This window comes from Sparus aurata, chromosome 2 (genome assembly GCF_900880675.1).
Source record: "Sparus aurata chromosome 2, fSpaAur1.1, whole genome shotgun sequence".
Classification (NCBI taxonomy): domain Eukaryota; kingdom Metazoa; phylum Chordata; class Actinopteri; order Spariformes; family Sparidae; genus Sparus; species Sparus aurata.
Genome location: NC_044188.1, coordinates 30,132,354 through 30,276,532, shown reverse-complemented (window position 1 = coordinate 30,276,532; position 144,179 = coordinate 30,132,354). Strand labels below are relative to the sequence as shown.

Sequence of the window (144,179 nt, the reverse complement as noted above, 5' to 3'; positions counted from 1 at the left end):
CTATGATTATATTACTAGTACTGATTGACTTAGTGGTGTTGTTGATCAGCATACTTGAGAACACCAGCACATGTAATGGTAAAGTTGATGTTACCAGTGTGAACGTTGCGTTTGCATACAGAGATGTGAGGAACCACATCGGACTGTTAAACAGTTAGCTTTACCCCTGACTGCCTCGTGCAACTCTGATGGTAAAAAAAGTTCGCTCGTCACAAAAAAAAAACTCGCTTGACTTCCATCCGATGGATATTAATGCTACCTATCGCTAACCTGCAGCTCTTTGAACAAGTCCGCATGTCTGTCAGCTACATGTTTCGCCGAGTTGGATGTGGTGGCTCCTTAGGTCATTACGGATTTAAAGCATTGTTTACAGACGGGCTTTGTGGTGTCCGTGGGCTTGCCCTTACTGTCGTCAACGTGAGCGAAATATTTCCATATTTCTCTCCGTGCGTCTGCTTCTTCAACAAGCCTAGAACGGTCGGAAGGAGCACTCATGCCATTTTCAGCCATACCTGTCTCGCTCTGCTGCGTGACTGTCCGTCACTGTGAAACCACGCCCACTCTGGCTGCAGGCAGTGAGGAAGCAGAGGGAAGCTGCACACAGACACGCTGCCCCGCTGTCTCACCAAGTTCATAAAGTACCGATACTAATAAAACGCGAAAAAGTATTGTTTTTAACGGCTGGGTACCGCGGTACCTTTCTAGTATCGGTTTACCATGCAACACTTGCCCTTAAATTCCGTGTGTGTTTCAACTAGCACAAGCAGAAACATCTATTGCAAATGTGTTGAGAGGGTAAACTGTTTGTCTACATGTGTTCTACATACATTTCAATGTGTTACACATTTCAAATGAGCTTTTTTCTCCCTTTCTGTTAATTTATTTTTTAGGAAACAGGAAATCACTCTAGGTCAGAGTCCTGCACTGGTCTTATTTTGCAAACCCGCACCCGCCCGTACCCGTCGTACTTAAAACCGCATCCGACCCGTTTCCCGATAGTAGCACAAATTACATTCCTCACCCGGGCCGACCCGCTATAAATTGATACCGACGCCCGACCGTACCCGAAGCAAAATTAGACTGACGCAATTTTTAAAAATTAAAGTAAGCCAGCGCGGGGAATGGGAGTTCTGGGAGGGCGCAAGCACGCATGAATGAGCTCATATGAAATATTCCGTATTGACCCGAATATAGGACGACCCTGATTATAAGACGACCCCTCTTTTCAAGACTTCAGAAAAAGACTCAGGCCCCGTCCAGACGACAACGCCGTTTTGCGAAAACGCACATGTATTGCATCGTTTTGGCCGACCGTCCATACGGATCCTGAAAACGCAGCGCCTGAAAACGCACTTTTTTGAAAACGGGTCTCAGGGTGGAGAAATCCGAAAACGCAGCCCTCCCGTTTTCATGTGGACGGCGAATCCGCATACTATCCAAAACGATGACGCCATCGCCCCACCCCGCGACATCCCATAACAACAACAACAACAACAATGGCGGCCTGCATGCTCGTGTTCGTGCTGCAGAAGATATTGAGCCTTTCTTGCAACTTACATGCCTTGTAGTTGAGTGTGAGCCGTAGCAGCAGTTTGACCTCATTACCGGTCCACACAAACGATTCTGGTTTCCTTGCACTAGTCATTTTAATCTTCTTCTTGTTGTGTTCGGATTCTCCGTCTACTGTCTGTTTGTTTACAGCGCGCAAGCTTACTGCCCATGCTCCGTGTCTTCTTCTCCGTCTTTGGTGAATGTCAAGCGCCACCTATTGGCCTGGAATATGAACTACAGCGTTTTCGGTCGTTTTCAGTGAAGACGTGTGGACGCAAATATTCTTAAAACGATGACGAGGAAGACGGAGAAAAAAAAGATCGTTTTCACCCGTGTGGACGGCCCCTGAGTCTCTTGGAAGCGGCCGCTTAGAGGACCACGATAAGCTTTTCTCTTACTGTTAGCGTTTTCAGACGATCTTTTTGGACCCGCCATCTTCGGACGTTACACTCCATAACTCCATATTTCTTGGCTGGCTGACAGTTGTTTGGCGCCTCCGCTGCACTGATCTCCATTATCTTAAAATCAGCATCATAGCTCCGCCTCAGATGTCTGTTAACTTGCCACACTTTTGATCCACTTTGCTCCGTAAAATCACCGCGTCTCTCCATTTTTCATCTCCTGTCACTTCTTCTCCGCTGTGATTGACAGATAACCCAGCCACAGTGTCAGTGACCTCTCTACAATAAGCTGGCGCCCTGTGCTGTTGTGGTCGCGTAGCGACCCAGACAACTATCAGCATGTGTCAACGGTTAGACCCCGATTATAAGACGACCACACTTTTTCCACATAATTTTCATCCAAAAAAACCTCGTCCTATATTCGAGTCAATACGGTACATGCTTATCATTTTGAAATGCAGGCATATTTTTGTAGATGTGTCGCGAATGATTTTTTATTTTTTTTGCACCTGACGCCATGAAAATGACAATCGCAAAACCCGACCCGGACTCTCTAGGCGTCCGACCCGATCCGCACCCGTGTCCGACACAGGACATTATTTTTCACCCGTTTAATCCAAATTGTGCGGGTCACCCGTCGGGTACCCGAACCCGTGCAGGACTCTGCTCTAGGTATCTTCCAGGAATAGGGCACCATTCCCAAGAATTAAACCCTCTTTTTTTTTTTCTTTTCTGCCTTTATGAGTCTTTTTCACTATGTCTACAATTAAATGCATGCTTAACAAGGTTCTGTTTCATTCTACTTCGCTGTAGCCTATTTTTAACCATTTATCACCTCCCTCGTGTTGAGGAAAAACAGGCCATGGTTGCTGTGTATCACTGCCCGTTTGCTGGCTCCAACAAAGCATTAAATGACAAAATAATCTTAGTGGTAATCTTTCCTCTCAGCCCTGCTGGTCCCTTGCACACCTGTAAGTACACCAAGAGTAAAACTTTCATGCAAAGAACATGGGCTGCTTCTGGGTGGTTGTTGACCGCATCAGTAGATTAGGGTTGAATATATTGTGATTTCTTTTCAGAAAATCTTTTTACATTATCTTGTAACTGGAACCTGAATATATCAGAATACAGTTTTAAGTGTTTGCTGTGCACTACTATGATTATGAAGCTTTAGCCTTAGAATGTTGTTTGATTTTACTATGACTGTCTTAAATGTTGTGTTACAGCTAGTCAGGTACATTGTTCAAGCTTTACTATTTGCAGGGACATTTTTGTACGAACAAAACAATGACTTTTTAAATTAATAAATGTATTAAACCACATATAAATTGCAATTGTGTGCTGCCAAAGGGTTTGATGATGACAGCCAGGGATACATGGCTCTGTATGTCCAAAAAGCTCATGCTGCACCAGAAGAATGGTAGATAACTGGAAGTTCATTCTAAATTTATCCACTTGTTCACATAAGGATACTTTCGCAGTCTGTCCAAGGACCTCTAACAGTTCAACTTCAAGGTAATGAATATTACTGAAATAGCACATAAAGATATTTGCTGTGAAATACTGGCTTAATTCATGCAGATTCTTCAGCCAACAGAAATATCTAAATTATGTACAGTGTATGACACCGACAACTGAAATGATGTCCTCATTTTATCAGGAAACATTCTACAATATACAGAGTACATGAAGCATTTGAGAAGCTCAATTCTCTTGTAGAGAATCAGAGTCAGTGTGTCTTAAGCTGCAGATGACACAAGCTGAGCTATCTTCTGCTGCAGTACAGCCTTCATCTCCTGGTTATCCAGGTTGTCTGTGATGGTGGAGAAGAAGTGTCGGGTGTTGTCACTCTCAAGCGCGCTGCTGCTGTCTGGGAAAGCAGCCATGATGGCCTCATAGTGACTGAGGATCTCCAGACTGGACAGGAACAATGGCTCATACTGGCCTCCTGGCATCATCACCTGAGAAGGAAATTTAGAAGGAAATTTAGGAAAACCGATATGTTAAAGAAGACAAACAATTTAAGATTAAAGCCAAACTCTTAGTGGCCATGATGATGTTAATAGTTCAAACCTGGATGTGCTGAACATGGCAGAAAAGCTGGCTGAGTACAAACAGGACTTCCTGGCTGGGAATGGTCTCCTCCTTTATCATTTGTGAATCTTTGGATTTGAGAGGAGAGTGTTCCTCTTGTGTCAGGCCTTTCTCAGAGTCCCTGGACAGTTTAGGAGACTTGGTTGAAGAACATGGAGTATTTGAGTCTCCGGGCGCTGGTGTTTTAGGAGAAGCTGGTACAGTCAAAGCACCAGATGAAGGCAGAGGCAGCTTGGCTCTTATTGTATTGATCATCTCCCTAACAGCATAGGCGTATAACCTGCCAACATGGGCCCAGCCATCCACTGACAGCCAGTCGGAGCAGCTGGATCCACACAGCAGCTGAAGGACCCGGAGCAGGAGGACAGACAGGCGGAGCTCAGACGAAAACCTCCTCAGGTCCAGGAGGGGCAGATAGTCCACATACTCGAGTGAGAAGGGGACGTGGAGGCGACCTGAGGTGATCAGCTCCCTCAGGACCCTCAACAGTCTGCCCCACTGGGAGACAGAACACCAGGGCAGGGTCTGGGTCAGAGCCACCAGCAGGCCTTTGCTGAACATGCGGACGTGGTCGAGCCGGCGCTGGTCCAGAGAAAGATGGGACAACATGGTGGACTGCAGAGAGTCTGATATAGAGCAGCATTCCATCCAGGCCAAAAGACCTGTACCATGGCCATACTGAGGCAGGTCTAAGCCTGACCACTCCTGTAGAGAGGGGGGGCAAAGAAGATATGAACAAACATATTAGCAGGAATAGTTTGATACAGAATAATAAATAAGCAAACACAATTGATGCAGTCCTCCTGCAAACCTTGCCATGACTCAGAAGCACAGGGTCATGTATGTTGAACTGAGTCACTAACACAAACCTGGCAAAATATGCTGAGGACAAAACACCCAGGCATAAACAAAGTAATGTATTTTATGCAGTTCAATGCAGCCAGGACTGCACAGATTTGTACAATGGGGAGACAAAACAATCTCTCCATAAACGAATGGCACAACACAGGACTCAGGTCAGGACTCTGCTGTGCACTTACACCTGAAGGAGAGAAATCATTCCTTTGAGGACAACAATGTAAACATCTTGGCCAGAGAAGATGGTTTGAAAGAGGAATAAAAGAATCCATCTATGTCAAACTGGAACGACCTTCTTTGAACAGAGGAGGTGTCCTACAACATCACTTATCACCCACCTACAATGCAGTACTGAGTTCCCTCCCCAGATAGCTTGAACACACTACGCAACTTTCAAAGTCGTCAGGTGGCTATCCCAGTCAGACTACACGTTCCGAATAGTTAACATAGTAGAACAATGGTTCTGTTAGTTAACACAGGCTGATCCATAAATTGTCACCCATATCTCTTTTAGAGTCCTAGTAGCCTTAATATTGAGTTACTTGTTGTGGTCGAAGGTAAAAACCAATACGATAAAGAAAAAACACATCTCAAACACACTGTTGTTTTGGGTGAGCTGGAATTTCAGATGAAGTATAGACCCTGACCTGCACAGATAAGGGGTTTATTCAAGGAGTATACATAATGTACATTTTATTGTCTTTAAAAGAAACTCCAGAGTGTGAAGTTCTTACCTGTTCAGGTAGATCACACACAGTCAGCAGAGATGAGGGAACCTCATTTTTAAAGTGTTTCCCCCAAACGGGCTTCAGGTGGAAACGAACGGTCCAGTCCAGTCCCTCCATCTTGTTGTAGAGCCAGAAAAGAGGTCTGGACCAGCTGCTGGGAGCTGCAGCCACCTCTGTCCCCACCACATTCCCTAGTGTGGTCAGCACCACCGCCAGCAGCTCCTTGGTTTCCATAGACCAATGGTGGACAGTGCCCTCTGGCAGCTTCTCCCAACACCTAGCGAAGATTTTGATGGATTTGTGTTAAAATGGGAGTGGGTTACAGCTATCAACTAAAGAGGTGAAAAGTTCAGGTATAAAACAGTTAAACATAAGAAGGTACGGACTTTCAAAACATTCACATTACATACCTGAGGGTCTGGCTGTCCAGCTCAGCCAGGACATAGAGAAGAGGGAAGGGAGAGCAGTGCAACACCCAGTGAGAAGATGAGTCTGCTTCCTGGATGTCTACCGACAAAGCAGTGTGGAGAAGCTGCAGACTCAGTTCTATATCAAAGCAGCTTTGTCCTGGAGGGAATAAAGAAAGTGGTTTGGATTAGAGGGGTCAAGATTATGTGAGAGATTACATTATGTTAAGACTACATTAATCATTATATAAACATTTTTCGCAAGGAATCCCAAATGCAGCATTAATATAAAGTAGCAGATCTAAGGAGCTTTCAGTGTCTTTCAGATTATTATTTTGTTTTCTTACGCTGATCAACTTCACTCTTGTATACTTGCAACAATGTTGTTGCACTTGACCTTGTTGACTTTTCCAGCAGCAGGCAACTGCTTTCAGCAAAAACACCTGTTTGTCAAAGAAGCAGACAAACAGGAGCTAGCTTCTGAATAATGTGGAACATTTAGCTACTGGTCTTTACACCAATATCTCAAAAGATATTTCAATTTTTGAGAGGCACACTTTGTTCGTTTTGTATTGCTTTAGAGACTTTTTGTACAAATGTGGGTAATAACATATCTCCTCTCAGAACCCATTTTCAGAACAAGCATCCATTTTTGTCATCTCCTCCTTAACAAGCTAGCTAGATGTGTATTGAGAGTGAGGAGTTGTCGTCATGGTACAAAGCCCCTCCCTCGATCTCGCGGGATCTTCCCCCTCTCCGCCATGATGGCAGGATGCCGCCGGCAAAACACGATTGTTTACGTGTGTTCTTAACTCTGTAGTAGAGGAGGTTTTTACAATTCCGCACTGTTTTACCATGCCTGGTAGTCACTGCTGCGTTAAAAACTGCTTCAGTATTGCCTCTGCATTTACACTCGGGTACGTTCTCTAAAAATGTCTTTTTGTCAGTACAACGCTGTTTTCACCACCTGGAGGCTTGTAGATGGCCAAGTCCTGCACCCAGCCACAGCAGAAAGTCTCGTAACTTTCCAAAGACTTGTGGCTTTTAAACTCCTGCATTGTGTAGTAACTTACACCAAAAACAAGGTAACTGACGATGTCCATGTATGTGCATGGAGGTAAATGATCCAGGTCTCTGTGCCATTCCTCTGCAGGGAGCTCGTATGGGTCGATATTTTGGATGTCCGAGAGCTTCTCCAAATACCGCTGTTATGCGCTTGGTGTGAGCTTGTTCCTGTAAGGTCCCTTTTCTTTCGCCTTATCTTTTTGCATTGCTTTACTTTCTTCCTTTTCTTTCTCGTATTCGTAGATCCGTCTCTGTCCCGCCGAAATAATAAATGCGCAGAAATTAAAGAGCTCTGGACTGTTTAGTCGCGCCTCTGTGAAGTTCTGCAGGCGTTGCCCCTGACAACCGATAGCGTCTCCTACCATCATGGCCGACCGGCTCAGACCCCACCCAAATCAACCCAAATCAGCACGTGACTCCTCAATCTCAATATGCCACCAACTGGACTGGAATGTAGAACAAGGATTTATTTCATGTAACTGTAGCGTTGACGGATTTCACAAAAAGGTGGACTAAAGTGGACCCTCACGGAATCTGTGTTGGTCTTTAAGAGCCAGATATTACATCCAGAGTTGGTGGAGACCTAACAAAGGAAAACAACAGTGAACACTCGATTCTAAATAAATACTTTGATCGCTCAGTGTAAGTATGCAACCATGTGTTAAATTTTATTCTTGACTAAACTAAGATCCGTGGTTAACAAGCTTGAGATAGGGATGATTATTCATACTTTTATTGCTTGTCAATTAGATGACTGTGTAATATTCTTTCTACATGTTTAAAACTGTTGAATTGTCTTTAATCTGTCCTAAATGCTCAGCTACTTGGCTTTCAATTAGAAATACTAAAAGATCAAATATCACGCTGATTTTATCCTCCCTTCACATCAAACTCTGCCTCCATTTTAACATCTTTCTTACAGATTTTAGTACTTAGCAAGGTTTAATCCCCTGATATATTGCAGACCCCCTCCCTTGTTCCCCAAATCGCTGCCTTGGGTAATCTGAACACAAACTGCTGGTTGTCCCTCGAACACGCTATGAAACTCGTGGTGACCTGGCTTAAAAAGCTTTGGCACTTATGTAATCCTCTCCCCTTAGGACTCAAAACTTTAGATCTAGATTCCTGTAAAAGTTTCATGAAGCAGCTGAAGACGGTTTTATCAAGACAGGTTTTTAGTTAGAATGCCTGCTCTTTTTCTTAAATACATTTTATCTGGTTTTCCTGCCTTGTTGGTTTATGTGCCTCTGCCCTAAACTGTTCTATTGCTGTTGCTATTTTAACCCGACAGCCCTGTACTGTTTGTCATTGTTGTTTTTTTACTACCATATATTGCTTTCAATTGTGTTTTACAATACTGTAAAGCACTTTGTGATCTATATCTCTGAAAGGTTCCAACAAGACCATTAAAGACCCCTTCCCCAGACTCTTCACACTGCTGCCATCTGGAAAAGGGCACTGGAGCATCCAAGCAAAATCCTCCAGACTCAACAACAACTCCTTCTCTCAGGCTGTCAGACTACTTAAAGCCCTACTGCCCACAAACTGCTTTTACTGCTTCAACCACACCACTTTTTTTACACTTGTGTTTATATCTTATATTTTTTTCAGTCTCAACAGAAGTTGTCCTGGAAACACTATGTTTGTACCTTGTCCGAATCTTGTTTCACCTAGGTGGAGTCTTAATGTTTGCTTCACTCTCACACTCATTCATTCTTTGTTTACAAGATTGTCTTTATTGTCACTGAACATGTTCAATGAAATTGGCTTTGCAGCTCCAATGTGCAAGAGGACCAGTTTGCACTGAGGACCAGGAGAAATACAATTCATTGCCATATGTACTGTACTACAATGTATACAGAATAGGGCTGCACGATAGATTGTTTGAGCATCGCCATCGCGATGTACATGTGTGCAATAGTCACATCGCAGAGCCTGCGATGTAGAGCGCAAATGAACTCATCTAATTTCAAGGGTAAGGAGAGTCTGCATGCAGACTGCAGAGTCTGCAGAGCGATCCACCAATCACATTAGTTCTTAATCAGTGTGCTGAAGCAGACCAGCCCCTGCACATGGAGTGAGTTGCTGGTTAATAGTGTTGCACGGTAAACCGATACTAGAAAGGTACCGCGGTACCCAGCCGTTAAAAACAATACTTTTTCGCGTTTTATTAGTATCGGTACTTTATGAATTGGTGCGACAGCAGGGCAGCGTGTCTGTGTGCAGCTTCCCTCTGCTTCCTCACCGCCTGCAGCCAGAGTGGGCGTGGTTTCACAGTGACGGACAGTCACGCAGCAGAGCGAGACAGGCATGACTGAAAGTGGCATGAGTGCTCCTTCTGACCGTTCTAGGCTTGTCGAAGAAGCAGACGCACGGAGAGAAATATGGAAATATTTCGCTCACGTTGACGACAGTAAGGGCAAGCCCACGGACACCACAAAGCCCTTCTGTAAACAATGCTTTAAATCCGTAATGACCTAAGGAGCCATCACGTCCAACTCGGCGAAACATGTAGCTGACAGACATGCGGACTTGTTCAAAGAGTTCAAAGAGCTGCAGGTTAGCGATAGGTAGCATTAATATCCCTCGGATGGAAGTCAAACAAGTTATTTTTTTGTGACAAGCAAACTTTTTTTACCATCAGAGTTGCACGAGGCAGTCAGGGGTAAAGCTAACTGTTTATCAGTCCGATGTGGTTCCTCACATCTCTGTATGCAAACGCAACATTCACACTGGTAACATCAACTTTACCATTACATGTGCTGGTGTTCTCAAGTATGCTGATCAACAACACCACTAAGTCAATCAGTACTAGTAATATAATCATAGCATGTACATTTTTGTCAATAATTTATCATGTATATTGTAATTTATATTATTAGAATATGGTCTGATTTGCACAGACCTCCACCAGGTCTGGGTCAATTGTGTTGCACTTAAGTGCACTAATATAGTTGCAGGCTAATAATCCAGGGTTTGAACTTTATCATCATGAAATGCAAATTGCAAAATTTCCCTTTGTGGGATGAATAAAGTATTATCTTATTTTATGAATTGCCAGACTTACAGTTAATGTCATGTATGTTCATTATTTTTATGCTGAATAAAATTGTAGTTAACGTGCTGTTAATTTTTTTCTACTATGGAAAATCAGGTTATTTAATAATCTCTGAGAGCAAACAAGACAAATGAACAAAACAAGAAGACACTTGTGTTGTCAGAAGACACTTGTCTTCTGACAACACAACTGGTTACAACATTGAAAAATGAGCAACGAACAAGAGAAAATCGCGAAAACGAAGACTTGGTGCCAAAAAAGAAAAGCAACGTCAGTTATCTGGAATTATTTCGGCTACAAGAAGGATAATATTGACCAAACACGTGTTCTGTGTTAACAGTGCCTTGCATCTGTTGCCACAGCGAGACGCAACACAACTAATTTGTTTGACCATTTACGTCGGTACCACACAGCAGAGTCCTGCACAGGTCTCATTTTGAAAACCCGCCCGTACACGCCATACTTAAAACTGCATCCGACCCGTTTTCCTACAGTAGCACAAATTACATTTCGCAACCGAGCCGACCCGCTATGAATTGTTACCGACGCCTGACCCGCACCCGAAGGAAAATTAGACGTACGTAATTTTTTATAAGTGAAAGTGAGCCAGCATGGGGAATGGAAGTTCTGGGAGGGCGCAAGCACGCATGAATGAGCTCATATGAAATATTAATGCTTATCATTTTGAAATGCAGCATAATATAAAGTGCTATTCTGGTCATCTGATGAAAATTCCTGTATTTTTTCATATCTCAATATATATCGCAGGGTTAAAAAAAAATCGCAATGTCAGTTTTTTCCAATATCTTGCAGCCCTAATACAGAATAGGTGACCTTCCTCCATTTTTAAAGCATATTTCACAGGTGTCTTCAGCAAACAGCAGCTATTAAAACCACTATAAGATGTTGTCTGTAAACGTAAAAATCTAAATTTAACCATACCCTTTGTTTAAGTGTGGACATAACATTACACTTACCAGCAGAGGAGAGGTTAGGCAGGACGAACATGTTCACGACCTCCTGAGGTGGCAGAAAGCTTTGCTTCCCTTCTTCTCCCTCAACTGCCACGACAGGCATCATGAGCAGACCCAGATACTTGAGGAGCTGCTCTTTTTCACTGGCTGACAATGGTTTGTTCTTGATCATTTCCTGTAGACAGCTGCACAGTACACTACCACCTCTCACAGCATCCTTTCCTTCATCTACAGTTTCCATTGCCTCTTGTCTGTCTTCTTCATCACTTTGAGCTTCATCTTTTCTTTCCCCTGGTCCTATGAGTCCAGGCAGCTGCTGCAGGATCTTAGCTATGAGAGCGAAACCATGTTTATTGAAAACAGCTGAATGACAACAAGCCCTCAAGGCAGCCTCTGGGTTTTGAAAAGCGACTCTTGCTACTAAAGACACTGCTGTGTTCAGATTGCTCTGCGCCACCCCACCACCTCCTTGAACGATACAGTTGAAGGCCATGTTGAGCTCCTGCTCAAACCTGTCATTAACAGCAGAGGGGATGGAGCACCCAAAGAACCCCCTGTTGGACAGTCTCATCATGGCTGTCAACACTTTGTTCTTGTCTTTTAAGGAAAGTGAAGTGAAAATGTCTGCGACGACTTTCATCAGCTTCCTGCACTGGCTCTCATTTACACTCTTGCTGTGTAGTTTACTCATGAGGGCAGAGGTCAGTTTGATTAGTGTGTCGCACTGCTGGAAGGCTGCTTGGTTCTTTTCCAGGCACACCATCCAGTGCTCATCACAGACAGCTAAACTTTCCTCACTGGCAAATAACAGTGCAAAGTTCTGATAGTCATCCAGATGGTGACTGATGATGATCGCGGTGACCCTGGCGTTCACCTCAGGGGTGCTCTCTATAGAAGGGAAAGCGAGTGATTCCAGCAGACCTCTCAGTATACTTTTCTCAGTCTCTAGATCTTCATTTTCGATCAAAGTTTCAGGCACTTCTACTTTCTGTAGAGCCGCCAGGACTCTCTGGACACTTTGTACCAATTTGAAAGCTGGAAAGCTCGGATTAGTTTTGTCACATGCTGTCAGGAGCCCACTGCTTTGCCAAAACTGAGCAAGCCCTGTAATAATCTTCAAGGCTTCACCAAGCTTCATCCTGCTGGATTGAAACTGAGATGGTGTGTGAGAAGCATGCAGGTCACTCAGAGTCTCGCGGATAAGTTCAGGACTCGGTTTCTCATCATTCCTTTCTCTGATGCTGATGACTTTAGACAGGATGTGCAGTTTCTCTTTGGATGGAAGTATGACTGCCTCACTTATCAGGAAGTCGGTGTAAAAAGCATCAAGACAAATGGAGAGAGCCTGGAGGCAAAGGTCTGTTGAAGATAAGTGATCCTTTATGTCTTTAAGTGCGTGAAGGAGAATGTACAGGACATCAGTGGTTGGAGAGGATGTTGGTAGATCTGATGGGTCCAGCTTTAACCTCTTGGCAGCCTGAGGAGAAACTCTGGAGGAGTTAGAGGAGAGATGTGCAAATTGTCTAGCAAACATCGTCTCTAGTCCATCTTCTCCTCCCATCATCTTCTCATCTCTCCCTTTCCACAGTTCCCACCACACCTCCATAAGAAGTCGGACATCATCCTCTCTAATAGGGCTGCTCTTCATGTGTTCCACTAGCCTTGCAAGCTCGGCACAGATCTGAGCTTCAGGAAGATACAAGAGGAAGTTGGCAAATGTCTGAGCAGCGTCTATCGACTTCAACAATTCAAGCAGGACAACATGGTTGACCTCAGGGAGGCCATTCTGGAAGGCAAAGAAAGGGTTCTCTTTCCAGGACGTCTCTACGTCCTCTCCAGCCTCCCTGGCCAACAGCTTCAGCCACACAACACAAACAACTTTCTTTAACCAGCTGACATTGGTTGTGGTAGGATGTGCACCAAGTTCCTCTTGTCTACAGATGTCTTTGAGTGCCTCCAGGACCGGATGTGCCACCCTGCCCCAGTCTGATTTCTGAAGGGAGGAGAGTGACGAGGGGAGACACAGCTTATCGGCCAGGATGAAAGCACCCTGAAGAACGGCCATATCTGAAACGAAAATAGAGGCAATGTTAAAACTAAATTAAGGAATAATGTTTCATTCATACAAAGAAACATCATATAAGGAGACATGACCAAATTGGGCCTGTAAATAACAACTATTATTACGATCAATCTTAATTGATTAATTTGCCAATTATTTTCAAATGGTTTAATCTATAAAATAAAAGGATGATAATTTCCATGATAATTTCCCAGGGCCAAAGTGGTGTCTTCAGAAAAGTTTTTAATTAACTATTATGTAGGGAAAAAAAGTAGGATAGTACTTTCCTTAACCACGAACCGGGATGAAAGCAGCAATGAGCTGAAACTGGAGTATTTGTTGCTTGTAAAATTATTAAAAGACTAATAGTGGGGCAGCTTAACAGCATAATTCCAAAGAATTGTGCACTTTGTGATAAAAGCGTGAAATTTGGTACACTTCTAGCCAAACACAGCCCAAAAAAAATTAGATATCGTGCCATCTCAAATTTTCAATATGGCGGCCGTGGCAGCCATTTTTCAAAATGCATTGACTACTATTTCCATGTGAATTTTCTTTTGTGTGTTGATTATAATATGATATTGATCATACAGTTAGCTACATTTATGTACCTCTTTGGAGTTTGTACATGAATGATACAAATACATTTCAAGATGGATGTTATTTTTCAAGATGGCCACCATGACATGTTTGAAAATCGTTACTGCCGGAAGTTGCATGGATTCCTGTGATATAAATGATATTAAGATCAAATCACACATTGTTATGATTAGGATTTCAGGTGGCACCTTTAGTATTTAGCCTATTTGGAAGCTCACAATGCAAGATAGGCCTAACTGACAATAGTAACTGTCCAAACATGGGGTCAATCATGGAAGACTCTCAGTGTTTGAAAGGCCTGCTAAAGTCAGGTGCACCAAGAACAGGAGCACTAGCCAACAGTGCTTTCAGGCTCTCAAAGGCGAACTGACACATCTCTGTCCAAACAAAAGGAACCTTAGGACTAAGCAGATTAGTCAAAGGGTCAAAGGGGGACACAACAGTGGCAAAATTCTTGCAGAAATTTGGTAATAACCTGCCATGCCAAGAAAATGTTTCAAGTCACGCCTGGAACTGGGCACACCAAAATTCACAATGGCCTCCACTTTGGCCTCAATGGGACAAACCTTTCCATGACCAACCACTTTTCCCAAATATGTTATGGTGGCCTGTCCAAATTCACACTTGGCTAAGTTCAAGGTCAAATTGGCAACAGCTAGCCTGTCAAACACCTCTTCCAGCTGAGCTACATGCCGAGACCAGGAAGAACTGTAAATCACCACATCATCAAGATAGGCTTCACAATCTGCAACTTCCTTCAATACTTTATTTACCAGACGCTGAAACGTAGCTGGTGCATTCTGCATCCCAAAAGGCATGACAGTATACTGACAGAAATCATCTGGTGTCACAAAAACAGAGATTTCACGAGCTCTGTCAGTTAGAGGGACTTGCCAGTAACCTTTTAGAAGGTCTAGCTTGGTAACAAAAACTGCAGATCCCACTCTGTCAATACAATCATCCAGTCGGGGAAGAGGGTAACAATCAGGCTTGGTAACAGAATTAACCTTGCGAAGGTCAGTGCAGAAACGGAGTGTATGATCTGACTTCTCAACAAGCAGGCACGGGGAGCTCCATGAGATAGCAGTCCACCATCTGAAACGTGGTATTAGCACGTTAATTATTTTTGTGGAACAGGGTGTTAATGGGAAAATAATAATAAGGGTTATTCTAAAATAAGTTTCATTCATCTATTTTCAAGCCTAAATAAAGCAGACATGGTTCTGCGGTAACTTCCTACTAAGTAGTCTTATATTAACAGCAATCCACCATTTGAAACGTGGTATTAGCACATTAGCACGTTAACTATTTATGTGGGTGTCAATGGGGGAAAAATAAGGGTTTTTCTTAAATAAGTTTTATTTATCTAGTTGTGAGCTAATTGTGATAACAAAACAAGTTTTAAAATAAGTTTTATTTATCTAGTTGTAAACCTACCTAGAGCCGAGCGTATGACAAATATGAACTCGAGGCATGTTGCAATTGTCAGGTCACATCTGATCTTTCCAATGAATTGAAGAACTTGAAGGTGACATCAACATGTCACTATTTTTGACACTCAGGTATTTGTGAAGTTTAAGGAAAAAGACTGAAATCAAACAAAATTTTCTTTAGCTAATTTTAACTAGCACCACTTACATTTGTGTGCGATATCTGCACGTAAATGGTGGCCATCTTGAATTGTGAAGACAAAGGAAGATTCTGGGCTTATTACACATTGCAGATTTTATTTCTGCATGATAAAATGTATAATTATTTATGGAGATCGACCATTTGATATGCAATATACAAAACTTTATTACAATTACAATGTTCATGCTGATCGTGGCAATTATCTTGAATTTTTATTGATTTATATGTATTCTTCATGTATAAACTTCCTTAAGCTAGGTATGGTAAATAAATGTAACTAACAAGATCATCAACATAGTATTTTATACCATGCAAATAAGAGAATTGATCTAAATACTAGGGATGTCCGATAATATCAGCCCTCCGATAATATCGGCCGATATTGACTTAAAAATGTAATATCGGGAATTATCGGTATCGGGTTTTTGGTAACCGATGTTTGTTCTGTAGGCTTCAGCATTTCCGAGCCTGCATGAACGCAGCATGGGATGTTGACAGGTGTGCAGTTGATGACGTATAACAACAACAACAGATGCTACACTCGTGGGTTGCTAACCGTGGCTGCCCGGTGCATGAGACGTCTGTGGTTTGGAACTATTTCCAAGTGTCAGCTACAAGTAGATTTGATCACCCACCTCAAGAAGAATCATGCAGAGTTACACGCTACATTTGTGCAGCAAAGTGATGAAAAGACGCAACGAAACACCGAAAAAAAACCTCACAGTTGTCGCTTAAAGAGTCAACTGGAGTGTATTGCACTGGATAACCAGCCTTTTTCTATCATTCAAGACACCGGATTCTCCAAACTTGTGGAGTTCCTGGAGCCACATTATGCCCAGTCGCAAGTATATCTCAGACCAGTGCTTACCCGAATTGTACATTATTGTTTACAGCCATGTCGAGAAGCTTACCTCCGGTGCCGTATGCATTAGCTTCACTACAGATAAGCATCTTCAAGCGTTAACCAGGTTAGCATGTTGAGTTTGACTGCACAATGGCTAGATGAGGACTCTGTGTTGAAAAAGGCTGTACTTCACTCTTGCACAGTGTTTACATTTGGAAAGCCATGTTGCATTTATGTATGCATCACAATATAATTAGGCATAATGTGTTAATTCCACAATAGGAGATATGTTATGTTGTTACCTAACAGTTTTGTTGTAAAAAGACTGCATATATCAGTATCGGGTGATATCGGTATCGGAAATTAAGAGTTGGACAATATCGGAATATCGGATATCGGCAGAAAAGCCGATATCGAGCATCCCTACTAAATACTGTTGTCAGTCATTTTTAAAATGGCCACCACAGCCGCCATGTTGAAAATTCACGTTGGCCTGATATCCAATTTTTTTCAGACTGTCTTTGGCCTTAACTGTACCACATTTCATGCTTTTATCACAAAGTGCACGATTTCTCGGCTAAGCCGCCCCACTATAACTGATTATTGAATTAATAGCCCATTATCTGTAACAGTGATTACTGTTGGACTATAGAGCAATTTGTCTCTAAGATAACACTTACAGCAGCTTTGAGTTTTAGCTCCAACAGCCCCATCTACTAATCACTTTTCACCAATTAAAAGATCACCATGTCTATTTCTTACCTTTTTATTATATCTATTTTCTTCTATCATAATTGTTTATTTCAATATGGCTGTCCTTTGGCCGTTGTGACAAAATAAATTTCCACGTTTGTGGCAAAAAAAAAAAAAATTCTGATTCGACAAATCTGGTTTGACATTGTCTTCTATTGAAAATGTGTACATGAAAATGTCACTTACTACTTACATTATTCAATTCGACATGGAACCAATTCAACCAATAGAGCCGGGTTCGATACATTGTCAATGTTTGATTTTGGTTTTCTTATAATTGTTGCACTTTTTTTTAACCACAAACAAACCAACAGTATATATACTAAATGTCAAGGATGGTACTTTCTGCACTTCTGCACACCAACTGGGGACAGTTTCAATTCAATAAAAAGACAGCCTGAAAATTAAGTATTTAAAATTAAAAGTTGCATCATGCTGACAAACTGAGACGTGTTTCTGAAACAGGTTACACAAAAACTAAACGATACCTCTGTTCATCACCAGCGTCATATCTGCTAAATGCACGTGAGCCGCTTAATTCAGCTAGCAAAGTTCAGTCCAGTTTTTAGGTCCCATTCATGACGGTCGTTCAGGCGGTCGTTCGAAGCATCTATCCAGTCCAGCAAAACACTACACGTAGTTTAACACACAGGTGAGGTTCGTCAATATGTTCGGCTTTTCGCGGCGTTCAAGGTTTTCAGCAGCATGTTTACAATTTCCTATAAGTCACTTCCGGTTCCGCATCAGCATGTCAAAACCCAGGACGTTATATTCAAAGAGCGCCAGGCCTTAAGGTGAACTGCCATAGTGGCCACACTGTGTCATTACATCGTTACGTGACGCACTGCGGCCCAAAAAGACTATTCCCATGAGCAAACACGGATACAATTTTTTTTTTTGCGTCACAGCCGCCGCGAAATGACACGTTTCACTATCACAATTTGAGCCATTTGGTCCAATACCATTTGGAAAGTCTACAAGAGCTAAATGAAAGTATGTTATCCCCATACAAGTTAGCCAGGCGCTAAACCGGAAGTTAGCCAGCTCGGTCGGCGGAAGTCTCTAGCGCGCGCTCCATCGGCCCCGGGTATATTTTATCGCCACTAAGTCCAGCCATTTTGGCTTCATGTGCCACTGAGCAGCTTACAGATGAATGGATGGGGCTCAGGTTCAATGTCTGTGTCTATGTTTTAATTTAACGCCCTTGTTATATTACAAAACACAAGAGAGACCCGCTCCTCTCAGGTGTTCGGGTGTCGTCACAGCGCCGTCAATGGACGGAGTCAGTACTGCAAGGTTGGCTCTGTAAAAACATTGCCGACCGTAAATAGTGTTGTTGCGAAATGTTTATAGAGCTGAAATAAGGACATACATGACTTTGCTTTCAGTATTGTAACATGGCACATAGTTAACACTATAGTTATAGCCTAGGAGTGACTAATTGACAATATGTTGGAGATAGACGATCTTTGTGCCATTAGAATGTCGTTACATCGACTATTGTGTAGATTTTAAAATGGTTTGTCATTTTATACATTTGATCTTTTATATTTAATCCCAACACGTGATGCAAAAGCAAAGAAGGTGTACAGTCAGACTAGAGGCGGGCAAAAGCAAGTTTTTCTTTCCTTTGAAATGAAAGTGAAAGTGTTCCTTCAGCTGAACACGTCGGTACGGTGCACGAGCAGCAAGGAGAGACTCCGACCCAAAAGCATGGGTTTGATGTTAAAGATACTTATTTACTTGTACCTGTGTGCAGGTAAGTTATTATCTTCAGCTGTGTTACAGGTTGTGTCGTGTTTAAATCTCTATGTGTTGGGTCGACATTTGTATTAACAAGACATGAATGAAATGACCACCATACTGTACTATACAATACTGTAATAAACCACACTACACTTTGCTGTAGTATACTGCACTGTACCCTACTACGGTATATAATTCTTTATGTAAGCTTACTGAACTATTCTGTGTCTCTCTCAGCTGTGTGTGTCCCTCAGATGTCATGGCTGCCCTGTCAGTTCATTGATGAACATGTCTTCCTGAATAATGAGGGTCACACTGAGACTGACCTCATCCACAGAGAGGCTATGCTGCAGTTTGGTCAAAAAGGAGACGCTCCTGTTAACCAAAATGCCATCACTTTCCTAGTCACTGGTAAGAGCTTGAGCCTAGAAGTCACACAGACTGAAAACTATTGTATACTATTGTATTGTATTCTGTTCTGTTCTAGGATCTAAGCTGGACCTGCGGCGGTACATAGAGGGAGTGGAAGCAGAGCAGTTGGAGTGTGAGCTGCGTAGGTACAGCACACAAGGCATCCATGTTCGCTGGCCAGTTAAGGGGGCGGAAGAGTACAACCGCTGGTTCAGCTGCACCCTCAAACACACCAATGGTCTTTTCACAATCATCAGCTTCCTCAGACACCCAACTGACCGACCCCCCTCAGGACAGCAGGACTATCGCAGCTGGCCTGCTATCACAGACAGAGAGATCTTCACCACAACAGGTAACTCTCACCACAGCCTGTGTAAATGTTGTGCTCTAAAGATTAATATCAGTCGTCGGTCTCAGTTTAATCTCTATTTCCATAGTTGTCATGGTCCTTCAAACACAGACTCCATCAGTGATAGCGGGCCTTAGAACGGAGCAAAAGCTCCACTGCCACTTTGCAGTTGACCACAAAACACCAAACATCACAGTGGAGTGGCACTTTCAACATCGTGGAGAGAGAGCCAAACTCTTCAGCCACACCAGCCGCACAGGACAGAACCAGGGAACAGGTGTTGGGCTGAGGGCCCTCGCAGGCGGAGATGCTTCCTATAAACTTCCCCTCACCAAGATGAGCAGTGAAGGGATGTACGTTTGTTCTGTGTCAGTGATGCCACTGTTTGCCAGTCTGGATATTAGTCTGCATATCGAAGGTGAGGAGGCGTCAAAGACAGTCACCAGATAAGTATTGGCAGCTGGAGTGAATTTGATAACAGCCACCTCTTGCTGAAATTGTCTTGAAAATGTTAATTTATGTTATTCTTTCGTCTCCTCAGAGGCTCCCGTTGTCTCCCTCAATGTTGGACCCACTCTCTTGATGCAGGAGGGCCAGGAGCAGAAGGTTATTTGTGAGGCAGAAAAGTACTATCCTCTGGATGTGGAGATAGTTTGGTACCAGGGCCCGGCAATGTCTGGTCAGAGGGTGGGTGCTCCGCTCCCCAAGGTGCTCCAGAACATTCTGCTGTCCAGTCACAGACACAACCAGGACAAGACCTACTCTCTGTCGGCTTTCTTCTATCTCCAGCCTTCGCTCAGTGACTCGGGTAGACAGTATACATGCAGCGTCTCACATAAGTCCCTGAGAGTGCCCATCCGAAAGAGCTTCATCCTGACTGTTGAAGGTGAGAAGAAAAAAACAACTCACTCTTATTACACTGTAATATGGCAGGCTACCACACAGTGGCAGCAGAGGGACATATCTGACGTCTACTGTAACGTCATGCTTGATCCTTATTTTCACTGTTCAGAGCCAAGCAGCTGGATTTTTACCCTCATTGTTGTCTTTGTTGTGGTCATTCTGCTGATCATCCTGGTCATGATGCTGCCCCAGCTCCTCTCAGGTGAGTGGAGACCCTAATACAAACAGGTTGTTAGAAGGAAATGTGAACATGGAATGTAAGGAGTCAATCAAATGAGTCCAAGCTTCAGTCATAATGACAAATAGTTTGATTTAATGAAATCTGATTCAAACACACAGTATTCAAAAGACATGATTAGGGTTATCATACTCATCCCCACAATGATGTCATGTATAGTGCAGGTAGTTTACAGACGATGCAATTTGTCAATGTTCTTATTAATTTGAAATATGAAGTGTTGATGTCTGAAAGAGTGATATGATTTATCGATCATTTATTTTCTCCACACCAGGAAAACGATCAGCGCAGGTAAGATGATGTAAAAACAAAATCATTAGGTCATTCCATGCCAACACACCCCCAAGTTCATGTCATGGATTTTCTTAAGAAAAATCATGTAGAAACCTAATTTTTAAATTAATATCTCCAATAGTTTTCACTTTCTTGCAACCAAATTTGAGGTCTGTGTAGTATTTATGTAGTTTGATCACATTGAGAAGTTATTTAGGTCCTGAATAAAAAACGGAGTGACACAGATTTCTTTAAATATAGCTTCTGAGCTGAAAAAGCTACTCTTTGAGTTATTTTGACTGTAGATTTTTCCAAGAATGATTATTTTAATTTCCATGAAACTTTAATGTGTGAAAGTGTTGATATTCATTGCATGTATGTAAAAAATACAAACATGTTGTATTAATCCTTCATCGTTTATGATTTCTTTTAAATTAAGTATTTTCTTTCTGTGTTGACTTTAAGGTTTTCTACCTGTCTGATACCTATTGCGAAATATGTGCATATGTAAAATATGTGCATTGAGCTAAGTGACAAGGATTCATATTTTGTCTAGACACACAGAACAAGATGACATCACCTTAAGTCAACAAAGCAAGCCATTACAAGCTTCAACATGCAAATTTTCAGAACCCAATGAAAAACAGGCTCAGTAGGTATTAGACGGATAGAATACCTTGGAGTCAACCCAGTACAAATATTTACTGATGAAATAAAACCATGAATTGAACATTACAGTCAGGGATAAGAACAAAAAATAAGCTAATTTAAAAAATCATGAACAATGAAGAAATTGTATAACATCTTTGGATTTTTTATTTAAATGCAATGAGTGTCAACACTTTCACATACTGCAGTTTCAAGGAAATAAAAAAGTAATCCTTCATGTGAATCTACAGTCAAAATATCCACCAGTGTTTCTCAGCTCCGAAGTATCTGTGGCACTCACCTTTTGTAGACGTGACAGAACTACATTATTAATACGCAGAACTGAAAATTGGTGAAAGAATGTGAAAACCATTGGAGATATGAATTTTTGAAAATGATGAATGTTATTACTTTGATTATTGTAACCAACAACTATTTAAATACATACATGTCATCAAGTTTCCATAGGGTCTCTCTGATGTTCGGGAAAAATTTCAACTCAATCCAGGGAAAAATAAGTGATTGGTGAGATTTTGAGTACACATACAGCTACAAAAGCTACAGTACAGCTATAGTGTTTTGCAAAGTCTCATGAATTTAAAAATTAAAAGTTTCAAAGTGAGTTTTTCTTTAGATAATCCATTACATGAACTTGGAAAATTCTGGATTTTGGGTGGGTTGGCATGGAATGACCCCTCCATCTTTCAAATTAACCATCACTATCAAACAAATACTTGATCTGTCTGTGTCCGCATATATCTATATATATGTGTGTGTGTGTGTGTGTGTGTGTGTGTGTGTGTGTGTGTGTGTGTGTGTGTGTCTTCTGAGCAGAAGAAACCATACTGAACAGCCTTGGATTTCTGAGCCACCAACTGGAAACACTAGTGATGACAGACTGCCCTCCTCACTCCATCTCTATTGTTAATTTATGTTTTTGGATGTCATCGACATTTGACTTTGGCTTATTGAGATGAATTTGGGTTTCTGTGACACTGAATGTGTTTTTCTTGTTGCACTGATCTTTCGTGACTCTGCTCATGCTAAAAATTAAATGAAGAAAGTAAATGATGGCTCTCCTCAGCAGACAGCAATCCACACATTTCTAAACAGCAATCAGGTTTAAGGTACCGTGACTCATCTCCCACTCGCGACTCGTTCTCATGGTACATTAAACCTGAAAACAACCTGTAGTCATATCAACATCACACCGGTGTTTCACTACAGTTTTAATGTGTGTATGTGTAGAATATGTAGAAAATATAAAACATGTGAAGAGAAGTTTTTTTTCCTTTGCACTTTTTCTTTTACTCTTCCCTCTCTCTCTCTCTTTCTCTCTCTCTCTCAAGCTTTCTCGCTTTTTCAGCATGGGCCAAGGAAAATCACGTCATCATATTAATAATTCTTTATTATTAAAGGCAAACTCAATGTAAAAATGATTACGCAATTATAATGTAGCCTATTAAAGCTGACAGTGTGACCACCAGAGCTGCCGGCTGCTGTCCAGCCCTGCGCACACACACACACCGGTCTCTCTCTCCGGTCACCTGTCATCTGCAGGTTGAACAGTTATTGTGAAACACTTACAGTATGGTTATTTTCATCTTCTGTCAAATCCAAAAAGCAACAATAAACAAGGATCAAAATCAATGTGCAACCTAAATTGGCATAGGACATGGAAAAGTCTGCTGGTGCTGCTCTGTGCTCTGGGATATATTTTGTTAGTTTTCCTTAATTTCTTGTAACTTCATCAAACAAATGCATTGTTTACAGTACGTGCTTATGAACACAAGCAATAAAATGACTTGCTCTGGCGGATGCTAGAATGCTGGTGTTCAGGAAATGTATTTTCAGTCTAGTAAATAATGAATCCATGGAAAATATTGAATAAAATTTTGTGTTAACTTATTGACATCGCTCTGACTCAGGCTCTATTTTAAAGATAAATGTGCAAGGTCAGCATAAAGGGTCTGTGCATGAAGAATAATTCATGTGAACTTATTCATGTTGTAAAATGGAAAAATGACAGTTTAGAGTGTATTTCCTAAATTCAACTGTCCTGCTTGAGCTAATTTAGTTGTATTTTGATGCACGTGACCTCACTCTTCAATAACTGATGTTGTTTACACTGTTAAAACTTTGCATTTGTCATCGTCACATTCAATAAAGGCGCACATTGTGATTCAGTGCACCAGATTGTCAACTTATCCTATCATCCGACTTGTGAAATACAGTGAACACAGGAGGTCGACAGACTGAAGCAGAGACAGCTTGCCTTTAAAGTAAAAAATGTGTGTTTCTGAAGTGTGTTGGCTGCAGCGGTCAATCTAAGGTAAATACATTTGCAAAATAATTTATAGTAAAAACATTTTTTTTATTTTATCCGTCATTTGTTCATTTAATTAGCAGTTAATAGAGAAGGAAAAAACATTTTCACATTAGTGGCGTGATTATCTTATGAAGGCAATATCACTGTTTAGGTATAATCACATACATTGTTTTTGGCTATTTATTATATTTATTGTTTTGATTTACCACTTTCACTTAGAAGTTAGATAATGGGACACGTTGACATTCTGGTCTGTTGAAATGAATGGTGCATCAGAGGGGATGTATAGCGGGTATACGTAATGCTGACTGAAAAATAAGTAGTTATATGCCATATAGCTGCACCACTGGTTAAAGTTATATCACAAGTTAATGTGGGTGTACCACACTTGGCCAAAGCTAATTAACAGTGATCTCCACAGTGCCTTTGAGCAAACATTAACCTCAGGGGTCACCAACCCTTTGGAGACTGAGCTATCTCAGTGAAGTTAACTCAGGGTTCTCCCCAGACGGTGGAACAGCGACGCTGCGCCGCTATACCACTAGGTCAGCGCCGCCAACTCCGCGCGTGACGGTGACGAGCGTCCGTCCGTCCGTCCGCCGGTTGACGGCTAGGAGCTCCCGGCTGACGGCGATGAGCGTCCGTCCGTCCCCCGGCTGACGGAGTTGATGACCGTCTGTCCGTCCGTCCGTGTCTCTCCCCCCCAGGGACTGACGTTGACGAGCGTTCGCGCCCCCCCACACTAACTTTTCCCTTCTGATGACGCCAGTGAACCTTGGATTTATATTTGTGACAGTGAAGAATTGTATTCATCCTTGGTCTTTATCTGATGATAAATGATACATTGCGGGATGCTGGAAAACAAAATCATTTCAGGATCTTCCTCTTCCCATGTACAACTAATGACCACATGTTTATTGCTACTTGTCAGTTTGTCAGGCAGTAAATATGGAAGGTACTGGCTAATTTTATTGATGTCGGCTGTGACCTTCTGATCCTGCTGTGTCACTGCAACATCCTGGTATCTCAAGCCTCCTCTTTCTCCCTTATCTCCTTTTTCCTTTTTCCTCCTCACCACAAATGCCCCAGTTTTACTTTTTCCTCTGTTCATTCTTCTGTTTCTGTCTCTTGACTTCAGTTCGCAGCACTCCTCTGATCTTTGAACAATAAACAGCTCTAATGATGGTCTGACCGTCAGGCTCTCCCCTCCTGACCTGTTGTGACAGATCTAGAATAACACCAGACTGGCTGCCAACACAAAGGGTGTTTGAAAAAGTAATGCAGCTAACTGCTGTCACTGTTCTCGCTGACAGACCTTGACTCATTCAGTTTATGTTCAAACTCAACTCTCTGCGCTGCCAGTTTCTCTTGTGAGGTCAGGTTACATGAAGTCTCGCCGAGTAATGAAGAAAAAAGAAAGAAAAAAAACATGCAGCAGCTTGGAGGCGATGAGCTCATGCGAGCACTTTCTGGCCCGGCTGACGTTGTGCTGCAATCAGCCAGCAGCTATGGATGCTCTGTGTTTTCATGTTGAAACAACATAGTTGCATAAGAGAGACAGAAAGGGAGAGTGACGGAGAAAGAGAAGGAGAAAGATATGATTTATGTGGAACGCCGCAAACCAACATTTAATTCAGAATGTAAAACCGGGACGTGTCATTGCATAGCTATGCAGTGAGCATCATGACAATGTTGGAAGAAAAAAGCTGGATCAGTTCGCAGGGGAATTTCTTCTATGTGTTTTCAGGGACTGTCTCCAATAAAGACTGTCAAAAGAACACAGTAATTATATTTATTTGGTGACATTATAAGGACAAGCTTGGGCGACTTATTGGGCAGCAGTAGCGATACAATGAAGGATGTTTTGCTTTATATTGAGATCAATGACACTATGAGTATTTTTAACTTTTATTTCTCCCTCTGTTTGTGTTTACATGGAAACTGAAGGGGAGTAATTGTAATTGATAGTGGACCTCAGAGACTGTGCGTCAGTGTGTGTGTGTGTTTGTGTGTGTGTGTGTGCACGCCTGTTTACCGTGTCTGACCTTTCATACGCTTCTCAGTGGAGTTTTAAGTGTCTTCATTGTGTGCCATACCTTTCAAAATGGTTGCTTCCATCTCCAAGTTTGAGAGGGTGTTAAGCACATGATCACATGATCTCTCTCACACACACACACACACACACTCACACGGAGCATAGGGTATACACTCTAAGGGGTAGGACCGCATGTCAAAGTTTTGCTTATAATTCAAGGAAGCTGGTGGCCCATGAGGGAAAAAGCAAAAGGTCAAATGACGACAAGGATCCATGGCTACCGTGTGCTCCTTTGTCAAACTGATGTGTTTGTTGATGTCAACACAGTCACAGGTGGGTCCTCATGTGGGTTATGAAAATTTGAAAACTGAACTCTGAGCTGCCTGTTATTCCAGCTGGCTGTCAATCGAGTTCGTACCTCCATTTTCCACCAGGCCTGTTATAGCCACAATATGGTTGCTGGAGCTGATCGCAGTTATTCTAGACTATGCTCTTGTTTCCACCAGCTGCGCCGAGACACGTTTCAGCAGCGTCCCATAAGCGCCCGCTGCTCAGCTCCAGAAGCGGACAGCAGTCGTGTCAGTCTGCACAGATAAGATCAAGCCACACAGGAAGTCAGAGAGTGGAACAGCTTAACGATAACGGTCATTCTCAAAATGAAACATCTGGTGCCCACTCGAACACTTCAGCAGAGAAAAGTCTGAAATATTTACAATAAACACACCTAAAACAGACAAATAAGAAAATGATTTAACTACTGTAGCCTACTCAACCACAGTAGAAATGCAAAAAAATCAAGAGGAAACTGAAATTAGGCAGGTATGACGCTCCGTATCTGAAGTGCTGCCAGTGGGACATGAAGACACGTGGAGGACGGAACAAAAACAAAGACGCAGGGTATCAAGGGGTTACACTCTGAGAGGACATGAGATCGCGAAGTCAAACGGAAATAATAACATTTGCATGCCTTGCCCAATAGTTTAGACCAAAACAGAGCCAAAAAAGAGTGAATATTTGACTTACCAAGTGGCAAGATAATCCAGTGTTGGGCCAAAGCATGTACAGTCAAAGTTTACCTACCTGAGGTGTGAAAAGTTTGCTGATTATTCTTCTTGTTACCCTGTTTCTTGTATTGGCGTGATGGACATTAAAACTTCCTGCTTGCCATCTCGTGCATTTGGGTCCACCTGCTCTGCTTCACTGTGACAATCAAGAGGTTAGCATAGCTGCAGTAGCATCTGTTATACCAGAACTGGAAAGAATGTTTCATTTGAAGCGAGACGAAGAACGAAACTGAGGTTTTTCTCAATGGAAAAGATGTTTGCACTCTTCTGTCTGACTGACTTGGGTAAGAGTTTGATATACCAAATGGCACCATGGTGTTGGTGCTCCCCAACCGGGGGTGGATTGGCCATCAGGAGTACTGGGACTTTTCCCGGTGGGCCGGTCACTAATGGGCCGATGGACAGCCGTTTTTTATTTTATTTTTAAAAATGGCGGCGCTTTGTACCGCCTACTTCCGGGTTATGGAGCTCGGATTAGTTCCAAGCACTGTCATTTGGGCGCTGGACCTCATTCACTTACATTGCGGCGCATCGAATAGTTCCAGAGGTAAGTTGCTGAAATATCGACCTCTTTTGAATTGTCAACTGTCTATATTGTATCAGAGGCCCTTTGTGATGCTTATACTGGTCTTCATTTGTACGTGCACAGCATAATTATCTATATTTTATCTTGGTTGTTAGAGCCAATTTACAAGCATTGCCTGCTAGCTAGTTAGCTAGCGCGACTTCGCCAGCTGTGAAGGTAACGTAAGAGTCCGGTAATGAATCGCTAGCAACTTTTATATTAAAGATGTTTGGTAACTAACAAGCAGAATTTACATGCATTACAAGGGGTTTTATTTATTTTGGCTTTTATCTGCTGAACCTGACCGTGTCAGCCATCGTTAGTCGGTTATTAGTCGGTGTGATATAGGACTCGTTCTAGCTGCTAGCAATAGTAGAAATAAGGGGGCGTTTGTGATAAATATTTCATTTAATATTTCATTGAATTTTGGGAAATACTACCTTTTTTATAACGTAACGTGTTGCTGGCTGCATTTAATGTTTTGTGCTGTTCCGTGTTCAATTTATCATGATTACTGTCATTACTTCATGTAGGCTACTGCGCTTTATTTTAAGCGGCTGCTGCTGGAGGTCACGACGGCTGACGATGGTGGTCACGGCGGCTGACGATGGAGGTCACGGCGGCTGACGGTGGTGGTCACGGCGGCTGAAGGTGGTGGTCACGGAGGCTGACGATGGAGGTCACGGCGGCTGACGGTGGTGGTCACGGCGGCTGACGATGGAGGTCACGGCGGCTGACGATGGTGGTCAGATGGTCCTTCTCCTGAGTTTTTATTTTTTTCATTTGGTTCTTCATGGTTGCGATGTCATGGATCACCTGCCCCTGGTTTTTGTTTTTCTTGTTCACACACACAAACACACATTCTTGTTGTCTGTCATTGTTTAATAAAAAATACTTTCTTTGAAAACATGGATTTGTATCAGCCATCCTTACACTGATGTCTCAAAAACTGTAACGGGAGTTATAAGTGTTTTGTTATTTGCTTAAGTTACTTGAGTTGGGTTACAGCTAACGTTACAAACCCAGAACCACAGAGAAAAATCTTAATAGCTCTGCAGTTACCTATAGACCCAAGCATGCAGGCGTAAATTAGTTTTTTATTCTGTAATAGTTTTGATAATATGTGTATGGCTTAATCTTAAATATTCTAGTTATTCTAGTAATATTCTTAGTCTTAACATGACCATGTTTCATGTTGTGGTCCTGGGGTGACCATGTTCATCAGAAGAAGTGAGCTAGCTGCTAGGTGAACGCTGAATGGACCACGGCAGACCTCTGCTACCACGAAGGTAAGCTAATGGCTGAATCGGAATTTATAAGCCAAATCACGGTAATCAATAATACAGGCCAGTTGCACTAAAATGAAAATCATGAGACGATTATCATCACATGAATGATAATTAAAAGAAAAGTTAAACATGAACACAAGCTTTTCCCTCCAAAAATGTAAAAGTTATCTAAGTAATACACAGCTTTTCGTTATCACCCTGACTCTCCAAATGCAAAACTGACATTAACAAAAATGCAATAATGCAATAACAGCTGAAAAAGTACTTGGATGTGTGTTTTTTTTAATATATATATTTACCGCTCAAAAACGCAATCGCTGCTGTCTGTCCCATAGAAGAACATGACAGCCAGCCTGTGTTTTGGAACTATTGGCTTACATGAACCACGTGACCACCCCGGCGGCGACATCGCAGTGTCGCAACTCTTTCTCTCGATGGCGCTCTATGTTACCATTCACAGCCCCACTTCGAGCTTCACGTCACGTCACATGCTTACGCCTACCTCAGAGGCGGCTTTTGGAAAAGGAGGAATATTACGCCTCCGTTTTAGAAAGACAGGACGGCACATTGCCGCCCTTACCTTAGAGCAAATGTGCCGCCTTTTCTATCTAAAAAGGGCTTGTGATAACTCTCCCGGCCCGGGGAGAGAGACACATGCATCGGCTCGGCCCACAGTGCTCAGCTGCAGACACAGCAGAGAGGTGACGATTGGCCCAGTGGCTTGTCTGTCTAAAGAATACCTGGCCCAATGGCCCTATGAGAGGCTACAGAGGCCCAGGAGTCCCACCCACGCATGTTCTAGACCCCCCCCCCCCCCTCATCCAATCACTTTTAATGATGAAGAGTCGATGATGACAAAGAGAGAGCGAGAGAAAAAAACAACAACAACACACCAGCACACCAAAAACAAAAATGGAGAAGGAAAGTAAAAAACGCAAAGGCGGTGCGGAAAAATTGAGTGAAAGGAAAAGAAAAACAATTACGCAGATGTTTGCTGCAGGGGCCTGGCCGGGGCTAGCAGCTCCGATGCTGCAGCTTCAGCAGCGGGTCCTTCATGTGAGTCTGACAGTGAGTTTGAAGAGAGTGAGGCTCCCATTACCACTGCCCTTATGGTGCAGGAGGAGGCTGAAAAAATACGTGTTGAGGAAGACTCTCCACCATGTGAAGGAGGTAGTGATACTGTGGTAAGCAGGTATGTGTCTTCTAGAATGGTGTAGATAAACATTCATTAAAATAAATGGTTCAGAACTAGGGATGCTCGATATCAGCTTTTCTGCCGATATCCGATATTCCGATATTGTCCAACTCTTACTTTCCGATACCGATATCACCCGATACTGATATATGCAGTCTTTTTACAACAAAACTGTTAGGTAACAACATAACATATCTCCTATTGTGGAATTAACACATTATGCCTAATTATATTGTGATGCATACATAAATGCAACATGGCTTTCCAAATGTAAACACTGTGCAAGAGTGAAGTACAGCCTTTTTCAACACAGAGTCCTCATCTAGCCATTGTGCAGTCAAACTCAACAAGCTAAACTGGTTAACGCTTGAAGATGCTTATCTGTAGTGAAGCTAATGCATATGGCACCAGAGGTTAGCTTCTCGACATGGCTGTAAACAATAATGTACAATTCGGGTAAGCACTGGTCTGAGATATACTTGCGACTGGGCATAATGTGGCTCCAGGAACTCCACAAGTTTGGAGAATCCGGTGTCTTGAATGATAGAAAAAGGCTGGTTATCCAGTGCAATACACTCCAGTTGACTCTTTAAGCGACAACTGTGAGGTTTTTTTCGGTGTTTCGTTACGTCTTTTCATCACTTTGCTGCACAAATGTAGCGTGTAACTCTGCATGATTCTTCTTGAGGTGGGTGATCAAATCTACTTGTAGGTGACACTTGGAAATAGTTCCAAACGACAGACGTCTCATGCACCGGGCAGCCACGGTTAGCAACCCACGAGTGTAGCATCTGTTGTTGTTGTTATACGTCATCAACTGCACGCCTGTCAACGTCCCATGCTGCATTCATGCAGGCTCGGAAATGCTGAAGCCTACAGAACAAACATCGGTTACCAAAAACCCGATACCGATAATTCCCGATATTACATTTTTAAGTCAATATCAGCCGATATTATCGGAGGGCCGATATTATCGGACATCCCTATTCAGAACGGTTGCTTAACTGTCTATGAACTTTACTTGACATAATAAAAAGCAAACTCTGGATGGTGTGGTGTGTTACAACTAAATCTAGTTATCTAAATTATTGGAAAACTAACCATATTCATATACTATCCTGATTAATTGATTAGTTGCTTTTATTAACCACTTAAGCCCTGTTTCATACTTTAATCAAAGGATGCCACACAAAATTGCAAATCTACAAGCTTACAACTCACATGTTGCAATGTGATGTGTTTTGAGCATGTAGATCTGCTATTTTCACATTTTGATCCTTTCTACCTATAATGACATCCCCCAAATCAGGTCACCAGAGTTAAAGTGTTTAAAGTGCCAACATGCAACTTTCTTCGTGCCCACACTCCAATTTGGTCATGAAGGACGTTGAGCTAACAACTTAACAAATATGTATGCTTTACATATTTTTTCAGTCAGTGTTTATGGTTTATTGTCCTTTCAACAGTTTAACATTATACAGTTAAAATGAATAAAACACTGATTAACTACTGTTACAATAAAACATCTGCATACATATTTCTCATGATGCAGTACACAAATTACAAGTATTTCCTCTTATGTCATGCTTCATTGTCTATACATTATGTTGAGCTGGACTGTCTTTCTAAAATAAAATTAGTGTTTGTCCATTTTTTAGATTATTTTTATACTATTGTTTTCCATACTTTAGCCAACTAGCCAAAGTTCTGATTGCATGCAGACTCATTATGTGCATGTAATCTTGTTCAAACTTAACCTATTCCACACGATTCCTCTACTTTTCATGTCCAAGTTTGTGATAGGTGGCAGGCCCAGTACATCATCTCCTGTGTAGATGATCTCACCAGAGACGCCAAGCAGCCCAGTGAGCCCACCCATAGATTATTTCACCCGTCCCAACCCAGACACCCTTGAGCAAGTGAGCAACACACTGTGTAGTTATCATTTATTTTATTCAAGGCTTCAGAATATAAAGGGATAGTTTTTAGTATAGTGGTGTTATTAAGAGCTTGTGTGTTTGTATGTACATCAGAGTTGGCACAATATCTGCGCACGGATTGTAGTGGGCTGGTCTGGACCAAAAAATCCAGGGCCAAATTTTTGTCCCAGTCCACCCCTGGCATACAGTCATCCATAATAATAATTTGATGTAAGAGTGCATGTATCCATACTGCACTCTTACATCGCTTTTGTTTTAACCTTTTTTCATGACGTACAATACACACCATACTTTTTTTTCTACATTTGACAACTAACACGTGTCATAAATGATGCTCCTTGAATTTGACTCAAATACAAAATGTTTGCTGTCGTTCTCACTGCAGCATCAGTTGTGCTGTGTGTTGTGTTTGACATCTGTTTGAAATCAGCAGCTTACCCAAACCCCCCAACCCTGTGTTTTAGAAAGTGCTCACAGATAACATGTTGCTCTGCTGCTAGAGATGCTATCTGCGTAAAATCTGCTCCACATGATGGATGTTCTCTAACAACACTGGTAAGAGGCTCCTTTCAGGCACGAGTGGTTGATTGTGTGTGTGTGTGTGTGTGTGTGTTCGCTCCAGGGTTGCATTAGGAAAGAGTGATGTAATGCTGAATCAGGGCTTCGCTGCCAGCCGAAGGCCTGATCTGGTAACACTGTGAGGTTTTGATACGGTAGAGCTGCTTGTGTGTATGTGCTGTAGGCAGATTGCAGAGAAAGAACAATTGAAGGATATGACTGAGATGTATTTTGGCTTAGTGCGGGTAAATGACATCATCTTGCACTTACACGTACATACACACTCTTAGGTCTAGGAATCAGTCATCATTTATTGTTGTGTAAGTTCACTGCCTCCTGGAAGAAAAATATATTACTCTCATACGTGTGCGTGTGTGTGTTTATTCTTATGTAAGTCATTAACCAAATTTTAGTAGGTATGTGATTTGTTTGCCAGGAATGGTCAAATGTTGGAAGTCAGTTATTAGCAAAAAATGTTGGCAGTGACAATCACAAAAAGTCAAATTGAACCTTAGTGTGCATGTCTGTGAGAAAGTGTGTAGATTTGTCTATCCATCATGCAGTTCACTTCCCAAAGTCCATCCAGTTCTTGAGCTCACATCCTCACAGCGTCCTCAGTATCCTCTGTACTCTGTACATTAGGGGCCTGTCCACTTCCGCACCTATCTGATCCTGGACCTGTCCCCCAGTAGACACAGTCCAGACTAATTCACTGTGCGTCTCTCTCTGATGTCACTGTCCTCTCTGGATATCTCTCTGCATCAGGCAGCCAGAGGAAAACAGTGGTTGTAATTGAACTTCTGCTGTTTAGAATGATGGAAGATTCCTGGATACAGTGTAGGTGTACAATGCTCATTGACAAATATTAAATGCACAGTATGTAATTTCTGCCAGTAAGGGTCTTTGAATCAGATAAAGATGTAAGTCTTGAGGAATCATGGGAGTTGTTGTGTTCATTGTTGAACAACTACTGATGACTCCTGACTACTCACAGAAATGTCCACAGATGAGGTGACGGTAAACCGATACTAGAAAGGTACCGTGGTACCTAGTGTTGCACGGTAAACCGATTCTAGAAAGGTACCGCGGTACCCAGCCGTTAAAAACAATACTTTTTCGCGTTTTATTAGTATCGGTACTTTATGAACTTGGTGCGACAAGCGGGGCAGCGTGTCTGTGTGCAGCTTCTCTCTGCTTCCTCACTGCCTGCAGCCAGAGTGGGCGTGGTTTCACAGTGACGGACAGTCACGCAGCAGAGCGAGACAGGCATGGCTGAAAGTGGCATGAGTGCTCCTTCCGACCGTTCTAGGCTTGTTGAAGAAGCAGACGCATGGAGAGAAATATGGAAATATTTCGCTCACGTTGACGACAGTAAGGGCAAGCCCACGGACACCACAAAGCCCGTCTGTAAACAATGCCTTAAATCCGTAATGACCTAAGGAGCCAACACGTCCAACTCGGCGAAACATGTAGCTGACAGACATGCGGACTTGTTCAAAAAGTTCAAAGAGCTGCAGGTTAGCGATAGGTAGCATTAATATCCCTCGGATGGAAGTCAAACAAGTATTTTTTTTGTGACAAGCAAACTTTTTTTACCATCAGAGTTGCACGAGGCAGTCAGGGGTAAAGCTAACTGTTTAACAGTCCGATGTGGTTCCTCACATCTCTGTATGCAAACGCAACATTCACACTGGTAACATCAACTTTACCATTACATGTGCTGGTGTTCTCAAGTATGCTGATCAACAACACCACTAAGTCAATCAGTACTAGTAATATAATCATAGCATGTACATTTTTGTCAATAATTTATAATGTATATTGTAATTTATATTATTAGAATATGGTCTGATTAGCACAGACCTCCACCAGGTCTGGGTCAATTGTGTTGCACTTTAGTGCACTAATGTAGTTGCAGGCTAATAATCCAGGGTTTGAACTTTATCATCATGAAATGCAAATTGCAAAATTTCCCTTTGTGGGATGAATAAAGTATTATCTTATTTTATGAATTGCCAGACCTACAGTTAATGTCATGTATGTTCATTATTTTTATTCTGAACAAAATTGTAGTTAACATGCTGTTAATTTTTTTCTACTATGGAAAATCAGGTTATTTAATAATCTCTGAGAGCAAACAAGACAAATGAACAAAACAAGAAGACACTTGTCTTCTTGGATACAGAGATGCTTGTAAACAGATTGGCAGCTAAGTTAAACAGCTGCATAATCATTTCATTGTTGTTCTAACAGGTTAAGTGGCTATAAAGCTCAGCAGCTTTTACAAAAAAAGTTGTTGTTTTTTTACTGTGTTTTAATAAAAAGAAATAAGTCATTTTAAGTTTCACATTCTGTCATCTAATATTTTATTCCATTGCTTTTGATGATGTTTTAGTTTTCCGCCGTGGTATCGTTTCAGTATCGGTATCGAGATATTTCAGGCAGGTATCGTACCGAAGTCATATTTTTGGTATCATGACAACACTATGTGGGAGCATATATTTGCTGAGGCGTACTACACAGTCCAGATGCATGTCAGATTATGTTACTTCATGGTGGGCAAACTTGGTGGTCTCCAAATGCCAGCTACAAAATCTTCCACTCGTGGAGGGACTCCCCAGTCCTCAAACAACTGTTTTTATACGCCACAGAGTGCAGCCACTGCCACTTCATAAGCCAGGCCATGCTGTAATGATCTGAATTTTTCTGTCCCAAATCGCCTTCCTGGAAAGTTTGAATTTGGCTGACATGGCTCCTTTTCCTGTTTCTATAAACTTTAGCTACCGCCATTATTTATGCAGAGGCCTCAGCACCCCCCTTTCCACAGCAATGAGAGTGTTAGTCGACTAACTGGACGGAGAGTGGTTCGATTCCACGCCCCTGCCATATAAATGTCCATGTGTCTTTGGCCAAGACATTAAGCACAAAATTGCTCTTGGTGGCTCTTGCTTCCGTGTGTGAGCGCATATGAATGGTTGCCGCTCCTGATGAGCACCAGTATATGAATGCGTGTGTGATTTTGATTGGGTAGTCACTTCAGTAGCTGGAGAATAGTGTGCGGTTACCATGGAGATGACTGAATCATGCATAGAATGAAAATGTACATTCATTTAACTGTAACCATAACTATAATGATAACAAGGTGAGTGTCAGCACTGATGAATGACAAGGTGCTGTGAACAGCAGCGCTGAGCATGCAATGTGCCCACCAGCTGTGTCGGCAGCTTAGGAAGAATCAGAGGAGTACAGAGGAACGAAGAGAGAACCCACAGAAAGATTACTTATGATACTACAACATAACATCTGGTAAATTTTCAAAATAAAACACCCCACCTTGACGCCAGCACAAAAATCTCCCAAAAAAACTACATCTACATTCTACATCTAATGGTCTTCATAAGCTGTATCAAAGGAGGAACATGGTACTTGACCTGCTTCTGGCAAAAGGGGTGAAGGAGTCAGAGCGCCTGAGCGCTCCACCGCAGGGAAGAGGACAGTTGGAAGCATGTTAAGTGCACCTGAGTGTGAAAAAACGCTGTCAGAGCCAACAAATAGAAGAAGCATTTGCCAAGGTCAACACAAGCTGTGCTGGTTACGTCATGGGACATAGATCCAATCACAGCATCGCTCCAATCAAGTGGATTAGATGGCGTCCCATGTGCTGAGGCTCTGCAGCGGACCTGGGTTCGACTCCCGGCCTGGGTCCCTTTTCTGCGTGTCACTCCCCCTCTCTCTGTTTCCTGTCACCCTCTTCAGCTGTACTATCAATAAAAGCCAACAAAAAACAAGTAGATACAAGAAGCCATCATAACAAGCAGGTTCAGTCAAAAGGTCTCTTGGCTGGTCACGTGCACTTTTATATCAAGTTTGGATTGACTGTTATATGACTATTGTTTCATCAGTCTCAGTGTGATCAAATGTGTGTGGTTATTATACACTCAAACACAGGTTCAAAGAGCCTTTTGATTACCATCAAACTGTTGAATTAATTAATTTATGAAAGAATTTAGTTTCTTAATACTGTGTTCGGTCCAGTACATAAAAATTGTTCCTAGTCTGAACCTGAATTTGAGCGCTGACTTCTTCTTCTCTCAAAATCTCCTTGTATTTGAAACTGATACAATCGAGTCAAGCTTTTTAAATCCTTAAGAATGCCCACTGGGTCATTTAAAGTTTTGAATTTCATACATTATACATGCACCTACCACTGTGGACATTTTAAGATAAAACTTTGATGACCAAATAACCGCCGTTTGGATAGAAAGAAACAGAAATATGAAATTGACGTTGTTACTGGGACAAAATATCTATTTACTAATATGTGTCAATAATCCAACAATCAGTTATATAATTAGTCCTGGTTTAATTTATCACCCAATAAACATTCAAAGTAATATTACAACAGGTAAAAGCAGTGCTTTTTGGTTTGACAAATGGCCCAACAGAAGTAAATATCTAACATTGTAATTGTAATTACATTGTAATTTAATTCTGGATGTATAACTCAAAAGTACGACTGGTACAAAGTAAAGTTTATCCACTACTGTACAGACCCAGTACTTGGTACCAAGATTGATCCGAATTGGGTTAAAATTTACCCAGTAATTTTCAGTGTGTGATTTTCACTCTCTCTAATTTCTTAGGATGCTGAAAGAGAAACACTCTCACCATAATCCCATGCACACAATTGTTGGCGTGTAGAATGAGATATGATTAGACAACTGCTTAATGCCTGCAGTTTAATTAATGTTCAATAGAGCACTTTCATGGCGGTATCCTTTTACAACATCATTTTAATCAGACATGTTCTTGTCATTGCATAAAAGGGGTTTGTATATGAATTCTATTGTCTTCTTTGTCTGGTTGGCCTCACTAGCACTGACGTTGCCATAACACGTGTGGAGCTTAATAAGATTCAGTCTAAACATGACCCAATAATACGTAATTTGTACGCATTGTACTCAAACAATGTGTGTTTTCTTCTTTGTTACTCTCTCTTTATCAGCAGGTAATTAAAGTTGTGCTTTGAGGTGTCGATGACATCATGACTTGGCTGTCTTCACCATGGCCCTGTTCAGGCATGACGGGTTCCCATGGAAACTCTGATGTGATTGTGGGGTCGAGGCGAGTCAAGTACGAGAAGGTAATGTTTGTAGGCCTGTTCTTGGGTGAAATGAAATGTCTGTTAACACATGGACAGACAGGAACAGCGCTGTGTGTCAGCAGACTGGGAAACCAAAGTGTTCAGAATTTATAGTGTGAATTAAAGACTGATACAAAGAGAAATGACCTGGCTGTAGTCCTTGCAGAAGTTTTACGAAGTACGAATACTCACAATTTCTGCTGTTACGAAATACATAGAAAACATGGTGTGTGTGTGTGTGTTGTTCTGTTTTATAACTAGCAGAAAAAAAGGAAAGAAAGAAATATATGTTTTTGTTTTCTTTTTAATTGAATAATTAGTTTGACATTTTGTGATATACGGTTATTCACTGTCTTGCCTAGAGTCAGTAGCACAAGTCTAATGATGTTCTCATCTATCTCTCATTAAGAAACTGAACGTGAATTCCAATTTGGAACTATTCCAAAAAGAACATTTTTGACACACATAATACATTACTCTTTATAAATTGCTGTTGGTAAAACTGTTTCAACCAGTGATAGCATGAGTTATGACTGCATCGTTATTTTCTTAAGCTTATAGCTAAGATGTTATTTGCACCCTGATGCATGGTTGAGCTTGTATGCTCACTTCAGGCGGGGTGCACGCTAATGCTTTCAGCTAAGCAGCAACAGAAGCTTTGGCTTTAAAAAGGGTGTAAAGAACGTCTTGAAATCTATTCGGGATCATGCGTCATCTGGACAATGGATTTACTGATTGTTGGTTGTTTTTTTGGACTTGTAAAAAGCCCTTAATGACTTCAGATGTTTAGAAAAAGCTGTTTTGCTGCGAAGCTCCAGAATGTGTTTATTTATTTATTCATTTTTACTACAAAACTTCATCCAACTTTCCATTAGCAAAGTGGTGAGCCGACTGAATTATATTTTTTTGGGTGAACACTGTATTTGTCATGCTCAGCCAATCTGAATGTTAGATGAATCCTCCAACCAAATGATCATCAAGACATCCCTAAAGTTAGTCTGTGTTGCACAGAATGTAGCTTCTGCCACTAGGCATGTCTCAATCAAAACAAAAGACATAAGTAGCATGGGCTCATGGGAGTTGCTGTTTTCCATCTGCAATGGTGGTTAAACATCCCATATTATACTGTTTTTCATCAATTTCACACAGCTGTCAGAGGTCCAACAACTCTGTATTAGATATGTATTGCCCCAAACACATCCATGGTCCTGGGGTCCGTTGCACAAAACTAGGATAAGGGATTAAGCCGGGATATCTTGGTTATCTGGCTCAATTTATCCGTGATCCGGTTGCACAAAAGCGGGATAGGGAGCAGTAGGATATGTTATGGTATAAGTTACCATGAAGATTTATTCTGTGGAGCTAGCCTGCTCCAGACCCAAGTTCCAGGATCTATTTAATCTCATCCCTTATCTCAGTCAGCAGTCACCACAAACGGAAACCAATAGTTATTCCACTGCCCACTACACATTGTTATCACATATAACTAGACCCACTGTCATTATTTAAACGTTTGTGATCATTAATTTCAATCATTTTGGATAAATTATTATTTTAGATGATGTTGCTATCATTAGATAATTTACAGTTTCCCATAGACTATAGGGCTATATATAAAATGACGGAATATTAGAGCCATAGAGAAAGAATAAAAAAAATCACAGACTTTGAGAATAAAGTCATACATTCACGAGAATAAAGTCATAATATTGTAACCCGTTGTTTTAGAGGAGGAGAGTTGTTAAAATGAGGGCTGTGGAGCATTTCGTGGAATTGTCCTTCAGTATAGGTTTCACAAACAAGGAGATACTTAATCTTTTGGCATATCAGCATCACATTGTCATAAGTATCAGGACTTTAAAAAGAATATACAAAGAAATGCATCTTTTCCACAGAAAGAACCAGTCTCATAAATGTATGACTTATTCTTTCTTCCTCAGTGTGGCCATAATACTCCGCCGTATAAAATACAATATATATAAATACCCATATAAATATAAATACACATCAAAGTGTAACATTATGTTCCTTTATTGAATAAGGACAAAGCAAAACAGGTAAACCATCAGCTCCTTTCAAAACTGAAGTCACACAGTGACTCTACAAGATGAAAAGCACAGAATCAAAGCGTATTATACAACACAAGGATAAATACACATTCAAAGGTGTGTATATAATACACCCCGCATGTCTGCACACTGAAAAAATGCAGGACAAATCCATACACATCAAATGAACAGACAAATAAATGGATGCAGTAGCCTCCCTGCAAGCTTCAGTATACAGCACAAACATCATAAGAGGCCAAATCAATTTAAATTAAATTAATTAAAAAAAACAAACAAACAAAAAACACACAAATTCCTCTGACACTGCAGGACATGTTTAACTGAAATTTAAAGCATGCATATTAACTAAAATGATTTAACACATATTGGTCCCTCACTCGCCATTGTCAGAGCAGAAAGGAACACACCATTTTGGGCCTTCATATAGGCTATTGGCTCACTTGACTTTACGAGGATTGACCTTTTATTTTTTTTATTTAAGATGTGTCATCTTCTTGGAGCTGGGGGAGGAAAGGAGAATAATGATTAATACATTTGTGTTACAGTCAGCATACAGTGTGCATTGAAGGCATAACTCACCTCCCGCTCAAGTTTTTTTATTTTAAGGTCCAATTTTCTAATTGTCCTCTTTTATTATTATTTCGGACTCCAGTGCAAGGTTTTCCATCTTTTTCTTCTTATACTGCATATCTATATCTGCCAGTTGTATTTGGCGCCGGAGGTGGTTATTATTATTAGCTCATCTATTTATCAAAGAGTTATACATTCTGATGGAGTTACATTTACACAGTTGCACTCATATCTGCAGTCCATTTCAATTAAAAATTCAACTGATTCATAATCAGAGTACAACTGCGTTTTGTAATTGTGATGTTTCAGCGGAGTGTTGAGTGTGTAATTGTGCACTGCTTACGCATTCAGGTGGTCAGCAATACTTTGCCACGCTTTTTCTCTTTGCTTTATCACTGTGGCAGTGTTGCCTTTCTTTTTAATTATGTCTTTTACCTCCTCGTATGCCTCCATGAGGATTTCTGCCTCCGGCGGGGAAAAGTAAGCTGCTCTACTTGCCATGGTGAATCAGTGAATCTGTGATCGGTGGCGGGGTCTATGTGAGAGAGCTGTGAGCGCGCACTTATCCAGGATTGGTTTCACCTGGCTTGATGAATCCGTGTCTGCTAATCCTGGCTTGGTCTTTGTGCAACCAATTAAGCCTGGACGCTCTTGTTTTGGATTCATTGAGCTCAGCTCAGTCACTTATCCTGGATGTCTTAATCCTACTTTTGTGCAACGGCCCCAGTCAGAAACCCAGCTGTCTAAAAGTCGCCCTGCTGAGCTCTGTTCACAGCACTCTGTTTCTGTGCCTAGGGGGTCAACTAGGGGTGTCAACGTTTACAATTTTTTCTACACGTGTAAACGGGGCTTCTAACCGACGTGTACACGGTTACACGTCGGAGATTTATGATCTCTTTCTATCGCAGTTGTGGTAGCACCGATGCCAGCTGCAGTCTCTCCCTCCAAATTGTTCGGGTGTTTCCATCACAGGTGGTTTAGCATGGATCCCGTGCTGTTGTTGTAAGCCAACTTTGCCTGACAGCCTACACTCAACTTGATTTCCACTGGCAGTTTGTTCAAAAAACACACAGTGCTCCGCTTGTTGACCGCCGCCATCGTGTCCCCCAGTCAACTTGAAGTGACGTGACGTGACGCGACACTGGCTGTGGCTGCAGGTTTTTTTTTTTTTATATCAACGTAACATTGTGCCCCATTCATCTATTATGTATGCGGATAACTGCACTAGTGGGAACATTTAAGTGCATAGTTAGTTAATGTTATTATCTGAAGCTTTCAGGTAACATTATCTTACTTTCACTTTTAAAAATTGCGTCCGTCCAATTTTCCTTCGGGCGTCGGTATCAATTTATAGCGGGTCGGCTCTGGTACGGAATGTAATCTGTGCTACTGTCGGATAACGGGTCGGATGCGGTGACCAGTGCAGGACTCTGGTCTAAGTGACCATTTTAATCCTCTAGCCAATTATCAAGCTAAATATCCAACATGCTGGTTAACGTCAAAGACTGCGGTGGAAGACGACGGTAAAATATTTCCACTGGATTTATTTATGCCTGAATTTTTAAGGTGTGGCGGCTTTTATTTTTTGCCGTGGCGGTGCGCCACACTCAATTACATGTAGGGGAAACCCTGAATACTATATATATTGATGAGAAATGAACGAGGAGGAGGAGGAGGAAGAAAAAAAGACGTGTAAACGGTTATTGATTTTTCTAAACGGTTATGATTTGTTATCCGTGTATCCGTTTACACGTGTAGACGTTGACACCCCTAGTTTGAACATTGTTGGAAACATTTGGGACACCAACTCACCAGGTCTAGTCAAATTTAGACATGTTGATGCAGGGATGTTACATATTACATATTTAACTTGAAGGTTCTTTGCCACTGGATGTAAAACACTGGCAACTCATACATGTATCTTGGCAAGACTGCTAAATAAACATTCTCCACAAAATCCCCTCTTGGCTGTTTTTAGCTTATTTGTTGGCCACACGTCATGCTACGTTATATTTCACAAAGACTGAACTGAAGCTCTATAGCCACTGAATTTGCATCCAAGAGTGAGCGACTGTAAGAGAAGTCATTGACAGATGTTGTACAGTGCTTGATAACCATGAATACCTACCTTATGTGAGGTTGTCAATAACAGGGTATTCAGGTCCTTAATTTGAAATTTTTTTTCCAAAACAACAACACAATTATGTCACTAGAGGCTTTTTTTGTATAAGCCTACTGTAAGAATGGATCAAATGACTCTCCACTTGCTGGTATTGTTTCCATGTCGTATATGGCTACAGTACTAATGCTAGTCTTTGTGACCTTTAGTCATATTTTATATATTTCCGACTTTTCTGTGCTGTAAATCCTTAGTCTGCACAGGGTGTTTTTATATTGAAAATTGACTGGTCGGTCAGCTCTGAATATACCGGTATGTACGTATGTACGTATGTATGTATGTATGTACATATATATATATATATATATATATATATATATATATATATATATATATATATAGATAGATAGATAGATAGATAGATAGATAGATATATGTATATATATATGTGAAAATGTGTGACATGGTGACATGGCAGTGTGATGTCATGAAGTCACAGAATTAAAGGTGGGACCACTGAAAAGGCATTTCAGGCACTCAGGAGCATTGTTTTCTGTAGGAGAGAGGAGCTCCTTTTGTTGCAGACCTAGAACCTAAAACACTGACGGAAAGGGAAAAAAAGTAAAAGAATAATAGGTCTCCTTTAAAGGCAGTAAAAACAAAAGTGATCAAATAAATAGTTACGGATTAAAAGAGGTTACCTACTGTGTTACAAAGCCACAGCAAACAATCATGTTTAAAGCTCGGATTTAAATGAGCTGACAGGTTTAGCAGCCCTCAGGTATTCAGGAAGTGTGTTCTACATGTGGAGAGCACAGAAACTCAAAGCTGCTTCACCCTGCTTGTAAGTGCATTAAGCAGTAAATAGTAAACATATACTCTGACATAGGTCATACTTATGTACAGGGCTGATTACTAATTATGAACAGCTTATTCCCCAGTCACCATCTGTCAAACATTATTTAACCTAAATACAACACTGAATTATCTTTTTATCTTGTTAGCTGTAAACTAATAAATGTGTTGAAATACTGCTGGTGACAGAGAGAGAGAAGAGCCACGTTGCTGTGTCAGAGAATAATACTTACTCTCTCTCTGAGAAACTCATTCGAATAAGATTTACATCTGGCATTTCCATGCTTCCTGACAGGATGTACATTTATAAATCTAATATGACTCTGGGCTGACGAAAAACAAACATGAAGTTGATGTAAATGCGAATTCTTCAGTTGTTCTTGCAGAGAATAGTGTTGAACTACATTGTTGGACTCCTGTTTGTTTGTATTGCTTTTGTCGAGATCGGTTGGGCTTTTTGCATGGCTCCGGTGATTGACACATCTGATACACATTAGCATGTCCAGCGTGTTTCCACTCACACACTGACACACCACCCCCTCTGATCCAGTGCTTGAAACCCTTTCCCACACAGCTGGTTTGAAAAAAAGCAGGCGGGTCCTCTAGCTTCACCATGTCATTTGCACTTGCCATAGAGTAAAGTTAGTCACGTTGCCTCTTTAGTCATCTTTTTTTTATTATGTCTCCTCCTTCTGCTGTTGTCATTTAAGTGCGGTTGGACTGACTACTTTTCCTCATTGACATATGCTCTTACCACAATGAGATGTATTCTTTGTATGAGTGTATGTTTGAGCATGTACGCATATCGTTACACCTCAAGTATAAACCATGGTCAAGTTCCCCATATGCCCTGAGCACCATGACGCTGGAGTGGGTCTCATCAACTAAATGAACACAACATATCTACGAATGAAACTTCTCTAATGTACTCAGTATTATCAGCAGTGGTGTTGTTTAAAGCTAACCCACTTGTATCCTGAGTCATTTAAAAGTTTAGACTGAGATCAGTTTGGCTGCTTGCTCCCGTACAGCTCTGCGGAAAATGTTTGCATTTGTAAGTGTGCATGCATGTGTTTATGGGAGTTTGGGGGAGCATGGACATATTTGTGTTCTGTTTAAAGCGTTGGTGACGTAAACGATTGACTTTGGACGAACTCAGAGCCCTCTTGTTAATGTTTACAGTCTGTAACCAGCAGTTAGAGTGAGCGAGCATGTGTTTGTGTGTGTGTGAGTTAGTGAGTGTGTGTGTGTGTGTGTGTGTGTGTGTGTTTGTGTGTGCGCAGTCTCACTCCTGCAGCCGAAGGAGTTGGACTAGACGCTGAAATCTTTACTGTAGCTGCTAAGCAAGTATTATCATAGACAAGTTCGACCACACATCATTTTAAAGATAACATCTTTTTTATTATGCCGGACGAGCTGTGTGGAGCCATTTTATGTCTTTTTTTTTACATTTTAAAATTACAAAATATAACTTTTTGGCATTAAAGTGATACTATGTAGTTTTGTGCAAGAAATGTGCAAGAAAGTCCGAATTGTAATATGTACAATATGAATGAGGTAGTAATACAAACGTTTTTTCCATCAGTGAATAAACAAGCTGTTCTCAGAGGAAAATATGGTCTCAGAATGCTGTTTGAAGCTAGCAAGGTGGCAGGGTCCGCCACATATAAACAAAGAGAGTTTGTTTAGGCATTAAAAATGAGCCAATAAAGATCTTTCTCTTCTCATCAACATTTCTTCACCAAACCTACAGAGTGCTCCTTTAAGCATAGTTTGAATATTAGCTGGATCATATTGTGAATGTAATTATTTTGATAGTAGCAATAATCTGCAAAAACATCTGCAGAAGCCCTGAGATCACAAACTGATCTGAAAAGATGTTATTACACGTTTTATTTACCTCAAACTTTTTGAGTATTCATTCTGTTCATTTATTATGTGAATACAGTTCAGTACTCTTGATCACTTACTGGACAGAATCTTTAGAAAAATTAAAAACTTCTAAAGAACATTCAGGGGTTAGTTTCTGCTTTTTGTTTTAAAAAACACACAGACGTCACTAGAGAAAGTATCAGTCTCTGAATCAAGACTAAATCACATCGGATCATGATGTTTGTTTGTCTGAGTTTGTTGTCATAGCTCGGCTCAAGAGGAGGTAAGGCACTCAAGTTTGTGTTGTTTTTACAGGTCCAGTGTGTTGGATTTGCATTCAGTCAGTCGGGAGGCTGGCTGGGGTATTGTGTTTTAATTTATGACTATCTGATTGCTTTGTTTCAATTAGATTTAGTTGTTCCTCTGTGTTAAGGTAGAGGGTTAGCCCCCAGCTCTTGACGGCCCTGGTGGGTTGGTCTGGGAGGCTGCCTTCTATTGTTAATTTTGGCCGGTCCATCAGTTTGTTAGTTTGTTTGATTACTGTTCAATTCATACATTTACCTTCCTTTAAACTAGAACTTGTTTGATTGTCTTGTGTTGGACCTCATTTGGAGTACCTCCTGTAGGGGGTTGTAACAAGGGCACGCTAATGTCGAGAGCCCTCAAGTTGTCATATTTTCGGGATATTAGCAGCCGCACAGGGCTGGATCTTGGCATTTTACTTCCCAAAGTGAGATTAGGATTTGGAAGCCCGCCACCACAACACAAGCCATCGGAAACATCATCAACAGTTAAATTACTTCTCAAACAAAAACACTGAATAAAATGCAATAGACAATGCCCACAGTAACAGAACTCACCTGCTTCAGGCTTCAATTAGCTGGAGGTAGGGGGCATGCTGGATTTGCTGCTGCTGCTGAAACATACAGTACATCCATACTGTTATGCTACTGCATTAAGTCTGTTGTGTCATTGTATTTCATGTATTTAATTTGACTAAGACCTGCATTTAATTAGTAACAAGGTTTAACTGTAACATTCAGTTAGTTGGTGCCAGACTGAGAGAGGAGCCACGTTGCTGTGTCAGAGGATAATGCTTACTCTCTCTCTGAGAAACTCATTTGAATAAGATTTACATCTGGCATTTCCATGCTTCCTGACAGGATGTAAATTAATAAATCTTATATGACACCTGAAACAGCCTGTTGTAAGTCATTGCAATGACAACCTATAAATGCACATAACATATCCATAACACTAGTGCTGGCAAAGGAGTAATTGTGGGATGTTTTAAAATAATTGTGTCAGAGGCTAGTTCATGATGAATGTAGTTACACTACTCAAAATGAGTTACAGCTATTGGGATATTTTCGTGTTTTTCTTGATTGTGTATTCTGTGACAAATCTGAATTTTTATTTTGTGTTTTGTGAATATTTCTGTCCGCATTTCATTTGACTTTTTATTTCATATCCATGTTTCAATGACCTTAACTAATTCTGAGTAAGTGTATAGTCAGTAATCACATTTTGCTGTGAATACAAACAGATCTTTATCTGTCTGAACTTGTTGACATTTTATACTGTATTATGCAATCAACATCTTTTTGCAGTGTGAGAACCTTCATTGCATCAGAATGTGTCTTCCACTGAAACAGGGATTGTCTCACCTTGTTTTGACTTATTGTGCAACACTCAAGGCAGTTATTGACATCACAGATCTGTGTCTGGACTGATTAGATCTCTGTTCTTTCAGTTTTGATAAACTGATTCACATTTTCAACAACAGTCAGAAATAGGCCAGTGCTGCAATGGATATCAGGTGGTAGGAGTTAGACAGCAACAATATGAACATTGAATTTGTAAATAAAGCCAAACCTTTACTTTTCCATAATTATTAGCATAATGTAGGTCTAACATATTTAAAGGTCTAATTATTAGATCAAACCTCCAGAAACACAAACTTTTTACAAATACTTTGAAATCAAAAGTAAATTTTTGATACAACACAATATGAAACTTGCTATTTTTGTCACTCTGTTTTAATCTGGATGCACCTTTGGTTCTCTGTTTAAAGCCTCATTCCTGTTTAAGTTTATCTACGTAACCGTAGGGTCTCATCTCTTGACATCTATATTGAAATTTTTTTTAGTGATAACTCCTTGTTAAATTAATTTGTATATTTCTTAATTTTGTTCTCAAGCAATTCCCAAAGACCTATGCAAATTTTCAATGATATTTTTTTAAAAACTCAATACCTTCCCTTTATAGAATAGTAAACTATTAAATGTACAATGATTAAAAAGCATTTTGTGAGATGTTTTGGGGTAGTACTATTCTATGACCAGTCATACACTTTCTTTGAATCACACTGTGGTCACACATACACAAAGTCAACATTCGCCTCCAGTTTACTTCCATGCTATGTGGGCAAAGAGGAAAAAGAAAAAAGAAAACAGTTGCAACCTGTCCTGAAGCATATTTACATCATGCATTTGCATGGAATTCGAATTCTCATGCTGTCACCATAGTAACTCATAGATACTCTCTCCACAGCACTGTGGCAGCGCTGGTCACAATCACAGGCTGGCCTCTGCATGCAACACTCCAATGTTACGAGAACATTTCTGCTGCGACAGTCATCTATCCCCTCAGTCACTTACAGCTGGGTTACTTGAGTGATTGTTTAATAGGCTCAGTCAGGTCAGTTAAGATGCCAAGTCTATTCACAGACAGATGACACATTTGGAAACATGAAACCCTTTGTTTTCCCTGAATGTGTCACCCTTCTGTGGTACTGCTATCTCAGAACATAATTTGGATTTGGATCTGACTTGTTCAGGCACGCCCCACGGATGGCCTATCAGATTGGGATTTGGGGAATTTGGAGGTTCGCTAAATGCCTTGGGCTCTTTGTTGTGTTCCTCAAGCTGTTCCTGATCCTTTTTTGTGGTGTGGCAAAGTGCACTGACCTACTGGTGGAGCCACTGCCATGGGGGGATGTACATAGGCAACAACCATGTTTAGAACCTATTGTGTCATGGAATTTAGTGGTGGGACAAAATATAATTTAATGATACGTTGGCACCAAATATCAATATTTTTATGAAAACGTGAACATGGAGAAGTTGCAGTCAGTGTGTGTGATAAAAAAGCACTAACTAAGTCTTTGTGCACTACACTGCTTCATTTCAGTGTCAAATTACTGTATGTGAAACTGTGCAATTATTAATACATAACTCCTGTACTTTTCCATTCCGATGGGTATTTTGTATTCTTCAGTTAGACAGATATTGTGATGTATCATTAGATAATTGTCTAGAAATCTATCGCTGTATCAACTGTGTCGATACTATCATTATCATGGGCAACATATCGTAAATCCTATGGTGAGTTATTCTGTGATTCGAACCCCTACATGGGTAAGTGTCCTGGTGTGTGAGGGATTGAAATAGCTTTCTGCTCACAGTATGCTTTTGTAGAAACAAAAAATACAAGAGCATTGTAAACAGCAATGTGATTGTATGTGCTGATGTGTGATTATATTTTGTGCTGTTTTTGTATGCTTTGATTATGTGTTGTCTCTGCATGATTGTACTGATGTTTCACTGTTTTCTCTTATCTTATCTTCATTGATTTATCTTGTTTCCTAACTGTCCTAATGCTCTCTTTTTAATCAGTGTGCTGTAATATATTGTTTTTGTTTTTTTGTTTTGTTTTTTAGGGTGCCTATTGTCATCTGGCCGGGGACTACAGCAGGATATTAGCCATGTTGGCTAAAGCTGCCCTTTTTTACTGTTGTTGATGCAGTTGATTAATTGGGATTGTCTTCAATATAATAAACTAATAAACTAAACTAAACTAAACTAAATTAGTGATGAAATAGCAATGACTTTCTTAGCGTCCTGCTTTTGTATTTTTTTTTTTTTTTTTGCAGAAGTTTGGCCCTTGACAACAACAGTGATATATTTTATCCATAAGTGTGCTATATATCACAAGCCCCAAATGTCTACCAGCCTGCTGCATGACCTAATCCACACTTAATCAGCTGAGGCAGACACCCTGCACAGAGGGAGAAGTATGTTTGCAAATGTCTCTGCAATATGAACAAATACATTAACTGCGCTGCAGCGAGGGAACCAGCTTCACGGAGGAAAAACATATTCAGTCATTATCAAAACAATGAAAAACTCAACCAGGATGTGGGAGGCAGCTTAGAGAGAGAGAGATGTATTCTTGTGACGACGGTTCCAGTTTTTCATTTCATACCACCACTCTGAATCATAAGGGGTCATACTACATCACCTGCTGACTCATTGTTACTGGAAAGCAGTGGTTTCTGACATTGGGGTCCAGGGACCCACAAGGCTATTCAGGGTGCCTTTGGGACAATGAGGAATAATTTCATTTTATTGTAAACCAACTAATTTACTTTCACAGCAAAGCTGAGTAAAATAAGCCACATGATCGTTTCACATATTGAACTGTGCTTTTGCTCTGCAAGGTAATGATTGTTGTTGGCAGGACTGGTTGATTGGTTTCAGCCACTGGGTAACAACAATGCAGTCAACAACAAAGACACACCACTTTATAGAGCTGATATAGCAAATGTGGTAGCAAACTGTCGCCTACTTACTCATCAAGCTGACATGAAGCAACATTAGCTGTCATATGTAGATTTATTTCTGTCCTGATGAATTTAAGTCCAACATTAAAGTTCCCATGAAGTCGTAATCTCTGCGCTCCAAAGTTCCTCTATTGTTTCAAAGATCAAGAGTTACCATTAGTCCAATGATTGTTTAGCTTTGAAATATGGTACGTTCATACATTCAGTCAGAAATAGTTGTTAAGAAACTTACTGTCCAATTTTTAAGAGCACTCTGAGCATCTTCTGTATGGAAGACATTTTAGGCCATTATTAAAAATTCAAAGTTCAAATAGAAAACTAAAATTAAAATTAATAAATAAAAAAGCTTTAAAAGTTAAATTATTTTACTACACAACTGGAAATAATCAGGTCATAAATCAGCTTAAAACAAAAATAAACAAATTGGAAAAGCAAATAAAAAATTTGAATGTAAATAATGGAGATGATCAAACAGAAAGCATTTGTAAAGATAAAAATGTAAATTACAATGTAAACAAGACAAAGAAAACATGAAATGTGAAACTGTAAAATAGGGGAATAAGTAAGTCTAAATGAAAAAGTAAGGTGAAATTATCAGTAGATTTCAGCAATGCATATTTTTTATGCTACAGTTGTCATGACACTGCGTAAAATCAATTAAAAAGAAAACTTGTGAATGTACGCAACTCACTCCTGTCCAGTTAGATCAAGTTATTATTATTTTGCATTCATGCATTTAATGCTTTCTAACGATATGACACATAAAAGTAACCACATAATAAGAAAAAATAAAAAATGCACCTGCATAATGTATAGGCGGTTGAGAACCACTGGTCTAAACCAGCTCATGAGACTAAATATCTGGCTTTTTACCCGCTCACTGCTGCCCTGTGTTTTGTAGCTAGTGATGCTATATTTGTCTGTCTGTCCTTTGGTGCAGGTTTTTCACTGAAACAGCTGCCTGCTATAAACAGGATTCATGGAGCAGCGAGAGGAAACCCATATAGCCTTGGCATGGGGTTTAAAAATCAAAGCAATAAGCTGAAAAACACGGAAGCAATACTTTTTTTAGAGCTGAGGCCAACTGAGTGTGGAGTTAGTGAGTTTGTGAATATGAGCAGTGTTCATTTCGGCAGTTTCATTGTTTTGTCCAGTTTTACTCAACAAAAAGTTAAGTCATTACATTTTAGTCAACTTTAAGTCAAAATGGTTTCTCTCTTTAAACGTTTCAATTGGGCTTGGACACATCCGACCAGACGTCTTGCTTTAACCTGCATTGTATTTCTCTTGCTGAATATAAAGCGTGATGGTAGATCTAGTATTTTTTCCACCACTGACATTTTAGATCCATCTCATCCTGTCAACGAAAACAAAGCATACATTTTGACTTAGTTTTTATTATTGAAGATGTATCTTTTAGCTTGTCAACATCTCATTTCATCTCGCCAGGCGACAGCAGACAGCCAGCCTGTCAGGTCTGCCTACTGAGCCCAGACACACTCTGACAGGGAACAGCAGCTCCGGAGGATCAGTGAACTCCCGACCGGAGCAGTGAGACCAAAGAAGACTGAGGTGGATGTGATTGATCGATGATACCGTGGTTTGGAAAGAACAGAAGGAAAAGACTATTGCGAGGGAACTCAGAAGTACTGTTAGGTAACACAAAAATCACTGCAAAAACATAGTGAGGTAATGCAAAAGTAGTCCTAAAAAACTCTCGCCATGACCCTGAGGGGGCTCCATAAAATTGTTTATTTAAATGAAATTAAATGTATTATTTATTATTTATTTGGAAAAAATTAATATATGTCCCAAGTGCAGGATGAGTCCCCAACATTTGTAATGTGTTTCCAGGATGAAGAAAACTTTTTTGCCACTGTTGGCCTGATACTGTTGTAAAGGTGAGAAATGAAGCAAGACCTGTGTTCATGGAGACATTAAAGCTCGCCTTTCAGGAATGGAAAACTGTGTCAATAGAGGAAACCATTTATTCACAGATTTATTAGAAGTAATGTGGACATACTTCAGACCAAGATAAATCTCAGATGACCAATAATGCTGACACCCGTGACCTCTGCCCTCTGCGGTTGTTTGTTGCGGTCTGTGTCTTGTACTGCCCCCAGCAGACTCACATAAACCTAAGGGAGTGAGTGTGCGTAAGATAGAGGGGGCACGAGAGACGGGGAGACAATCTTCCAGTAAATCACCTCACCAAACCCCCTCCTCATCTCCCAACACTCCCTGTGGCACCTCTCTCACACAATCCTACACACACACACACACACGCACACATACACACACAGTTGACAGTAAGCAGGAGGGTGGAATGTCGAAGTCATACACACAATTGCTATCTGGAGTTAAATGTTTGCTCTGTTGGGGTCTAGTTACAAGGGGGAGGGTAGTGGTCCTCAGCAGCGAAGTTTTCTGTCTGTCTGTCCGTCTGTCTGTGTGTCTGGTTGGGCCACGATACACTCAACTACAATAGAATAGAAAATATTAGAAAAATGTAACAAATTTAAAAATGTGGAAGATAAACCGGCCTACATTTCCCATCTTTATCTGTTAAATTTTCAACATTTCTTATTTTAACAAAACACCATAAGAACAAGGGGATGGGAAGGTAATGATATCGAGATAAGATAGAGACAGAGATCGGGGGAAAATAAGTGTAAAGTGTGTATTGGGATTGGCTGTGGAAATAAAGCTGAAGTAGAAATCGAGACCTTAATTACACTTATCGCTACAAACGAAATTTCATTTGATCATGTTAAAGGGGACATGTTGTGCTTTTTTTCAATTCCTTAAGTTTGTTATGTTGCTTCGTGTGCACCTAAAGTATCTTATATATTCACAGTAGAAGTGAAACTATCTGGAAGCTGAAAACCCGTCAGAGAAGATCATCAGTGAGCGATGCTGGCTCAGGCCCATGTGAGCTACTGTGGGACCAATCAGAGCAGACTGGGTATTAGGAAGGGGGGCCCTTAAAGACACAACGGCTCAGACAGTGTGTTTCAGACAGAAGGGGGATTACAATGCTGCTGCACTGGACAGTGTGAGGAAACTAAAGTGTTTTATTAAGCATTAAAGCATATAAATCTACTCTAGTAGATTAGTAGTAACTCAGAATGAAATTATTTTTTTATTATTTTTTATTTATTTATTTTTTGTATCTATTGTATTATCTACTGTAAAGGTGACACAGTCAAAGTCATCACACTTACAGACATATGTTTTACGAGGTCACCGTGGCAACAGTATTGATGCTTCACTTATGATAGAAATAACCACCATGTTGACACAGCTGCCATCAATAAAAAGATAGTGATAAATTACTCACACACACAAGTAATGCAACACTGAAAATATGCCTCTAGTCATATATTTTGTTCAATTAAAAAAGTGAAAAGAACAGATGAGAGAGAAAAAGCAAAATGTTGCACAGAGCAGGGAAAGTAACAAAAAGAAGAGGAGGAGTGAAAACTAAGAGAGAGGAGTCCTCCTTCTGACAGTTTGCACAGTGCAAGCATATAAAAGCGACCTGGCCCGCCTCTCTCCCCCCCTTACATTTACTACTCTTTTCATGTTGTTTCTTCCCTCCACCACCGCCACCACCACCACCAACCTCCTCCTACTTTATCCCTCCCTCTATCCTCCCTCCTCCTCCAGGCTTAAAGAGAGAAGTGATCAACCTGAGAGTTTAAACAAACCAGAGAGCCGGCAGAGTACACACACTTCCACAGACGCACTCACAAGCTGTTGAGCGCCGAGGGATCTCTACGGAGTTGCAGCAGAGGGCCAAGCTGAGGTAGGTTTATTGTAGCTGTGAGTGAAGATGACCTCATTGACGTGTTTTATGACTGTTATGAAACTTAGCTGGCCCAAAGACATTTGAGCTTTCTGTCTGTCATTCTGACTCCTTAAAAACAGAGTCTCGAGTTCAGTTCAGTGCAGGAAAGACGGTCAGAGCAGTTGTTTGGATCAAGTTTGTGATGTTTTGGGTTCTTAATTGCCTTATTAAAAAGCCTTAATTTCACAGTTTCTTGAATAATTTGAAATGTAGCTGTTTGCACAGGATGTCACATTCTTTCCCAGCTAAGCACAGTACCACAAACTTAAGGTGAACTCTTGTCCCTTCACCTTTCAGACAAAAGAAATTACCTGAAGAAGTACCTGAAAAGCAGATCTTATTGAAGGAGAAGCAACCCAGGACGTCCCAGGAAAAATCTGAAAGAGTGGGGATAAAACCAGACCTTTGCCTCCTCCACAAACTTTCACTTCCTAACCCTTGTATCTCAGCCCCCCGTCCAGCCCATCCCTCAGCACTCTGACATAAGCCATTCTCCAGTGGCTAGAGGAGCTCGATCTCAGACTCACAACTGATTTCACAATTGTTTTCCACGATGGAAGCCCCTTCCTTGGCTGAGATGGGAGACTTGTGTCACCCCCGGTCTCCCTCTCCAGAAGGGGAGACAGTGTGTGCAGCTCTAGCACGCTATGAGAAGACTCTCAGAGATGCCATTAGGGAGATCCACATGGATGTCAGCACTTTTAAGCTGGGCATGGAAAGACGTCTGGAGGAGACAGCCAACCTGAGTGGGCCTCTTGGACGAGCTGTGGCTCAGCTCCAGCAGGAGAACCGACAGCTCAAGAGTCAGCTGGACGTTCTCACCCGACAGGTGGAGCTCCTGAGTGGGATGACGTGTGACAGGAGTACCTTCAACTACAGCCACAATCACAGTCAGAATAACAAGAATCACCTCAGTGACATTCAGAAGAATCATCAGGAGATTAAAGAAGTGGTCTACGGAAAGGGTCAGGCTCAGGCTCAGGCTAACACTCAGAGCCAGGCTCACCTCCATATCCAGTCCTGCAGCCTGGGGAGCCAGGCTCAGACCTATGGCAGTCAGTCCAGTCCTGTGTCCCCACCTGCCCCCCTCTCATCCTCCCCGACTTCCAGCAGTCCGCCTGTGGGTGCCAGAGTTTCCTCCATGATGACCGGCCCAGTGTCAGGCAGCAGCCCCTCCACCGCCCGCTTCTCCAGCCGAGCCACATTTGCTGTGTCCAGCAAGACGAATGTGAGTACTGAATGTTTGTAGAGAAGAAAGTCCTTTCTATAAAGGTCATGTCTATAATGCATCAGGCATGGCAACATATACTAAGATTTATAAAGTTGACAGATGTTGACATAATATATCATAAGCTTAACATCCATAATGCTTTATACCTCCATGCCCAAGTGGCAAAGTGTTCATTTTTTTAAACGCACAGTTAAAGCAGGCATGTTATGACCGTCGGCTTGCCCCGTAGTTTGGGAAATCAGAAAGCGTGTCTTCATAAATGACAAGCACAAACAAAACTCCATGGAGCCAAGGGTCTTTTGAAGGACAGGTTCAGCTTCAAAGCCCTACCAGATGATTCTCTCAACAAGAACAATTCTGTACTGATATCGGCAGGACTAGAGCAAGTTAGCTATTAGCAGCCAATGGGCAGCAGAGTCCTGCATGTGTATGGGATTGTGTGTGGCATTTTAGCAGTGCAAAGAGAAACTGATCAGGCTTTACAGAGATCACCCCACATATAAATACCCCACATTTGAAGCATTCATATTTTCTCAAAGGTATGGTTGCTAACAAGCGGTTAAATGAGACTACAGAGGTAGTCAGGGACATTTAACATCATTGTTAATGCAAGTTAATGCGATAACTCACTCACTCTCACAAGTATGTCTTTACGGGTGGACCATAGTGGAATTTCTAACCATTACTTTCCGAACTTGTAAATTGATACATTTTTAGTATGCACTATGATTAATGTCTATACTTAAGTGCAGTAAGATGCTCAGTGGCGGTTTACACTGAACTCCGTGACCGCAACAGAGTACACTTATTGCCTAATATTAGCTTTTTACTTCTTTCTTTACTTCTTTTTTCTTTTACGTATCTAGATGAGGAGAGTGCTGCTGTGCTGTGTGGATGTGTCATACAAGCATAGGTGTCGGTGCGACCCACCACCCGGCCTGTCTGCTCTACCAAATGAGCCCAAAGACACTGTAGCTCCTATAGCCAGTCATTGGGGCCGTTTACTGGGGCAACCATTTCTCATAGTCCGCTGCGTCGGCTCCACCACTGGTTGTTTGTTTTAAATAACCGTGAGAAAAAAACACAAGCACAACCCAGACAGCCACTGAATACAGAAAATAAATAAAGTGTCAGATTTACGCGGCACAGGTAGTCCACTGGACAAGAGGGAGGGAGGTCAGTAGGAGCCGTGCCAATAGCCGAGCGCCTGTTCTTGGCTGTCCTCCTGTGTCCACGACCACCTGAGTGACCCCGTGGTCTGATGTACAACCAGAGAGATGGAGGGAGCTCAATAGGCCACAATGAATTTACTTTACTTTATGTAATCAGACTATAAAAGAGACAAGAATTTTTTGTCTAATGTGCTGTTTCTCAACCGTATGTTCAGGGACTGGTGTAAGTGGGTTGACGTTGTGTTTTATGAGGGTAAGATGTTATTAAAATGAATCGAAAACTAATAGTGATCAATTTAATACATTTACTTTTTAATTAGAATATAATTTGATGGGAATAAATACAAATAAACACTTAAGATAAAAACCGTAACCCAATATTTAAAAATATGTAATTTTAAAATAAAGTTTCAATGCATGGAAATTAAAAAGTAATGTAACTTTTAATGTAAAACCTTTTAAAAAAGTATTTTAAAAATAGCATCATTGCATTATTTAAGTTGATTCATTGCAATCATAACTTCATTCTTTGTTTTATTCCCTCATAGTTCAACTCACTACCATTTTTTATGGTAGTGGGCTATTAACCCACTACCATAAAGTGATTTAAGCTATTATAAATGAGTCTTGAATCAATTTACATACTTTTCCTTATTTATATATTCATATATGTGAACTGGGTTAGGGATCTGTAATTTCCACTGGATACGGGTCCGCTGCGTTGCGGCCATACTGCCGTTTCCATCCGTCTCCAGTATGTATGCTAAGCTAAGCTAACTGCTTAAGATTCAATGGCCATACTGGCTCTGGCATCAGAGCCAGAGGAGTTCCCGCGATAATCACATAATCACTCACGACCACAGTTATAGGTCTGTGTTATTAAAAGTGTTCCCGACCGAAGGATTAGCAGAAGTTTCGGCAATCCAATTTCCACTGGATACGTCTCCGCTGCGTTGCGTCTCCGCCACGCCAGCAGTGCAAATACGTTTCACTTTAGTCTATGCGTCAATCCCCACCAGGTCTGCTGCGCTGCGTATTTGCTCCGTCCCAGCTCCGGCAGTCCGGAGCCCTCCGGCACAGATACGCAGGACTTCTATATCTGGCGGATGCCAGAGCACGACGCAGCAATTCTGCTGAATTTAGCACGGAGCAGACAGGAAGTCAAGCGCCAAAATAAGAAACAGCATCCGGTTACCTTTCAAAATAAAACACTCCGTGTTGACACCAGTACACAAATCTCACAAAAGAGACCATCACAAGCTCTTCTGCTAATCCTTCGGTCGGGAACACTTCGTGTTGTTGTTTTTAATAACACAGACCTATAACTGCGGTCGTGAGTGATTATGTGATTATCGCGGGAACTCCTCTGCCTCGTGAGCCAGCTGTCTACCGTACTGCGCCGTGGCGGACTCAAACCGCAACCGGTGGGGATTGGCGGACTGCGGAGCAAAACCGGATTGGAGCCGCAACACAGCGGACCTGTATCCAGTGGAAATTGGGGGTAATCCAGTGGGAATTGGGGGGCCTACCAATTAAAGCTAGGGTCTACAATCCTGGAGAGCTAGCAAGAGAGCTAGCAAGATTTGAAAGTGGCACCTCCTCTGAGTTCCACCCCCCCATCCCGTCAGTGCTCCGTCCAAAGCCACTCCCCCACAAACTTGAACGCGCATCTGTTAAGCCTGATTTATGCTTCTGCGTCGCGGCGACGGCATAGCTACGTCGTCGACGCAGACCCCTACGCGGACCCTACGCCGTAGCCTGACGTGCGCCTCCAAAAAATCCTGACTACGCGTCACGTCGACGCCTCGAGATGCGAACGGCAAGGACTGTGATTGGTCCGCTCAGAACGTCATTTCAGGCAGTTGCTTCTTCTTCTGTGTCGCCTGCGCTTCAACATTTGTAATAACAGCATTTGTTGTTCAATATCCACGAGCTCCATCTCCAAAAACACCCGCTCCATCTCAGTTGCCATTGTTTACTGTCTGACCGGAAGAAAACCAAGGAATCCGATATGAACCCCCCGAAACCAAACAAAGACACAGCCAAACCCCCCTAGCAACTTGGCGGTGAATTGCAGAACAACGCGTTCCCTCGACGAAGAACTTCGAATGCTCAATGACGGCGTAGGGTCAACGACGTTGCTACGCCGTCGCCGCGACGCAGAAGCATAAACCAGGCTCAGTGGGACTCAGCAGGGAGAAGGAGATGCCGGAGAGAGATGCAGCAATTCAGCTGAATTTAGCACGGAGCAGACAGGAAGTCAAGCGCCAAAATAACAAACTACATCCGGTTACTTTTCAAAATAAAACACTCCGTGTTGACATTAGCATAAATCGTGAGGCCAGCTGTCTACCGTACTGCGCCGTTGCGGACTCGAACCGCAACCGGTGGGGATTGCCGGACGGCGGAGCAAAACCGGATCGGAGCCGCGACCCAGCGGACCCCTATCCAGTGGAAATTGGGCCGACTCATTAGCCATTCTCATGGCTAAAAACAACACACAAAGAAGCTAACGTTAGCATTGGGCTAATACGATCTACAAACGTAGCCAAGTTGGCAAACCTCACATATTTCATGAAAATAACAAATCCCCCTGAAACAAAACAAATAATTACTTGTCCAACAGAAAGAGAGCAACCTCTGCATCACTTTTCAAGCCCTTCACATGCCCCAGTTGTCTCCACCGCTCAAACGTCAAATGTTGACTCGGTCCGACTTCTTTCTTTATCCAGAGCCTTTTTCGTCGCAGCCTTTTCTGCCTCAGGCTTTCTTTTCCTTGCCTTTTTAGCGGGGTGAGCTGTTACAAGTAACGCTGGCTGCATTTTCTCTGCCATTGTAACCAAATGAACGTCTTCTCCTGCAACTAGTATTTCTGCAGAGGAGTGTGCTGAATATTTCCGGCATCAGTGAAACGTAATGTGTGTGCACGCGGAGGAGGGAGGGACAGAGGACGAGACATGAAGGCATCTGACCAGTCCGTGCATCTGACCAATCCGTGCTGTCCGGGCCGGACGGCACGGATTGGTCAGATTTTTCTCAGTCCTACAGCTGCCACAGAGGTCCGATTATTTTCGTTCCTTTTTCTGAATACATAATGTATTGACTACTCTCAGGATAGCAGGATCATTTCACCCAGTATAACAAAATGTGTTTCTGAACAACATTACAGACCCTAGCTTTAATGTTCCTTATGCTACTCCAGCCAGCCATATTATCAAACTACATGATATAACATACCAGAATAAATTATATGACAAATAAACTTAATGCAATTACACAAAAATCATAGGAAAGAACTGCAACCCTCTGATAAAATTGTCCCACACACATTTTAAGTTCTTCTTACGCCATGCATGCATGTCACCGGCTGTGTCACTGCTGTTGCACAACAGCCCTCAACCAGGATGGTTAAGGATTTATGAAGAAGCAGTAACATGAGTTTCTGGGAGGTGCGGTTAATGTGGTTTTCAGACCAGAGTCGAATATGTCAAATCAGCACTGTGAAATGAGGAGAAGTAATTGTCGCTTTTGTCCCGTTCAAACCTCTTCGGTCCAGTTTTGGGTAATTTTATGTTTTCACTTGACCAGAATGATTACATGGTTCTGGTTTTGAAAAAGAGATGTCCAAACACTGGTCTTGTGAAACTCCCTCTAAACTCCACAGAATACATTTCAAAACTGATGAGTCAAGCCAAAATCAAGCCTGTTTTCTAAGGCTATCAAAACTGGTTTTAAAGTGTCTTGTGTCTGTGTCTCATCTAGTTGACCACGTCATCAATGGTGACCAGATGGTGTCAGTGTTTTAGTGCTCAATGTTTTCTGAGTTATTATCAGTTGAATCATAGTTGAATTTGTTTCCTCTTTGGCCTCCTCTTGACTCTGTGTTAAGTGTAGCAAAATAGTGAGGACCCAGTCGCAAGACACTCAGGAGGCAGGCGGGGTAAAGAACAAAAATCAAGCTTTTAATAACAAAAGCTGTAAACCGAGATCTGAAAAAATACAAAATAAAAAAAAATACAAAGCCCAAACACAAAAGCGAAACAAAGTTCAAACCAAGAAAAGCACAAGGAATAAAAGCCAGAAACAAACCATGGGAGAAGGGACACAAAGGCACAGGAACAGGCTCACACAAGGACAGCAGGGAGCACACAGACTATATGACAGACTGATTGACTAATAGGACACAGGTGAACACAGAAATAGGGTGGAAAATCACACAAAGGGAGGGAATGAAAAGCAAAACATTGCATATGAGGGCAGAACTTCCAAATAAAACAGGAAACAACAAAACCGCAACTCAAACTACGACACTGATTAAACAGAAATATAGACTCTCCCGACTTCTTTCCATCCTGTGGTTGCTGCATCACTTAGCCAATAGATGACGTGTATGTTTGTTTCCTGGCATTCTCCTGATCAGAGATTTATGTGTTTTTTTCAGAGCAGAAAAAAATTTAATCTGTCAAATCTGTCTAAATATTTGGAAACACTATTTTGAAGATTTATTCTCTTTTGTCTTCCCATTTTCAGGCTTTTGTGTTTACATACATTTGAGTGTGTTTTGGAATTTGTGATTTTGCAGTTGGCAAGAATGAAGGCAAATCCAACCAATGCCTTTATTAATTGCAAGGAATTTGCCAGAAATTTCTCAGAGCAGTCTCGCAACACAATCCAGTTTAACCCAAATGCTTCCATTGGCTGGGATATGCTTCGAAATTTGCACAGAAGTACAAATACATGAGCTTCAATGGGAGACATATTTTATTTTACATACTTTTGTGGATTCTGGACACCTTGTGGACATTGACTCCTTAACTAACATATTGCAGAATCATGTGATAGTGGGACAGAGTGGCTGTGATCATGTGTTACCATGGTGTGTTAGGTGAATGGCAGGAGGGCCACAGAGGATGTTAATTACTTCAAGGGCGCTCAGTCCTGCTCTGGAAAGTATGACATTTATGAGGCCAGTATTGAGACTCTTTTTATTTGGAGCAGAGGTGGTCCTCAGTGAGGCTCGCTATTTCGTCTTGCCTGTAAAGTCACAGCTGACACAAAGCTGGAACACTTTACACCTACACACACCTCTATCCTCGCACACATCCTTTATGCAAACCTAGTGTGCATATAATGGAGCGCAGCAGGCAGCAGGTTGAGAGGGCAATAATACCACACAGTTTTGGAACCGGCTTTCCAAAATGATGCAGGTTGCTACGGACAACATCAGCTCCTTATGTATCTTGTTTGTTTATTTTACAGAGACAGTGCATAGCCTCTTAGCTGTACCAAGTTTAGCTAAAAGCTAATTTACATCTGCATTTAATGGGCAGGAGACAGAGAAAAAGAATTACAGTATAAAAACAGTTACAAAATATAAGAAAAATATAGTCTCTGTACAAATACATCAGCACCTCAGCAACGACAACAACAGGATTTCAAAACATTGAAATATGGCAGCAATAAACATGTGTGTGTTATGTGTGATGAGTACATGACTGAGTTGATTTTAGCCACGATCTCATCTTAAATTCAAAATCAGTGAAGCGGCAGCATTCTCTCATATAACTTCATATTGAGTTCCAAAAATTGGTCGCTGTAACAGAGAGGGCTGATTTCTCAGACTCAGGAGATCTACGCTGTATTGCACTTCATCCTAATTGTCCTCCCATTCTCTGAGCGTAACGTTATGAACTCTTTTAATGGGGGAGGGGCTAGAGCATTGAGAGCTTTGTACACTAAACAAACATCAGCAAGACACACCACTTTTTTAAAGGTTAGAAGGTTATACCTCTGAATGACATTACAGTAGTGGTAACCTGGCGGGCCTTGCGCGTTTTCTTTACCCTAAAGTCTGCTTGTAAAGGGTTTGGTTCAGGTTTGTTCCCCCTTTATCTGTAATTACCAAACTTTTTTGTGGAAGAATGTTATCTTCTGTGGAATCATGTGGTTCAGAGTGAACCAACACAAGGGCACCTTTGTTTCTGTGTTTCTGCCACGGGAGATCCCCCGTGCATAGCTCACATCAAACATACAGAAAATACTAATGTACTGTATCCATGCACAAAGGTTTGCTGTGTTTACGCTGCTCCTCTTCTCACAATCAACGCCATGCCATTTTTTCACCCACGTCGTCAGATCCTGAAACACTGCTGTTTGAATCATAATTGCAGCTTGCTCTTCCTGCCACACCCTCACCTGTCTGTCAGGGTAGGAAGATACAGTACTTTAAGTTCAGCTGGCTGTTCAAATAGGCCTGACTGACATGATACAGCACAAGTCGCACATGCATGCACGCACATACACACACGCACATACACACAGCAACGCACTGAGGGCATTCTTAGTGACTTGAACCCCAGCTGGAAGCCGACTGTGTCTAGAGAGATGTGTATTGGCGTGTCTTGTCTTCCAGCCTGCTCTCCAGCTGTCGTTGTGCGCCTTCACTGTGACCTGGCAAGCCGCCACTTAATGACACACACGCACACCTACAGGTCCACACACACACATACACACATGCAGATATGCAAAAGACACCTGCAGCATGTCAGCATGATCTCGTTCACATTAAAAACACACCTGCAGCACACATGTATAAATTATAATAATACTTTCTTTTTTCTTTTTTCACTGTTCTCTTCAAACAAGAAATCAAACAAAAGATTTAGTGCTCTTTCAGCAGCTGAATTGAAATATAAACACACGTTTGCTGTGCACTGCTTTTAATGACAAAACAAAGTCAAAATGAAGAGTAATGTTTCGCAACATGTGAGACGTTTTGTTGCAATTTGCCACGTTTGATTCAGTACAGAGAAATTTGCATACAAATACTTTTTCGTCGTGTGGTTGCAGCAGTGTGTGCATACACAGACACTTGTTCTGTACATGTGGACGTACACACACGGACACCATGTTTGGCTGGTCAGTTTCCTGCATTGTGTAGAGCAGTACAGCAGCTATCTGGTGTTGTTTTGATCCATCTGCTGTTCTCCTGTCTGAGTAGAAATAAAGCAGATTTTCTCAATTTTTTCAGTGTATTATATCAAGGTGTTGTATGCCAAAAAAGTATTTGATTGAGATTCTACCATGCTGTCAATTACTGATTTTTGGATAACTTGCATTTCTATACCACCTTTACAGCTCAAAGCGCTTGTTGTGTTCAACCGTTCAGACACCACATTCAAATGATGTTTTTTTTTTTTTTTTTACCTCATATCTTTATTGATTTTAAACATTGTACATCACTTTTTCAAAATGGCGTGGTCGTATCATTTCAAGTCTCCCTCGAAACAGCTTCCCTCCCTCCCACCTGCCCAAAACAAATATATAGCACTAAAACATATAGCACATAATGAAAAGGTTTTTTCATGTTTTAATGCTTTATTACAGCTTGTTTTCATCATTCTGTGAATGAAAGAGGTCATTTAACTGCTTCATACTGACTCCCGGATACATTAACGTGATTTTCCAATGTCCATGCCAACAGACGTACATGTCTCCTACAGTAAACACTGGTCCTGAAGTGTGTGAACACCTCGTCAGTAGTACTGCCTTTAATTCCCCACACGAGAGAAGTAAAAATATCTGGAAGCTGAAAACATGACAGAGCTGACCAGAGACACGGTGAGCAGTGCGGGCTCACCCAGCTAGCAATTCATTGTTCCAAAAATGTTCTGAGAATGTTACTGAGAATGTTCTCATAATGTTTTCAGCAGGAAGTTTTCGTTAAGTTCCCAGAATGTTCGAGGGTAATGTTCTCTAAAAACATTCCAAAAACGTTTTGTGATAACCTCCTTAAAATGTTTAGTAACAGCATTGCTTGAACGTTATGCCCTAATGTTCTTGAAAACGTTCTCAGCGGGAAGTTTTCGTTAAGTTCCCAGAATGTTTGAGGATAACGTTCTCTAAAAACATTCCAAAAATGTTTTGTGATAACCTCCTTAAAATGTTCAGTGACAACATTACTTGAACGTTAGGCCCTAATGTTCTTGAAAACGTTTTCAGCGGTAAGTTTTAGTTAAGTTCCCAGAATGTTTGAGGATAACGTTCTCTAAAAACATTCCAAAAATGTTTTGTGATAACCTCCTTAAAATGTTTAGTGACAACATTGCTTGAATGTAGGGCCCTAATGTTCTCAGTGGGACATTTTCAAAAAAAATCAACTTGCATTTATATAGCGCTTTTACCAGTACTTGCCACATTCACCCACTCACACATCCATACACTGATGACGGAGGCTGCCATGCAAGGTGCCAACTGCACATCAGGAGCAATTTGGGGTTTAGTATTTTCCTCAAGGCCATTTCAACATGCAACTCAACCGAACTTGGATTCGAACCAGTAACCTTCTAATCACTAGACAACCTGCTCTACCCACTGAGCTACAGCCGCCCCAAACATCTCATTCTAAATGTCCCTGAATGTTCGAGGCGTACGTTCTCTAAAAACATTCCAAAAATGTTTTGTGATAACCTCCCTAAAATGTTCAGTGACAACATTACTTGAACGTTAGGCCCTAATGTTCTTGAAAACATTCTCAGCGGGAAGTTCCCAGCATGTTCGAGGATAACGTTCTCTAAAAACATTACAAATATGTTTAGTGATAACCTTAAAATGTTTACTAAAAGCCCTGTTAGAACATTATGCCCAAATGTTCTTAAAACATTTTAAATGAAAGTTTTTTAATGTTCCTGGAAAGATACTATTTTAGAGTTGAAAAAAATCTATAAATGTTTTGCAATAACTTTCTTTAAAATATTTAAACATTAAAACATTATGACAACATTCCTACTTCATCTTAAGACAAAAATGTCCTTACTAGGATCGCTGATAATTTCCTTAACTATTTTAATTGGACTATTAACACATGTAAAAAGTTTGATAACATCAATATTCAAAAGTCTTTCAACAGAGTTATTCATTTATATTCTTTTAGTTAAAACAAGGGTTAGGGTTACGTTTTTTCAATTGCTCTTTCCCCAAAAAGACAAAAAAATCAACAAAACTGGCAAATCCCCCAGACATGTGCACTTTAAACCTAAACTTTAACCTTAACTTTTTGGCAACAACAATAATGTAAAACGTACTGTAAAACACTTGTGTTGATCTGACATTGTCATCCTCCTGAATTTATCTCTACCTTTGTCACCCAGATTGTCCATACTGGCATTTTACATGCATATTACATGTCTTTCAATCCCAGGAGAGGGATCCTGTTGATCTTCCTGAGGTTTCCTCCATTGCTCACCCTGTAGGAAATCCGTCCCATGTAGCCTGTGCTGTAGAATACATATTTAAAAACCCATTGGGGTAATTTTGTGATTTGTAATATTGGGCTATAAAATTATTTGTTTGATTTTACCTGAATATCACTGAATCATTGATTGTGATTGCTTGTGATAAGGTAAGCCTACTAGGCCTATGTGTAAGAATCAGAATGACACTGATGGCCATTAGGGCAACTGCAGACAGCGACCTTGCACAGGTCAGCCAGGTGCCAGACAGCATGGATCTGGCATTAGTTGCTTTGTAGCTGATAAAGTCATTTGCAAACGGCTGGGAGTCTGGATGGATTAGCGACTTCATTGTGGTGTGTTTGGTCGTGTCTTGGCTTGCATTGGCTTTCTGAGGTAACTTAGCCAGCTTCCCTGGAGCTGGCATGGGTTTATGACATTTAAAAAAAAAAGTTCTGTTATCTGAGGCCGTAAAAACATCCCCAAAACATTTTCCAAATGTTGCTTTGAGAATGTTCTTTCTTTGTTAACATATCACATTACAGAAACGTTTTATAAAAAAAACATTCTGTAATCTGAAGCCTGAATAACATCCTGAAAAGATTTTCTGAACGTGATAATGTTATTCCTTTGTGAACATGTAATGTTGTGGTAATTATTTATAAAACAATGTCCCCCAAACATCCTCAGGATGTTGCAGTGAGAATGTTATTCCTTTGTGAACATATCACAATACAGAAACATTTTATAAAAAAAGTTCTGTAATCTGAGGCCTTAACAACATCCCCAAAAAATCCCAGGAATGTTACAACTAAAACATCTTTCCTTTGTTAACATATCACATTTCAGGAACATTTTAGAATGTTCTTTTCTGTGATCTGAGGTATCAAAGCATTTTCCGTGTTTAGCTTTGAGAATGTTTTTCCTTTGTTATCACATTACATCGTGGGAACATTTTATAAAAAAATTGCTGAAATCTGAGGCTTTAATAACATCCTGAAAACATTTTCCGCATGTTGCTTTGGCAATGTTCTTCCGTTGATATCGCTTAACATTGTGGGAATGTTTTATTAAAAAACTTTCTGTAATTGGATGCCTTAAGACATGCCGAACTCTGAAAACAGAGTGTTGCTTTGAGAATATTTTTCCTTGTTATCATCTAACACTGGGGGAATGTTTTAAAGAAGAACATTCTGTAATCTGTTAACTGAACAACATCACCAAAACATTCCCAGAATGTTGCAGACAAAATGTTCTACCTTTGTTAACGTATCACATCACAGGAATGTTCTATGAAGAATGTTTTGTGATTGTAGGCCTTAATAATATTCTTAAAACATTTTCCAAGTGTTGCTTACAGAATATGCTTCCTTTGTTATCATATAACATTGTGGGAATGTTTTAAAGAAGAACATTCTATATATATTAACTCAGCAACATCACCAAAACATTCTCAGAATGTCGCAGACAAAGTGTTCCACCTTTGTTAACATATCACATTACAGGAATGTTCTATAAAGAATGTTTTGTGAACTGAGGCCTTCAGAACATCCCGAAAACATTTTCCAAGTGTTGCTGACAGAATATGCTTCCTTTGTTATCATATAACATTGTGGGAATGTTTTAAAGAAGAACATTCTATATATGTTAACTCAGCAACATCACCAAAACATTCTCAGAATGTTGCAGACAAAGTGTTCCACCTTTGTTAATATATCACATCACAGGAATGTTCTATAAAGAATGTTTTGTGAACTGAGGCCTTCATAACATCCCGAAAACATTTTCCAAGTGTTGCTTAAAGAATGTTTTTCCTTTGTTATCATATAACATTGTTGAAATGTTTTATAACAAACGTGATATAATCTGTGGCCCTAATAACATCCTGAAAACATTTTCAAACTGTTGCTTTCAGAATGTTCTTCCTTTGTTTTCGTGTAACATTCTAATGTTAATGTTTTATAGAAGGACATTCTATAATATGTTACCTCCCCCATATCCCCAAAACGTCCCAAGAATGTTACAGCTAAAACATCCTTCCTTTGTTAACATATCACATTACAGGAACATTTTAGAAAAATGTTTTGGGATTGTATGTCTTGATAATATTCTGAACATTTTCCGCATGTTGCCATGACAATGTTCTTCCTTTGTTATCATATAACATTGTAGGAAAGTTTTATAAAAACTGTTCTGTAATCAGAGGCCTTAAAAACATGCCAAAAACATTTTCTAAATGTTGCCTTAAGAATGTTCTTCCTTTGCTATTTTGTAACATTATGGGAATGATTTATGGAAGAACATTCTATAATCTGTTCTGTTATAAACTTCAACAACATCACCAAAACATCTTCAGAATGTGGCACCTAAAACATTCTTCCTTTCTTAACATTTAACGTTATAGGAACATCATTTGAAATGATAAACATCCTTAAAATGTTCTCTGAACATTAGATAAAAACATTTTATTAAAAACATAATAAGAACTTGTAGGGAATGTTAGCCAATGTTGGCATGTGAGCTGACCAATCAGAGCAGACTGGGTAATCGGGAGGTGGCCTCAAAGAAACGGCCTGAAACAGAGCGGTTCAAGCTGAAGGGGGATACAGTGCTGCTGCACTGGACAGTATGAGAAAACTGATACCTGAGAAACATTTGTTTGAGTAGACTTATTCTGGTAGTAACCTAAAAGAAAAGAAAAGAAAAGAAAAGAAAGAAATCAATAGTGAAAACAAGGCACAGCTGAGGAGCAAGTGCAAATGTGTGTGTTTGTGTGTGTGCGTGGGTGGGTGTGTGTGTGTGTGTGTGTGTGTGTGTGTGTGTGTGTGTGTGCGTACACATGCTGGGGGTTTAACAGAGGTATGCGGCCACTCCCTAGCTACCCCTGGCTCTCTTAATGACTTCCAGACAATAGGCCCTGTTCCCGTCATCATCTCTTTGGAAACAGGTTAATAACTGACTGGCTCGTGGGACGGCTCACCCTCGTTGCCCTCCGGAACCAGCAAGCCGTACTGGAACTCAATTTCAGAAAGTAGATTTCGATCTTGCCCCTTTGGCTATGTCAGCTCCATCCACTGTGGGGATACTTCACAATTTCATTTAGCTACGCTCAGATGCAGTGTCCTGGAGGAATGCCCAGAAGGCAAAAATTGGTTTGAGAGGTGTGGGGCACGGGTGAGAGAGTGTTTATCAGACGTGAAGTCTCAGGACCACAGGAGGGCGAACCCCATATAACTGCTCCAGGCGAAGTAGGAACATGACCCCAACTTAATCAATCTGTCTGTCAACTCTAGGAGGATGAAATTCAAAATATGAACTCTGCAGAAGTCACATAATGAAGCATTGGCGGGGGATAGGCAGCCTATTGCGTAGAGAGTGTATTTTTTTTCACAACATGATAAAACTGTTAGGAGCCCTGCAGAGAAATGGGGTCATTACAGCAGCTACAGTCACAGCAGAAATGCAAAATAACCAGGCACAGCAAATCGTCAATGTTTAGATAAAACACAACTGGCTACTTCAACACTAGAACATGATATGTGGAAAGGTTTAATGAAGGAAAACAAAACATATACTGACCCTATCAGCATTGTACAGAAATGTGCTGTGAAATCCATTATTCTATTTCACAGTAGAATACTGTGTGTTTGGTCAAAATGACAGCAAACACAGAGTTACTGTGAAAATCACAGTAATCAAGCCACTGCTGTAAAGAATCACAGTAGATACAGTGCCTCTAGAAAGTATTCACCCCCTAACTGTGTTCCCCTCTTATTGCTTTTATAAATGGAATCATGGTCAAAGAGAGTCTTTGCCTCTCTCCCATAAAGCTTTGACTGGTGCAGAACCCGGGCAACAGTTGTTGTATGCAGAGTGTCTCCCATCTCAGCTGATGAAGCTTATAGATGTTATGGGTGTCTTGGCGGCCTCCCTCACTCGTCTCCTTCTTGCACGGCCACTCAGTTTGTGAGGACGGCCTGCTACAGGCAGATTTACACATGTGCCATATTCCTTCCATTTGTTAATGATGGAGTTAACTGAACTCTGGGGATGTTCAGTGACCATTTCACAGAGATGCTTAGTGTGTTCTTTTGTCCTCATGGTATATTTGTACTGATTAACGAGTGACTCGACGTTCCAGTGTCTTTATACCTCAATCACTTGAGGCACATTCACTGCAGTCAGGTGATCTACATTTCACTAACTGTGAGACTACTAGCACCAGTCGACTGTTACTCTGTTGAATTAGGTCAGTCACAAGCGGGAGACGAGGAGTTTTTTGTCATTTTTTGGCAAAAAAAGCCAAATTATTTGTACTATGATACTATTTATAAAAGCAATTGAAGGGGAAAAGAGTTAAGGGGGTGAATACTTTTTAAAGGGTGCAAAATAAAGAGAAAAAGATACCTTTGGACTTTTAGACTTGTCTCCACTCCTCGGGGTGATAAGATCTTCATGCTCGGCTGTCTCTGCATCTCTTCTGTGTGTTTATTTGTTTTGCTGCAGGCCAGGCTAGGTTCAGGGCCGAGTAGAAACATGATACAGGCCATGACGTGGGCAGATGGAGATGGTTATCATCATGATGTCTGCTGACTTTTAAGTACTCAGTCACCAGTCATCAAGCAAAAGCCACCACAATCCAAGTTGCTCTTGCATTTGGTTTGACACTTCTGGGCCACTTACCTACCAATGTGCTCCATTCACCCCACGCTCACCACGCAGCTGTAACTACTTTTTATTGAGCATTTTGGACTATTATTTGATTAGATTGTGATCTTTACATTTGTAAATCTAAGTTAACTTTTTTAAATCGTATGTATTTTCATTTCAGTAAGGTATGGAGAAACAAGACTGACAGTCTCAGGCCATGCTAGCAGCTCTGAGACTGAACTTAAGCAGTGTTGCTTTGAATTAACAGCAAACTTCAGCATGCTTACACTGATAATGCTAACAAGCCAATATTTAGCAGTTAACACCTACATTTCCACCATCTTAGTCAGTTAGCATACTAACATTTGCTAACCAGCACTAAACACAGTCCAGCTGAGGCTTATGGGAATGTCATTAGTTCTGCAGGGATTGGGCTCTATATGAAAAGTTAAGGAAATGTTATGAATCTTTAGTGAAGCAGCTGTAGCCCAGGAGGTAAAACGGGTCGTCTAGTAAGGAAAGTTGTTGGTTTGAATCCAAAGCTACTCCAGCTGCATGTTGAAGTGTCCTTAAGCAAGATGTGTCCTGAACTCTTTGCTTCTGATGAGCAGTTGGCAGTTGTCTGACAGTTGTATGACATTTCACAGTGAGCGAATGTGACAAGTGTTATAAAGCACTTTGAGCGATATGTAGACTGGAAAAGCATTAGAAGAATAGAAATGCAAGTGAATTTACCTGGACCAAATTTCATGTCAACCCACTGAATAGATGTTGAGACATATCACTGTAAATTAAAAATGTTGATGCCATGAAGGTGCTGGAGGGAACCCTCATCAGGAAGGAACATCGTATGGGGATCATGATTGCTGATCTGATAAATGCTGAAATATTTTACTCTGAACCGAACTGGTGGACTAAGCGCCACTGCTTTCTTGGAGCTGCTGCTGGCAGAAAATTCTGATCAATCTAAATGGCATCATAATATCATATTGAATTCGTAATCAGAATCAGAATCAGAAATACTTTAATAATCCCAGGGGGAAATTATTTTTGTTACACACTCCAGATATACAAACAACATATATTAAGAACAAAATATATATATATTTATATGTGTATGTATGTATATGTATATATATATATATATATATATATATATACATATAAACAATATGTAAAAGATCAATGTACAGTTTAAATAATGTGCAAAAAGTGCAAACAAAAACAAACAAAAAAGAAGAATGATTGTCCGTATTTTTTTTTTTTTTTTTTTTCAAACTTTATTTTGCAGTTTTTCATTAACAAGCATACAGCTTACACAAAAGGAAATGTATCCCCCCACCCCCCGCCCTCAAGGCTCTTAAACAAGAATAAAAACAAAACAAAAACATAAATAATAAACAGAGAAATACAAGTACAAAAATAGTCAGACAGAGACATCTCATCATATAACAGGTAAATTGATGTTTTGAGCATATTATAAGCAGTTGTGTCTATCCATCACCACTAGGATGTATCATTGAAAGGCGAAACCTTCTACAAATTCTATAAAGGGACTCCAGGTCAAGGTGAAATTTTGGCGGGCTTTATATATCTTATATCTCAGTTTCTCTAAAGGTAGAAAAGATAGCACGTCCCTCAACCACTGTAGGAATGACGGGGCTGAGTTTGATTTCCAATTAAAAAGTATCAGTCTGCGTGCAAGTAGGGAGGCAAATGCTAAAGCATTTGCTTGAAAATTTGAGACTTTGCAGCCTGGGGGTGGTATGCCAAAGATGGCTGTGTGATAGTCAGGTGCTATAGTCTGGCCACAGATTTTGGAAAATACATCAAATATTTGTCTCCAATAGTCGTTGAGGGAGGCGCATGACCAGAACATATGTCCTGTTGTGGCGGGTACATAGCTGCACCTCGGACAACCAGGATCTGCGGTGGGAAAGAGTTTGGACAGTTTATCCCTTGAATAGTGCAGGCGATGGAGTACTTTAAATTGAATTAAACCATGGCATATACACAGTGACGAGGTATGAATACGTTCTAGACTATGTTGCCACATATCTTCAGAAAGCTCAACTCCCAAATCTTTTTCCCATGCCATTTTAGTTTTATCCCATGATATTGGCTTCAAGTCCCCTATCATATTGTAAATCACAGATACACGTTTCCTCTCATAAGGATCCAATTCTAGAATCGCATCTAAATGATTCCTAGGTGGTATGTAGGGAAATGAGGGGAACTTTTCTCTGGTAAAACTACGTATCTGGAGAAACCTAAAATAATGTGACCTGGGTATATTGTGGTCATTTTCAAGTGTTTCAAATGAGATAAACGTGTTATCTGAGTACAAATCGCAAAAGAATATTAACCCATTTCTATGCCAATATTGAAATGCATTGTCGAACCCAGAAGGGAGAAAAAAGTGGTTATTTGCTACTGGGAAATACCTACTATACTGCTTTAAATCAAAATGTCTCCTAAACTGTAGCCATATCTTAAGTGAGGCTTTAACCACCGGGTTTGTGGACTGTATATTGTTGTGTGGTAACGCTGATGTGAGTGTTGGTAAAGGGTTGGATAGTAGTTCCATTTGGACCCAATCTGGACCCTGCTTATTTTCATAAGTATAAGTCCAATGAATACATTTTACTATGTTAGCCGCCCAGTAATACCAAAGAAAGTTGGGTAAACCCAACCCACCAGCATCTTTAGGAGCCTCCAGGTACATTTTTTTCATCCAAGGATTAGAATTGTTCCATACAAATGAAGAAACTAGTCTATCTATCTGTTTAAATGTTTTCAGAGGGATAAATATGGGGATCATTTGAAACACATAAAGAAATTTAGGTAGAACTGTCATTTTAACTATATTAATGCGACCTGCTAATGAAACCGGTAATGTTGACCATTTCCCCAGATCTTGTTTCGTTTGTTCTAATAATGATTTAAAGTTGTGTTTCTCCAGGTTCTCCATCTTGTGGGTAACTTTAATTCCTAGGTATGTGAACATATTACGTTCTATTTTGAACGGAAATTCTGAGTAATCTCCATCTGTGCGGTTAATTGGCAAAAGCAGGCTCTTTGAATAGTTTAATTTATAGCCTGAAACGCATCTAAAATTTTCTAGTATCAACAATAGCTTTGGTATCGACACAGTCGGGTTGGATATATATAAAAGCAGGTCATCCGCGTATAGCGCCACCTTATGGATTTTACCGCCACGGGAGATACCGGTAATACCTTCTTCTGCTCTAAGGGCTATAGCAAGGGGCTCAACTGCCAGATCAAACAAATAGGGGGAGAGGCCGCAGCCCTGCCTGCAAGCCCTGTGAAGGGGGAAATAGTCAGAGATATTGTTGTTGGTCCGCACAGCTGCAGTGGGTGCATTATATATAATTTTAATCCATGTCAAGAATGATGACCCAAAGCCGAATTTTTCCAAGACAGCAAACAGATATTGCCACTCAACACGGTCAAATGCTTTTTCAGCATCCAAGGAGATCACCACATCTGTGGTCTCCTCAGATGCCGAACACGGGGTGTACAAGACATTAAACAATCTGCGCATGTTATAAAATGACTGTCTACCTGGAATGAAGCCCGTTTGATCGGGATCGATAACTGTTGGTATTACGCTGTCTATACGAGTGGCTAATATTTTTGTGAGAATTTTATAGTCACAGTTTAAAAGGCTTATTGGGCGGTATGAGCCACACAATAGAGGGTCTTTATCTTTTTTGAGCAACACTGAAATTATGGCCTGAGTCATGGTCTGCGGCAATCTCCGTTGTTCAAAAATGTCCTGGTATAGCTGGCTAAGTATCGGTGCTAGTTTATCAGCAAATTCTTTATATATCTCAATCGAAAAGCCATCAGGCCCCCCGGCCTTGCCGCTTTGCATGGATTTAATTGCCTGCATTACTTCGCCAGTAGTAATCTCTCCATCTATCCGTAAACTGTCCTCTGGGGTGATCGTCGGGATGGTCAGCCCCTCAAAAAATTTAATGATAGCCGACGGGTCGTCTGGTGGCTCTGACCTGTAGAGAGTCATATAGAATTGCTTAAACTCATCATTTATTGCATTAGGGTTGGTGGTTTTCTCTCCCAATTCTGTTCGGATCTCAGGAATAGTGCTCACGGCTGCGGACTGTCTAATTTGGTGGGCCAAAAGCTTTCCAGCCTTCTCCCCGTGTTCGTAGAATTTTTGTTTTGATTTAAAAAATAATTGTTCGGTTTGTTTGATGGAGAGGTTATCAAATTCAGTTTTAAACAATAATTTTTCTCTGTAGAGTTCAGGCGTTGGGGAGTCCGCATATTTACGGTCCACCTCTGCTATGCTGTGGGACAGTTTGCTCAAGTGTTGTTTGCGTTTCTTTCTCTCATAAGCTGTATATGATATTATCTGGCCCCTGAGATAGGCCTTAAGGGCCTCCCACACCGTGGTTAGTGGCACATCTGGTGTGAGATTGAATTCCAAAAAACTATCAATTTGTTGGGAGACGAATTTCTTGAAAGAGTCCCTAGATAACAACAGAGGATCAAACCGCCATGTACGGCGTGGTCTGATGCACTCTGGGAAACATATCCAGCTGCACTGGGCTATGGTCAGAAATAACTATGCTATTATACTGGCTATCCTTGACCATAGGGAGAGTTCTGCTGTCTACCAGGAAGAAGTCGATCCTAGAAAAGGAGTGATGAACTGAGGAGAAGAAGGAGTACTGCCTAGTAGATGGGTTGTTTCTCCTCCAGGGGTCAGAAAGTGCATACATGTCTATAAATGATTGGATAACTGCACCTGAGTTTGAGATCTTACTATTAGGTCTGGGATTCGATCTGTCTAGTTTCGGGTGTAAAACACTATTGAAATCGCCCCCCAGTATCAATTGGTTGTTATTGATATCTGGCAATACTGCTATGAAGTTGGTGAAAAAAAGTGGGTCATCCCAGTTAGGTCCATATACATTGGCTAATGTTACTTGGGTACCGTACAATTTGCCAGTCACTATAACATATCTACCCCTGGAATCACACACTGTCTGTGATGGGATGAATGGGATGCCCTTTCTAATCAAAATAGCTGTACCACGTGCTCTATCCTCATTTTTTGAACAGAATAGCTGCCCTATCCAAGCTTTTTTCAACTTTGTGCATTCACTTGATCGTAAGTGGGTCTCTTGTAGGAAAATGATGTCACTTCCTAATGTTTTCATATGTGAAAACACCCTACTTCGCTTCACTGGGTTATGGATTCCCCTTATGTTCCAGCTCAAAAAGCGAATATGGCCTGACTTTCGTGTATCAGACATTGTGCTTCTGGGATAAATAAGAAAAATAAGAGAGCGCAAAAAAGTCCCCGTCTGACTACAAAACTAAAATCAAAACAAAAACTGAGCCTTAAATCCCTATGCTGATCTACTACTACGCCTGTCGAGATCGCACATCCCTCGTCTAGCTTTGTGCTGCAGATAACCATCTAACCTAACTACCTTACAGGCCCCTACCAGGGCGAACCATGAAATACATAAATTGCATTGAACTTAGAATGAAAAATTATTTACAACAGACAATAAACCAAAGTGCCTCTATATGACCCATCTTTCTCCTTTAAATTACTTTCCATGCACCCAATGTTAACAGACATCTCTCTACTATATCTGTATGGCTAATAAGAAAAATAAAAATAAAAGCCCATTACACATTATGAGGGTGCCATATTCAAATGATATGCATTAGTATACACACATACCCACACATTGTACATGCGCATATAGCAAAATACAAAATAAAAATAAATAAAAAATAACATAAAATAGGAGAGAGGAATTAAAACAGTGTATTATTGCTTAAACACCAGGCACTAAGTGTCCATGGAACATAAAGTGTCAATTTCTTGAAAGCCACATTCTTGTTGGCATTGTAAAAAAGGTAAAGTGGCTCAACATATCTGTAAGGGAAAGAAGAAGAGAAAAAAGAAAAAAAAAAAAAAAAACAACAAAAAAGGGGCCTGGTGTTCAGGCTTTTCGCATTTGGACTCACCAGTCTGTTATTATCTATTCTCCATTGTCCAATTGGTTGAATCAACTTTCAGTGTCCTTGGGCCTCAAGTTCTTTTTAATATATTCCACCGCTGTCCCTGGATCCTCGAACCGCCTCTCCCGACCAGACGAGTCGGTGATGCGGAGCACCGCAGGGAACCGGAGACCAAACTTGACGTTCTGGCAGCTTCGGAGTAAACGCTTAGCTTCGGCAAAGGCCGCTCTCTTCTTCGCCACCGCCACCGTGTAGTCTGGAAATATGCTCACTCTCTTGTCGTGCAGGGTCAGCGGCGCCGAGCGGGCCGCTGTGCGGAAGACCTCGTCCCGTTCCCATAGGTAGTGGAATCTGATCACAATGACTCTGGGAGGGCCCCCCTCCTCAGCACGCCTGGCACCACGGAATGCCGCATCCAGTGTCGGGGTGAAGTTCAGGCCCAGTAGCTCCTGCAGCAGTTTAGCGATACTGGCCGTGGGCCGCTGCCCCTCACCCGACTCCAAACCTTCCTTTATCCCGACCAGGCGTGCATTAGATCGGCGCTGTCCCCCGTCAATTTCTTCCAGTTTCTGGTTGAGTGAAGAGACTTTCGCTGTTAGCATGTCGACCTCGTTTTCAGTAGTGGCCGTTCTAGCCGAGTATGTATTCAGGCCGGACTCCAACTCGCTCAGGCGGGTCTCCTGCTTCGCCACGTCCCCCCGGAGCGCATCTATCTTAGCGTTCAAGTCAGCTGTACTTGAGTCTATCCGTGCCAAAATCCTATTTTCGCTGTTTGCAATGGCAGCCATGACAGTAGATAGGTCTGTAGTCTCTTCGTCTGAAGATTCCTCATTTGCAGACGTAGCTTCAGCGGGGTCCGAGGCTTTAGCAGAGGCCTCCTTCTTGTTGCGTTTCACTTTAGGCATTTTGTCGTTAAGTCTTATATTACAACAAAATGAAGCTGTCAGTGCGATGTATAGATGTTGTTTGGTTGTCAGAGACACACGTTACGTCCAAAGTTGTTTTATAAAAGTATTATTTTTTTTAAAAAAGGTTCGCCCTGATCGGGAGCCCTGCACAAACACGTCCTCACATGCCGCTGCTCGCTAGCGCCCCCCGATTGTCCGTATTTTTGCTTGAGTCAGGTTACAGAAGGAGGGGTTTCTGACTCTCTTAGGGTGGCGTTATAAAAAAGAAATGCAGCTCTGATGAAAAAAACTTGGATTTGGTTTTGACCACATAAGAGCTACTACTGGAGCACACACAAGCAAAAACACACGCATCGGAACTACTTGTTGTATAATTAAGCAATATTACCCGAGAGGGTGTGCTTTAATGTCAGTGATCACTGTCGTGCTCAAATGACGTTAAAGCACACCCTCTCGGGTAATATTGCTTAATTATACAACAAGTAGTTCTGACCAAGCAATCTGATTGGTCAACAAGAAATTTAGACCGTGCTCAAATCAGCATGACAGCACGCTTGACTCATACTCATGCTCCTCGCTTGCTCCCAGCCTGTCCCTGTTGCTGTCCTCCTCGGACAGACGCTGAATCAAATAAATCAAAATTAACAACAAACCGATCCATTCTGTAGCCTATTTTTCCGCCGTTTCCTACTCCAGCTCTGACATTTACGATGTTGCCATGGAGATGGATACACAGACTTGGCGGAGTAATATTTTGAGTAAAGAGTCAGGCATGCTGTCATGCTGATTTGAGCACGGTCTAAATTTCTTGTTGACCAATCAGATTGCTTGGTCGGAACTACTTGTTGTATAATCTTACACTCACACCACCTGTACAGTATCGTCAAACTCTCACTAGAAATGGGAGTGAAGGTAGAGCTGAGGTCAGTATGTCAGGCTCCCCCACCTCATCCTCCCCTTCTCTACCTCACTGCCGGGAACAGAGGAGGAGAGGAGAACAGGAAGGGAGGGGGAAAGGGGAGACAACCCTCCATTGTTGTCTTATGTTGGAACTGGATGTTACAAAGGAGGGAGTGAATAATGATTTTTTTTCCCAAAAGGCAAAGGACCTATTTCTCATAGACACTTGGCCCGGAGGAGATACTGTTCTTCCTCTATGATGCTTAGAAAACTGTCACTGTGAGCAGGTCTTAGATGTTATATGTGCTTTGTAATTGTCATTCTATTTTAACAACGGTTAAAAAAACGAAACAATGATTGAGTCCTTGAGTCCTGCTACACACATTTATATCATCAGTCCAAAATCATGTTTATCATTTATCAGTGGGCTGTGAAGAAGTAACATGTTTGACATTATGATGTTTGCACTGTTAGCCATGGTAACCAGTCAGCCCAGTCCAGTCCCAGTCAAAAGCTTCTGTAAACACCAACACTCCCCCGGTGCTCCCGATCTCCCAGTCTTGACCGCTAGATGAACGGCCAACTAGCCAATGGCAGCTCCAGATAGCAGCAGTTAGCAGTTACCCTAATGATATGCTGCCCCCTTATTGTTTTGAGTATGTGTTTGATGGGTGGTCAATTTCTTACATACATATACCTTTAGATTTTAAGTTATAAAACAGTTATAAGTGTGTTTTTTGAGCAGTTAAAGAGGATCTCATTTACCGTCATTTAGGACCCCAAACACACCATTAGGATTTTATATGTTGATTGCCCAAAACTAAGAACATCCCCTAGAAAATCGAAGGGGATTAAAATAAAAATCACTATCCGTTGAACTGGTCAGTATCTCTTACCATGAACAGAGTTGAATGCCTATGATCATAGCAAGAGATTGTTACAGACCTCAAAAGAATCACAAAAGCATTAGATGCAGTTTGCAGAGAAGCATATGTGAAATAATGTCATGCCAGCAGCCAGGACTGTAACTTGCAGTCAGTGGTGCTGTGTTTATGAAAGAAAATCCCTGTACAGTGGCTCACCTGCAATTATGTTTTTATCCTCTTAGTTAAAATGCTTGTCATATTTTCCACTCTGCCTAATGCAGTGTTTCCTGCTATTTTTCTAGCAGAGAAATTGCAGGCTGCATGGCTGTATATGAAGAACAGGTGGTTTGAATATGTCTCTTCCTCTGAGAGAATTCGTCTATAGACTCCCGGGAGGAAATTACAGAGCAGGAGTCCTCTGTCAGCCTAGAGGGAAGCTTACATTAGCTGGTAATAGTCAGAGCAGATAGCTCACGCTGAAACCACAACTTATTTAAGCGTCTATGTGTTTGAATCAAACAAACTAGACATGACGTGATGATTTGGATAGAGCCAGGCAATGTCGAGCTGGAGCCAACAGCTTATTAGCTTAAATGTGCAATATGTAAAAATTAGCTGCCTGCCATTTTCATAATCAGATAAATGGGGCAGCATATCACCGGAGCAACCGCTAACTGCTGCTAACTGCAGCTGCTCCTTAGCTAGATAGATGATGTTCCTGTGCAGCTATTGGTTCGGCACCACAGGAGCTTTGGACATGAGAGGCTGGGACTAGCTTGTTAGATTGCTAACTTCAGTAGATATCCCGGCAACACAACACACATACATCATATTGTCAAAACTGGTAATTATTCACAATTAGTTGATAATTTGTGTTATTGCTTCAATGTCTTTAATTTAAATTCCTACAAATTTAAGATAAAGACTGGAATTGGATAAACGACTTGTTGGGCTCTGTCCTAAGGGAAAATAAATCTGTCTGCGTCATATTCAGTGACCTACATGACAGTGGTATCAGTCTTCTGATTTAACCTTTAAAGAAGAAAGTCAGAAAGTGAAATTACCAAAATGTGAAACAATTCTTTTAACTCTTCCAGTTAACCTATTTTATGTCCCCTAAATTTGTCAGACCTGGCGAAATGAGGACTCAGATGCAGTCAGAGAACGAGTATGACAGGCTTTTATTCTGAAACACTTGTATCTTCTTCTTCAGAAGTGATAACCAAATGGCTATAAACTCTACCTCGTCAACAGACAGAGGAATAGACAAGAAAACAACAGGACGAGAAACTGAAATTCGCTCCCGAAGGAGGGGAAACAAGAAACAAACACTACACTGGTCTTATAATGAAAAAACTAAGAAACGTTACACCAACAGAAAATCGCTCTTGAGGAGGAAAAGGACAAAAGGCTATGAAATTATCTACTCTACACTGTGCTGAGAATAATACAAAATCAAGGCGCTCCACAAGGAGGGAAGAACAAAACAAAAGGCTATAGCTAACTAGAAAACAAAAAAGGTTCACAACTGACCAAAAACGTTATCAAAATCAAAATCACTCTTCGTCAGAGGCATACAAGGAAACAGAAAAATAAGCAAGGCAATACTTAGCAATTTCAAGGCAACTCTGTGGCAAGGCTGTGAAAGGCTGGAGATTCATGACACGACGAAATACTCTGGCGATGAGACAGGGGAAGACAAAGACAATATATACACCAGGGAAGGGAGCACAGGTGGAAACAATCAGGGATTAGGGGCGACATCAGACCGGTGACACAAGAGGAAGGGCAAGTGACCTGAAACGAGAGGAGAGTTACTTTCCAAAATAAAACATGAAATTCACAAGACAAAAAACCCAAGACAGGACATTCCTCACCGCGGTGTGACAAAATTAGATATCTGTGCATAAAAAGACATCAAATGCAATGTTGGAGCACAGAGCCAACATAGCACTGGGCCACTGTTATGATGGCACTGTTATGTTTCCCAGAAGACTGCAGTGTACCCTCATCAAATACGTCCCATCCACACCTCACCCCCACCCCTACAAGGTCTGTATTAAAGTGTAAATGATGAAGATGCCTCTGACAGCTGAACAGTGTCTTCTGACTAAACACAGGACATCGTGCTCACCCAGCACCCTCATACCTCCTCATGTTTACACAGACAGGTTTCCCAGGTTTTCCCGTTGTTCAAAAATAACAATATTGTGGTATTTGCAAACGCTCTGGTGTACATTTTGTTAGCATTAAAAGTCAAAACTTTCACTAAGTTAACATCGGTAGAGGAATGGTTTTAAGTTTCAGTATGATACCTTGTCTCATAGAATCAGGCTAATATATTGTAATTACCAGGACATTTTTTTTTTTTTTAGATTAATTGTACAACATAACTTAAAGGAAGTTAAAGCTATAACAAAACAACACTAGCACATCGACAACACCAATTGGCAGAATTTCCATAGGTTACAATGAGTTGTGATGCAGAGGTTCTGCCATTGCTTGTAGCTCCAGTTTACCCGTTACATATTTTTCTTTCCTCCTCCTCATCTGTCTCTGCTCTCAGACACACCGAGGGCTTTTCTACAATTTCTGCTCTGTTTCGCTCATTTCGTCCAACATGTTATAGTTCCCCACTCATGATCAGTGTTTGGGGTTAAATTTTCACAAAGTTATCTGTTACTTGGATTACTTTTTTGTTGTAACGAGTAAGGTAACGCATTAGTTTTGCAATTCAAGTTAAATGTTACTTAGTACTTTTTTCATAAAAGTAATATGCGATTGGAAAAAATGGCAGCTTTGCTCTGTTCTTGTTACTCTCCTGCTGCTCAGTAGGTGGCTGTGTGCAGGCGGAACGGTAACCTACAGTTGTGTCAATACAGGTGCAAGCTAGCTAATTCAGTGTAGCTAGGACAGCATTAACTTTGTGGAAATATTCTCATCATTTTGAATTTTCGGGCAGAAAGGACAAGAACAACATCAAGTTGTGCTGGAGGCTAAGTGCATGTCAGAGAGCCCTATAACAGCCTGCATTGTATTGTTTCCATTGACACAGCTGTGCATAATACTGTCTGCCTCTGCCCAGTTCACTGTCAGATTGTTAGCAAAATAAAGAGCTAAATTGCGTCTGTCATCCCTATTATTAAGACGCAGAGTTACTGTGTGTGCACCATAAAGAAGGCTACCAAATAACTGTAGAGTCAATACATTCAAAGGTTCATGTACAGTTAGCTACACACCGTCTGGACAATACTGTGTAACCGACAGGGTTGGGAGGGTTACTTTAAAAATGTAGTCCGATACAGTTACTAATTACCTGTTAAAAAATGTAGTCAGTAACGTAATCCAAGTACCACAATATTAAAGTAATGTAACTTGATACTTTAAGTTACTTTTGGATTACCTCAATACACATGCAAATAAAGACTTCCTCTGAGGAACACATAAAGCAAATTAAAAATGTAATTAATTGTAAGGTATGTTAGATTTATTCAGTTTTATTCCTTGCCTACTTACTATTCAGCTGTATTCAAGAATTACATCACATATTACAATAATAATAATAATAATAATAATAATAATAATAATAATAACAATAACAATAATAATGGTAGTAATTATTATTAGTGTTATTGTAACTACTAGGCCTATTTCTAGTAATAGCAGTAGTAAAACACCCCCACATATAGGATGTGTGTCACTTATTTGTCCCCCAAAATTACCCATACAATTTCCTAATATAATCATGCTATTTAAATACCTTGTTGTGATCTAAAGTGTTAGTGACCCATTTCAGTCACTGCAGGTTTTTCAGGCAATTTTATAACGTACAAGCCTCACAAGGTGGCAGTAGCTACATCTCAAGTGCCTATGGGGCCCTCGAAAGTCAACCAGTTTTCCACGATGAAGTCCGTGCACATGTTTCACAATAAAAGCCTACTGAGCTATTTATGCTAGAGGACTTTTAATTTGAGACGGACACAGGAAGTGTTGAGTTTGTATTAACAATGTAATGTCTTTATTTTAACAGGGCAAACGGGAGCGAACCAAAACGAGCCTTCAAAACTACCAAAAAACCTAAACACGTACCATCCCGGTCACCAGCAGCACCACCCACAGACCCAGTAGTAGTACCTAGTAGCAGCAGCAGCAGCAGTAGTTGAAACAATGACAGCCCGAGCCTGGTTAGCAGGCTAACTAATGTTAACTTTAGCTAACAGAATTTCTGTGTAGCTAGCTAACGTTCGCAGTTTCGCTTACCATCAAATGTTTCTTTAAATTAGATGTGGAGTCCTTGGACGATGACAGTGTGTGCACAGCTGGGAGGCATATCTTGCACTGTACAGTGATGTTGTTCCCTCTTACTTCTTTAGAAACAAAGTAATGGCGAAATTTCCACGCAGTGAAAGCATTTTTTTTTCTCTAGCGCTCGAGTCCATAATGAGCCGCCTGGCTTCACTTGAGAGCAGAGCGTCGTTGTGACTGACTTGTAGTGAACTGTAGTAATGTGTGCGCGCGTGCATATGGCATTGCCGCATTGGCAAGCGTTAGATTAATTCATTCACATTTATTAATCATTCATCATGATATATTTTAATTGTAATCCAACTAATAATCCCATTTTTTTCCCAGATGTACCTGTAATCTGATTACGTCTTTTTTTCTGTAACTGTAACGGAATACAGTTACTGCTTTTATGTATCCTAATTACGTAACGCCGTTACATGTTGTCCGTTACTCCCCAAGCCTGGTAACCGACATGTTCAAGAAGTCACAAAGGGGTTTTAACGTAATTTCTGGTAACTCTAAAGTACTTGAACGCTTTACTTTTCTCAGCAAATAACGTGTTAATGTAACAAGTTACTTTTTAATGGCAGCAATCTTGTAATGTAATGAGTTACTTTTAAAAGTAAAGTTACCCAACACTGCTCATGATGCAGTGACACACTATCAGGGAGTCAGCACAGAAAGAAAAGCTAGCTTTTGTCTCCCTTCACTTCCATTATGAGACTGCTATGACAGAGATGTTGCAGATGTTGTTGCAGTTTTTTCTTCTTCTTTGAAGAGCTAGAAGAGGATGACAGCTGCTAACAGCAGCCCAGACTAAACAACTGGTCATTCCCCTCCAAGCTTTAACTTTGTCTGATTTACTTTATGGAAGTCAGGGACAAATTAGGATGAAGAGAAATGTAAATGCACCTCCTGTGTGTCTATCAAGGGATCCTGAAACAGCTCTGCAAAGTCTGTTTAAGCGTCATCTTGACATGATGCTAAGTTTAGCCTTATCAGTAGGCAGCTAACACTCTAACACACTCGTGTCTGCCAGTAAAGAGAAACATGACTCCTACTGACTGATATGGGTTTCGGAAGCTGCCACCAGCTGATAGGCTGAGGCCATGATCTTTAAATTTGATTGCTAATTTCCAAGGATTCAGGGATTCATCAACACTTTGACTCTTGGCAAAGGACTAGTTTTGGGAGTGTGCATAGGGAGAGAGCTGGCATGAACATGTGATTGCGCTTAACCAGTTGCCTCACAAAAGGAGGTAAAACCTTTCTTAAGTCATAACTACTTCCTACTCTGTGGGGACCATCATTGTCTGAATTAAACTTCATTGTCATCAATCCAGTATTTGTCAAGATATTTCACCCTGGTGGTGCTCTGACCAACTGGCATTACCATTCCTGGGCCTCATTTTTTTATAGTTAGCATGCTAAAATTTCAGCTTAAGAGATCCAAGAAAATCATAAAATCTCTTGGAAGTAGTTGTTTGTAATAACCTCTGACCTCATTGCCAATGTCAACATAAAGACTATTTTCCAGTTGTGTGACAGTGCATAACACTTAAATTTGTTTATATTTAACATATTTTTTTAAAGCATAAAGACATAAAGGTTTCCCAAAACTGAGGCAGATAGTTACTATGGACACCGAGTCCCTTTGGAGCAGCTGTATACTTGCACAATGTTTCATTGCTGTTGCAGACTTACATATCCACACCTCCTCAATGTATAAATATTTGCTTTACAGCAGCTGCTGGCAGCAATATTAACCTCTAGCAGAACATTGCACTCGATAGAATCCTATGACACCAAAGATTTCAAATGGTCCTGTGTTTATTGAGCAACAAAAGAGGTGAAGGAAGTTTATTTCAATTTTTTTCACATTTTGCACATAAATGAACCACAAGAAAGATGTTACAATGGTAAAGCAGGGGTGAAAATGCAATATTTGAACTTTGGTCAAGACCAGGAAGCAGCTCAACATAGCTTTAAAGGTACAGTAAGTAAAAATCAGCCACCTGTCTAATTCATACTGAGAATAATACAATACAAAGACATAACAGTTATTTCTTCACATTCTATTGATAAATTAAGTAAATTTTTTTAAAGATTTTTTGTGGTATAGACACCTGTATTAGCAGTAGACAGAGAGGAAACATGGGAGAGAGAGGGGGAGGTGACATGCAGCAAAGGACCTCCGGCCGGAATCGAACTGGGGTCGGCTGCGTTTTATGGCATGCGCTTTAACCACTCGACCACCTGCGCGCCAATTTTTGAATGGTTTTTGACATAAATTCTTGCATATTGCACCTTTAAAGCAGAGTGAAGTATATTTAAAAGCCAGGATTGTTTCTGAACGATTGGCGACATCTTCTTGCTGACATCTATATTTAAAAATAAAAAGCTGATGATCCCCACAAATCAGCACCTCATGTTGGGAGTAAGTCTATCGGATATCAGTTGATGTTTGTCTGTGCATGCTCGTGAAGTTCTGGTGCCAAAGTGTTTGTGTATGCATGTGTGTGTGCATCAGTGCTGTGCCATGCTAGGTGAAAGCACCAGTGTGTTCTGCCAGCAAAACAGACATGGAGACACCAGAGAGTTTATAGGAGCCTCAGCAGCTGGTTTTCCCCTCTGACCCGCTGTGGACGTCTGATGATCTGAGTAATTAAGCCTGCAAAGCCCTCTTCTCAGAGCCAGACATTCTGCATTTCTCCCACCTCCTGCTGGATTGCCAGCTGTTTCTACCTCACTACTACTGATGGCTATCGGCCTCATTTCCCATAATGCAATACTCAAGCAATCCCCTCTGCTCCTCAGTTTTTCCCTTAATCTCGTCCAGGCTGGAAGGGAATAAGGGAAAAGTGTAGCTTTTTTGTGGAGGTTTAACAAATGAATAAACACATTGAAATACTTTAATAAATAAGGCGTTGGATCAGAGATTCTTTTTAATATTATATAAAATATTTTGAAATATATGTTAAACATTATTTAATGCTGGAAGATGATGATCTTCTCCCCTCTGTCAGGGAGCAAGGAGGCCAAAGGCATGTGCCCAGATCCAGCACAGACGGAGTACAGTCTTTCAGTACACCATCATCTGAACACCACAGATGGTGCCTGTAACACACAAGCTGCAAGACATTCATTGCGTTACCGTCTTGGTCCAGCCTCACTGCTCTCATCAGTGTCATTTCCAGCAGCAGCAGCAGGCACCTGGTTTCAGGGAATAAGCTCTGATAAACCCATTGTGTGCTTCCACAGCACCAATCTGCAGTCAGAGACAGTGATCACCTGGTGTTGAACATTTAGCAGCCAAAGAGATATTTTCCACAGAATCAACGGTGTTCAAAAGGTTTAGGAACTAACTTTGTTCACTTTCAAGTGACTGCAAATGAATGTGATTGGTTCTGTTTGTTTGTCAATGTGGTCTCGTCTCTGTCCGTTCATTTACGGGTTTCTGACAGCAGAGACAAGTGGACCAGATGCTGCGGTTCTTCTTCCAAACATGGTGAGGTTATCTAAACAAAGAATTGATGCATCAGATGCATCAGTGGTGAAATAAGGTTCTCAGTCAAACACAGCGCAGAAATCAGCCTTGTCTGTTTCATTCCTATGTGAGAGCCAAGTGTTAAACACAACCAGCTGTTCAAGTTATCTGTTGCCAAAGAGCTGAGAATCTCCAAAATGACTGCCTGAGGGTGCGTTACGTCTCCTCAAAGCCTGTTTCAGGGTCTGTCAGACCAACACAGATACACTGAGACATGTGGTTTGATAGTGACCTTGAGAAAACGTGCACAGCTATCAGCGCTGCACTATTGACCGGACTCGTGTTGCGGGGCCAAATATCAACACAACAATTTCCATCTGTTTGTTTGACAGGGCCACATGGAAAGTGACAGCTTGACCCAGAACCTATGTGGGTCAGCAGCACCATGTGGGTGAGAGCTTGAGATAGAACTATCTGCTCAGGAGAGTGAATAGCTGTTTCCATGTGGCTGATTGTGTTTGGAAAGTTGTCTGTGCTGATCACAGAGACGGGAATAATACAGGGCCACATAGCCTTTGAAATATGAGATATTTAAGATGTTTGACATTAAAATTTGAGCTCAATCATTTTAGGAGTCACGCTGCCGGATTTGGGCAGCCTTCCCGTCACTGAGTGTGTCAGGGCCAGTAGTGCCTGATTTAAAACAAAGACCACTCAAGTCTTATCAAAGGAGGGGAGGCAGACACACAGAACAGAACAGAACAGAACACCCCGGTGCCTCTGACGGCTACATCAATCAGCTCATTTATCCACACACACCAGCCAACTTTGAAGTGCGTCGAGTTGTGTCAAGCTTTGTCGATTTGTTTTGTTTTGTCTGAAGTCATGTCAAAAAAGCCCATATGTTGGAGGAAAGTCCAAAACTTAAAATGGTCCAACAATGACTCAATGAGCTCTGGACATCTGGATTTCTTTTTCTGTTAAAACAAGGAGAACATGATGCCCTGACTTTCTGCCATTCAAAAACATGCTGGTTTATGAATGACTCCAAACAAGAACTTGCACAAGTTTAGAATGGCAATAAGAACAAATAATACTGTCAGTCAATACAACTAATCAATACCAGAATGATTAATTCACTAGGTGCTTAAATTTCTGTTTTAAAACAAATTTTCCAGCTTGAACTGTCTTGGAAGTAGAAAATACTCCACCAACAGCCCTCCTGCTGGTCACCAGTGAAGGTCAAATATGACTTCATACTCCTTTATAAGCAATAAAGGGTGCTAGCATGTGGTCATTAACCATACGGTTCAATGTGTTTCAGAGTATTGAGAGAGAGGAGCCAATAGAGGTGGACCCTGCCCCAGCACATAATGGCCAGGAGAACGGACACGCTGCTCCCGCAGGTAACTACACCACCACTGTTCTACAGCCTGCCTCAAGGTTGTTTCACAGTCATAGTAGCTCTGAAAAATAACTCTGGAGGAGTTTTACAAAGATTGGAAAAATAACCCAGATGATGCAATAAGATCATGGTTAGGCATGGTTAGCTCTTGATAGAGTCTCTTGATAGAGAGCCTGTGTTACGAACTTAAGGAATGGACTTTGAAAGGCTTGAATGCTATCCTTTATTTTCCTGTGGAGGTCAGTGGGGGGGGGATTATGGGTGATACTTCTGGCATTCAGCCAATAAAGTATCATAATAACTGATGCACCTGCTGCACTTTCAAGGCCTTAGAGGTGTTAGCTTGTATGCTAAGCATCAATGATAGTTTTAGTAATAGTAGTTGAAGTATGCATGTAATCAAGCTGATCAAATAGATGAACGAACGATATGTTGTACCATTCGCATCAACAACGATTGGTGAAACGAAAAGAGAGAGAGAGAGAGAGATGCAGGTCCACATGCCAGCAAAGGCCCACAGAAGGGTAACCAGATGCCTCCTCCCTCTGCATTCTAGTCAAACATAACATCTCCTCCTTTCCCTACAGTCTTGTCAGGTGTAAGAAACTTTCCAAGGGTGAATCATTTTGATGGTTTACAGATTTAATAAGTCTAGGCTATGATAACAGAACACTAAGTCCAAACATCGATTTCCTTCTTTTTTTCGGTTACAATCAGTACTCTCAACTGTGAAAGATGCAGACACAGTCTGTTTTTAAGGTTCCTCCATTCACGTTCTATTGTGTGGCTGAACACGACCCTGTTTACACCTGGTTCAACCCCCAAACCTCTGTGTCCTTGTGTAAAGTCTTGTCACCATGATCTAGTTTGTGTTTTGTTTTTGTCTGTTCTTTGGCTTTAGATAGACAAATACATTTTTGGTTTCTGTACATTTTACAGTTCCATTGCTGAATGTATTCAGATTTTGCTAATGCTTTACTTATGTGTGTGTTAATAGACTAACTCTTGGCTGATCAGCAAGAGGTTTCACTTTGTTATTGTGCTGACAAGTAGTGTCATATTGCTGGTCGTGTGATAACAGTAGTTTGTATACTAACCTTTCTAAATGCCATATTAATAATAATATTTTGAGGAATAGTTATAATCTCTTCCCTCTATGGAACCTGGTGTGGATAAACTTTACATTGACGTCCAACTCCTCCGAAACACAAATTTAACCCCCTGGCTCTTTTAAACACATGGATGACATAAGGATCAGCATAATGCAGACCTACCTGTAGACCTCCCCCTGATTCTCTGCCTCTCTGCTTTTCTCTCTGGTGTGCCATTAATCCTTGCTCACATTTTATTTTAGAGTGCACAAATGAGATGTGATAAGATGTACTTTTTGTCAAATAAGACAAAAACTAGAAATAATACTGTCTATATTAGATAGTAAACAGACAGTTAAAAGCTAAGTGCACTAATAAAAGTTAACAATTCATAATTTCAATTAAATTAGAAACTTTTAGAAGTAATATGGTCTATATTTGACAGTAAAAATACACTGTTATACAATTAGTAATCTAATAGAGATGTAATATGCCATAATTTGTGTCAAATTATAGAAAAAAATAGAAATACTATAGTCCTTACTAAATAGTAAACAAGACAGTTATAAGATAAGTACACTAATAACACATACAAATCCATAATTTCAATTCAATTAAGCAATGCCTAGAAATATATTCTTTACTAGAAAATTTGAAAAAACTGTTATATCTTAAGTAACCAATTAAGTCGCCTTACACCCCCTTATTTTGTTATAAATACAGCCCGCCCCACCCCACTCAAACTCTTCTAAATATGCATTCAGTTTTTCATTATTGTTTTGAAATTGAGATAATCCTGTACATTGTGGTAACCACGTCCAATTCTGTGGCTTTGTGACATCACACTTTGTCACAATGTCAAACATTTGCATAATTTAGACACAGCAGCTAATTTGGTAAGTAAGAATTTATTGAGCAGAGCTGCTCTGATGTTGACATTTGTCACAATGTCAAACATTTGCATAATTTAGACACAGCAGCTAATTTGGTAAGTAAGAATTTATTGAGCAGAGCTGCTCTGATGTTGCAGTACATGAAGCAGTGTTGGCTCAGGCAAGTGTGAGCTGACCAATTGGAGCAGACTGGATAATTCGGAAGAGGGCCCTCAACAGACAGGGTCTAAAACCCAAGCATTTCAGACAGTGACAGAAATGTATGAGAAAACTGATGGGTTTTTGGATAATTAAAGCATGTAAACCTGTTTCAGTTGTAACCCAAAATTAAATTGTGAACCTGAAAATGAACGTTTTATATCCCCTTTAAGGACTCTCCTCAACATGATCACATCTTTTCATCCAACCAGAACATTCAGGATTGGTACACGGAACGATGTCTCTGCTCAATGACTTCCCACACGAGCACACAGCCCCCGTTGCCATTCGAATGCCACACCTCCCCATCACTGCGACAACCAAGATAGCAGAGGGCCCCGACTCTCCCAGCAGCCCTGTTGGTTCTTGCTCCTCTCCAATCTCTGGCCAATCAGCCGCTAGCACCAAACAGACACAACCAATTGAGGAGTCTCCAGTTCAACCAGGTGACTGCTACGTCTCAATAGACCTCTCTGTTGTTGTTATTGTTGTTGTTGTTAATATCATGACATGAATGTAGGACGATTTATTTACAACATTAAATTTCCTTGTTTTGTTGCTTTTAGCATCTTCAACATGGACTCCTACACCTATCCGAGCTCTGGGATCTCCCCTCCTTCAAGGTGAGCCATGCTCTCAGACACACATGCTATCCTGTTGAGACACTGCACATCACAGATTTGATTTATAATGACTGCCTTTTACAGAGAAAGCAAATTCAGCTCCAGCTAAGTCGGTCACCTACTCAGGGTTGCTGCAGCGTGACGGGTGAGTGAAAGGTGGCATCTTTAAGGATAGGTAAGAGATGTTTTGCATAGACACCATTCCATGCTCTTCTGTGCTCACATCCTGCAGAGATGGTGACAGATCCTTCGGGCAGGTGGGAGAGAGGAGGCGAGAGCTAGTGAGGTCACAGACTCTGCCACGTAACATTGGTGCTCAGGCTCGTCGATCCATCTTTGAAAGACTGGACTCAGAAACGGGCAACAGGTAAATGCTGTTTACGATTGCATTTGGGTGACATGAGCATTGAAGTTGTTTCCAAAACACTGAAACACTCTTGTGTATCCTTTCCCTGCTTATGTACAGCCGCCCCAAACCAGTGGACTCTAAACCCAAACTGAAAAGGTCTCAGAGTTTCGGGGTGTCCAGTGCCAGCAGCATCAAACAGATCCTGCTTGAGTGGTGCCGCTCTAAGACCATAGGCTACCAGGTAAAACACCAATTGTGCAGATGCAACTGTTTCATTTATTGTGTCCCATAAATATTCACATTCACATTCAGGATTTTTTCTAACATTTGGTCAGATGCTATCAGACTCCACACAAGTTCAAAGCTTTTAAATGCAATTAAGTATGCTTGTTTCTTCCCATTTGTTACAAACCGCACAAATGTGACATTACTGCTGACCATTTTCCAAAGCAGATCATAAATGATTATATGTTTTAAGATATTTGTCTTCCAGCCATACAATCAATGACCTCAGTTGAGTACGGCATGACAATCAATTGACAAATACTTCCTTCAGATTGGTAATCCTGTGTATCTGGGTATGTTTTTTGTGAAAATGATTGAATTATTGCGCAAAATGTAATGGAAGCTGGTGCTGTGTTCATGTTCTCTTGGGAAAGTTTTAACATCTGAGCTTTCAAGTTGGCAGCAGATCAGCAGCAGCAAAGTAAATGCAAGAAGCTCATAAATTCACGTTATCCTTTTCATGATGTTTTCCAGCTGGTACTCTGTTGGGGTTGACTGCCTGGGAATGCACTGTTGTTCCTCAAGCTTAAGTCCTAGATAATTGAAACTTTCTACCAGCACATGAACACACCACATCAGCTGACTTCCTGGCTTACAATTGCAATATCATGCCAAAATAATATAACTGTTGTATTTTTTATGTTGATTTATTTATTCAAAGTGGAGGGAGACAACTTTTCAACTCCCCCCCCCTCCCAGTGTTTCCCTGTGGTTGTAACCGTTGTTGCTGCTGTTGCAAAGACAACCACATGGCCACCTCTTACAGCTTGGCTACTGTCCCAAGCAAAAAACAGCCGTACAAATCCCAATTTCTCCTAGAAATCCCAACCTCAGTGTTAAGAAACGGCAGAGTAAAACACAAGTTTCTACAGTTTTTCCACTGTTACCTTGGTAAACCAGGAAAAAACAATGCCTCTTCCTGTTTTGGTTGCACATGGCAGACGTGCTTTGTTTGTGCCGTATTTCAACCTTTTTTTTTTCCTTGTAAAATCAGGCCAAATATTATAATGAAATGTATAAAAGCGGACTGTGTCATTTTTCTACAGCCATTACAATCAGTATTTATGATGATACGTTAATGCGGAAAAGTTGTCTATTGCATGCTTTTAAGTTAAATTATGGATTTTACAGGAGGCCAGTTAAAGAGGCTTATATGGAAGAAATATGTTTTCTCATATGAGCTCTTGTCAATACGTGCGCAGCAGCTGGATCATACTGGAGAGTATTGGGGCGGCCTAATATAAGGGAATTGCAATTATCCAGCCTTGAGGTAACAAAAGTGTGGACTTCTCTGCATCTTCTTGAGACAGGATGTTCTTGACTTTTGCAATGTTACGCAGGTGGAATAAGGCAGTCCTTGAAATGTGTTTTTGTGGGAGTCAAAGGACAAATCCTGATCTAAGATTACTCCCAGCTTTGTCACTGTTGTGCTGGAGGCCAGAGTAATGACATCCAGAGTAGCTATATCACTAGATAACACCAGTTTCACTGAGACATTTAGGGCCCAGCACAATAAAAATAATGTGTTTCGTCTGAGTTTAAAAGCAGAAAATTGCAGGTCATCAGGTTTTTATGTCCTTAATACATGCCTGAAGTTTAGCTGACTGATAAGTGACATCTGACTTAATGGATAGGTATTACTGTGTATCATCTGCATAACAGTGAAAGTTTAGTGGGCATCTTCTAGTGATAAACTCTAAAGAAAGCATATATATAAAGTGAATAGTATTGATCTGAGCACAGAACCTTGTGGAGCACTGTGACTAACTTCAGCATGAACTTCAGCATGAACCAGCTCAGTGCAGTTCCTTTAATACCAATAGTCAAAAGTAAGATCCAATAAGACTAGCACAGAGACAAGACCTTCGTCAGATGCGATTAAGAGGTAATTTGCCGCTTTAACCAGTGTTGTTTCAGTGCTATGATGCACTTTAAAACCTCATATGAACTGTTGTTAAGTCACACAGCTGATTGGCAACTGTTTTCTCAAGAATCTTAGAGAAAAAGGGAAAGTTAGATATGGGTCTTGTTGGGCCTCGTGCCCTCATGCACATGTCTCAAACAAAGAGACCAAGAGAGGCCTGTAGTTGAAGCCAGAAGCCTAACTACTAGGGCCTCACACAAGGGACTACCAAACAAAGAACAGGGAAAAAGACCGACAAGGTGTGAAAAACGTGACCAGATTGACCTGCCCCCAAGACGTCACCCGGTCCCTATTGGCTGTGAGCCCGGACGCTCCGCCAGGATCACAATGACGTCACTCCCACGTTAAAAGGTCACGCACCCCTCCTGCTCCTTCTACTCCGGCAGCATCCATTGTGAAGAGACTTCGGTTTCACGCAACTGCTGCCATAAGGGTACAACTCCGAGAAACGTTTTTCATTTTCCCTTTTTGCTTGAGCTAATTTCAGTTCCCTCCTCGCTGGACGAGACAGAGACTGTTTTTGTTTCACTTTCATTTTTGTTCGGACCATACCTGTCAACATTGGGATTTGAAAATAAGGGAAATCCTCTGTGAACCACCACTTAAACTTAAGGAATTAACGACTCGAATCCCGCTTGAATCCCGAATCTCACGAATCTCACGAACCCTCCCGTTTTTCCCGGGAAATTCCGTTATTTTAATCATCTGTCCCGCCGTCTTCCCGTTTACATATTTCCCCTTAAATCTCCCGTGTTTCCCCTCTGGCCCAGCAGGTGGCAGTACAGTAGTTGTAGCACCTTAAGTACGCATGAAGATTCGTGAGATTCGGGATTCAAGCGGGATTCGAGTCGTTAATTCCTTAAGTTTCGTTTCATTAAAACCGAAAGTAAACACGGTCGCTACGTGACTGGAGGTCTATTTTTAGAATGGCAATTGAATGAATCGGAGCTACGTTATCAGTTAGTTGTTTAGTCAACACCTGAGAACTCGTCTGAAACGGAGAGTCTCCTGTTGTGTGCTACATGTGTGAAATAACAACTGTAGTCTGGACTTTGTCCGCAGTATATCTGTGTAAACGACTTCATCCAGCGTCTCTCCCTCCCCTCTGGCACCGCGAGTTACCATGGTTACTGAAACTTCATAATGTGGATCAGTAAGATGTTTTTGGTTAGTTTGACTGTACAAAATCATGAATGTAGCCTGATTGTAGCTCAATGCTGAAATCTTGTATGATAACATATAGAACAAATGTAAAGCCTCAGAGCTTCTTTGATTATTAACAGTATGTTATTGATGACAGAAAGGTGATAACTTGCCATCAGACTGACAAGGCTGCAAAAGTTGCTGTTTGCATGATGTATTTTTCTGTTAAACGATAAGTGGCTCACTTTAACAATATTATTAATAATAATAATAATAATAATAATAATAATGATGATAAATGACAATGATGATGAGAAGAAGTAGAAAAATAGCGTACTTAAAAGTTCTGTAGATGGTTGATTATTTGAAAGAGTAAATCTTGAGAGAAGCTTGGCAAAAAAAGAAACAGTTTGATTTCATTGATTGAAAATTACATTGAAAAGACAAAAAACAGAATAGAACAGCTGTTCAGATCATCCTCCTGTAAAACACTGTTGGTCAAACTTGAATGTCTGCATTAGAGGACATGGTGTGTGGTGAGGCTGTAAATCTTGTCTTTTTTGCACGTGTCAAGTAACATGCCCTGTAACATGTTTCACAAATTACAAATTGGAAATATGGCTTGGCTACAGCTTGAAAAAGGGTTTCAGTCAAAAGATATTTTGCTTTAATCCATGCATTTGTTGCAGCAAGAAAGGCAGAGGAGGAAAGGTGAGAATTGTAATAAGCTAAGAGAATGAGAAAAATAGTGAACTAGCCTACAGATGCAACAGATAGCCAATAGAGATGCTAACCTGTAACCTACTGTACTGTAGCCGAGGCGAACACAATGAAAGGACATGCAATGAATCAGAATATTTTAAGGCCATGTTCAGTCGCAGTATGAATTATCCATCAATAATATTATTTGGATGTTTGGATAGATAAGTAATAATGTGACTAAACATGGCATTAAAATATTCGGTCATGACTCAGTAGTATGCTTAGACATTTCATTTTAAAATGTCAACAGAGGATGAGACAGGAGAGAGAGATGAAGAGGTTGAAGGGACAGAGACAGGAGGAGAGGAGAGAGAAAGAGCAGGAGAAGGAACCAGTGAGATGCATGTGGAGTCAGGTCCAATATCAGCCCATGGTCAGCTACATACAAAGGCCAGACTCACTGCTCTGATGAAGAAAAAGGTAATACTTCTTGTAAGCTATGGTATTACTGTACTTATTGTTACCTATCTCTCTCTCACACACACTCAATCACCATAGCCTTTACCAAACACTTAATTAACTTAACTACAGTGACAGATCATCTTAGTTGTAATTTGTGTGTGTTTGACCCGTTGTTGTGGTCTAACGGAGGGTGGGTGTGTGTGTGTGTGGGGGGGGGGGGGGTTCACAGATGATTTCCCTTATTTTCAAATCCCAATGTTGACAGGTATGCCTGGAGTAGGCAATCCACCTGTTTCCTACTGAGAACCATGGCCTCAGATTTAGAGGTGCTGATCCTCATCCCTGCCGCTTCACACTCAGCTGCGTACTGATCCAGTGAGCGTTGTAGATCTAAAGCTGATGATGCCATCAAGACCACATCATCTGCAAAAAGCAGTGATGCAATCTTAAGGTCACCGACCTGCAATCCCTCCATACCACGACTGCGCCTCGAAATCCTGTCCATGTATATCACAAACAGGATTGGAGACAAGGCAGAGCCCTGGCGGAGGCCAACACCCACTTGGAACAAGTCCGACTTACTTCCGAGTATACGCACGCAGCTCACTTTGAGAATATAGGGATTGGATGGCCCTGAGAAGGGACCCCCTCACCCCATACTCCTGCAGCACCTCCCACAGAACATCCCAGGGGACCCGGTCGTACACCTTCTCTAGATCCACAAAACACATGTGGACTGGGAGTACTCCCAGGCCCCCTCAAAGACCCCTGCCAGAGTAAAGAGCTAGTCCGCTGTTCCACGACCAGGACGGAATCCGCATTGTTCCTCTTCAATCTGAGGTTCGACAATCGGCCGGACCCTCCTTTCCAGCACTTTGGAGTAGACTTTCCCAGGCAGCCTGAGTAGTGTGATACCTCTGTAATTGGCACACACCCTCTGGTCCCCCTTCTTAAAGAGAGGGACCACCACACCTGTTTGCCACTCCTTCGGCACCGACCCCGACCCCCACTCAATGTTGAAGAGGCGTGTCAACCAAGACAGCCCCTCAACACCCAGAGCCTTCAGCATTTCTGGTGGTATCTCATCGATCCCTGGGGCTTTGCCACTGTGGAGTTGTTTGACTACCACAGTGACTTCACCCAGGGAAATTGGCGATGATACCCCATCATCCTCCAGCTCTGTCTATTAAAGAGGGTGGCTGAGTGGGATTCAGGAGGTCACCAAAGTACTCCTTCCACCGCCCTATGACCTCCTAAGTCGAAGTCAACAAGGTCCCATCCTTGCTGTACACAGCTTGGATGGTTCCCCGTTTCCCCCTCCTGTGGTGGCGGACAGTTTTCCAAAAGAGCTTTGGCGCCGCCCGAAAGTCCTTTTCCATGGCCTCGCCGAACTCCTCCCACACCCGCTGCTTTGCCTCTGCCACAGCCGCAGCTGCTGCCCTTCGGGCCCGTCTGTATCCCGAAACTGCCCCAGGAGTCCCACGGGACAACATGTCCCTGAAGGACTCCTTCTTCAGTCGGACGGCTTCCCTGACCACCGGTGTCCACCACGGTGTCCGAGGGTTGCCACCCCTTGAGGCACCTAAGACCCTATGGCCACAGGACACACCTGCAGCTTCAACAATGGAATCTTTGAACATCGTCCATTCAGGTTCGATATCCCCAGCCTCCACAGGGATGCTAGAGAAGCTCCTTCGGAGGTGGGAGTTGAAGGCTTCACGGACAGGGGCCTCCCCCAGACGTTCCCACCTTACCCACACTACTCGTTTGGGCTTACCAGGTCTGTCCAGGGATTTCCCCTGCCACCGAACCCAACTCACCACCAGGTGGTGATCAGTTGACAGCTCTGCCCCTCTATTCACCCGAGTGTCCAAAACACACAGTCGAAGATCAGATGATACGATCACAAAATCGATCATTGACCTTCGACCTAGGGTGCTCTGGTACCACGTACACTTATGAGCATCCTTGTGTTCAAACATGGTGTTCATTATAGACAGACCCTGACTAGCACAGAAGTCTAATAATAGAACACCACTCGGGTTCAGATCGGGGAGGCCATTCCTCCAAATCACGCCCCTCCAGGTATCTCCGTCATTGCCGACGTGCGCATTGAAGTCCCCCAGTAAGACCACGGAGTCCCCCACTGGGGCCCCTTGCAGGGCCCCAGCCAGGACCTCCAAGAAGGTCGCATACTCCGAACTGCTGTTCGGTGCATATGCACAGACAACAGTCAGAGTTTTCCCCCCAGCCCTTAGGCGTAGGGGGGCGACCCTCTCGGCCACCAGGGTAAACTCCAACACGGCGGCGCTCAGCCGGGGACTTGTGAGAGATGATGGTGAGGTGATGTGAGAGATACAAATAAGTTTTAAATGAGCCCAACCCCCGTCTATCTTTCATATAGCTTTAACCTGTCAGCACACAGTGTAGCGTTAATATGTTTAAAATCAACCTCTCAGCCCTAAAGGCGTATGGAAGTAAGGGCTATTGTGAATAAAAGTGTGTGTGTGTGTGTGTGTGTGTGTGTGTGTGCGCGCGTTGTGTTGAGGGTGCAGGATTAAGTTCATTCGAGTCATGCTTGACAACATTGCTGCACACTGGTAACCTTTTTCCCCGCAACAGCCTGCGCCAGCTGCTCCATGTGGCTTTGGTTATAGTCAAGCCAGGCAAAACCAAGACTCTTATTAAAAGCGAGCAAACATTTACACACACACGCACACACACACGACAGATTTTCATCTGATGACTTGACATGTTACATTTCATTCAGCGCAAACTCCAGCCTAATAAAGGACAGCCTTTAAATGACATGAGTTCAAAAGCATGTAACAGACCAAAGGCAAGAGGAGAGGGGAGTCTGTTTTCTCCATCATCATTATGAGCGACACAGTGAATGAGGGGATGGCTTTATGACTTTTTAAAAGTCGTGTTCTTAAACACAGGTACTGATACACACATACACACTTGCCACATCATCATCAAATGTTCTTCTTCTCTGTTTCTCTGTAGAACATTGACATCCAGAACTTCTCGTCCAGCTGGAGTGATGGGATGGCTTTCTGCGCTCTGGTGCACTCCTTCTTTCCCACCGAGTTTGACTACACCTCTCTGCTGCCCGCCCACCGCAAAGACAACTTTGAACTGGCCTTTAGGACTGCAGAGTGAGTGATTCTTGTGTATCTGTGTCCCTGATATGATGATTATAATGGGTTTTGATCAATTACAGATTTATTGTAATATTGATCATGTTTATTAAGAGGTTTTGATCCATATCATCGAAAGATCACAGCAAAATGGCTTTGTTTTGGGTTCATATTGATGTGGTGAAACATCTGCCTGCAGGTCACAGTTACAATGTATTGATTTAAGATTTATTGGAGAAACACTTATTTTGTCTTCCTTTCTGTGACTGATATGAGAAGACCGGTACCAATCTCATGTTTGTGCGTTAAAGATGTTATTAATAATATTCCACCACAAGATGTGGCATTACTCCTCCCATCTAAAATTGCATTTATGCCACAACAGCGCTGTGTTGGGGATATTTAGGTTTGTTGTGAAATCCGATATTCCAGGGTATAATTGGCCGTTTTTGACTATTTTTGATTTTGCCATTATATTTCACCTTAAAAATTATTTACTTGGTGTCATTATTTTCAGCACAACCTCACATGTGTGACTGTACAGTTATTTTTTTTATTTTGACATACTGTATTAACACAATGGACCTAAAATCACACAAAAAACCCATAAAATCAAAAGTTAGATTTTTTTTACTTTAAACCACAAATATGTTTAACAAACCATTTTGTATTACTTATAATGCAAATATAAATTGATGTTTGCTAAATATGTGCATACATTTTAAAAATTTACAAAATTATATGTAACTATTTACATTTAAATGCAGGCAATGCTCATTCAGCAGTCTCCTCATTGCTTTGACTCATAAACAAAAAACCGACTCCACTACACACTAAACACACTACACCAAACACTACATAACACACTAACTATACACTCCAAACACGCTAAATGTCACAAATCTCTCAACTCTCAATATCGCTGTCTGTACACCGACCGTCGTTGCCTGTCATTCATCTGCCTACGTCCCTCCCACAACTTCCTGTTCCTCAACAACCAAACTTGCTGCTTGGACACTTTCGTGACAAAAGCCCGTTTTTACCGTTTCTTCCTGCACCAGACACAAAGCAAACGTGACGGCAATGTTCGCGAAAAAGCGTGGCAGACATTATTTACCCTAAGTCCGGTTTGGGACGTGCCGGTGCGTGTGTAGCTAGCCGCTAGCTACCCACGAACATCCACAGATTCCGATTCCACTTTGTTGTCAGCGCGTCTCCGGATCTCCTCAGACCCAAACACACTCTGTGCGGACTCTTTTAGTCTCATTAATCCACAACAGTCAGTTTAGATGCACAGAACAGAATGGGACCGAGCCGCCAGCAAGGAGGTGGTCAGGCGTATTGCTTGCACACTGCTATCTATAAGCAGCTGAGAGCAACTGCACATTAGATCAACAGAAAACTGGTGTAAAGTCAATGGTGCAGTATTTTTCCTGCTATTTAAAGGGTAAAGTATTCAGACAGTACGACACATCTTCACAGGCAAATTCTCAACATGCATACACTGTTATTTTAAACATTTCCATGCGTGTAGTAATGTCACTGTAACAAATATCGAGGCACAAGTAGTCAGCAACTATTTTACTGTGTGAATGTGGATGAATGTGTGCGAGACATTTTGATGTGTAGAAGAACACAGAACAACATTTAACATGGAATACTAACCGATCCTGTTGGTGAGACTGGTGATTGAAAAATCATTTAAGTGTACCCTGTGTTCCTCGTGCTAATGATAATGAAAATTATCGCACACACACACACACACACACACACACACACTCACTCACTCACTCACTCACTCACTCACTCACTCGTAAAGTAAAGCACGAGCGAGGAGGATGCTAAAATATCCCCGCGCTCCAGCAACATCCAATCCCCGGCTGCCACGTCAGTCGCTCTTGGCCAGTGCGGTGCGGGACCTGATGAGTAGACAGGAGCTCTCACTTGGCTTGAAACATAAACACACAAATGAATAACAACAACACAAATACAAAATACGGTTGGAGCCATAACATCCATCCCGCACGATCCATGCATCACTATTACACACAGAGGGACGTGCAGCAGGGTACCTCCTCCTCCTCAGTTAATATCATTGTATTTTCTCATATGTAGTCATCATCTGATGGTACAGATGATTGTGAAACGACTGGGACAGAGGGACGGCAGCGGAGGACCATATTACTGTCCCTCAGCGAAAACAACTGTCACTGTTTAACAGCGATGAGTCAGGTCCTGGTGCATCGGCTCGGGAGATAATGCTCTGAAAGGAACGAGATATAATGCTCTGATTCGTTTAATTTATGTGCATTTGCGCCATGTGCTTTAGTCTATGCACCATAGATCATTTAAATAAGGCCCCGTGGCTTTACAGAGCATGGCTTATTGTTTCCAGAGACTGATAGCATCGATACAGGCTGAGCACTATAGAGCATACTGATACAGGCCTGCAGCATGGCTGTGGACATACTCTCTATCAGGGTTTAAAGACTGGCACTCTATTTAAGAACGTGTTTTTCTTTGACTGATAACACTGCTGCAGAATTAAGCTGATTTGAATGAAAAGCAATCTTCACTTGGTCACAGAATCAATCCTTCATATATAGAGTCAGCTTTAGACTTGACCTCTTAAAAAGATCACGCACCAGTGTATATGAATTATTACATGCGTAATGTTGTTCTTTGGCCCCTCAAAGCATGTTTATTGGAAGGTAAAGTCAGTGTTTTCATCAGAACTATGCATGCACTGTATTAGATGCAGATTATGGCTTTAGAAAGGTTAGATTGATATACCAGGCTGGTATCGGCTGTTCGTCATTGTTTTCTTGATACATTTCTGCCATTGTGTTTACCTCCTACATCACATTGATATGGAATGGTTAGTCAACAAGAATCAACTAACAATTAATCGTTTCAATACTCAAAAATGATGAAACAATCTCTGGTTCCAGCTTCTCTAATGTGATGGTTTGCCATTTCTTGCAAACTGAATAGTTTTGTATTTTGGACAGCTGGTGTGAGAAGACCAGCAATTCTAAGGAAAAGTGATAACATCTCCTGACAATTTGCAGAGCAATTAATAGACTAAGGAAACCTTTAACCGATTCAAAAGTAATTTTCTGGCAATAAATATTCTCATGTATTAAAAATACATGTAAAAGTAAATCAAACATATATTTACATGTATGATAATGTATTATTATGATTGTCGGCCTGGCCCATTATCAATTCTGATTTTCAGTGTTTTTCAGATTGTCGGAATAAGTTTTTATTTATTCATTTTATTCTAATGCCAATAGAATGAATTAATTTAAAACTGCAGTATTTTGGCTTGGATGCAGCATGCAGTCTGCGAAGTAACTAAAGATATTACATTAATATTGTGGAGTTAAAAGGTCAATATTTAAACTGTAGTGGAGTGGAAGTATAGAATAGCAGTAAAATGAAATATTCAATAAAAGTAGCTCAATTACAGTACTTGAGCAAATGTACTGATGTACAAATGTCCCTTTATGCTACAAAGGAAAAACTCTTCTTTACGGTGGAGTGTTGGGGATGAGTTCAGGAGCCTCGCAGCTCTGTAGTCTGGTGTTATGGCAGCAGATGCTTGCTCCGCTCTGACTTGTGTTTTCTCTGTCCGTGTCTCCAGGCTGAAGGCAGGCTGCGACCGGCTCATCGAGGTGGATGATATGATGATCATGGGTCGTAAACCAGACCCTATGTGTGTCTTCACTTACGTCCAGTCCCTCTACAACCACCTGCGCAAGTTTGAGTGAAGCTCAAAAGCAGAGGATCTCTTCTGTTGCATGTTTCTCCCTCCAGACTCATCCTCTTCTTCATTCTATGTGCCCCACATGAGCTGATTGAGATCCAGAGCTGGCATGGGAGCAGCTTTGAAAAGACTAGACTGCTCCCTAGTGGTGGAGTGGTCACCATTGGTTCACATGCTGCAGGAAAACTGCTAACAGCTCAGTTCCCAGATACACAGTGGACAGTGACTGATTGGGAGAACACTGTGTGATGTCAGCTGTAATGAAGAAGATGAATTTACACACGAATATCAGGGTTGGTTTATCAGTAGTAGTTTTTTGTGTGTGTGTGTGTGTGTGTGTGTGTGTGTGTGTGTGTGTGTGTCTGTCTGTCTGTCTGTCAGTGTATGTACATGCGTGGGTATGTGTAGTTGAGATATATCGAACGGAGAGCGCAACTATTGCTTTGTTGTACAAATCTTTATTATCATCACACCTGTTTGACAGTGAGTGTCCCAGTTAACCTGAAATCGTGCAACAATGGAGAGGATGTATGTTTCACAAATGTCACTGAATAAGTCATTTAGTTTGTGATGAATCAGAGCACAGAGTGTGGCAGAATATCTGACTGGATATTATGGCAAATACAAAGATGTGTTTGTTAAATGCAGCTGACTGCTGACTGATATGTACCTCCACATATGCTGTGATATTGTGTTATTGAGATGATGCTGAGATACACAAAAATAAATTGTAATGTTTGGCACCTAACTGTGGATATTGTGTCTTTACTGTTTTACTGGGTACCAAAGAGACTCATTTCTGTATTGTGATGAAAAAGGAAAGATGATAAAAATAAAAAATAAAGAAGAAAATAAATGTTTAATCATGACATCTTTGGGACTGTGGGACCCAATCCTTACTTTAGGCTGCAACTCCATGTTCAACTTCAGTATTTGGTCAATTTTTAACGTATGTTTATTAATATTGCAAGATCCCAACCAACGACAAATACTTTCTAGAATATTCTCCAGAATAACCTCAAAGGTACTGCATGCTCAAAAAACATGATGAAAGCAAAACATGGCAAAGCACAACGTTACACCTCTAAAGGTTAATTGAACAATGTTAATCGAACTGCAAGCTGCAGCCACACATTTAGCTATCACTGTTGAAAGTTTGTCGCATGTAGAGGTGTCCAGGCACCTCCGATGAAAACCATCAACTTTGGTCTGATTCACATCGACAGTTAATGCATGTAACTTTGTTCCTGTGGAGAGAACCATGCAGCAGGGCTGCAAGCCGAACTTGTCATGCAATAGACACTTTTCTTTATCCATTTCTGCTCAAGGAATTTTGTTTCTGCTCACTATAGACATTGGTGTTGCATGAGAAGAGAACCAAGATGCCGCCTTAAATAGCTCAACTTCTGAAAGTCTTATATTTATGTCCTAGAAAGCACTATTTCTGCATTAAAAGCCGACAGAGGTGTGTGAAACCGAACTTAAGCCAATGTAAGTTGGGCTTTGTTAAACTATACGTACATCCCAAACGGCTCCCTGCTCTCTCCAATGTGAAAAAAAAGGCTAACGCTGAGCGAATGGCTTATGTGAAGAGGCGTGTGATGAGGAAGAACTTCAAGCAATTGTTTTTTACATAACGTATGTCTTTTTCTTTTCTGTTTTGTAATGAAAAAAAACCCAACTTGTGTTTTCTTTTTCTTTTCTTTTTTTTTGTTACAAAAGACTTATTTTGCAAACTAACCTAAACTTCAGACAGAGAAGGAGACTTTATATAGCTTTTAATCTATGGTTAGACAGATGACTTCATAGGCTATTGACTATATGACTATTGGAGAATATCTAACCAGAATTGTATTAAACATATATGGATATAAGAAGAAATGGACAATGTTCAAGACTGGACAATTGGCTTATCTCCTATAGCAATAATATTTCAGCCTGTGAAATCTCAGCTTCTCTGCTCACGGATCACTGTATGATTAGACTGTCCTTATTATTGTATGAGAAACCTCAGACCTCTGCTTACATTTGGAAGTTTGATAATGGTTTTGATAAACAGGTCAAAGCTCTCATCACTGAGGTCAAAATTCTAGATATGTCTAACATAAGCAAATGGAGTTGGTTTAAGGTGAAGCAGGCAGCGGTTGACATAGTTGAAACCATTTAATTACAAAGGAAACCAAAAAAAGGAATTGATTGATGAAATTAATTCATTGGTAAACAACAAACAATTGTCAATAGAAAACAACATAAGATTGCAATCCTTACATTCAAAATTGGATGAGACATGTCGCGTGAAAGCAAATAGAGCTTATATAAGATCAAGAGGAGATCGAACAGGGGGAAATAGCTTCATCTTATTTTCCTGGCCTTGAAAAACAGAGACAAAATAAATAAGCTTATGGACAATATGATAAAAGATCAAAAGTTGATGCAAGAAGAAATATGCCTTTTTTACTGCAACCTTTATCAATCAAAATATGAGAAATCAGAATGTAATTTGTAATGATTACAAACTACTCGCCCTATGCTTATCGTCTTCAACATGTCCTTGGGAAATACAGAGGAATATCAACCAGCCTTTATAAAGGGAAGATATTCACAACCATATAAGACTAATTATAGACATGACTGACTGTGAATCACTCATTGAATCAGACAGTCTCATTTTGTTTGCAGACTTTTCAAAGCGTTTGATATCGTTGAACATGAAGTTATATTTACAACTCCAAGAAAACCTGCGGCAGGCGAATGATTTTACAAAGTTATTAAAAAAATTTTATAGTAATATCTATATTTATATTTCCTTAATTCAGGAATGACACCACAATTCAAAACTGTTCCTGAAATCAGACAAGGATGCAACATTTTTACCCAAACTGTTTCTATAATAATATCAATAAAAACACAAGATGCAATAAATAAACATATAATATAATATAATATAATATAATATAATATAATATAATATAATATAATATAATATAATATAATATAATATATCAATTATGATATACAAATGTGTATTGTTTCTTCTCCATTCCTGCACTGAAAAAAATAAAATTCCCACATTATAAAACACTATGATGATGGCGGTCTGGCACAGCCTGGCTCTGTAGGGTTCCGTATACCGAGGCGCTTATTCCAAAAAATTGGAGGGTTGGGATTTTAGATCAGCTGTGACCTTCCACAGACAAATTTTGCATTACTTGAAAATAATATTAACCCACTCTTCACGCCACATGGCGCCACCCTGTGTAATAATCGAACCACTACAGTCCATTAGGTAGACTGTTCATACAAGAATGGTACGAAAAAAATGTTTTTATATGTTGTTGATGTGACGGATGAACATCGCCGATTCATACAGTTCAATTTATGTATTAAAAGTTCAATCAATCAATCAATCTTTATTTGTATGGCGCTTTTCATAAAGAAAAGTAGCCCTACAGAGATTAAAAACAACAACAGAGATTTAAAAGAAAACAGCAAAATAAAAACACGAGAGGAAAATCGAATGAACCCAACCCTCCCACCCCCATAGACAAACACAGAGACGTACACAAAGACATACACACTCATACACACACTCACACATACTCAGACACATTGACCCACACAGTCACACCCACACATACACTAGCTGTTACTAAAGAGAAAGTTGAATGTTAATTGCTCCTACAGAGAATTCTGTCGCATTTGTGAAGCTATTCCGCCTCTTTTAAAACACTTGATATAAAATATATATTCAAATATTTCAATAAAACTTCCGGAACTGGTGAAATGTACATCGGTGAAAGAAAACGTAACCACAAAGTTATTGGAAAGACTTTACAATGCATTTGAACTCACTAGCTAAGTTGAGAATTGACAAACAATGATAATGAATAAATACTGTAATCAAGGGCGAAATTTTGATTTCAGAGGTGGGGGGGACACAAGTATTTTTAATAAAACTCCAACTCTTTCAGTTCACTGTTTTTTCTAGTAGTTCTTCTAGTTTTCTTTTGCTACTTTTAAGTACTGTTCCCTTTGTTGGTTTGACTGGTTGTGAAGCATGTAGCAAAACATTATCACCCAGTTTTCACCTTGTTAGTCAACTTCACTCCAACTCAGTACCACCAATTGTACACTTATTTTTGGAATATATGGTAAACAGACCTCATTTTATAGAGGAAAAAACTTATTTTGGATGTATAAAATCACATTTGTAATCTGAGGTTTACTGTATTTTTCCCTAAATCTTTCATTGTTGGTGTTTTTTTAAACAGTTGCAGCCTTTCAACATAAAAATAATGCATGAAAATAAGCATATACCTTTGTCATTAAACATAAGCTTTTTTTTTTTTTTTTTTTTTTAAATCTTAGCATTGTTGAGGCTCTACAATTATAATAATGATAATAATAATAATAATAATTCCCTTCAGTTATTAGGTTGATGAATGCCAATTTTAATGAGTAGGGTTGTGCTTGTTATTTATTTATTTATTTATTTATTTACTTGTATATTGCACAGGTACATGACATCGCTGTTGGGAACCATGAGTTGAACTGATTTACTGATAACTGAGAGTTTTGTGTCAGAGTTGTATGTCTATTGAATGATTGTTGTATGTCTTGTTTGTTTGTTTTTTTTTTTCTTTCTTTCTTTTCTAACTTAATATAACTGGGAGCTGTAAACTGAATTGCCCGTATGGGATAAATAAAGTTTTCTGAACTGAACTGAACTAATAATAATAATAATAATAATAATAATAATAATAATAATAATGCATTTTATTTATCAGCACTTTCAATAAAACTCAAAGACACTTTACAAGATTATTGAGAGCTTTGTAATTGATGAGGAGGATCTTGAAGTGGATATGCTGCTTTATTGGGAGCCAGTGAAGGTGTTGTGTTGCAGGATGGGTGTAATGCATTTCCTTGAGTACCGTAAATTACCAAATAATAGCCGGGTTTCAATTAACCGCAGGGTCCCCTTTAAGTCTAATTTATTTTTTGTTTTTAATCAAGGAAGAAGACGTGACCACTGACACTGCACGTTTTTCTTCTTCGCCTTTTTCACATATTGTGCTTGCTTCCTGTCAGTCAGTATCACACTGATGATCGCCATGGCTCCGGTGCAAAAAATAAAATAAAATAAAAGTACGACTTGAAATGTAAAATTTCCGTCGTAAAATATGCAGAGGAAAACTCTGGAGAAGCAGCTAGACGTTTCTCTGTCGACCAGAAGAGAGTGAGAGAAACTGAGCTTCAGCGTCTATCCGAGGAGGACAGCAACAGGGCCAGGCTGCCTGCTGGAGGGAGGAAGAAGGCTAGCGAGGAGCTGGAGACAAACATGCAGGGATGAGTTATCAGCAAAGAGGCACGACATGAGAGAGTGTCCCGCAACATGATCAGGGCGATGGAGAAACAAATGTACGCCACCGTGAGTGACAGCAGAGATGAGGAGTTTCTTCCGCCGCAACAATTTCACTTGCAGAAGACGCACAACTGTTGAATTAAACGCCTGATCTGTTAAGTGATCGAAACAAATAAACGACCCGGCTATTATTTGGTAATTTACATCCTGGCTGCGCCTAATTACCAAACACACATACGCACATGGACACCGATTCAAACGTTAATGTAAATGAAACCTCTGATATTACAATCCTTCTAGCTGACGTGACAGGCAGAACAAACGCCCAATTTACAGTGGAAGATTAATGAGGACTCCTGAGCAACTAGCAGACCGGTGTGCAAGCAAGCAGGAGTGACAGCGGGGACGGCCAATCACACAAGAAATGGCAGAGCCAATCGAGGAGCTTGTGGGCTGGTCTAAACTCAGGGAAACAGGCTTCAGCTTGAGCGGCCGTTTTCCGCTTGGTCCTAGTGCTTGACGTGTCTCTGTTAAATATAGCGTAACATTGTTTTTGGACGGTAAAAACTGCAGGGGACATAAACGGCCCTTTGAAAAAGTGCAGGGGACATGTCCCCTGTGTCCCCCCCCCCCCCCCCAAAAAAAAAAAAATTACGTCCGTGACTGTAATACCTCAAATGGTCATTACCTCCTAAAATAAAATAACTGCAGTTTAAAACACTGCTTAGCGAGCTGCTGTAATTTCGCGTAAGAGGTTTGATTTTGAAGTAGATGTGTCCATCGATCACCTGTTCTTTTCTTGCTCAGTGACATTCCAGTTTTGGCAGGATCTGTATTGCTGGTCAGTGGAACTGATAACCAATCCAGAATATGATTCATATGGATGATCCCTCAAGAAAGATGTCAAACATGGTCAACATAATTATCTCACGGGTAAATATCATATATATACATGCAAATGCATGTATATGATATTTATGATATAACAATTTTAATTTAAAAAAGAATGTAAACAATACCTATCTACTAAAACTGATGTCTGAGAATAGTGAGTTCCTAAACAAACTATATGAAGACAAGTTGTGAATACTTAAGGTATATTCCCTCGTACCCTCATAGCATAAACCATTAAATGTGCGCTTCTTTTTTTTCAACCCCCCAAGTGTTACATTTCAAGTAGTTGATAATCACATAATGTATTGCAGCATGAAAACAAGTCTGAGGATTAGAGGCAGAGGTGAATAACACCTGAATTTGCTGGGTGGGTGGTGGGTGTGCGGGGTGTCCCATGTGATATAAGAAGCGCTCACTCCTCCTCAGAGGCCGGGCAGTGTGTGTAAGTGTGTAGTCATGGCTCTGTTCATGGACTCAGACTTCTCTTTGCTCAGGCAGAACCAGCAGAAAGATGCGATGGACTTTAAGGCGTTATTTGAAGAACAGGATAACTGTAAAGGTGAGTTCAGTATATGGATAAATATATATGTATCTGAATTATATGTTTATGTTAACATGCATATCTTCTGTTTTCGTAAAGGTACTCAACATATAATGGTTGATATGTGAAGGTGTAAAAACAGAACAAAAAAACAGCACATGTAAATGATTCATAGATTGATAAGCGAGCCAACTTCCATGAAACTTTTTTGCATGAAAATAATTCGATGGTCAATTCCATCACTTATTTCTAATTAAAAAGAGGATATTTACAGAATCACAGCAGAAATGTGCAGAATTGTTGTCTAAATTGAAAAAAAAGAAGCTAAAATTGTCAAAAAGCCAAAATAAACATCGAACAAAATCGAACGTATACATATTAGGCTACACTAAGCAAACTGCATTACATTTAAAATATATTTCAAAAATATGAAAATGATTAAATAATTTTTGAGTAGGCCTGTAGTTGTAATGAACAAACCTGTCTCTTATTTTAATAGAGTAGCTTACAATAACATGCGCACAGTTCGAAGCGTGCCTTCTTTAAAAAATCAGCTCAAATCGAAATGTTAGTGCTTCTTTTTCCCTCCCCAGAACCATGTTGCCTTTACCTCTTACTACAATTTTATTATTGTATGTATTTATTACGTTGACTGTCTCACTCCAACTTTTGCTTTCTTTCCATTAGAGGATGCCCGAGCTGAGAGCGCAGCGTCCTCCCCGAAGCCGGGCAGGGCCGCCGTCCTGATGGAGGGCCAGAGGAAACGGAAGAGGACCATCTTCAGCCGAGCCCAGCTGTCCGAGCTGGAGCAGGCCTTTGCCGTGACTCCCTACCCGGACATCACCCTGAGGGAGAGGCTGGCGGCGCACACACACCTGCCCGAGAGCAAGATACAGGTGAGTCTGCTGCTCTGGGCTCTGCTTACAACAACAAAAAAACAAAACATAAAACTACACGTACACGGTCAGACATGTATTTCATTAGATGTACTGTAGGTCATATATTTCCAGCTGTTTTGGTGAGGAAAACAACAACATGTCACTCTGCTTCAGAAAGAATGAGCTGAGATAACAGTGCATTAGGACAGGGCTAGTCCTGCACAGAGGAGGCAGGTAGATGCAGGCCTACCACTACAGGTGTTTCCTCCTCCATTGCCAGTCTGATACCTCAATTTTTTGTATTGGCTGATACCATACCAGAACATTATGTAACAAATTTAAATTGTTATAGTAATTTTTAACAGCTGTAGACTATTAACCCTGTATAGATGATAATGTGCTGTTTGTCCTTGAAGTTGCACAGTTTCACTGGATACAGGCTACGTGCAGTAAAAAATCTGCTGGTTGCATACTGATGAAGGCTATGCTGGATGCTGCTGGGTTAAATCTAATAAATACATTATGCTGTTTGGGATCAGTGCATGGACTTGTGTACTAGTAGACGGGGACTGATTACTTTTCGACGCCTTCATGCTGTTATGTAATGGCAAATTTGCTTGTGCCTAGCACAGCCCAGCAAAAGTGTGATTAAAATTGCAGAGACATAACAAGGCTTGCCATTTTCCACAGGTGTGGTTCCAAAACAGAAGAGCCAGGAGTATCAAGACTGGGAGACTCCACAAGTCCACCAAGCCTGTCCTGGGAGGTCGAGGGGTTGTTGATCCCTCCGCCGGTTCTGTGACCTCTGCTCTCCTCACCTCTACCACCTTTGCAGACATCTTCAGGCCGGAGCAGAACCACTCTTGTGAGGATGTCCCACAAATGTATTCCGACTGGATCCAGATCTACAGCAACACTGTATCATCATCTCCATCTTCCTCCTCCCTCCACCAGCAGCCTGCACTGGGCTCCTCCAAACCTTCAGAGTCTCATCTCTGGCAGGAGGAGCAGCAGCACCAGCGGCAGCACCTTGGGCCAGCGCTCCCTGGTTTCCTTCCTGGTTCCTTCCCTCAGCCCATCACGAGGCAGCCTCACCACTCGGCCTCCACCCGCTCCTACCAATCCTTCAGGAACTTCAAACCCCAGACGATTGCTTCATCTGGGGCTCATCAGGCCGTGTACGGGGGTGGCATTGCAGGCGGAGGCCACACCTCTGTAGACCAGGTAGTCCCATCCCACCCTCAGCCGGTGTACTGGGAGGTGACTCAGGGCCAAGGACACCACCACCATCCCCACCCACAAATGGGATCACAGACCTCTATGGGCTATATCTCAGACCTGATCTACAATGCTGCTATTGTCACCAACTTTCTAGAATTCTGATCAGTCCAGATGTGGAGCCCGGATGGTGGGAAACACTAACATTGGGGCTTTTACTTCTATCACTATTTCCCTTGAATCTTGAATACGTCCTGTGACACCACAGTTGATCGTCTCGTATTTGCCTACATAGAGTTGAGTTGGTTTCAGGTTGTCGTAGGTTTACCCGTTGTCTTGTTTTGTTCAGTGTGTTCCAGTCATGTGTAAAACATTAGGAATCCATTTGATTCACCTCAGCCCATTTCAACTTACAATATTTTACATTTGCTCTGGCTCAGCTAGTCAATAGTGAACACTTAATGACATACTCACACTCAGTATACAAACATTTCATCTCAGCACAAGTTTCTGTGCCAGGAACTGAGCACATAGATCTCATGTCAGATGTATGGCAGCAGGAGCAAAAATTTGATATTAAATTTGGAGGGAACAATTCATGAAGTTTTCTCGAGAGAAATTTCTTTTGGTTGGACAAAAGTAGTGCTGTAACTATGCTCGTGAACACTCGGCCACCGTGCCAGCTAAGGAGCGCCAGCTGCATTGCTAGCTCCCCTCACTGACTCAAAGGTGTTGGGGTGTTAGGGAGGACTGGTCTGGCAGCAAGGGAACAAAGAAATGATCATTAATTGCAGTTTGATTACTGTCAAATGTTGTCTGTTGGTAGTGTAAATGGTGGTTTAATGAGTAACTACTGTGTTTCAGATCATGAGACACACAAGTTATGTAAATATCCAAGGATTGGTGTCTGGAACCAAAACAAAACTTTTTGGTCTATGAAGAACAGAAACTGATGCTGTGAAGTTAAATCATCATTTTGTCTCGTATGAATGTCACATTTACTGGAGTTTAATATCACACTTTAAACTTCATTACCCACTGTACATTTAAAGCAATAAATGAAATGAAAGCTTATTTCTCACTCTATATTATTTCAAACTTCTGATAGGATTACATTTTTTCATACATTTGACATCATTATTAAATGTTTTAAACATTAAACAGACAAAAAGGGAATTGCAATGTGTATACTCTTGCTATCTCTGCACTGATTTATTAAAAAAAATTGACGTTTGGTCACTAGGAACTTTCTCAACACATGGTCTTGAGATAAATGTGTGTGGGAATTTACTTTTCTTTGGAATTGGATTGGATCTTTGAGGGATACGATTGTCTGCTCCTAAACAGAGACAAAGCATGCAATGTATATAAATTGCCTTTTATTCATCTATCATTCTTTTACTTTCAAATGCTACAGTGATTCAAACTCACTTGTAAACCCATGTGCTCAGTGTTGTAAATGCCCCGATAAATGTTTATCAAAATGAAAACTGAGCCGAAGCAACTGTAAGCTACTGTGTGTAATGTGGACGGGTCAGGATCCATGTTTCTAGTCTTATTTTGATGTTTCCTGCACAAATAAAGGACTAACTGAAGGGTCCACAGAGCGGCTCATAAACACGGACGTACTTGACATGTTCTCCTCTAACAGATGCCTGTTTTCCTTCTCTAAGCTGAACCGTGCCATGTTTAATGCTGTGACCCCACAAGTATTATCTTTCAAAACATCCTGATTAAAATCATTCCTTGTGGTAAGATACCATGACAGAAATAATTATTTTCCAAGTCAAAATATATTTTTTCATATCTCCCTGTACTGTAAGTACCAGGAAGGGTTAGATGGACAGAGGGAAGGAAAAAAATAAGAACTAAATTAAAGCCAGAGCTCAGGGTCTATCAGCTTACAGGCTCTGTAATTCTGCCTGGATTTAAGTTTTGAAATATTACAAGAGAGGTATAATACAGAGGCAAATATGAGCACTGGACAGAGATCTCTGCATATCACAATCATCTTTAATACCGAATAATCTTTCAATAAACCTTTAATCCGGGTGTCAAATCTCAGATCTTAGGAAGATACTGTTTTTTGTATTCCAGATGTAGTTACATCTTTTAATCTTTCCACTGATATGACAGGACTGAATAAGAAGTGGAGGGGATGGTTTACAAAAATATGAATTCATATCTCAGAGAAGGGATCAGAGGGAACAGATCTTCTGTGTCGTATTGAAATGTTTTGAAATAAGAGACATGGTGTTATTGTCCTCTGGATGATAAGTCTTCCATCGCGGCTACTGCACCCGGGGGAACAATAATCACTTGTTTTTTTTATGTGTGTGTTGGTTGGCTCTATAAGTCACTTCTAACCAGATACAGTAAGCACAGATCAGAGGACAGACGATTATTAGCACATCTGTCAGGTGGAGAAGGATATCAAGTCAGACCGTTAAACAGTGTTCAGTAACTGATGCCACAGCTGGTGGGTTATTCAGAAGAGGCATCACTGTGAGGGGCAGAGGTAACAAAGATTAAATGATAAAAATGGTGGTGATAAAAAGCATGTCAATTGAAAATAACAGGGGTAAAAATGGACTGATTAATTTAGTCGAGTGGTTTGATTCATTTCAAGCCGATTTGATTGAAAAAGCTGTGATATGATGAGTCGCGTTTTATCATTTATCCAGACAAGAAATACAAATTTATCATTGAGGAAGGTATCCTCAAGGGTAGCAGTAGACTGTTTGGAGCAGAGGTGTAGTGCTATTTGTCTACACAATGGCATGCTATGCTGGATCATAGATTTCATAATAATAATCCACACAAATCTATGTGCTGGATGAAGGCTATTTCAAGATCCAGGTTTGCCAGAAAAGCCACTGGATCGAAATTAATATTACGGTTCAACGATTAATGCCAGTTGGGTTATTGGTAGCCCAGTTTATTATCAGAGAAATACTGTGTAAAATGAAATGTTCATCAGGTTCTCAAATCAATTTAGAGTTTACAAGGTCTACTTCTCAATTCACATATATTTTTATCACTTTCACTATGAATTCATAAGCATTTTCATCACTTCCATTTTTGTCAATTATTTTGTGTTACTTTCCCCCTTGAGGACACCTTCCTATAATGATAAATAACTTTCTGTGTTGTGAATGATGAATGTAACATGGGACGAATGATAAACATGACTGATCAAATTAGTGTGACATCAATCAAATCACTTGACAATTTATCAGTTCATTCTTCGTGTGATAGTCATTTTCACCCCTTTTTTTTCAATTCACACAATTCTTTATCACCACCAATTTTTTCCACTTCCACTCGCATACAAAACAATGAGCAACTGGAGAGCAAAATAAAACGAACCCACAAGATAACTCGAGCTCCACTCAATGACTTGTTACAGGGCTCAGGTGAGAATGACAGAAGAAACTTTTTGTCAAGCCACTGATGGACAGACTGTTGATGCATAACATAACATAGCCAAATGTATTTGTCGTAACGTAGAACACAGTACAGCAGTGTACTGTAAGTGCACATTTACTCATGTTCCATACTTACAATTTTGACAAACTTGCAATTTCCTTGCACATTTCCATGTTCAGTTCTGCTACTGCCATTCCACAACCCTTCAGAGGCACAAACTTACTTTTTACAACAAGTTTTTTGTTAATTTACTTGAATATTCAATATAATTATACACAATTGAATCATATAAATCATGTCATATATTTAATATTATGGCTATGATGATTCACAAGTTACAACACAAAGATAATATTTACAACTCAAAAACATACCTTATTCTAAAATTAGCCATGGCATTTTTTTTACTTTTTGCGTTGCAAGTATATTTTGAGGCCAATGCTTCCACTTCTACTATCAGCATTTCTACATTGTGGTGTTTTTACTTTTGCTTTATGAAAAGATCCAAGAACCTTTTCCACCACTGCTCAGCCAAAAGCAAGAGAGAAGTTTGGTCAATAATGGAACATAAACAAGGATAGCAACTGCATTAAAAAATATAAACATTTTATGATATAATAGATCCAACAGATTTCATTTTGAACCAGTTTACTGCTATGATTGATTTGTACATTTTATTAACTTAAACCTTACTCAAAATTCATACATTTTCCTGTCAAATAAAAAGCAAAAAGATCACAAAGTTTCCTGGAAAAAACAAAAGATGTCTGTTCTAAATTCGAAGACTTGGTGGGGTTCTGCTTTGAGGGCTGCTACAGCTTACAGTTTTTGCATCTATGGTTCCCCTAGTTCTCCCTCCATGGTCCGGACCAGCACATACAGCTCAGCAAGTCCAACTACAGATGCAGCGATCACCGCCGATATTACTCGCTGGAAAACAAGTGTCAGAAACAAAAACAGGTTACCTTTCAGCAGGGTCGAAACACAACTTTAAGAAGAAAACATCAAAAACATATTTTAGTGTAATGCCATTAAATAAATAAAAAAAACGTCAAACACATGCAGCAGATTGGAACAACCCTCTGATACACAGTCCACCAGAACTGAGTAGAGCGTGTTCTATTACAGCGGGAGTTAGTTTAAGGGCTGTTGAACTGAACTGCACTGCATGTAGCTTGGTAAACGGCAAAAGTGGCAGCTAGGTGTATAACATACTAATAAAATCAAATGTTCTCCTACCGCTGCAGTATCAGTGAACAGGTACTGACTTCCCATATACGAACAGGCAAAAGCAGCGACCACTGTGACCAGGAAGTTGAATATGGTCACCACCACGGCTTTGACTGATCGCACTGAAGAAATTAAGTGAGTGGAAAACATGTTCAGAACAAGTTCATATGTATATATATATATATATATATATATATATATATATATATATATATATATATATATATATATATATATATATATATATATATATATATATATATAGGCCCCACATAAAAATGTAGCATCTGTTTACTGGAACTGGTCATGATACAAAAAGCCCTTAAATTGAGATAAGATAATAAACAGTTCATGTGACCAACCTTCTTTCCCAAAATCTGCTAATGTTCCATGGCGGTTGATTTCCTGAAGACAAAAATAGATATATATCACAAAGTAAAATATGTGTAAATCTTAAATGTGCCTGGTAGTTAAAAATGTCTCATTAGTAAGTGTCACATCGTGATTAAAACTCAGAGGCTGTTAGCTGTAGCAGCAGTCTTTAGTGCATAAGACCTCTACATTGAAATTATTAATTTCTATATTACAATCTCACAGTATGATATCACATTTTGACCTTTAAACACCCAAGATAAGAAAGCTATATCCTCAATACTAAATCATTAAAAATATTGTATATAAAAACATACCTGAGTGTTCACATTACGTGTGATTCTGTTGTACTCCTCGTTGGCTAGTTTTGCTTTGATCTTCTCGAGACGTGCCACTAGCTGGGGGTTCTAAAGTAAGAGAGAAAGTATAATTTTAGGTTGCAGCAGAAGTTTAATAGTTTTCAAGTTTTATATTAGTTTTAAATGGAGGTCTTTGTTCCTCCTTTAGGAAGGATTATACTGCAATATAATATGACAAACTATAGCACGTCCATAATTTCACCTACTCTGGGAGGTTTCACAACCTCAGGCAGGTACAGTGAGCTGTCCTCCAATAACTCATGCAGGTAGAAAGGTTGCCCTGGAGAAAAACAGCCATAAGAAAGATTTACAAAATATATTAACATTACATAATAATACTGGCATGGCTCCTAGTAAAACTCAGTGAAGCAATCTACACTAGACTCTATCATGGGATGGTTATTAATGAAACAATATAAAACATTGCTGATTCATCATTTCATTCATCATGTTTTTATTATACATTTCATGTCCTTAAAGGGTAATTCTTTCAATTTAACACATTAAAATCTGTATACAGGCTTTGGGGGTACTACTGCATAAGTGGAATAAAGTTGAGTAAAGTCTTTTGTGTTTGTGGCTCCAGAGGAAGCTGAATGCAATCTGATAAATTGCCTCATTGATGTCACACACTTCTAAATTGCATTGTGGTTAATGTAGTTGCCAGCACTTATCATAGACAGTTTGTTTTTAAGAGAGAAATTGATGTAGCAAAACCAGAGATATTACCTACATTTCCCAGAATGAACCTAGTGACTGAGTGACATCACTGGAGACACTTTATCAGATTACATTCAGCTTCCTCTGGAGCCACAAAAGGTTTTCCATACATATGCTTGAGTACGTCCAATATCTAAAAATAAAAACACTGTAACGTGTAGAATTGGTGGAGTTACCCTTTTAGAAAAAAAACTCTGAAAAGGCACATCTGTGTTACTCAGCTGTTCTTACTGAATAAACAATGAGCTGTCCCTCAGAAGGACTCACTCCATCTGACTCAGTGAGAAGACAGTATTAAGTACACACATTACATTATGCAGTATTTAATACTTTACCATTGCCTTGTAGGTATTTCTGAAGTTTTCTTGCCGTACTGAAGGACAGGGTTGTTGGGCCCGTTTTTTCAAGAGTCTCCTCCAGTTCTTCTCTCAGTTGTTGGGGCAAGGACGAGTCAGTCTTTTCTAATAATTTCGACGCATTGTTTCTGTATTTATCCCCGATGACAAATGCCGTGGCCATTATTTTAGCTAACTTAACTGACTGTGACTGAAAGGTCTGACCTGGAGAAATGCAGCTACGTAGATAAATATACCTTTTGTCAAGCTGGCTATTAGCGAAGAAAGAGGTGCCGGTGCACATATACTATCAAGAAAAACAGGCCAACTATTATTTAGTTAGTAAAAACATTTAAGTTCCGCGACTGACAGCTAACAACAGCTACGGGTAAACACGACACCAAGTAGGTAGCCATATTGTTTGCCTTGTGACACGATGACGTAGCGCTCACGTGACCTTCTTCTTCTTCTTCTTCTTCTTCTTCTTCTTCTTCTTCTTCTTCTTCTTCGCATCTATGGTTCTTCTTCTTCTTGTTCTGCTGCTGCTTCTTCTTTTCGTCAGTTGGCAAACAATGAATTGGGGCATTACCGCCACCAACTGGTATGGAATGTGGATCAGGTCTAGTGCAATACAAAATTTAAAAAACAACTATATTCTCTCAATTATGTTGGTTGCTCTGAGGTACTGAAATGGGATCTGATAACGCTTATTTACTTAGTTTTATTGGAAAATGTCTATCAGGTTTTTGAGTCATTTGCCTTTCTCTCTCTTCCTCATATCTCTGACAGTGTGCCACCACACGCTCTGCTGTCTCTTCTTGGCCACAGTTAAAACATCTGCCTGTGCCATGATTTCCTACTTTGTACAGAGAACTGCTCAGTCTAGTGTGTCCAAGTCTTAGTCTGGATATGATGGTGTCATCCTTCCTTTGCACCTCATTTCTCCTCCTTTCTTTTGCACTCTGCTAAACCAGCGTCCTTTCCTCTCTTCCTCTCACTGTTTTGGCCACCTTTCCTTCGGTCTCTATTTAATAATTCTATTTACTACGGTCTTACCGATGCTACTTGCCAAATTAATGTTAATTCTTTTTGTAGCATTCTCTGTTATCTTATCGTCTATATCATTTCCAGTGGTCACTAATGTGAGCTGGTATCAATAAGAATATTACTGCCAGGTCCATCATTTGAATTGTGTATATTGTTTGCTGTATCTCTATTAAAATGTACAGTCTGCTGTCTGAATGACTGTATTTCAAACTGCATGATGAGCAATGATGAGCTTGAGTCTGAGCAAATGAAGGTTCTCAACAGTATTGTGTCCTCTATCTACTGTGCTGTCGGTTATATAGCTAATAATTCTCCTGCGAAAACGTTTAATGCTCCAGAGACCCCTTTCCCTAATTGAAATGCAATTCTGGTACAAAAATGGAAACTCCTATTTTATTGTCAAACCTCTTTGATGCATCTGTGTAGATCTGGACATAACTGTAATAATTGGCAATACTGTACTGTCTGTAAACTGAGAATAAACCCTCTGTCATTGTTCTTCTATTCCAGGAATGTTGAGTCCACTGTGGCGTTAACAGGTAACAGTACTGTCATGTAACAGGTAACGTCACTGTGATGTAACAGGTAACGGTACTGTCATGTAACAGGTAAAGGTACCGTTTGACCTCTCTTCACATGACCAACTCCGTGAAAATTTTGTGTAGAATTGAAAAACATTTTGTTGAGCTTTGCCGCATTACCAGCGCTGAACTCGGGGGAATAAGTTGACGGAAGAAGAAACCATCTTTAGCCTTTAGCTTATTTATTTGAGACAAAATAGTCTTACATGTTGTCTTCACAATGTAGGAATGAACTCTGAACTCAATGACGCTGCATGAGCCCTTGATCTGTTGAGCTTGCGCCACACTGTGGTGAACATCAAATACTGCACCTCAGTAAAACAGCAGTCAATTCACAATCACTGAGTACATATAAAAGAATGTCTCTCAACACATTTTTTAAAGGTTTATTAGCATCACCGATTTTCAAATTATTGATGTTAATGATAAGGGGAGAATATCTGTTATTTATCTATTATTCAACTCAAATGTTGCGTGCTGCAGTACATGTGACCTGCTTTGGTGCATTCAATGGCTCCTCATAAGTGCTTTAAACCTAGTGTGATATTCTTACAATTTCGCGTGTCACATCAGTTCTAAATTATCATCCGCTATAAATGCAACAGACGGTTGGTGCGATTTAAAAAATGGCACTGAGAGATAATAATAATAATAATAATAATAACAATGACAGCAAACCACCACTTGCTTTGTTCTTTAATTTACGTGTAGTTGAGGTACGTACGACCCTCAAGTCGTTCCCTGAAAGCAGCATCTGTAGCTCGTTGTAAATGCGTGTGCGTAAAGCCTGTCAGGCCTGTAAAGATGGCGGCGTGCGCGTTACGCCGAGGTTTATTGAGCAGTGTCAGTAAATACAACAAGAAACCCACACAGAGATTACTCAGTGTCCTTGACAGCAGCAGCGTGTTCGAGGTGAACAGACCGCGGTTACAATGCCGAGCTTGTGGACTAGCCGGCGGTGTTCAGCAGCGGAGGTTCATGTCGTCACGGTAAGAGACGCAGCCAGTGTCCTCCCCTACCAGTGCTACAATGCTAAAGACTTTAAGCTAACTTAAGTACGAACTCCTCAAGATGGCACCGTAAAGCCACTGGCCCCGTTATTGTTGAGTGGACGGATGACTCGAGACGGTGCCTGCCTAACGTGCAGTCATCAACATTAGACAACAATCGGCAGCAGAAAGTGGAAAAAGTACAGTTGCCCTCTGCTGAATATCAGCTAGCGAGGTAACTAGCCAGCATGGGTTGAGCAACACCTGGTACAGTCTGATCTGACTGCCTCTGATCTGCTGAGTCAATACATGTTGAATCACACATTAAAAAAAGTTAAGAGAGTCCTCGTGTAATGGTTTGGCGTGTAAGGTAGAGATTAACATGAACAGCATTATGACAAAAACTGATGCAGCAATCTGTGTTAGCATACTTGGTTGCTGTAAATCTGCGTCTGATCTGATATGTTCTAAATGAATCCATTGCTGGTTGAACAAATGTACTTGTTGATGATAAGTTTAAGTTGTAGGATTTAAGGTTTAATGTTGGACCACTCAGTGTTTACCTAGCACCTGAACTATTGGACATTACATTTTGGTCCTTGATTAAAGCTTAGTAACAATTGTAACATCCCTTCTTGCGCTGCTATATCATATGGCCATTCTTAAATAAATTAAATGAAATCAATAAATACATTTTTACTGAACCTGCCTATAATTGGCATCAAATTCAGCAAAGCCTACATCTCTGTGATGTCTGCTTCAATACATCATTCAGTTGATAATATTGGCTCTTCCGTCAACAGACACACTTCCTCTGCATATTCAGATCAGTACATTTGAAAATTAAGTTCTTACTCGCAAAAGCAATTTGAATATGGTTTAGAATGTGTTGACGAACAGGACAAAAACCAAGATTTTTCCAGCGTTTCAAGACGTGTGTAAAATGAGCTTTCGTAATATCCTGTGTCACTAAAAAAGTGCAATACACTTTTTTCCCATGGTGCTGCTTAGGATTGAAACAGTCTTAGATAACCCTGTTGTGTGTGTGTGTGTTCACACGTGCACACACACGCACTGATGGTTGCATTTTCCAGCAGCAGCCTCAACCACACAGACCAGACAATATGTAGTTAAGATGGGACTCAACCACACAGACCAGACAATATGTAGTTAAGATGGGCCTCTGGGGTCATCATCATTTTTAAAACAAGACAATTATCTGTTCACTCAGTCAACGTTTAGTTACAAGTCAGGACTACTACAGGCTACAAAATTAAAAGCAATGGGTTGATAGTAGGGCTGCACGATTCTGGAAAAAATGTGAATCACGATTTTTTTGGCTTAGAATTGAGATCACGATTCTCTGGCACAATTTTTTTTCACAAAATGTTTATTGCACTGATGAACTTGAACAAAACAAAAACAAAAAACATAGTAGTATGGCAGAGGCATACTACTATGCCTCTGCCAAAGCAATGTTTTTTTTGTTTTGTTCAAGTTCTATCATTGGATGAAAAATTATTTTTACAAGAGTAAAAAAATAAATAATTAGTCTCCAAGATGAGAGGGCATCCTTTAATACCTCATGTTGTGCAGTGTTTATTGGGGCCGTATCTTAAGCTAGGTGATATGTGATAGCTGCTGTGATCGGCTTTCTAAAACGGAGGCATAATATTCCTCCTTTTCCAAAAGCTGCCTCTGAGTTAGACGTAAACATGTGACGTGACGTGAAACCCGAAGTTGGGCAGTGAACAGCTGACAACGAATTTGTCTTCAAAATAAGAGCTTTACATTGCACCCCATTGGAGTTTAGAACTGGGTACTTAGCGGGGGGCTTTTAATTTGAAAGTAGCGACCGTTCCTAGTTTGTTGCTACAACAACAAGCTAACACAACCATACAGCTAGAGATCCAGGAGACGCTAGCATCTCCCGGACCTCAGCGGCTGTCCAGTTGCTCATCTGGCAGGCGAAGCGGAAATAAGTGTACCCTCCGAGGCGGCAAATCGGCGGACCAAAACAGACCCCCAATTTGCTGCCCTCTGTCTAAAACCGCGGACCTAGCCGCCCAAAGGACGGGCAGATTGGCGGCTTGCTGCCCCGTCTAAAAACGGCTTCTCACCCACTCCTTCCAAATACTCAACTGCAGGCGGGCTTCCTTCACTGAATCACGTGTTGTAAAGACGCTTTACCACAGGTTGAGGGAGGAGGCAGCGGCAGTGCTGCGTTTGGGGGCGCTTCAAAAAATCCGGGAGGCAAACTAGGAGCATTTGTTTGTGATTCAGCTCGAGATATAAAATGCTTCAGAATCGCCGTGTGTAGAAATGAGATCACGTGTATGTGTGAATCGAGATCGCGATTTTTTAACGATTTTTTGTGCAGCCCTAGTTGATAGGTTGAAAGTCCATTCCCCGTAGTCTCACAAAATCCTGTGAGAAACGCTGCTTAACCTGTTGTGTCAGGTTATGGTGGGATGCTGTTAGCTATTGCTCAGTTAGCACAACTTGTGTTTGCCCATGTAATTTCCTGTATAAACGAAGACCACCATGACCAAGCAGGTTTTTTTTGCTTCACTCTGGATATATCATCAAAGCTTACAGTTTTAGTGTTATCGTTAGTAACATGGTAACAATCATATTGACTCACACTACCGACGCTAATTTCATAATTTAGTCCATACAAATCCAGTTTGTATAGATTTTCTGACAGTTCTTTATTTTGTAGGTGGTGACGGTCATGTTGCACCAGTATATGCAAATCCTGTTTAGGCTGCACACCTGTCAGTGAATAGCATGATGTTATTGACTCCGATAAAGTGGATGGCGGTGTGGTTTTTAGTCTGTGGTAAAACCAATAAAGAGGAGTATGTAACACTTTTGGCTTGTTCGGAACTTCCTCTGCAAAGAAGACTGCTTGCCTCATCGTCAAGTTCAAGCCCCCAGGAAGAGTGTCAGGCCTTGAAGCCAGTTTTTGTTGTGGCCAAACTGTGTCATCACGTGATGCACTGGGGCCCACAAATACTTTTTCCCATAAGCTAACATTGTGAAAGGCGTCTGTCAAACAGGTGATCATTGTTTTTGAGCCTCACAACCTCCATGAATGACTTGTTTTACTGTCAAAATTTGAACCATTCTGTCCAATAAAATTGAGAAAGTCTAGAAGAGTTGCAGGAGTCAGTTATTTTATCCCCATTCAAGTTAGCTGGACACTAAACTGGCAGTTAGCAGTTAGTCTGCAAAAGTCCCAGTGGGCATCCTCTATTGGCAGCCGTTGGTCTTGCATGCCGCACTAGGTCCCGCTTGGGCTGTCTTTTGCCAGTCCTCTCATCACTTTGTCGACTGTGGTCACTGGGAACTTCCAGCCCCCAGGCTTCTTTATATGTCAAAAGATGATCTTTATAGGCTTAAGCATGGACAGTTTAACCAGTTTCCTTCAAGCAGCCTTCATTTTTCTGAGCTCTGGCGTAAACCATGGAACAGAGTGGATGAAGGAGTCAATGCATGCTTTGGGGCAAAATGGTTTAGTGTGTCTGAGTGGGGGGACCTTGTACATAGAGATCAGGTCGTCTGTTGATTGCTCGTGTAGCCCAGAGTTTTTAGGTTCCTGCTCATGATGGTTAGGGAGACCCAGAGTCGACATGAGGTGGCAGGGATTCTGGCAGAGAAAAAGATGGCCTTATGATCAGTGATTGCTAAATCCAGGCCAAGGTCTGGTATATGACCTTTAGTGTGAGTTGGGAAAGGTGCTTTGTTATTTACTAAGGGTGTCACGATTTCGATTGATCGAAATTAAGTCACAATCTCGAACTTCGAATTAGAAAATAGTATCGTCGATGCTGCCACGCTTCCATGTCACAAAAAACCCACACCCGTGTTGAAGTGCTGCGAGTCGACCTCCTCTAACTTAGCTACTTGCTAAGCCAGTAGCGATTAGCTACAGCCAGCCAGACAATAGCATGGTGTTAGACCATTCCTGTTTGGCTCCCAGATCGTGGTCAGGAAGCACAGGGGAGATGATTTCCTCCAGCGAAATTTGTGTTTATCTTAGGGGTGAACCCCCTTTCACGTGTGAAGCTGGTCGGGAAATAATACCAGGGAGATTTGCTGTATCTGGAGGAGCCGTGGCCTTTACTCAGAGCCAAACTGCAGCCTATATTGTACACTTTATTGCTGTCGCTACTACTGCTACTCCTTTTGCTTCTCTTTCCTCTCCTGTTCATTCACTGTCCCGCATGTACGCACGCTCCCTCACTCTCGCTCGCCCACTCACACCTTACGCACACACACTTTACGCACCGCCTTATTCCTGAAAGGGGCTACGGCAGTCTTACAACAATGGCAACTGCAGATGCAGGAGACCCACAGACCGTCGCCCATGTGGAAGTATTTTGAATTTCTAATGAGTTATGTTGACGACATTCGTGTTGTCGACAAAAAAGCCACAGTTTGCAAGCTCTGCAGAAACTAGATGTCAGGTTATTTTCTTTAAGTTTTAAATTAACTGAAGATATAAGTTATTGTTACATTATGTTGTTAATAAATGTTTTAAATTTGATAATGTAGTGTGGTACATTGCGAACAAAGGTCAGATAATATATTGGATAAAAGTCTAGTCTAAAAATGGCATAGCAACCTGTGCTTTAAAAAAAAACAAAAAACGTAAAAATCGAGAATCGAATCGAATCGTGACCTTAGAATTGAAAATGTAATTGAATCGAGAATTTGGAGAATCGTGACACCCCTATTATTTAATGATCTGACATTTTGCACAGATATCAACTGTATCACTGTAATTGGCTGGTTAAGGTGTCTTATAGTTGATAGTAATTACATTTTGAGGGTTTACCCAAATGCTGTTCAATTACATCTAGTCACAGCCACCGACTTAGCCAGCTAACTTTCGGTTTAGCATCCGGCTAACTTAAATGGGGATGAAATGATTTAATCGTGGAGCTCTTCTAGACTTTCCGAACTTTTATTGGACCTGATGGCTCAAATTATGATATGTCGAACGAGTCATTTCATGGGGATTGTGACTACAACATAACGCTTCAGATAAGAATAATTTCTTTTAGCAGGTTTACCCACGTTTAAAATTAAACTGAGTAGACTCGTAATATTGGTGGAAAAGCAGTATCAGAGAGGTGGAATGATCAGTCTGCTGGGAAAATGAAGGTGGAAGACTGGAGACCAGGGATGCGCTTGAATTGTTCAGCAACAACGGAGGTGTAGCCTTCGATCAGCTCATCTCTCCTCCAGAGCTCTGCCTTCAGGTGTTGGATATTATTCTGTTACTGTGAGTAGGCAAGGTTGCAGTACATACACACACACACACACACAATGCCATGATAGCTTCTTTCCAGTCCTGTGTAACTTTTAAACGGCAGGAATTTTGAAACGTAAGACTTAAACAAAGGTTAAAAGAAATAAAGTGATCAGTAAAAGATGCCAGTTAAGATGTGTGCATACTACGAAGAAACATGGTGATGAATTCTCTTTGTCATATCTACTGTCATATTACTGTAATTGCCAGCCTTTCTCTGTCATGATGCCAGCTCAGTGGCGTGATGAGCTGCCATCGCTCTTCCAGTACAGGTGGAAAAGGGCAATGTAAGATGGATAGTTCCTGTGCTGGGCAGGTTGTTGACCAGGGCTAGCTATTGGCAGAGTATCAGAGTGGGTGGCTATATTTAGATGACCGCACAGTGTATTGACTTTCCTCAGGTTGGAGGTAGAAATGGAACAGAAGAGCTCATGTTAAAAATGTGCTGAGACACTGAAGGCAATATATGGTATGTACAGTGCAGTGAAAACATCATCGGATTCCTAAGATTTTTGCACAATACATTATCTACGTTGTACCTTTGAGCACTAGGACATTTTTCTTTGTAGAAATTCGAAACTACTTTGTTTTTATGCTACTAGCATGCTGGTTCTGCTAATGATCGTTTGTCCACATTGACTGATTACAAATTATAGTCAAAAACCAGGATGGCATATCGTGAAGGTATTTTTTTTATGCTGGGGTGCAAGACCAAGCCGAGTGATCACAAGTGAAACATAGCACTACTCACCCTCTGTAGCATTAAGCAATACCAAATAGCAAGCTCCAATACTGACCTGTTGTACTTTGCCTCTGATCTACTGGTCATGCCTCTCCCTCAGAAGGTCAAACTTGCCGGTCCTACATTGATCTTCATCATCCATGGATGTGTGTACATTGTTGAGTGAATACGCATGACACGTTAAGTTACACTACACTGTGGTTTCAGTCATTCAAGCTGCTAGTCCAGTTTATTTACCTCGCGATACGATACTATCACAATATTTTGCCCACGATAACGATAATATCACGATACAGCGATTCTGCGATAATCGATATATTGCAAGAAATTTCATCCACGATACATCACAATATCTGTGTCACTGAAGAAATTCAGAATTTATTGACTGCACTGAATCCATTAAACAGGAATGACAAAACATTGTCAATCAATTTCACATGAATGACAGCCAAGTAAACAAAGAGTATATTGCAGTGTCTCTTCTTAACACACACACTGACTACAACTATCATTAAATATCTATATGTGTGGGTTTCAGAGCTACTTAAACCATTTTTTTAAATTTTATTTGGTTGTATAGCTATGTTTGAATAAAGATAAAGCTGTCCTCCGAAGAGGGGTGGTGGTGATGGTGGGCCAAAAAAAAAAAATTATTATTATTTTTTCTTTTTTTACATTTTTTAATATCGATATTTGGCACCAGTGTATCGATAACGTACCTCAAGACGAAATATCGCGATATATCGTAGTATCGATATTTTGGCACACCCCTATTGGCCAACTAAATTTGATGTCAGGTTGAGTTTCTCCAAAAGTTGAGTCTTTTTGAGACTTTTTCACTGCAGCTTGCTGCATTTTTTTTCCCCCCTGGATCTGCCTGTGGTCATCAGTGCCACATCCAATACGGACTACCCTTATACCCTCAAATGAATTGCAGTACAAGAAGACATTTGCTAGTGAGAAATTGTGGATGTAAAGATTGCACTTTTTGCTTTGCAAATATTGTGAACTTTTCCCATGCAAGTGTTTGTCTGTGTTCAAAAGGTTAAGGTTCAAGATTCATCCATGATTGTAAGTAACATAAGGAGATATTAGCAGAAAAGGTAATGTGCTGATCTCCCTGAAGTTCATAGGGCTTAGGGTTAGGCCGTTATGGCTGTTGTGTTGTGATGCAAAACTAGGGAGCACCATTATGAAACAAAACAAATATAAAACCAAAAGGGAGACATTTATTTTACTTGGTGCCCCCCCCCCCCAAAAAAAAAAAAAAGTGAGGACAAGCGATTTACAGAGCAATTATAGCAGACTAAAAAAATACAGCTTGACATCAGCTGGACTTTCACCATAATTCTCATTGTGAAATCAGGTTACCTTATGATTATTCTTGTGCAATACACACATGATCAGAAAGTAACCTGAAACCAACCTCCTGTGTAATATTAAATCCCTCTGTGCATATATCCACCTCATTAATCCCCAGTCTTCATCTCTGTTGTGAAGATTAGCTTTGCAGGGAGCATACAAGTATGCGTGCTATTTATTTGAAGTGACCAGCTGTTGTTGTCAGTGTTAATATGTACTGTGTGTGCGTGTGTGTTGTAAGGATATTGAAATTAGGTCAAATAATATTCCAGTTTGTTGACATCTAACAAATCGAGGTGTTTCATTCAATCTTAGCAGATTTGTGATTGAGATCACGATTTACGAAGGGAAGGAGAGAGGCTGAAGAGAGGCAGCAGGATTTTCATGTTTCTGTGTGGATGACTGTAAATCGCCTCTGTAGGAGGAAAAATCCTGCACCTTCTCTTCACAGCTGTGAGATTTCCTTTTGAAGCTCTCCTGCAACTTAAGGACTGTGTGTTTGTCCATTAATGATGTTGTTTTCATCCCCATGTCCCCCATGTTTCGAATACAAACCTGTATGTTAGTGTATGATATTTTTTATCCTATAATCACACACATCACACACACACACACACACACACACATACACATACACACACACACACACAAACAGGGGTTCTTGTGTGTAATGGTGTTGCCTGTTTTGGGCAGGAACAGGCCTGAGGGGAAGATTTTGGAGACAGTTGGAGTGTTTGAGGCTGTGAAGCAGCATGGCAAATATGAAACGGGACAGGTAAGACGCTTGTTAAATCAGTAGCTTCTATTTTAAGAACAGCACATTGGCTTTATACTGTCAAGTAACTACTCCCATCTAATGTTAGCCCCTGTAAACATTCTCCAGTACTATTCTCACAATATCTCATCCCATTTCTCCCTGTTGTTGTTACTCTTCTCAGCTGTTTCTCCACAGTGTGTTTGGCTACAGAGGCATTGTCTTGTTTCCCTGGCACGCTCGACTGTATGACAGAGACATCACCCCTCCCATGTCTGACAGGTAAACCTCCATCTCTAGCTGCAGACTACACCAAACAGGCTCTCATTGGCGTGGTTTGTGGGTAAGATTACTATAACTGAGACTCCTTTTGTCTTTCTTCTGGTCTTTCAGCAAACCTGAGCCCCCAGGAGCCCATGGTTCGAAGGAGGTGAAGGGGAAGACTCACACCTACTACCAAGTCCTGATTGACACTAGGGACTGCCCTCACATAGTGGGTGGTTATGTTTTTGCCTTTAGGGCCACCAACCACTATCTTACATTTCACTTACATCTGTAGTGCCCCTAGAGATCTTTTTTTGAGGGAGTCCAGACAGTTAAGATGATGTCATGTTGAAGCTTAATAACAACAGATAATTTTGTAATCTGTAAATTGTGCAGCTCCTTCTTGTCTGTGTTTCTCAATCATACCTGCTTTTGAAGCAAACAACAATCTGTGCACATCTCTTCAGTAAACAGCAAGTCATGAAAAAAAGACATGACATTGGACACAAGTCCAAACCATTGTTTTGTAGTTGTTGTATGAATATGCATGTATTTAAAACACAGGTCAAACTGTTAAATAGGCGATTGACTTCTTTCCCACTGCCAGTAGAAGAGTTTGCTTTTCAGTTATTTCCTGGTGACTCACGTTTGATCTCACAAAACATGATTGAAAAGCGGAGAACAGTAGAAAGCAGCAGATCATAAACCTTGTCAGACTACTTCTGGGTGGCGCCAAACTTGTTTTAGTGTTAACAGCACAGTATTTTGTAGAGCTGATGATGGAAGTTGCTGAGGAGTGAAACATCTTTCTCATTTCTGTCGAGAGATGTTCATGTGCAGTACCGATCACACACTGACATGGAGGCCAGTGCCGATGTTGCAGAGGATACATTTATCCATGTTTTACTTAAGCCTTCTTTCAAAATCAATGTCAGAGATGCATCAATGCATCATTCCATTAAAAAGAAGAAGATTAGCGCGTTGACCCAAGGGTTTTGTTTCTATTACTGGTCATCAGAGCTGGAGCCAATACAAACCTGAGACTACTATAGAGTCATTTGATGCGGGAATGGATCTAGATTGTACCCTCTCCCGTTAAAGATAAAAGCCAGATGTTGTTGGGTGTTTGTTGTCTTTTTTGGAAATATTATCGGGCGACAAAAGCACCACTATGGTAGAATCTGGCTGTGGTATTTCATTGTTGTGTGAGTCACCAGATGTGTGATGGTTTGTATTGTGCTTCACAGTCTCAGAGGTCCCAAACGGAGGCAGTGACGTTTCTGGCCAACCACGACGACAGCAGAGCGCTGTACGCCATCCCAGGTATCCATATGCAGACTGGTCAGGACACACTGGCTTCAGATTGGTCACTGACATACTGACCAAATGATATCATTGATGGGACCTAATATATTTCATTTCTCAGTTTTTAATGGGGCTTTCCTTTCAGACAAAGCACTTGGATTCTGATTTCTTAAAAGGTCAAGAGTTGACTCTGATCCCAGTATATCTTATAGCTGAGTTTGATCATTATCAGCAGCAGTTAACCTGCCATAGAACAGTGGCTCCCAAAATGGGGTCTGGAGATGCGCAGGGGCCCAACAATGTGATTCCAAGGGATCCTCAACATTACTTTACAATAATTCAATCCACAGGTAACACAGTGGCAATATTTACCACTAGTTTGGTCATGTGTTTCATACACTTTCTGAAATAATACCTCTAAAAGCAAAATTATTTTCAGATGGGGGACCTTGGGACAAATTATTATAAAATGGAGATTGTGGTCTAATTTTTGTCATTTTAGGTGTCCTTTACACAAAGACCTTTCAGAACCATTGCCAGAGAACATAGAACTTCCCATTTGAAGTGATTATACTTGATCTCTGTCTCATCCCCATGTGACAGCATGTCTCTTTCTTCCCTTCAGGTCTGGATTATGTGAGCCATGAAGACATCCTGCCCTATAACTCGACAGAGCAGGCACCCATCCAGCACGAGCTGTTTGAGCGCTTCCTCATGTACAACCCTGCGAAATGTAAACACCCTTCTACTGTCCCCAATTCAACTTTCAGCATTGTTCTTAACACAAACCTTTTCTAGTTCCCAGAGCTTATCTTCAGTTTCTACCACGGTGAACGTATAGTGAACATATTTCATCTAGAGATGCACCGATCAGGATTTTTGGGGCCGATCACCGATCACCGATCACCAAAAGCAGTATCTGCCGATCACTGATCACAGCGTCAAATCCATAAATTTTTCTATATTGTTGTCTTGTGTAACTTTCATATATTTAATTAATGATTCTTTTTACAGAACATTGACATTGTATTATTAAGTATAAAAATTAGGAGATGAGAAAGTATCATGAATTGACCACCGTTTTATTTTTTATTCCAAAATCAAGTTAAAGTTACTTTAGAAAGTAGTTTTTGTTAAGTAGGGTTAGGGTGATGTGAGTTTTGTGACACCACACTGAATATTAGTGTTATTGAATATTTCTCCCAATAGAAATTCCCCAAAATTATGGCAAAGCACATTTTTTCCAAACACAAAAGTGTAGAATAACCAGCAGGAGACCACTGATGTGTGGAGTGATTTTGGTGACACTACACTCTGAATAAAAGTGAAGTTATTGAATTTTTTGTAGTTTCTCTTTTCGGTGTTGCACTTTGTAGACGGTCCCTGCGCCCTCGTCTCACAGCTGGCTGACCATACAGACCAGAGTTAATGTCCAGCCGCTCGTTTTGATGAAAATAGGTTGTAGCTCGTTGTCTATCGTAGTACGGTAGGAAAGAGCCGTCGTTTGTGTTTTAACAAGGTTGCACTTATGAGTTATTGATCCGGGAAGTTCGAATCTGTGAATATATTTCCAACTTTACTGGACTAAATCCTACCACATAAGTCAGTTACGTATCATCGTTACGCTGCGCTCGCTCGCTGTGCTGTAAGTTTCGTTCTTCTGTTTTGAGACGCTGCTGCTGTGTGAGAGGCTTTCACGTGAGATCATCGTGATGATGAGACTCCACCTGCGCCAACCGCGGACTCAATGAAGTTACTGTGAGTGACAACTGTGCACTCAGGTGGCTGTAATTCAGGGCAAGCTAGCTGACCGGGCCAGGGGCACAGAGGCCACTGTGGCGCGGGGCAACGGCGGCCATGAAATTCCCTCCCTGCATGCAGTTAATGCACTGTCTTTATACTTAAACGTCATCTGATCGGCCTGATGTGATCTATTTTGAGAACTCCGATCAAAACCGATAGGGGCATCATCGGCCGATTGCGATCGGTTGCCGATTGCGATCGGTTGCCGATCGATCGGTGCATCTCTAATTTCATCAAATTATTTTTACTAAAATAGTAAATAGAAGTTCTTGCATGCAGTTAATTAAGCAATATTGTGCAATATATTGTGCTTTAATGTCATTTGAGCACGAAAGTGATGCGGTTAAGCAGCACTGAAGTGCTCAAATGACGTTAAAGGGATATTCCGGTGTAAGTGTAATCCATGGTCTAAATCACTGTGAAACTGTGTTAGACTCCCTCTCGAGAGTTAATTAACAGAGTTTTATCAACCTCAGAAAGGACCGCATGAGAACAATACACTGCAGTAAATGGATCCAAATATAAACCGCCACCAAAAAGCCACAAATAATGCTCAGAATGGCACCAAACTTCAGCAACAGTACAAATAGGGTCTCAGCACATAGTCTGGGGCATCTAACCTCCGCTAGCTTGAAAAGTTGTTGCGGCGGAGGAAACAATTCAGCCAACCAGCACTCACAGATAACTCCTCATCTCTGCTGTCACTCACGGTGGCGTACATTTGTTTCGCCATCGCCCTGATCATTTTGCGGTACACTCCCTCTTGGCGTGCCCGTTTGCTGATAACTAATTCCCGCATGTTTATCTCAGGCTCCTCGCTAGCCTTCTTCCTCCCTCCAGCAGGCAGCCTGGCCCTGTAGCTGTCCTCCTCGGACAGCTCCGTTTTATTTTATCGCCAATCTCTCACTCTATTGGGGTCGACAGAGAAACGTCTAGCGGCTGCTTCTCCCGACTTTTCCTCTGTATAATAATGTTAGGACAGAAAGTTTGAATTTCAAGCTGTACTTTTTATTTTTTTTGCTCCAGCTCTGACAGTTACTATGTTGCCATGGAGATGGATACACTATTGCCACAGACTTGGCGGAGTAATATTTTGAGTAATGAGTCAGACGTGCTGTCATGCTGATTTGAGCACGTTCTAAATGTCTTGTTGACCAATCAGATTGCTTGGTCGGAACTACTTGTTGTATAATGCAAGTTTAGGTGATATACATTTTTTCAGAATGTATTTACCATGTGTAGTTTCAGATTCACCGTAGACATTGCAGAAGAAGGTATGTCAGTAAATATTTGTGTTTTGTCCTCGCCTATAGCTCCTCCATTCACACCCAGAGATACTCTGAAGGCGTGGCAGGAGAAGAACCACCCCTGGCTGGAGCTGTCAGACGTCCACAGAGAGACCACTGAGAACATCCGAGTCACCGTTATCCCCTTCTACATGGGCATGAGGGTAAGTGACAAGCATGAATCAGCATGATGGCTCTGAAACCTGCACATACCAGTTTGAAAGTTGACTACAGTGCAGTGATGTTATTTTGGGGGCCTGTAAGCTTTTTGCTGCCTTTTTTAGTTTTCTCTGTAGTCTTTTGAAATACTAATGGAAATATTGTCTTGTTCTCAGGAGGCCCAGAACTCCCATGTTTACTGGGTGAGTAGCAGATTCTCTTGTTTTCTGTGGGGTTACATCATGTGGTTCAATCCACCAGCTGTAAGTCAGGTGCTGGTATATTTCATGCTGAGCATTAAGCTTGTCTGTGGCTGTAGACTCAGTGTGCGTTGTCTCCCTGCAGTGGCGGTACTGTATCCGTCTCGAGAACATGGGCAGTGAGGTGGTTCAACTGAGAGAGAGGCACTGGAGGATCTTCAGCCTGTCAGGAACCCTGGAGACGGTCCGAGGACGAGGAGTTGTCGGCAGAGTTAGTACAACAAGCACACGCAAATTCTGTATCAGGGTATCCCAGCTTCCTTAAAAAGTCTTAAATTCACGTATCTAAAATTAAGGCCTTAAAAAGTCTTAAATACGTCCATATTTTAAACATAAAATGTATTGAATAACATTTATTTAGGTGTTAAAAATGTACATTCATTTACCGCTTCCTTCGTCGCTTTTTTTGTTTTTTTGTTTTTGTTTCGGGGAAATGTGTTGGTGAGATTCACAGTCAGCTCAGTGTGTTGTACTTCTGTCTGAAGTATCAGGAACATAAGTGGCATTTTGCCAACAGCCCGGTCGGAATTTATCGCCGCACACTTCACCAGTTCCGGAAAGACTTCGACTACAGAATCTGCTACAACTATGGGAAAGTTTGAATTTAAATGTGTTGGCTTGAACATCCAGAATTCAGTTGATTAAAAGCTGTAAAATAATGAATTTGAGGCGCAGTGTACGCTCTGCCAAAGGACCCTCAACTTTGGCACACTCGGTGTGAAAGCGCTGGTGTCGCACACAAAATCGGAAAAACACCAGTTACACCGGTCCAAGTTGTCCAGTTCTGCTTGACAGTTCTGCGCCGCCTCTGCTGTCTCACAGTTGAGCGACATTTAAACCATCTTCGGCTCAATTCCGACGATGAAAGTGGAGGTGCTTTTGATTTTGAACACCGTGTGTGCCGTTCTTTTAAAAAGAGTGTGTGTATGTACACACTGGTATAATGAGAGAGATTATTTTCCAATATTCCAATATAATATCTGACCTTTGTTCGCAATGTACCACACTACATTGTCAAATTTAAAACATTAAAACTTATATCTTCAGTTAATTTGAAACTTAAAGAAAATAACTTGACATCTAGTTTCTGCAGAGCTTGCAAACTGTGGCTTTTTTGTCGACAACGCGAATGTTATCAACATAACTCATTTGAAATTCAAAATACTTCCACATGGGCGACGGTCTGTGGGTCTCCTGTATCTGCAGTTGCCATTGTTGTAAGACTGGCGTAGCCCCTTTCAGGAATAAGGTGGTGCGTGAAGTGTGTGTGCGTAAGGTGTGAGTGGGCGAGCGAGAATGAGGGAGCGTGCGTACATGCGGAACAGTGAATGACCAGGAGAGGAAAGAGAAGCAAAAGGAGTAGCAGTAGTAACGACAGCAATAATGTGTACAATATAAGCTGCAGTTTGGCTCTGAGTAAAGGCCACGGCTCCTCCAGATACGGCAAATCTCCCTGGTATTATTTCCCGACCAGCTTCACACTTGAAAGGGGGTTCACCCCTAAGATAAACACAAACTTCGCTGGAGGAAATCATCTCCCCTGTGCTTCCCGACCACGGTCTGGGAGCCGAACAGGAATGGTCTAACACCATGCTATCGTCTGGCTGGCTGTAGCTTATAGCTACTGGCTTAGCTAGTACCTAAGTTAGAGGAGGTCGACTCGCAGCACTTCAACACAGGTGTGGGTTTTTTTTCGCTCGGCAAGCTGACCGGACGTGACATGGGAGCGTGGCAGCATCGACGATACAATTTTTTTAATTCGAAGTTCGAGATTGTGACTTAATTTGGATCAATCGAAATCGTGACACCCTTATTTGTCATACATTTTTGACATCTTTTGAATATCCTAAACGTAACAGAACAGACAAATATACAGTTCAAAGATGTTAATGGGTACACAAATTTTGGTATACTCCTTTTTATATCAACAGAAAACAATAAGAATGCATGTGTAGAGATTTTTTTTTTCAGGGCCGATACTGATTAGTGACTCATAACCGATATTTGGAACTGATGTACATTTGCAGTTAAAATGCAAATTGTGGTGTCAGAATTTAGAATAGTCAATAATGGAAAGTAACTAAGTTCAATTCTTTCAATTACTGTACTTAAGTACATTTTTGAGGTGCTTAACTTGAGTATATCTATTTCCTGCTACTTCCTCTCTACTGCATTGATTTTCATTATTTAGAAAAGAGATTATAATTTGACCTTCGATTGGCACTTGGCCATGTAGACCGCACCGGCTGCAAGAAGCATGCACAGCTCGCTGATTCTATTAGAATGCTAATGGGAACCCAGCAATATAGACTGAATCACAATGTTTTTTTTAGAATAGCTTCCTGGTAGAAAACCCCTGTATCACGCATTTGCTTATATACAATTGGATTGTTTTTTTAAGTTGTGCTATTTCAGAATGTATACATGTTATTCATCTGAAATGCAGACCTAATTTAAAATGATAGCTTAGGTTAACCAAAACTAGCAGTTAGTCTAAGATGCTCTGTTGTGTAGATATCAAAGAGACACAGTACATAAAGTAAGTACAGTAGCAGCATAAGGAAGGTTAGACCACCGTGTTTTCCTAAATATCTTTTAATGTTACAGTTATGGCTGAAAATGCCAACATAAAAAAACAAAATAATGGACTGGAAAGTGTACCTGTTGAGTATTTATGTAATACTAAAAATTAAATTAAATTAAATTATGACATTTTAAAACCACAAATAACAAACGGCATATACAGGAGCCGGAACCCTTTTGGGGCAAGTTTAGAGGAAAGTGCATGGATGTTGCTTTCAGGAAGAGCTGAACACAGAAACATGAACAGACAGACACACAAACTGCTCTCCAGTTATGGTAGTGAAATGCTGTATGTCTTTCTGTGAGCTGCTAGTCCATTTCCTTGGTGCACTGCATTGTGAGAGAATAGCCTGCATAAACAGCACTCAGTGTGACATATGCTGTTAGTCACTTTTCAAATGTGAACACAACAATTACTTAAAACCTGGTTCAAATTCAGTATGTAGTTTGGACGTGGGACACAATTGTCATTTTAGTGTGGTCCAGAGCAGCTGTGTTGTAAACAGAACTGGGCCCGTATTCACAAAGACTTTCATCTTAACATTAGGAGTACTCCTAAATCGGACTAAAAGTTTTTATGTAGGAGTCGTTTCTTAAAAGTAATTCACAAAGCCGCTGAGACCTACTTTTAGTAATGAAAACAGTGAACTCCTAAACTAGAAGTAACTCTCTGTTGCTATGGATGATGTCATTTTATAAGGACGCACTTGGAAGCGGTGACAACGGTGATTGGTTGTTGATTGACAGGGCATCCCATTGATAAGTCATTTAGGCTACGCAATGCATGAAGTGAAAATAAGGAAGTTGCCTACAAAGCCCATGACAAAGCCTATGAAAAGATAGTGGATAAAGAAATGTATTTATGAGGAGAATTAAGTGCCCCCCCCAAACAAAAATGCTTCGGACAAAAATTACAAATTAGAAGATTGCGATGAAAAACGTGAATTGCCAATAAAAGCGGCATTTGCTTGAAAAGCTGCATCAAACCACTCTCCATTAAAATTCGGGAATCGTGTGTTGATCCGGGCCATTTCGCAACAATGTCCAGTATATTGTAACATGCGTCAAAGACAATTTGTTTATTGATGGAATACAACTTTTTCTGATTGACAAAATCCCTATTCGCACGGGACTAGTATAACCTGGGGACCTTCAGTAATTTGTAATAATTGCGGAGGTCGTCTGTGATCTTAATCCCTTGCGAATGTCCGTAATTTAAAAATTCCGCCCCAAATTACCTACCATATTTCACCAAACACAGAGGTCATGTGATAATATTAGTCCCATGCGAATCGGCATCTCTGTGATTTGGGGTTGTTTTTTGTTTTTCTAAAGGTTTTTTGTGTTTTCCACACCCTTTTTCTGCCTTTTTCCTGGTCGAGAATTATGGAGGCTGCATTGGGAATTATGAATGAAAGTTTTGACAGCATTTTGGGTGCAAATTCAGGAGGCTCATCAGAAGAGCAAAATCTCGAAAGATGATTAGATGGATTACATGAATGGCAGCATGCCGTAAGGAACATTTTTCCATCTTTCAACAGGCTCACCAGTTATTATATTAAAAATATCCATATCTAACCATTGTGCTCCGGTGTGATCGACCCGGGGGATAATGTCAGTAAATTCGAGTTAAAACACAGACTTTGCTTATCCTGTATGAATGCGCGCCACAAAACACGGACGTGGTGTGATAATTTCTAAATCACTTGAGGTCCCCAGGTCATACTAGTCCCATGCGAAGAGCTGCATTTTCCCCGTAGCCAAATACCGGAGTGTTGCCAAACATTTCAACTCCGGCGTTATTGGATTGTTTCGGTTGGTTGGGGACGTTATTGCGTCCCTCACCAACTCAACCACAACTTCAATCCCTTCACGGTCCATCCAACATCGTTTTAATAATTCCCCGTCATTTAGCGTCTCCAAAAATTTCGGCTGTGACCGGGTCTTAGCGAGTTAGGAGTCCTCTGGACTACTTCTAAGGTCTCCCAGACTTAGGTGCTACTTTTAGGCTTAAAATGTTTTGTGAATAACTCTTATTTTCAAAAATTAGGAGTCCTAAAGTTACGACTGACACGCCCATTATTTTTAGGAGTTGCTCCTAAATTCGCCTGTAAGGAGCTACTTTTAGCCTTAAGATTCTTTGTGAATACGGGCCCTGATGTGTGTGTGTGTGTGTGTGTGTGTGTGTATGTATGTATGTATGTGTATATATATATATATATATATATATATATATATATATATGTATATGTATATATATATATATATATATATATATATATATATATATATATATATATATATATATATATATATATATATATATATATATATATATATATATATATATATAATTGTGATACAAATAATTATTAAAAGCGAACTCAGTCTTGCACTTTGATTTTGTTTTAACCTCGTCACTTGGTACTTTGTCACAGGAGCCAGTGTTGTCAAAAGAACAGCCAGCCTTTCAGTACAGCAGCCATGTGTCTCTTCAAGCCCCCAGTGGTCACATGTGGTGAGTGTGCTCAGTCTTTGAACAGTCACATGCCATCTCTGCTACATATTCTACTATATAGTACATCTAAAGTTACAACGTAAGCATATGCGTGATGTGAACAATATTCACGGCTTGCAATATTAAACTTGTTCTATCATTCATGCATAGGGGGACGTTCCGTATTGAAAGGACTGACGGCTCCCACTTCGATGTCCGCATTCCTCCTTTCTCCCTGGAGAGCAACAAAGATGACAAAGCACCCCCCGCTGGCTACACATTCTAACTGCGAGTAGTCCCATCTGTGCTGTCCCGAACACACCGTCAAGTCCTGGTCCTGTCTGGGTGTCTAGAATTGTCCTCCCCCTGTAACAATGACTTAGCCTTCAGCATAAGATTTAAGAGGTTATGCAAAGGGAAAATATTACATTTCCGAGATCATCCAATACAGGCCCACTTTTTCCATTTTCCTGCCAGAGTACACTCAACAGCAACATGTCTATGATTAAATCATTTGGGCAGAAACTGATCGGCTGTCCTGTGCATCTTCACTCTGTGATGTGCTTACAGAGACATGCACGTTCTAGTGGAAGGAAATCAGGAGGCGAGTTAATTTTGCTTGTTGTGCATCCAGTAAGTTGAAATATCGTTTAGCTTGTTTTTATAGTGCAAGAGTTTCGCTGCAGAGAACTTCATACTTTGGCCTCAGTTGGATACTTCCAACCACTAGTAAGCCATCACTTCTACTATATGTTACAAACGCATCCTTCCTTGATTATAGTCTTGTTTAAATCAATGAAAACATGACACATGACTTTTATCCTGGAACTTATTTTACTGTCATGTTTTTTTTTTATTCTTATGCTACCTATGTCACACTTGTGGGGGAGAGGGGAATCAGATTGACTTCTAGGCTGGTTGAAGTGCAGTAACAGTGCAGTATTTATGTTTTACAACTTTGAAGAACAGTGGATGGCATTAGGGTCCTTTGAAACCCAACCGAAAAAAGACTCTTTAATGTCAGAATGAAACAAAATCTCTAAAAATGAGGAAATATAACAATGATTTTTATATTTAGCTCCTTCACGTCCTTATTTATTAGTTGCACCTTGGCTGCAATTAGAGCCTTCTACAGTATTTCTGAGGAGGTCTCTATCAGCTTTGTATATCTGGACCCTAGAAATTCATTCATTCATTTTAGTGTGAAACCGCTACACCTGTCAGGGTGCAGTTTTCCTGCTACACTTTCTGGATTAAACCTATCCACTTCCTGCTACAGACAGGTGTCCCCAAGCATGATGCTGCCACCACCAGGCTTCATGCCAAGGTCAAATAATCTAGCATGATGATGTAGTTATGTATGATGGGTGTTTGTTTTGTCTTCCTGATTCCATTAACACCAGGATAGGCAGTAAGCAGCTGTTGAGCCCTCTAGATACAGATGTATCTAGACCTGGAAAAACTTGTTACTCCTTGACTACAAACTGATCTCTATTCAAGTGATAATAATGCTTATAAAAACAGTTAAAACTGCCCCGATTATATTGTAGGTGTAACATTTTGAAGGGAGTGAACACTTACACCATTATTTTGTATAATTTATAAAATGTCTACTTAATAAAAGTTTTGATGAGAACTGGTTCCTCTCTTTGTGAAAAATGTGCAACTTCACTGTGATTTAAAGTTGTAAAAGATTAAACTAAATGAGTCAAGGGGAATTAATATTTTTTTTTAAAAAGCAGTGAACTGTGTGTTGACTGCCCCAAAAGAATTTCTTTGTTGGAAAGGAGGTGAGGGTCGGGTGTTGCTTGTCTTTGAATCCGAAAAGCAACACACCATTAAGTAATTAAACCAAGCTGTCGGCAGCCAGTGTAGGGGGTTAACAGGACGTGTGTTTGTTTGTGTGTGTGCGCGCCTGCCTGTGAAATGTAGTCTGCTCTGTGTAAAAACAAGGACGAAGTCTTGGTCCTGTACCCACATGCGGGATGTGTTCCATTAAGGCTGACTCTTTAAAAGCTCTGTGACAAGAAAAGTTATGAGCCTCAAATTTATTCAGTAAAACAAGGAAATGAGACACTAACATCTTCCTTTGAAGCAACTATGATGGTTGAAATGCTACTGTAAATAGAGATGTAATTAAAGGCTAAACAAATAAATCTACCTTTTGAAAAGTACAATGTGACATTTCTTGTGCAAATTACTGTTTTCTGCATGTACAGGTAGCTGTCAGTTTTAGACATGCCCCTGCAAAATAAATACAGGTGCACACCTGCACTTTTCTGGCACGGACTACAAGTTGATCCAACACATTTTGAAGCTTTACAGTAACTACTCGAAGAGCAAAGAAGACCAAGGAGTCCTGACTGTAATGGCGTTTCCTCCACAGTCACCTGAACTCAATCCGATTGAACATACATGGGACACTTGAAGGCTGAGGAAGCCGAGCATTCCAGGACATCACAAGAGGTTTTGTCTGTCAAATCATGCTGGGTTACACAAGTCATCAGGTTTTACATAAACTTTTAGAGTCCGTGCCAGCTCGAGTGCATGCTGTCATTAAAGCAAAAGGTCAACATAACATACTGAGATATTCTGAAACAAAGTAAAATTGTCACACTGTTGTTATCATCTGTAATGTAAACAGTATTACATTCATTACAAATGCAAAATGAGTTTGTGACCCTACTGTATTTTGACTAACAGGATCCAGTTTGTTAAACCTCACAATTATTGGATTATGAGCTCCAAGCAGCCACCACCAGAGGTCAGTGCAGTCATCTACATGGTCTCTTTGGCTACATGTACATCAGTAGTGTCATAATAACATTAAAGCTCCTCACAAGTGAACTGAATAACAGTACTCATCTTGTTACAGTCAGATGTTCCTCCAAACCGTGGGTCCTGACATTTATGTGGACATTTGACATGCACCACCCACTCAGTCACCATTACTGACCAAGTACGCTGCCCTAATGGCCCCTGCATAACACCTTAAAAATATATCCATACTTCACCCGAATTCATATCAGCCTTTTGGCAGAAAAGCATACAATTGTACTCCAGACCAAACTTAAAACAAAAAAAAAAAAAAGCAATTTTAAAATCAACTTTTTGCCTATTGGTGAAGATATCTTGAGACCACGGACGTACGGACATGTCCCCTGCACTTTTTCAAAAGACCGTTTTGGTCCCCTGCACTTTTTACCGTCCAAAAACGCTAAAAAAATGTTACGCTATAGTAAACAGAGACCCGTCAAGCATTAGGACCAGGCGGAAAACGGCCGCTCAAGCTGAAACCCGTTTCCCTGAGTTTAGACCCGCCCACAAGCTCTTGTGTGATTGGCCGTCCCGCTGTCACTCCATCTTGCTTGCACACCGGTCTGCTAGTTGCCCAGGAGACCTTATTAATCTGCCTCGGACCTCCTCGGACAGACGCTGAAGCGCCGTTTGATTTTTTCGCCAGTCTCTCACTCTCCTGGGGTCGACAGAGAAACGTCTTGCGGCTGCTTCTCCCGAGTTTTCCTCTGGATATTTTACGACAGAAATTTTAAATTTCAAGTTGTACTTTTTTTTTTTTTTTGCTGCACCGGAGCCATGGCGATCATCAATGTGATACTGACAGAAAGCAAGCACAATATGTGAAAAAGACGAATCAGAAAAACATGCAGTGTCAGTGGTCACGTCTTATTCCTTGATTTAAAAAATAAAATAAAATTAGACCGGGCATTTATTTGGAAGCGGCGGTTATGTATCAAAATATACACCTGCACCCGGCGTTTAAAGGGGACCCTGCGGTTAATTGAAACCCGGCTTTTATTTGGTAATTTACGGTACTCAAAGAAATGCGTTACAGCCATCCTGCAACACCTTCACTGGCTCCCAACAAAGCAGCATATCCACTTCAAGATCCTCCTCATCAATTACAAAGCTCTCAATAATCGTGTAAAGTGTCTTTGAGTTTTATTGAAAGTGCTGATAAATAAAATGTATGATAATAATAATAATAATAATAATAATAATAATAATAATAATAATAATTATTATTATAACTAATAGAGTCTCAACAATGCAACGATTTTAAAAAAAAGCTTAAATTTAATGCCAAAGAGATACACTTTTTTTCATGCATTATTTTGATGTTGAAAGGCAGCAACTGTTTAAAAAAACACCGACAATGAAAGATTTAGGGAAAAATACAGTAAAACCTCGGATTACAATTGTGATTTTACACATTCAAACTCATGAGAATTGTAAGTTTTTTCCTCTATGAAATGAGGTCTGTTTGCCATATATTCCAAAAATAAGTGTAAAATTGGTGGTACTGAGTTGGAGTGAAGTAGACTAATGTTTTGCTACATGCTTCACAACCAGTCAAACCAAAAAAGGGAACAGTAAACTTAAAACTAGCAATAGAAAACTGGAAGAACTACTAGAAAACACAGTAAACTGAAAGAGTTAGAGTTTTATTAAAAATACTTGTCCCCCCCCGCGCCAAAATTTCGTCCTTGATTGAGACTATAACTATAAGTATATTGTTTTTCTGGAAGAATCACACGATAATGCAACAAAATTAATAAAATAACCTTTAAGGTCGGGTTGTAGGATATTAGTTAATTTGCCTTTATCAACCAAATGATGTTTAACACCAACAATTATCAATTAGTTTAAATTGGAGGAGTGTTTTATTACATATCTATAGCCTACGCATCATATATCGACGATTCGAGAATTAGCAATACGCCGAATTACTAGCAGACCGTGCACGACTGTATGAGTCATCACCACCAGCTTTATTTATGTGTGGAGAGGAACCGCCAAACATTCAGCGGACTGGTTAACATCATGGAGCCTGGTGCAGAGAGGATGAAGCCTCGTGTGTGACGGCAACAACACTGCAAACTTACCGCTGCGTGCTGCTCGTGCTGCTCCAGCCCTCCCTCCCTCGTCACGTGCACGCGCCGCGCGTCCTCACGTAGTTGAACAGAGGGTGCAATACATAATTCAGTCCCAGCACGGGAACACCCCAGTCTCGCCCATCCTGTCAAGCCGTGCTGCAGCTGAGACATATCCCGTGGATCGAAAACGCCAATGGGACTGTTTCATGCTCCGGAGCCGCGGGAGGATCAACCTTGGAGAAGGACGGACGCGCTGTTTCTTGCAGGTTGTGTATGACTTCCAGCGGATGAGGAAGGACAGGGCCAGAAGCCGACAGACAGTGGTGATCTTCAGGAGACGTAAACATTGCCATGCCCCGCTCCATCCATAACCTCCTGCGACCAGCTTCCCTCCCCAGGCCCGGACAGGGGACTCTCTTGTCGAGGCTCGCAGAATAAGAAGAAGGCGCTGTTGTCGCAGGTAAATATTTTGGGTTCGTGGTGAAGTTGTGTTCGGGATAGGAGGCTGCGGCGAGCCACGATCTGCGCTGTAGGCATCCTGCATCCTGACTTTGGCTGTGTCGGTGTT

General features: G+C 40.9%; 7 protein-coding genes across 9 annotated transcripts in view; 5 read left to right on the top strand and 2 right to left on the bottom strand.

The window, feature by feature from the left end:
- Nucleotides 1-3,382: 3,382 nt before the first annotated feature.
- On the bottom strand, nt 3,383-17,786 carry gemin4 (gem (nuclear organelle) associated protein 4). Its single transcript, XM_030397326.1, has 6 exons — nt 17,516-17,786; nt 11,140-13,203; nt 6,043-6,199; nt 5,639-5,909; nt 4,026-4,751; nt 3,383-3,913 (listed from the first exon to the last, which is right to left on the bottom strand). Exons 1-6 carry the CDS (start codon nt 17,535-17,537, stop codon nt 3,692-3,694), a joined length of 3,462 nt encoding a protein of 1,153 aa, XP_030253186.1. The 5' UTR covers nt 17,538-17,786; the 3' UTR covers nt 3,383-3,691.
- A 514-nt stretch (nt 17,787-18,300) lies between these two features.
- On the top strand, nt 18,301-23,777 carry dhrs13b.2 (dehydrogenase/reductase (SDR family) member 13b.2). 2 transcript variants are annotated; one of them, XM_030397334.1, is made up of 8 exons: nt 18,301-18,786; nt 19,011-19,184; nt 19,261-19,536; nt 19,622-19,951; nt 20,075-20,419; nt 20,629-20,638; nt 20,949-20,965; nt 22,430-23,777. In XM_030397334.1, the coding sequence occupies exons 1-8, from the start codon at nt 18,663-18,665 to the stop codon at nt 22,570-22,572; spliced, it is 1,419 nt and encodes a 472-aa protein (XP_030253194.1). In that variant the 5' UTR covers nt 18,301-18,662; the 3' UTR covers nt 22,573-23,777. The 2 variants fall into 2 exon arrangements, with proteins under 2 accessions (XP_030253194.1, XP_030253198.1); XM_030397338.1 differs by having other exon boundaries at nt 18,303-18,786; nt 20,546-20,638; nt 22,430-22,814.
- A 27,316-nt stretch (nt 23,778-51,093) lies between these two features.
- On the top strand, nt 51,094-103,171 carry smtnl (smoothelin, like). Its single transcript, XM_030408456.1, has 11 exons — nt 51,094-51,478; nt 53,492-53,630; nt 53,970-54,900; nt 87,758-87,839; nt 90,233-90,466; nt 90,587-90,643; nt 90,728-90,788; nt 90,876-91,010; nt 91,110-91,233; nt 98,518-98,669; nt 102,301-103,171. Exons 3-11 carry the CDS (start codon nt 54,226-54,228, stop codon nt 102,425-102,427), a joined length of 1,647 nt encoding a protein of 548 aa, XP_030264316.1. The 5' UTR covers nt 51,094-51,478; nt 53,492-53,630; nt 53,970-54,225; the 3' UTR covers nt 102,428-103,171.
- Nucleotides 103,172-109,125: 5,954 nt separating this feature from the next.
- Nucleotides 109,126-111,484, top strand: sebox (SEBOX homeobox). Its single transcript, XM_030404707.1, has 3 exons — nt 109,126-109,248; nt 109,951-110,119; nt 110,792-111,484. The coding sequence occupies exons 1-3, from the start codon at nt 109,139-109,141 to the stop codon at nt 111,482-111,484; spliced, it is 972 nt and encodes a 323-aa protein (XP_030260567.1). The 5' UTR covers nt 109,126-109,138.
- Nucleotides 111,485-113,312: 1,828 nt separating this feature from the next.
- vma12 (vacuolar ATPase assembly factor VMA12) lies at nt 113,313-118,242 on the bottom strand. Its single transcript, XM_030404697.1, has 6 exons — nt 117,765-118,242; nt 116,916-116,989; nt 116,668-116,757; nt 116,341-116,383; nt 115,988-116,100; nt 113,313-115,678 (listed from the first exon to the last, which is right to left on the bottom strand). Exons 1-6 carry the CDS (start codon nt 118,066-118,068, stop codon nt 115,583-115,585), a joined length of 720 nt encoding a protein of 239 aa, XP_030260557.1. The 5' UTR covers nt 118,069-118,242; the 3' UTR covers nt 113,313-115,582.
- A 1,897-nt stretch (nt 118,243-120,139) lies between these two features.
- poldip2 (polymerase (DNA-directed), delta interacting protein 2) lies at nt 120,140-140,890 on the top strand. Of its 2 annotated transcripts, none has more exons than XM_030396976.1 (11): nt 120,140-120,381; nt 128,505-128,580; nt 128,744-128,841; nt 128,953-129,052; nt 130,071-130,146; nt 130,754-130,861; nt 133,245-133,381; nt 133,553-133,579; nt 133,722-133,847; nt 138,658-138,737; nt 138,888-140,890. In XM_030396976.1, the coding sequence occupies exons 1-11, from the start codon at nt 120,197-120,199 to the stop codon at nt 139,000-139,002; spliced, it is 1,128 nt and encodes a 375-aa protein (XP_030252836.1). In that variant the 5' UTR covers nt 120,140-120,196; the 3' UTR covers nt 139,003-140,890. The 2 variants fall into 2 exon arrangements, with proteins under 2 accessions (XP_030252836.1, XP_030252827.1); XM_030396967.1 differs by having other exon boundaries at nt 120,141-120,381; nt 128,499-128,580.
- A 2,653-nt stretch (nt 140,891-143,543) lies between these two features.
- Nucleotides 143,544-144,179, top strand: part of lrrc75a (leucine rich repeat containing 75A) — a 141,425-nt gene continuing 140,789 nt past the window's right edge. The window contains exon 1 of the mRNA XM_030399128.1: nt 143,544-144,179. This exon is cut by the window's right edge and continues 615 nt beyond it. The gene's annotated coding sequence lies outside the window, so the exon portion shown is untranslated.

What these genes read in the sequence shown, in the direction of transcription:
- gemin4 (XM_030397326.1), bottom strand. Translation starts at nt 17,537, where the DNA reads ATGACGCTGGTGATGAACAGAG. An exon ending in GCCTAACCTCTCCTCTGCTG is followed by an intron (nt 6,200 to 11,139) that starts GTAAGTGTAATG and finishes TATTCCCTCCAG; the next exon opens with GACAAAGCTGCTTTGATATA. An exon ending in GCCATGTTCAGCACATCCAG is followed by an intron (nt 3,914 to 4,025) that starts GTTTGAACTATT and finishes TTTCCTTCTCAG; the next exon opens with GTGATGATGCCAGGAGGCCA.
- dhrs13b.2 (XM_030397334.1), top strand. Translation starts at nt 18,663, where the DNA reads ATGAAAGTGAAAGTGTTCCTTCAGCTGAACACGTCGGTACGGTGCACG. An exon ending in CATCACTTTCCTAGTCACTG is followed by an intron (nt 19,185 to 19,260) that starts GTAAGAGCTTGA and finishes GTTCTGTTCTAG; the next exon opens with GATCTAAGCTGGACCTGCGG. An exon ending in AGAGATCTTCACCACAACAG is followed by an intron (nt 19,537 to 19,621) that starts GTAACTCTCACC and finishes CTATTTCCATAG; the next exon opens with TTGTCATGGTCCTTCAAACA.
- smtnl (XM_030408456.1), top strand. Translation starts at nt 54,226, where the DNA reads ATGGAAGCCCCTTCCTTGGCTGAGATGGGAGACTTGTGTCACCCCCGG. An exon ending in GGGATCTCCCCTCCTTCAAG is followed by an intron (nt 90,644 to 90,727) that starts GTGAGCCATGCT and finishes TGCCTTTTACAG; the next exon opens with AGAAAGCAAATTCAGCTCCA. An exon ending in CTAAGACCATAGGCTACCAG is followed by an intron (nt 91,234 to 98,517) that starts GTAAAACACCAA and finishes GTTTCTCTGTAG; the next exon opens with AACATTGACATCCAGAACTT.
- sebox (XM_030404707.1), top strand. Translation starts at nt 109,139, where the DNA reads ATGGCTCTGTTCATGGACTCAGACTTCTCTTTGCTCAGGCAGAACCAG. An exon ending in GATAACTGTAAAGGTGAGTT is followed by an intron (nt 109,249 to 109,950) that starts CAGTATATGGAT and finishes CTCCCCGAAGCC; the next exon opens with GGGCAGGGCCGCCGTCCTGA. An exon ending in TGCCCGAGAGCAAGATACAG is followed by an intron (nt 110,120 to 110,791) that starts GTGAGTCTGCTG and finishes CATTTTCCACAG; the next exon opens with GTGTGGTTCCAAAACAGAAG.
- vma12 (XM_030404697.1), bottom strand. Translation starts at nt 118,068, where the DNA reads ATGTGCACCGGCACCTCTTTCTTCGCTAATAGCCAGCTTGACAAAAGG. An exon ending in AGGTTGTGAAACCTCCCAGA is followed by an intron (nt 116,758 to 116,915) that starts GTAGGTGAAATT and finishes CTCTTACTTTAG; the next exon opens with AACCCCCAGCTAGTGGCACG. An exon ending in TGTTCACTGATACTGCAGCG is followed by an intron (nt 115,679 to 115,987) that starts GTAGGAGAACAT and finishes CTTGTTTTCCAG; the next exon opens with CGAGTAATATCGGCGGTGAT.
- poldip2 (XM_030396967.1), top strand. Translation starts at nt 120,197, where the DNA reads ATGGCGGCGTGCGCGTTACGCCGAGGTTTATTGAGCAGTGTCAGTAAA. An exon ending in AGAACTCCCATGTTTACTGG is followed by an intron (nt 133,580 to 133,721) that starts GTGAGTAGCAGA and finishes GTCTCCCTGCAG; the next exon opens with TGGCGGTACTGTATCCGTCT. An exon ending in GACGAGGAGTTGTCGGCAGA is followed by an intron (nt 133,848 to 138,657) that starts GTTAGTACAACA and finishes ACTTTGTCACAG; the next exon opens with GAGCCAGTGTTGTCAAAAGA.